Genomic DNA, 142,617 nt, shown 5'->3' on the forward strand with positions numbered 1-142,617 from the left:
TTCTTTAAAAAGGCCAAAACTGTATGTCAAGAAATCTGTATTTTACAATGTGCGACAGTATATTATATTGGATTGTACAAGCTAATTTAAAAATTTAAAAAATATTATTTAAATAATAGGAAATAGCAATTTTTTTTAGCTTATATAAAAACATTTTTAAAAAAAGTTTTATATTTTATGGTGAAGAATATATATATATATATATATATATATATATATATATATATATATATATATATATATATATATATATATATATATATATATATATATATATATACATATATATATATATATATATATATATATATACATATAATACAGTAAAAACTGTGTAAATTTATGGTCAAACATTCTAAGAGAACATATTACCATTTAAAAAAGTTCTGTTCTGTTTTTGTTTTTAACATGTAAATAATTTATAAAAATTAATAATAAATAATTGCGCTTTTGCCTGTGATTGAAATAGTTATTTGCTGTTCAAAAAAACTGGGAAAATCTGTAAAATAGCTGGAAACTGTTCCAAAAAACAGTGAAAAATGTTTTAAAATAATGTTTTTTCAGTGTTTTTTTCGATTGATTGATGAGGAAGATGAACTCAGATCCATTGTGCACATTCTTTAGTATTTATTTCACCAAGGCACATATTTCACATTGAGGCCAATCAGTGTGTGGAAGAGGCATCTTGATGGTACAAGAATAATTTAAACGTGATGGTATTATAATAATAATAATAGTGAATAAGAATAAAAACTGTATAAAAGTACAAAAAGACGGGAGGCTTGCTCCATTGCAGCACAAAATAAATAGTTCCACCAAGTTACTTAAATAAATAGTCAATACTGTAACAAATACTAGGATAGGAATGGACAAAAACGATAGTGATAAAATAGGTAAAGAAATCTATTATTATATTGTAGAAAACAACATAATACACAAAAGCACTGTATACAACCATTTACATTCTTGTACATTTATGTACAGCTGTACAGAACATAGTGTCACAATACATAGTATTTTAAGGCTTTGGGTGTTTAAACTCGAAAACTTTTCTACCCCAAAGTTCAAAAATCAGCCGTCTCACTCATCCAAGAGGCTAAAATCCCAACAGGTTTGTGCAAAGAATCTAATCAGGACCATCAGTGCTCAGAAACACATTCATAAACTTTACCACAACGTTAGACGGAAAGGTATAAACCATCGACTCATCCGTTTTTAAATGTTTTAGGGCACCGAGAGCGAAACCATGGCTGCTTCTAATGTTTGCTACATCTACGGGGGGTCCTCGGTTTACAACGTTCTCGACCTGCAGTGTTTCATCGCTACATCGGAACTGGTTACGGATGGGTCCTCGATTTACGACGTCCTCGACTACGGCATTTCGTCGTGACGTTGGAACTTGTTACGGGTAGTTCCTTGGTTTATGACGTACGGTGTTTCGTTACGTTGGAACCGGTTATGTAGAACTAGTTGGCGATCGGAGCAGATGAATACGTCGTCACGCGGCGCTATAAGACGGCTTTGTTTACATTCGCCGGTTGTTCGCCACCTTGGATTGTGCTACATTCACTACCTTTTTGCCCTTCATTATGGCTCCCAAGCGTAAGACTCTTCTGTTGGCAGTGCTCTGAAGAAAAGGAAAGCCGTCTCCATGGAAGTGAAATTAGACAGAATAAAACCCTCAGAACATGACTTTGCCACAACGTTAGACGGAAAGCTATAAACCATCGACTCATCCGTTTTTAAATGTTTTAGGGCACCGAGAGCGAAACCTTGGTTGCTTCTAATGTTTGCTACATCTACAGGGGGTCCTTGGTTTACAACGTCCTACAGTGTTTTATCGTTATGTCAGAACTGGTTATGTGCGGGTTCTTGGTTTATGATGTCCTCGACCTATAGCGTTTCATCAATACGTCGGAACTGGTTACGTGGAACTAGTTGGCGTCTGGTGAGGATGAATACGTCGTCACGTGGTGCTATCAGACAGCTTTGTTTCCATTCTCCAGCTGTACGCCACCTTGGATTGTGCTACATTCACTAACTTTTTGCCCTTCATTATGGCTCCCAGCATGTCAGACTCTTCTGATGCTTTGAAGAAAAGGAAAGACGTCTCCATGGAAGTGAAATTATATATAATAAAATGCTCGGAACATGACTTTTCCGAAGAACTGATCCATAGCGTCAGGCACATAACGGCTTTGTTTACATTTTTGCCGGAGTTCTGACTTTCAATGAAAATCTGAATCCGTAGGACCGTAACTCCGACGTAAGTTGAGGACCCCCTGTACGGGAGGAATTATCAGCTGAAGTAAAATCAGTTTAAAGTATCAGAGCTGCAGGTTCATGAAGTGCTACCGAGTTTTACCTTTCAGTGAGACACAGAAAGAAGAAGAAAAAAGAAAGACGAGGGCATTAAATTCACGTTAGCACAGAAATAAGGAGGAGAGTGACACGTTACGACTTCAAATAAATAAAATTCAATAAATTACTAAGAGTCAATAAATAAATAAATACATAAATAACATGAAGAAGGCCTTTAGGGGGGAGTTTGTGGTGGTGATGGATGAAAGCTGGCTGCGTTTTTCGGCGTCCTCGTCGGCTCTGGTGGATTTCCTCTGGAGGACGCTGCTGGCCTCAGTGCTCGCCTACGTGGTCCGGTTTCTGCTCACCGCTTCTGCAGCCGCTCGCCTCTGGACCATCATTGCACGGCGGTGGCTTTGGGCTTCAGGCTCACGAAGGCTCTGTAGGCCCAGTCGCAAAACAGCTTGAAGTGCTGCAGCAGCTCGTGGCTCGACTGCAGGACGTCGAACTGGTAGGGGAGGTGGGGAGGCAGGGACGGGGTGGCCGGGGTCAGCCGGGGGGCCTCCACCCTCAGCATCTAGAGAAATGAAAAGATCTGATCACTTACTGCAGGATGGAGCAGGAAAATCAGCTGCTGACTGGTTCTACAACATGTCACTGTGACCAGAAAAGAACCATTTTTAGTTCAGATGGTGACTGAATGGCAGATTATCTTTAAAAAAAAGTCATCACAGCTACATCGTTTATCAACCAGAAACTGAAAAAAACACCAGAAGAATATCAGTAGTTTTACTGGAGTGAAGAAGAAAATATTATTGTAAAAATATTTGTTAAGAAAAGTTATGATTAGTTTTTCATAAAATTAAGAAATAATTGGATTTTTAAAAAGAGAAAATCTCAATTTAATGAATAAAACAAACAAACAAATCAGTTTTACTAAAGAAAAAGAAAAAAATCTTAAACTCTGGCTGAAGACACTTAAACATACTGGGAACCAGTTTAAAGAGGCTGAAACATACTGGGAAGCATTTAAAGAGGCTGAAACATACTGGGAGCCAGTTTAAAGGAAGTGAAACATACTGGGAACCAGTTAAAAGAGACCTAAACATACTGGGAACCAGTTTAAAGTAGCTTAAACATACTGGGAACCAGTTTAAAGTAGCTTAAACATACTCGGAACCAGTTTAAAGTAGCTTAAACATACTGGGAACCAGTTTAAAGTAGCTTAAACATACTCGGAACCAGTTTAAAGAGGCTCAAACATACTGGGAACCAATTTAAAGAGACTGAAACATACTGGGAACCAGTCTAAAGGAAGTCAAACAGTCCATGAACTGCTGTGACGAACCGTTCCATCAGAAAGATGAACCAAATCTGAGCCTAAACTTAAGATATTTCATGAAATTCACATTATTCTACACGTCTCCTTTAAATATTCACCAAAATAAACTGTTTGCTTTAACTGGAGTCTGTACAAAAGAAATAATTCTGCACTCCTCGGTGCAACGATGAATCCGTGATTCACTCAGCTGTAACCAACAGTCATGTGACAATAGTTCAGGGATTTTGTGGCTGAAATGCAAATTTAAATGTAGATAGTTAAATATCTATAGTATGTGGAGCCTCCATGTTTTCGAGTCTTTGTAACAGCTGTGGACTCTTGTAAACATGTTGGATCTTTACATTTTTGGTAGATAAATAAAGGAATTCATCTATTTTATCCTGACAGAAGACTTCTCTTAGATCTCTCTCCTTCTTTATGTTGTTCTGGTTCCACAGTAGGACTCAGAACGATGAAAACCAGAGTTTGTTTTCCAAAAACTAACTGGGATGTTTCCAAGAGTCCACAAATGTTACCAACACCGGAAAACAACGAAGACGCCACATATTGTTGATATTTAACTATTCATATTTTAACTATCCTTGTCTCCTCGCTGCTCTGTGGAAACACTGCCTGCAGTTCAGCTGAAACGTCAACTAACTGTTGGTTGCAGCAAAGTCAGTCAAAACAATATTTAATAGTCTCCTTTTAAAGCAAACAGTTTATCTTTTGGTAGCTTTTAAGTGAAACATGTGATATTCATCAAATATTGTGAATTTCATCTTAAATTTGATTGATTTTACTGACAACATGTCTCAATCACACATGACGGCCCAATTATTATTATTGGAAAATGAAGAATCTTCTTATGTGTTTACAGTTTCTGGCAGACAAATGGCGTCATTTTGGTTATTTTCTTGTAAAGATATCAAGTTTTCTGAGGGTTCAGAGGGATAATGAAGTACACTACCATTCAAAAGTTTGAGGTCATCCAGATAATTCCATGTTTTCCATGAAAACTCCCACTTTTATCCATGTGCTAACATAACTGCACAAGGGTTTTCTAATCATCAATGAGCCTTTCAACACCATTAGCTAACACAATGTAGCATTAGAACACGGGAGTGATGGTTGCTGGAAATGTTCCTCTGTACCCCTATGGAGATATTCCATTAACAATCAGCTGTTTCCAGCTAAAATAGTCATTTACCACATTAAAAATATCTACACTGGATTTATCATTCATCTTCATTGGAAAAAAATTCAAAGTGACCCCAAACTTTTGAACGGTAGTGTACTGGAATTAAAGTTGCTCTATATTAGTTAAAGTTGCTCTAAATGAGTTGAAGTTGCTGTATATTAATTAAAGATGCTCTAAATTAGTTAAAGATACTCTATATTAGCTAAAGTTGATATTATTGGTTAAAGTTGCTCTAAAGGAGATAAAGTTGTTCTATATGAGCTAAAAGTTGAGGAACATTTCCAGCAACCATCACTCCTGTGTTCTAATGCTACATTGTGTTAGCTAATGGTGTTGAAAGGCTAATTGATGATTCGAAAACCCTTGTGCAATTATGTTAGCACATGGATAAAAGTGGGAGTTTTCATGGAAAACATGGAATTGTCTGAATGAACCCAAACTTTTGAACAGTCGTGTAAATAAAGAGGTTCCTCAGCAGGTGATAGTGCTTTTAGGAACCGTGTTTTTTCTGAGACTAAAGGTGAATATAAACCCCTATGAAGGTTGAATGTTCTGTGTTTTTACCTGACGGTGCAGCAGAGTGATGAGAGACTTCATCTCTCGGATCATCTCCACCAGTTTGGGCACCGCGGGGTGGTGGTGCTTCTTGGAGACCTTGTTGAGCCACTCGAAGTGGTGCTCGTAGAGCTTGAGGTCGGCGTGCAGCTGAGACAGCGTGGGCTTCAGCTGGAAACAACACACACATTGAGACGCTGTCGCTGGGCGTGGCCGAGTGTCGCACAAACACATTATCGCAGCATTACCTCAAGATTTTGGAGGTCGTTGGCCGATCTGTTGCTCATTTCTGGCAGGGACCTGAACCTGTGGGGCTCCACGTCCGAGTCGAAGGCATGCTCCCTCTGGAAGAGAAAACACAGCACTAATTACCTCTACTCATCCCGAGACGAGTCACGGAAACATGAGGAAAGAGTTAGCGCTGAGCACCTCGGTGTTTTCTGTGCTTGGAGACAGTAGCCCCGGCTGAGGGGAGTGCGGTCGATGGGGTCAGCGTGAGTTCAGCCACATTCGGCCTCCCAAATGTCAACAATAAGAGCAAATGACCTGAAGCCACAGGATGTTTTCTGCTGGGAGCCACGAGAACAACAGTGACTAAGAAAGCTCCAAGTGGGACAGACAACACAGAGCTGTAGGGAAACTCCAGGGTCACCGCTATAAAAAGACACAATGACGCAGTGCTGCTGCTGCTGCTGCTGTAAACTCCACGGGCTGCAGTTCCCCCAGCGGCCAGCAGAGGGGGGTAAAAGCACCTGCTGCTGCTTAATGCATTTATAAGGTCAGCACTGGTTTGGTTTTAAGAGACTGAAACATACTGAGAACCTGTTTAAAGAGCCTGAAACATACTGGGAACCTGTTTTAAAAGCCTGAAACATACTGGGAACCAGTTTAAAGAGGCTGAAACATACTGGGAACCAGTTTTAAAAGCCTGAAACATACTGGGAACCAGTTTAAAGAGGCTGAAACATACTGGGAACCTGTTTAAAGAGCCTGAAACATACTGGGAACCAGTTTAAAGAGATTAAAACATACTCGGAACCACTTTAAAGAGGCTGAAACATGCTGGGAAACAATTTGAAGAGACTGAAACATACTGGGAACCAGTTTAGATATGCTGAAACATACTGGGAACCAGTTTGAAGAGGCTGAAACATACTGGGAACCAGTTTAGATATGCTGAAACATACTGGGAACCAGTTTGAAGAGGCTGAAACATACTGGGAACCAGTTTAGATATGCTGAAACATACTGGGAACCAGTTTGAAGAGGCTGAAACATACTGGGAACCAGTTTAGATATGCTGAAACATACTGGGAACCAGTTTGAAGAGGCTGAAACGTACTGGGAACCAGTTTAGATATGCTGAAACATACTGGGAACCAGTTTGAAGAGGCTGAAACATATTGGGAACCAGTTTAGATATGCTGAAACATACTGGGAACCAGTTTAAACATACTGAAGCATACTGGGAACCAGTCTAAAGCAAGTGAACCGGTCCATGAACTGATCACTGTGACGAACCATTCCATCATATGGACAAATCAAATCTGTGCCTAAAATTAAAACAGCTCCATTTTTAAGGTCAGTGCTGGTTTGGTTTTAAAGTCAGTAATGAATGGAGCTGATTAACATCCATCAGCAGAGGAACCACATTAGCGCTGATGACTGTAAACAGGATGTTGTTTTGTGTTGTCGATGTTTTCGCTGATAATTGTCCCTCCTGTCTCTCCATAAAACAGCTCTCCTCTGTTTGGGCTCACATGTTTTGTCTTCTCTCTATAACCCTGGTTTGTGCTCGTCATCCAGCTGCTCTCTGATCTCTTCATCTCTTGTGGTTTTGTGCTCCTCTCTCTTTCTCAGCCTTTAATTCTCTCTTATCCCGGCATTCTCTCGCTGCAGCGTCGTGACCTCACCTCTAGCTCGGCTCGGCTCGGCTCAGCTCGACTCAGCATCCCGACGCTTTTCTTCCTCAATGCAAATGCTGGAATGTGATAAATCTCTTTTTTGATTTTTATCAGGTCACTTTGCTGTGGCGACCGAAGGCAAAACACTAAACACCGCACCTATGCTGCCGTGACTATTTACAGAAGCCTCACACACACACACACACACACACACACACACACACACACACACACACACACACACACACACTCTAACACACTGGAAAACTCCTACATATGTGTACACAGACGCACGCTTCTCTCCCTTTAAAGCTTCATTACTTTTTGCAGGGACTTTCCACGGATTCTATTTATCTTTCCTAACTTTGTCCCCTCTTTAATGGAATTCCACACAAAAAAGGGGGGAAAAAAATTAAAAATAAATCTTCAGAGCAGCTCGAACACTGTGTAATACTGTCCCCGCTTTGATAATGCTGCCTTGTTCACATCTGGGCTCCAGGTTACTTCTGCTGCAATCATTGTTCTGAACGTGCACTTTCTGAACCGCCGCCGAGACTAGAGAGAGTCTGTGGCTATTTTTTGATTTTTATCCGCTCAAACAAAAGAGTTCAAGCATTTGCATGATGCAAAAATAGAATCTGGATCAGTCATGTGTAACCGGTGATCCGCTGATATGATCCCGTTTTCTTTTCACCTGTTAAAACACTCCTGTTGATACACAATCACCAGCTGCGAGTCCTCAAATCTGAGTTTCCTGCTCACTTGACTGTCAACAGAATGGGACTCCGGGCCAGACGTGTCGAAATAAACACGTGTGATACATATTTCACACCTCCGGAGTCTCGCCGCAGAACATAAACATGTTTCTATGTAAACAGGAGTGTGATGTGGCTTGCTGTCAGTGCACAGGTGTTTGATCGAGTCGTTGCATTATTTTACACACATTTCAAGTCATTTTGTGACTATTCTAAGTCCTTCTGGACAGTTTTTAGCTTTTCTACACATTTAAAGCATTTTAGACGGTTTTTAACTCATTTTTTAACAAGCTTCAGGTAATTTTGGACAAATTTTGACTCATATTAGACAAGTTTCAAAGAATTTCAGACAGTTTTAAGACATTTGAAGTCAATCTGGGCAATTTGATGTCTTTTCAGACAAGTTTTAACTCTTTTTGGACACATTTCAAGTCATTTTGGGTAATTCAGAGTCCTTTTGGATAGTTTATATCTCATTTTAGATGAGCATTCAAGCATTTTGGGAAATGTTGAGTTCTTTTGACAGTTTTTGCAGCATTTTGGATGCATTTCAAGTCATTTTGTGGGAATTTTGAGTCCTTCTGGACAGTTTTTAGCTCATTTTCTAGATGTTTTAAAGCATTTTAGACATTTCTGACAAATTTCAGGTAATTTCATGCAATTTTAAATGAGTCATCAACTACTTTCAAAGCCTTTTAAATGGCTTTAAGTCATTTCCCACAGGTTTTAAGTTCAATTTGGGAAATTTTAACTCATTTTGGGCAATTTTAAGTCCTTTTTGACAATTTTTTACCCATTTTTGACAATTTTAAAACATTGTAAACTGCTTTCTACTCATTCTGGATCGCTTTTAAGTCATTTTGGATAATTCAGAGTCATTTTGGACAGTTTACATCTCATTTTAGACAAGTTTTCAAGCATTTTGGGGCAGTTTTGAGTTCTTTTGGACAATTTTTGCATTATTTTAAACACATTACTGAAGCACACTGATCTGTCCTCCTGAAGCAGCTCTGCTCCTGGTTCTCTGAGACGCTTCATCCTCTTATTGCTTCTGGAGCTAAAAGAGCATCTCCAGTTCAGGTGAAGCATCTTAAAGAACCTGGACCAGAGGTACTTTTTCAGCCTGAGGCTCACCGGGAGGCTGCTGAGTCAGAGCAGCTCTCTGCTGGATTAAAAGTGAGGTCACGCCGTTAAATCCCCCCGAGGCGTTCGATGCCCCGATCTGAGCGTGAAACTCAGCCGTCCGTCATTAGTGAAAGCAGCTTAAAGCAGATGGACGGAAGTTCTAAGAAAAACTGTGGTGTTTCCACATGATGCAACACTACAACACCTGAGAGCTACCTGGAGAACCTAAATAAGGTTCTTCTTCCAGGATGCTCCAGTAAAAACAGCAACTACACTTGATAATCCATACAGACAAAGCTGGAGCACCTAGGAGCTTCTTGGAGAACCTACAAAAGGTTCTTCTCCTCAGAGCTCCAGTAAAAAAGCAGCTGAACTTCTCTAAATGAGAACTTTTTTACTGAAGCGCCAAAGAGAAGAACTTCTTTAACTGAAAACCTCCACAGAGAAAGTTAGTGAACCTGGAACCTTCAGTAAAACAGTTACTGGACATCACTTTTAGGGTCCTTGAAAAACCTGGAAAACATTCTTCTCCTAGCATCTCCAGTAAAAAAGCAACTTAGCATCTCTACTATGTTTTTGAAGAAGCTGGAGAACAGTTCTTCTCCTTGTGGCTTCAGTTAAAAGGCAACTGGACTTCTCTTTTATGGTCTTGAAGAACCTAGAAAACGTTCTTTTGACTAAGAATCTACAAAGACAAAGTTAGTGCTCCTTACATCTTCAGAAAAAAAGCAACTGGACTTCTCTTTAAGGTTCCTGAAGAACCTTTAAAAGATGATCCTAGAACATAGGATCATCTGGATGACTAGGAATCTACAAACAAAGTTCATGCACCTTGGAGTATCTTGAAGAATCTAGGACCTTAAGTGAAAAGATAAGCATCTGGATTTCTCTTTTAGGTTCCTGAAGAACCTAGAAAGGTTTTGACTAAGATTCTACAAAGACAAAGTTAGTGCTCCCTATATCTCATCTTCAGCAAAAAAGGCAGAAGAACCTGAAAAGGGTTTTTCTCCTGGGAGCCTTTGTAAAAATGCAACTAAACTTCTCTTTTAGGTTTTCAGGAAAGGTTCTAGAAGGTTCTTCTTGATGGCTAAGAATCTACAAATGAAGTCAGTGCTTCTAGGAGTTTCCTGAAGAATCTAAAAAATGTTCTTCTCTTGAGACCTTTGGTAAAAAAAGCATCTAGACTTTTCTTTTAGGTTCCTGGAGAATCTAGCAAAGGTTCTTCTCCTCAGAGCTCCAGTAAAAAAGCTCCTGGACCTTTCGTTTAGCTTTCTGACTCAGAACATTAGCAGCAAACCCAGTTAGAGGTTCTCCTCCATCCATCTCCACACCAACGATTCAATTATCAGCAAGTTCAGAGCCTCGCCAGCCAATCACAGCCGATCACTTACCAGCAGTTCCTGCGTCAGCTTCATTAGGTTCTTGGTCTGATTGGACAGTTTGTCCATGTCACTGGGCCTGCGCGGCGGCACCGGGGACGCGGACGTGAACACGGGCAGCTGAGCCAATAGCAGCGAGAGGAGCAGCGAGGAGGAGGAGTCGAGCAGCACTGCAACAAACACACGGAGGCAATTAGAGGAGGAAGATGAGGAGGAGAAGATGAAGAAGAAGAAGAAGAAGAAGAAGAAGAAGAAGAAGAGGCCTGTCAGCACATCCAGCCCCTCGGTCATGTCCTCACAGGCTCAGATCATCCGCATCTTCTGGAGCATCCGCGGCCAAACTGTCACACCTGCAACCCGAGAAGCAGCTCCAACAGTGGGCTCATTCATCAGCCTCCAGCCCGCTAGACTGGAGCTTTAAAACGACCGCAGCGCGTTGAAATGATGAATGCTTCATAATTACAGGTGAATCACAAGAAGCTGCTGCTGCTGCCTGGAGCTGCAGCTTTAATCTACGAGCAGTCCGAACAGAAGAAACACGGCAGATAAAAAATAAAAATAAAAAAACAGCAGAAAGGAGCTCAACTTACATTTCATATTGGATCCAACAGAGCAGGGGAGCAGCGGAGCAAAAATCACAAAAAAAGGATAAAAAACACAGAAAAACAAATAAAAAAAGCGGATGGGAATAAATAATAATAAATATAAAGAATATATGAATAAATAAATAAACTCCGGTGTCTCCTCTTCTTCTTCTTCTTCAGTCTGAGAGGATAAACAGTTGGTGTGGAAGTTGAGGAGAAGTCTGGAGCTTCACACTCTGATGCCAGAAGCGCTAAGTTCCAATTTTTGCGCGCAGTGAAGTGTTTAGGCTTGTTTAAAACTTCCTTTATAAAGACGTCGGGCCTATGACACATCGGCAGTGACTCACTTCATTCATAAAAACACACGCGCTCGCGCGCGCGCGCGCACGCACGCACGCACGCACACACACACACACACTCCTCCCTCCTCCCTCCCTGCTGCTGCTGCTGTCTCTGCCTCTTTGCGAAACTTTAAAAAAAAAAAAAAAATCTGTTCCGTTGTTGTTTTTTCTCTCCTCTATCACTTTCTCTGCCGCTATCAGCTCCGCAGCCTCCGCCTTATCTCCGCACATCTGCGCTCCCCTCCGTCCGTCACTGCGCCTCTTTGTTTCCACGTGTATCAGCTCATCTTTTTTTTTTTTTTTTTTTTTTTTTTACCTGTAACACCTTTTCTCCCTCCGCCGGCTCTCTGCGCTCCGCTCGCCGGACTTTTTCAGCCTCCTGAGACGGCAGCAGCAGCCTGTTATTTCCACTGCCTCCCTCCCCTCCTCACCTTCCCTTCTCTTTTTTCTGCTCCTCCAGGGTGAAGGAAAGAGTGAGGAGCAGCCAGGAAGGTGTTGTCCAGAAGAACCAGAAGGGGCCTCAAGAAGTGTCGAAACAGAGGCGGCATTAAAAGGTGGCCGGGGTCAATGTATGGCACAAAAACACTGGAAACAGTCGGTCAGGTGCAGGGAAGCGACCTCCACTAGTCAGAGTTCTTTATGTTGCACAAACAATCAAAACATTCAGGGATTATGACCATAAAAAACTAGGAAAGCACTCAGAGAGGGCAGTACTCCTCCAAGGCTGCTTATTCCCCCATATAGCACTGACAGAAATGCAGCATTTGTGCGTTAATTAGTTACTGATGTACCCAAAAACAAAAGAAAAGTCTTCAAACGCTCCTTTCTGCTCCAGGTGAGAAGTCAAAGCAAATAAACGTTTCCATTTTCACATTTAGCAGGTCTGTCAGATGCATAAAATCACTCGATTTCACGTAAATCTGACATTAAAACACCTCATTTCACTCTTTACAAGCCAAGGTTATGTCTCAGCAACTACTGATGCATGTGAGGCATTTAGGGAACATCTGTGAATTGTAGCTTCAGAAAACAACCTGGATTACACAAGTCTGTGCACATCCATCACCCACCACCACAGTAAATTCTGTGGAATCACTGAAATATAACAAGGAAAAGCACTCAGAGACCACAGTACTCTACTTTTAAATCCATCATCATCTATACACCACTTAATCCTCAGTAGGGTCATGGGGGGCTGGAGTCTATCCCAGCTGATTAGGGTGAAGGTTCACCTGGACAGGAGTCTATCACATGACGACATATCGAGACAATCAGTCACACTCACACCTATGGACAATTTAGAATCACCAGTGAACCTCAGCATGTGGTTGGACTGTGGGAGGAAGCTGGAGAACCTGGAGAAAACCCACACATGCACCGGGAGAACACGGAAACTCCATGCAGAAAGATCCCAGGAAGGCGGAGACGCGAACCAAGGATCTTCTAGCTGCAAGGCGACAGTGTTTACCACCAAACCACTGTACAGCTCCTACTTTTAAATCATCTTTTCATTCATTTTCTGAATGTATTTCTTTTGTATGCCATTGTGAAGCACCTTCAATTGCCTTGTGTATGAATTGTGGTGCAAAAATTCATCATAAAGTGCCAGGAAGTGATTTCCACCAGTCTTTCCTGTTTGCTGATTGATGATCTTGAAGAGCAAATGAATGTTTGTAGCTGTTAAAAAGCTCCTCTCATCCGAACACTGCCCTGCTCCTTCGTCTAGATCCCATGCTTCCTTTCTACGATGATTCAACATTTAACCATATTGAACTCAACTAATACAATAAAACAATTACTGACAAGATGGATGAAATTAGGCAAACTTATGAAGAAGCTAGTGTGAAGGAAATTAATGAACCAGGTGAAACCCCACTGTGGAACCTCTGATCTCATTCATTTTAACAACTTCCTTTATTGTGTCGTCCCTAAACATCCTCCTCCATCAGTCTGACCTCACATCCACTTAGGATCCTCTGTTACTGTAACAGGGTTGCATTTATACCATTTTAAATCTGAACATCTCTTTTAGGTTCTTAAAGAATCTACAGAGTTAGGGCACCTAGAACCTTCAGTAAAACAGTAACTGATCGTCACTTTTAGGGGCTTTGAAAAACCTGGAAAACATTCTTCTCCTACAATCTTCAGTTAAAAAAAAAGCTATTAAACTTCTCTACTAGGTTTTTGAAGAACCTGGAAAATGTTCTACTTGACTGAGAATCTATAGACAAAGTTACTGCACATAACAGCTTCAGTAAAAAGAAGTAACTGAACTTTTTTCCCTTATTTTCTGGTTCTTAAAGAACCTGAAAATGGTTCTTCTCCTTTGGGCTTCAGTTAAAAAGCAACTGGACTTTAATGTTCTTGAAGAATCTAGAAAAGGTTTGTTTTGATGAAGAATCTCCAAAGACAAAGTTAGTGCACCTTACACCTTTAGCAAAAAAACAACTGGACTTTTCTTTAAGGTTCCTGAAGAACCTGGAAAAGGTGATCCTAGAACCTAGGATCATCTGGATGATTAGGAATCTACAAACAAGCTCAAGCTCACACATCTTGGAGCTTCTTGAAGAATCTAGGACCTTTAGTTTTTTAAAAAAAAATCATCTGGGCTGCTTTTTTAGGTTCCTGAAGAACTTGAAAAGGTTCTTTTGAACTAAGATTTTACAAAGAACCTTTCTAGGTTCTTCAGGAACCTAAAATAGCATCTGGACTTCTGTTTTAGGTTCCTGAAGAACCTAGAAAGGTTCTTTTGGACTAAGATTCTACAAAGACAAAGTTAGTGCAGCTTCAGTAAAAATGCAATGGGACTTTTCTTTAAGGTTCTTGAAGAACCTGGAAAAGGCTTTTCTCCCCGTAGTCTTAGTAAAAATGCAACTGAACTTCTCTTTTAGGTTTTTAGGGAACCTGGAAAAGGTTCTTCTAGGTTCTCACCTTGATGGGTAAGAATCTACAAAAAGTTAATGAATTTTGGAGCTTCCTGAAGATTTTATAAAATGTTCTTCTAGGACCTTTGGTAAAAAGCAACTGGACTTCTCTTTAAGGTTCCTAAAGAACCTGTAAAAGGTTCTCCTCAAGTTGCTGAATTAATGAAATTCATATAAAAGCAGGCATAGTTCACCAGTCAGACGTTAAGACACTACAAACTAAAACAGTGCTGTTACACAAAAGGATGTGTTTGCTTTGGCGTGGAAGTGTCTGTTGGTAGTCAGAGGAACAGTTTGTCATTCTGTTTTAGTTGTAGTTTTCAGGTGATCCGTGAATGCATCAGAGGAAGCAGCAGCCTGGGTGTGAGATTAGGAGACCCTCGTTCAGACGCACACTCATGCTGTGGTTAGAAAATCATTAGTGGTGGTTCAGTCACTGTAGATACACAACGACAAACAAACGGCAGCCGGTGGGTCTCCGAGGGTCACGCTCGGTTCTGTCGGGTCAACGCTGAGAAGAAAAGCCGGATGGAGGAGGAACTCTGAGTGCGGTTGGACGGAGGGAGATATTGACACACTCGCTCTTTTTAATTTCCCACATCAAAGCGCCGTTTGAAGACACAGCTGGGAGAGAAGAAAAGAAAGAGTGAAGTTAGTCACTCTCCCTGGTTCCCTCATGATGGGGGTCTCCTGGGTGGTTCTCAGGCTCTCACACAAACAACGGTTCCTCAAGGGTTCTTCAAAGAGCTGAAGAACCTCTTTATGCACCGGGGCAGTCTTCATGTGGTTCTTTAAAAGGTTCCTCGGTTTTTAGGGGAGTCGATTGGTTTGAGATCAGCTGATTTACCGATTCATCCGATTCATCAACTTTACCGAATCTGAAGCCGACATCATGATGTTCTGTCCAACTAAGAACCCGAAATGTTAAATGTGCTCTAATGGAACATCTGCAGTTGGTTTCTTCGTTATTAGTTTCTATGTACAAGTTAATTTTTAGGTTATATTTTAGGTTCTTTGTTCCCCCAAACAGTACTGTAACTGAATGAAGTCAAAATAAACATTATTAAACGGCCAAAATCGTTGTTCATGTGCTTGTTGTCCCCAGTAATTTCATTAAAAGTGCTCAAAGAACCATTTATTTTCTTGGTCTCTTATTAAACCAGGTGAGTTCACAGAGAACAATGAGAGAAAATGGTTCCTCAAAGAACCTGTTCTTGCTGAAACAATTTACGGTGCCTAAAGGAACTAGTTTATTGATGGTTCTTTGTGGCACTTTTGATGTGTTTGCAGAAATGGTACATTAAGGAACCTCTTCAGAAGCCTCCCAACAACTGAAGAACCTGTTTATTAAAGGGAATGTGGTTCTTTAAAAGGTTCTTTATGTTCATTGTAGTCATTTGGTTTGGTGGCTGTTTTGGTTTTGCAAATACGTTTCTTAAGGAGCCTAAAGGAATCATTTTTGGATGGTTCTCTGAGGTAGTTTTGGTGAAGAATCATTTGCAGAAATGATTAATAAAAGAATCTTTGGCTAAAAGGCACAAACTGTACTAAGAAAAAAAAACTTTTGTCTCAACTGGTAAAATAATAATGTTAAGTTTATTGTAATTATATTAGTAAGTGATGTTAAAGTCGCTTCTTTAAGTCATTTAATGTTATCTTCATTGAAAAAAAATGCTTTTATTTCAAAAACAAGCACATTTCTAAGTGACCCTAAACTTTTGGACGGTAGTGTACGTGAGCAAAAGTTGCTCTCTATTAGTTAAAGTTGCTCTAAATGTGTCAGAGTTGCTCTGTTATTTAAAGTTGCTCAAAAATGAGTTAAAGTTGCTCCATATTAGTTAAAGTTGCTCTTTATTATAGGATAGTGTTACCTTTAAACCAACAATTCACTAAGAAAGTATGGTTTTACCTGCCGACATGTTTCAACGGCATCTGCTGTCTTTTTCAGTGTCATCTGAGGTGTGATGACGTGTCCTTTTTATCCCTATATTAGTTAAAGTTGCTCTATGTTATTTAAAGTTGCTAAAAAATGAGTTAAAGTTGCTCAAAAATAAGTTAAAGTTGCTCCATTGTGCTCCAAGTGACCCCAAACTTTTGAAGTCAACTGCAAAACTTATATTTATAATAACAATGGAAAAACAGTCTTGTCAGACCGACATAATGACTTAATTTGTGTTTAGTAATTAAAACAAACGCTGCTGGTTTCAGTCACATGTATTTAAGTCGTGTTAAATCAACATTTTGCATTCTGACAGAGTCCTTAAAGGTGCTAACTGGAGCCTAACTGGGTTCCCCGTTGGTTCCCTTCAGCACCGCTCCTCCTGAGAGTGGTCTCTGCTGTTAAACCCCATCAGTCACCGTGTGATGCAGGCTGGTTGCCCTTTAAGTGAGTGCGTGCACGTGCACGTGCTCGCTCGGCGTGCAGTAATGAGGGCCGTGCATCTTTGTTTAGACTGTTGTTTGGTGTGTGTGTGTGTGGGAGCGAACGCAGCCCTGGAAAAGGGGGAATCCAGGGTTTGTGTAAATGGGTGTGCGTACAGTACGTGTGTGTAATTATGGCCGTGCGGTGGTATGAGTGCGGTGTGTGAGTGCCGTGCACGGGCAAGCAGTGTGTGCGTGCGCTGCGAGCGTGTGTGTGGCCTTCATATGCTACCCATTACATCACCAATCTGTGTAAACCACCACAGGAGGAGAAGCCGAGTGAGACGCTCAGACTGCGACCTCAAAGACATCAGAGGAAGGGGAACCTGTGACGGAGCTGCCAGACAAACTTTACTCACTGGCTTCACGCTCCACACTGGCTTTCCTGTGCGCCACGGCATGTATTCACACATTATTACGCAGGACTCACATCGCCTCAATGCCTCACTCTGCTCCGGGGGCTGTTAATCCCCAACAGCTCCTCGATTCATCCCAAAACACTCCGATTTAAGAGAATTCACACCCAGAGATTCATGCTAGGACTCAACCAAAACAAGAAAACCAAAGAGTTCAGACGACTATGGAGGAAATTACGCTACCGTTCAAAAGCCTGGGGTCAACTTCAACTAATCTACAGCAACGTCAGCTAATGTAGAGCAACTTGAACTAATACAGAGCAATTTTAACTCATTTTAGAGCAACGTTAGCTAATGTAGAGCAACTTAGGTAATATAAAGCAACTTTAACTTATTTAAGAGCAACTTCAACTCCTTTAGAGCAACTTTAACTCATGTAGAGCAACTTTAACTAATACAGAGCAACTTTAACTATTATAGAACAACTTAAATACTATAGAGCAGCTTTAACTCCTTTAGAGCAACTTTAATTCATGTACACTACCATTGAAAAGTTTAGTGTCACTTAGAAATGTCCTTATTTTTGAAAGAAAAGCATTTTTTTAATGAAGATAACATTAAATTAGTTAAAGTTGCTCTGTATTCATTAAAGTTGCTCTGTGTTAGTTAAAGTTGCTCTAAAATGAGTTAAAGTTTTTCTAAAATGAGTTAAAGTTTTTCTAAAATGAGTTAAAGTTGCTCTATATTAGTTAAAGTTGCTCTATATTAGTTAAAGTTGCTCTAAATGAGTTAAAGTTGCTCTATATGAGTTAAAGTTGCTCTAAATGAGTTAAAGTTGCTCTATATTAGTTAAAGTTGCTCTAAATGAGTTAAAGTTGCTCTATATTAGTTAAAGTTGCTCTATATTAATTAAAGTTGCTCTAAAGGAGTTAAAATTGCTCTATAATAGTTAAAGTTGCTCTATATTAATTAAAGTTGCTCTATAATAGTTAAAGTTGCTCTATATTAGTTAAAGTTGCTCTATATTAATTAAAGTTGCTCTAAATGAGTTAAAGTTGCTCTAAGTGAGTTAAAGTAGCTCTATATTAGTTAAAGTAGCTCTATATTTCCTTCAAAGTCGTCTGAACTCATTGGAGAAACACTCTGGAGACGTCACTTTATTGCCCAATGACTGCTCTTTCTCCTGCCTGTTAACACACTCAGCCGTTCTCTGACGTAGGCTGGGGGTAAAAGGGGGCAACGAGGGGGCAGATAGGAGGGTTTCCATGGCGGCCCTCCAGATAGGATACCCTGAGGAGGAAGACGAGGAGGAGGAGGAGGTTGAGGAGGTCACGGAGAAACTTGAACTGTTGCAGCAGAGTAAATATTAACAGTAAAGGGTCGGACCTTTGAACGTAATCTCTGCGTTTGTTTACCCGGGCCCTGCTGGAATTCCCTGGAGGAAATGAGGGTGCAACATAAAAATGATGAATTTATTACGGCTCCTTCTCCCATAATCCCTTTCACCACGGCGGCGGCGCTGCGTCACGGCGAACGTCTCCATGTTTACTCACCATGCCGTGAGGCAAGCAGGACAGCGGACTTAACCCTAAGATCCACAATCATCCACCTGGACGGGGAAATTAACCAGAAGTAATAAACGTTTATGGGAACATTATCACAATTCGCTATTTGATCTCATAATTACACCAAAGTCAACAGCGGATGAAAATTCCCAGCTGACTCTGGTCGAGCCGCTCTTTGTTTAGTAGCCTGAATAAACAGCCAGACGGAAGAAAGAGAACCAAAGTTACACGTTTAAATAAACTCTTTCACATTATCACGATGGTTTGTGGGGACGTAGTAATGCTGGTGTGTGGTTGTTGTTGGAACAACTTCAATAAATTCATCCAGATTAAGTTAACAAGTTATTTAATGCGACTTGTTTTACCTACACTAGCGTTCAAAAGTTTAGGGTCACTTAGAAAAGTCCTTATTGTTGAAAGAAACGCATGTTATTTTCAATGAAGACAACATTAAGAGAATTCACACCCAGAGATTCATGTTAGAACTCAACAAAAACAAGAAAACCAATGAGTTCAGGCTACTTGGAAGGAAATTATGCTACCGTTCAAAAGCCTGGGGTCAACTTCAACTAATCTGGAGCAACTTCACTAATGTAGAGCAACTTTAACTAATATGGAGCAACTTTAACTAACATAGAGTAACTTTAATGAATACAGAGCAACTGTAACTCCTATAGAGCAACTTGGAATCATCTCTACGTCAGAGAACGGCTGAGTGTGTTAACAGGCAGGAGAAAGAGCAGTCATTGGGCAATAAAGTGACGTCTCTGGAGTGTTTCTCTGAGATCGTCCTTCAGCCCCCTTCTGAGCCTCAACTCCCGCCAAAAACTCTCCCGATTTACTAATTGTGCGTGTCAATTGCCCCCTTCCTTTTCCATGCGAGCGGCCTCGCTCTGCACAGATATGGCTGTTGTGCATCTGTTGCCTTGCCTTTTTTTTTTTTTTTTTTTTAATTGGACCATTAAGGCGGCACATTAACTGGCATCATTAGCGCAGGTTTCCTCCGCTGGCCGGGCTCTCAGAGCAAAGGGCAGGATGCAGGATGAAAAGCAGGAGCATGAGGTCTCTGCTGGCACAAGCGTCTAAAGCGGCCCTCCATTAAACTCGACGTTTACAAGGCTCATTCTGTCCGCAGACCCGGCTCTACGGTATGTGGCAGAACACAGTGAGTCGGCCCAAAGCCTTCCTCTCCGGCTCACCTGCTCGGCCTCACCGCTTCCAGGCAGCTTGACATTGGAGGAAAAGCTCCGGCCGAAGCAATGCACTGCAAAAACACTAAATCTTACCAAGTCTGTCTTATTTTTAGACAAAATGTCTCATCCCACTTGATTTAAGATAAATTCACTTAATAAGAGACATTTCAGCAGATGGAGGGACTTGTTTTAAGACAATGCATCTTAAATATCTTGTTAAGTCAAACAATCTGGAAATTATCTTGTTTTGAGTTGAATTTTACAAGAAAACTCAAAATAAGTTTAACCCTCATGTCGTCCTGCGGGTCAAAATTGACCCGTTTTAAAGTTTGAAAATGTGGAAAAAAATATATTCTCACAGTGAAACTTCTGATGTCCACATTTTCAATATTTTTGGGAAATCTCTTAACATTTTTTGGTGGAAAAAAAGAAATGTTAAAAATGTTTCTGAAAAACATTCACACACAAAAAAAATCAACCAAAATCCTGCAAAATTCATTGGATTTTGGTTGATTTTTTTCTGAATGTTCTTAAAGAAAATATTAGAAGTTTTACTGATATATATGGAATCACTTTAGATATTTTTAGGATATTTTTGGAAAATTTTTACTAATTTTTTTCAAAATATTTACAAGAATTTTCTTGCCAAATTTTGGGGGATTTTTTTTTTTTTAAATAAAACTTTTAAGGGAAGCTTTTGAGGAATTATTGGAATTTTCTTCCTGAAGGTTTTGCAAATTTTCAGAAATTTGGAGAATTTTTTTGCAGATTTTTTGGATTTTTTTCAGACAAGGAAACAATATTTTTTGGTGTCCGTAAATGAAGACAACAGGAGGGTTAAATGCATCTCAAATTAGGAGGTTACATGAAAGCAAAAATCTATTTTTGAGTGAAAAACTGCTAATTTTTTGTAGCACGTCTGGCTTATTTTAAGACACCTAAGCTTGACAATCCTGGTAAAATATAGCTTAAAATAAGTTTTCCCAGCTAATTTTAAGATCTCAATATTGTAAATATCATATCTTATTTCAATAAATCTTACGAAGCCATTTTTCACTTGTTGTATTGGCAGATTTTTTTCCACTTATTTCAAGGTAAAAGTTGCTTGAAATAAGTATTTTTTCTTGTTTTCAGAGGGGCATTTTTTCCAGTGTAAGGTCGCAGACGGAGCGAGGGGAGGTGGAGGAGGAGGAGGGGGTACAGCGGGAAGTAAGCAACCCACGCAAGAGGAACTTTTTACTGTGCAAACACTCTTTCCATCTCCCCTCCATCTCAGACGGGTGCTAACGCCGCTCGTCTCAGAGCTCCCACTGCTTCGTTCTCAGTCGCCCTAAACATTCTTTCCTCTGCTGTCATTGCGTGTCGCGTCTGCATCCCTCATCTCTTCCTCAAACTGCTTCCTCTCTTACTTTCTCTTTCATGCGCTCCCTGGCTTCCCTTTCTCCTCCTGATCTCCTGTTTCCACCAGAGGATCGACCAAACACAACAGCGCAGTGCACCGAATCACCCAAATGTCAAATGATTCCAACTCATACAGTAATTGGATTAGAGGCTGCTCAACAGAACAACAAACTCCTTATAGAGATTATATTTAAAGTTCAGTCCCCAGAGTAGAAACAGACATTAGTACACCCCTGTGTAATATCACTTAAATGACATGACTCAAAACCATGTCACCTCTGAATAACTGCCTTAGGTCTAAGTTTAAAGACAGAGAACCTCCTCTTTAGAACAAGGAGAAACAAACTCTTTATACAGATTATGTGTAAATTCAGGCCCCAAAGTAGAAACTCAAAGAACTGAAGTGAATCCAGCTGTGATCAGTGAAACTAAACCAACACAAAATGCCTCTGTGCTTCACTGTCAGGACGATGCATTCACTGTCAGGACGATGCATTCACTGTCAGGACGATGCATTCACTGTCAGGACGATGCATTCACTGTCAGGACGATGCATTCACTGTCAGGACGATGCATTCACTTCAGGACGATGCATTCACTGTCAGGACGATGCATTCACTTCAGGACGATGCATTCACTGTCAGGACGATGCATTCACTGTCAGGACGATGCATTCACTGTCAGGACGATGCATTCACTTCAGGACGATGCATTCACTGTCAGGACGATGCATTCACTGTCAGGACGATGCATTCACTTCAGGACGATGCATTCACTGTCAGGACGATGCATTCACTGTCAGGACAATGCATTCACTGTTAGGACGATGCATTCAGTTCAGGACGATGCATTCACCGTCAGGACGATGCATTCACCGTCAAGACGATGCATTCACCGTCAAGACGATGCATTCACCGTCAGGACGATGCATTCACCGTCAGGATGATGCATTCACTGTCAGGACGATGCATTCACTTCAGGACGATGCATTCACTGTCAGGACGATGCATTCACTTCAGGACGATGCATTCACTTCAGGACGATGCATTCACTGTTAGGACGATGCATTCACTGTCAGGACGATGCATTCACTGTCAGGACGATGCATTCACTGTCAGGACAATGCATTCACTGTTAGGACGATGCATTCAGTTCAGGACGATGCATTCACCGTCAGGACGATGCATTCACCGTCAAGACGATGCATTCACCGTCAGGACGATGCATTCACCGTCAGGATGATGCATTCACTGTCAGGACGATGCATTCACTTCAGGACGATGCATTCACTGTCAGGACGATGCATTCACTTCAGGACGATGCATTCACTGTTAGGACGATGCATTCACTTCAGGACGATGCATTCACCGTCAGGACGATGCATTCACCATCAGGACGATGCATCCACCGTCAGGAGGATGCATTCACTGTCAGGACGATGCATTCACTTCAGGACGATGCATTCACTGTCAGGACGATGCATTCACTTCAGGACGATGCATTCACCGTCAGGACGATGCATTCACTTCAGGACGATGCATTCACTTCAGGACGATGCATTCACTGTCAGGACGATGCATTCACTGTCAGGACGATGCATTCACTGTCAGGACGATGCATTCACTCTGGTCGCCCTGGTCAGGTTCACACCAATTGTTCACACAAACCCTACTATTTTGCATCTTTTTGGGACATTTTTTGTCTTTTTGTAGTTGTTTTTTTTTCTTTTGTGGTCATTTTGTGGTTGTTTTGCATCTTTTTGTACTAATTTTGTGTGTCTTTGTGGTTCTTTTGTGTTTTTTGTGGTCATTTTGCATCTTTTCGTGGCTCTTTCTAGTTGTTTACTATTTTGATTTCTCCTCAGACATTCATGCTGCATCTAGAAATGTCATCAACACCTTCTGACCTCATTCAGCCCCACATCATCACACTCCCACTTTAATGTTTCACTGTCAGGACTATGCATCCACTGTGGTAGTCCTGGTCAGGTTCACACCAAACATGCTGGACTCCATCTGAGTCCGACTCATTTATCTTGGTCTCATGATTCTTCACTGAGCTGTGAACAGCAGAACGTCCTCAGTTGTGGACCTGTGGATCGGGTCTATCTATGTCTGCATCATGGCTGGAAACATGGAAATAATTCAACACAGGAAGCTTAAACATCACAAATAGTTCATGCAAAAGAGCAAAGTGAACACCAGAATGTCCAAAAATGATTCAAAATGTGTCCAAAATACCCTAAAATTTATAAATGCTGACTCAAAACCTGTCCGACACGAGTAAAAAATATCAAGATTGACTAAAAGTTGATCCATAACAACCCAAAACATGTCAGAAAGAACAAAAAAATTGTCCCAAATTATTGAAATTTGTCTAGAGTTACTAAAAATCATCCCAAATGGCCAAAAAAATTGCCCTAAATCAGTCTAATTGCATGAACATGGTTCTAAAATGAGCTGTGAGCAGCAGAACCTTCTCAGTTCTGGACCTATGGACCGGGTCTATCTATGTCTGCATCATGGCTCCACATGGAAAAGAACTGAACAGAGGAAGAGAAAAATCTGACTGTGAGACTCGACAAAGAGGGAAAAAGATCCAGGAAGATCAGTGAGCAACTAAAAACCAGTCAGCAGTAATCAGGAGGTACCTGCAGTTCTGATTAGCGGTACCTGAAACATGACCAAGAAGACTTAAAGTTGTCCAAAGTGACTCAGAATTTGTCCAGAATGACTTGAAATTGTCCAACCTGAACAACTTGCGTCGAGACTAAAACCCAACAGAGCCTTTGTGGTATTTTCCAGAGAAAGTCAGAGCAACACAACCCCTCCAGCAAAGAGCAGCAGAGGCCTGTATTTTTAATAAAGTGAATCTAAACTGTAAAGATTAAATACTTTCCTGTTTAACTTGAAGCTAATCTGATCCCTGTCGGGGGAGTCGGAGTGCTTTGACATCCAGGTGATGTTCTCAGGACTGTACTCTTCTTTACTGTACAAACAGCAGACGTGTGTGTAAACAGTGATTTATTTTTACCGGCTGGCTGCTCCACTGACCCTGCACAGGGGCTTTTCAGAATAAAAGCGGCAGAGTGAAAGTGGAGCTGCATTCCTCGGCGAGCGCAGCAGTTTCCCCAGAGACTCCACTTTTCATTCGTCGGAGTTTCGCCACTTTTCCTGCAGTGAGTTACTACATGTGATGTCTGCAGTACCGGCGCTGAGCGGGACTCTGCGTCAGGACTCTCCGAGGAGTGGGGAAGACAAAAGGAAGAGCTGCCGTGACGCCACTGATCGCCCCTCCGGAGTCACTTCGTCCACGTGACATGACCTCAGTCACACGGAGGGAGCATGAACACACACTCAGACACACAAACAAACAAAACACACACATGCTTACGACAGCCCGCCGTTTAAAAGCATTTATAACCCCCCTGCTCCCTTTAACCGGACAGTTTCTCTGAATGCTGACGCACTTCAGGCCCCTCCATCACGGCTTATTCATTAAATTAACACTCATTACGTGCCGGCGATCGTAAATCAGCCTCCCACAACAGTGACAGCAGATAACACAGGCTAGCAGAGCTGCAGCGAGCGCTTCCCGTACGTCAGCCGTGTGTAAATTTCACCCTATCAGAGCGCAAACACAGGAAAGGAAATTTCATATCCGCGTGTTGTCACTGTTTGTATTTTGGAGCGAAGAAGCGCAGATCGTCTGAAAATGTTTGGAGATCAGAAAGTCTTCGAGTCCCAACGTTGGGCTTCGACCGCAGAGGGAGGAGCAGCACCTCAGGTTCACCCAGGAGTCAACCCAGAGCCCAAACACAAGATGCTCTGTCCACCTCTGCACACCCAGACCTGTTCATGGTTCCACTTCTTTTTTTGTGTTCTTCTGTGGATCAGAAACTTTCACTGCAGTGTAAATAAAACATTCTGTAGAAAACTTATGGCAAAAAAATATGGCAGCAAGAGTGCCTGAAAAACATGATAAAAACTGTAGAATACTGTAAAAATACCAGCAGATGCCTGTTTTTCACAGCTAGATTGTAAAAGTAGTTCACTGTCCATGGAGTCATTTTAGGAGCCCTGATTAGTGGCACTATGACAATGACTATGATAATAATAAACGAAATAGGAAATACCTGTAAAATCACAATTAAAAATTTATTTTTAATTGCTTTTAATTGATGCTTTTTTCTGACTGTAAAAATTGTGATGACAATAGATAATAAAGTAAAATTATTTTTATCGCTGATTTAAATAAAGTAAAAATTGTGTAATTTCTCAGTCAATCATTACAAAGGAACAAATTACTGTTTATAAAAATACAGATTTTTAATTAATATTTACAGTATTATTTACAGTTTTTGTCTGTTTTTGGTAAATTATATTATCATTAATTATTTTTCTGTGATATTAGTAGATGTTATCTGTGATTTAACAGAAGGTAAAAAACATGTAAAATAAAAAATAAAAATAACTAACCATCTTTCCCACTGTCATAAAACAATTCGGTTGTGAAAGTCTGAAAAACTCTGATGATAATGGCCAAAAAAAGAGAAATATATATTTTTTTTTTCGCTATTTTAAATGAGTAAAAATTGTGTAATTTTGCAGTCAAACATTGTAGCAGAACAAATTACTATTTGTAAAAATGCTAATTTTTGACGTTTATTTGCAGTATTATTGACAGTTTTATGTAAGTTAGTGCTTTATTCTGTGACTTACTATATAATAAACAAAACAGGAAATACCTGTGAAATAACAATTAAAACATAATTTAAACAATTCAGTTGTGAAAATATGAAAACTGCAAAGTTCAAAAACTGTAAACACTGTGATGATATCGGCAAAAAAAATTTAAATCTATGGTGCTAATTTATATAAAGTAAAAATAGTGTAATTTCTCAGTCAAACATTGAAAAAGAACAACTTACTGTTTGTAAAAATACAGATTTTTGATGTTTATTTACAGTATTATTGACAGTTTTTGTTCTTTTTTTGGTAATTATCATTATTATTTTCCTTAATTATTTTTCTGTGATTTTACTAGATGTTATCAGTGATTTAACAAAGAGGGGAAAAATATGTTTAAAAAAAAAGTTAAATGATATGTTTTGCTAATGTATATAAAGTAAAAAAATTGTGTAATTTCACGGTTAAACGTTGCAAAATAATAAATTAACTCTTTTTCATTACAGTTAACATGAAAACAAACACTTTTTCCTCTGATTTTACTAATTTTTATTTAACAGAGAAAATCTGTAAAATTACAGTAAACTGTTCATAGAATTACAGTAAAATGTGTTGATAAAGCCACTTTCCCTTTGTTTCCAGTGTCTAAATGTTTGTATAAACTGTGATCTGTCTTCCAGGGGCAAAAAAAAGTAAAACTGTATTTTTTGCTAATTTGAAAAGAGTAAAAATTGTGTAATTTTTCAAACATTAAATGAACTGTTTGCAAAAATACAAATTTTGGATGTTTATGTACAATATTTGTCCTTTTTTTTGGGTAAAGTAATGTTCTTTTTCTGTGATTTTACAAAAGAGGAAAAATACATAATAAAATATATGAAGTTATATTTTTTGCTAATTTAAATAAAGTAAAAATTGTGTAATTTCTCAGTCAAATGTTGCAAAAGCACAAATTTACAGATAACATGAAAATGAATACTTTTTCCTGTGATTTTAGTAGTTTTACAGAGAAAATCTGAACAATTACCGTAAACTGGTCATAGAATTACAGGAATATGTGTTGATAAAGCCACTTTCCCTTTGTTTCCAGTGTCTAAATGTTTATATAAATTGTCATCTGTCTTCCCCTCATCCTTCCTGGACACGGTATCTTATCTCCAGAGTTCTGAGATATGGAAGAGATGTGTTTTTGCGTGCATTCTTCTTCACCACCATTATCGCTATCTGGTCCAACGGCCGTCTTTTACTGGTCGTCTGCACGCCCCGTCACATCCCAAACGTCTCCTGACTTTTATTTTCTTGACCTCTGTTCACTGCGACAACCAACAAAAGCTCTCCTTCAGTCTGCTGCTTGAAAACCATCTTTATCGCCCGTGACTAAGAGGAATGACTCGAGAGTTATTCAAATCTCTCTATTCTTGTTCCCGATGTTTACGTGCCCTCTGACCCTCCGCTGTTCCCAATTAGCCATAAATGCTCAGTCGGGAGACGCTCGAATGCCTCGCATGTCTTCTTCTATCAATAACATTCAGTGAGTCAAGGCCTCAGAAATGAAAGCTATCCACAATATTCTATTTTTGGCACATAGTTCAGAAACATCCTCATCATACCGCCGCCTCCCTGCTTTCTCTCCCCAGACTCCTCATCGTCTTTCTGGTCATCAATCACACAACCAGAGCCTCGCCGCCGCTGTTTGTATGAATGCTGTCGGCCTGCCTTCCATTACAGACGCCCTCACATGTGGCCGGACCCCCGCGAGTGCCGGGAAGCTCGCCAGGAATGTAAGGAATGACCCAGCGAGCGATAAGAAGGAAATTCCCTGCAGCAGACTGGACTGAAAGGCCAGAAACAATGGGAGCAAGACGTTTGGAGGGATGACGGCAAAGACTGGGACGGGAGGAGGTCCGGGTTCGACTCTAAGACAATAAACACAGAAATCTGGGAAACTGAGAGCGATGATGAGGGTGACACATGCAGTGAGGCAGATATAAGAAGGGCTGGTATGAATAGAGACACAGTCCCCATAAAGAGTATTAACCCCACTTTTTAATGCTGAATCATGGTCGGTATAAATTTGGCTGCTTTGACAAGAATTCACCAAAAAAAGGCTCTTTGTGTCAAAGGGAAAATAAATTCCTACACAGTGATGTCATTTAGATAAAAATATAGAATAAGTGATGAAAATAAATCCACTAGAAGACTAAGACTCGCTTTTGTCATTAGCGTCTCATTTTGTAATATTTTGTCTCATGTTTTTGTTGTTTTGTGTTTCCTTTTTGTCTCGCTTGTGTTGTTTGTCTACTTTTTTGTCATTTTGTTTTTCGCTTTTGTCATGTGTAATTTTAAGTCTCACTTCTGTTTGTCCATTTTTTGTCGCTTTGTAACTTTTTTGTCTGATTTGTCTTTTTTGTTTTGTTTCATGTCATTTGTCTCGTTTTTTGTCATTTTGTTTCTTGCTTTTGTCGTTTTGTGTCTCCTTTTTTTAAATGTCTTGTTTTTTGGTCTGAGTTGTCGCTTGTCTCATGTTTTTTGTCATTTTGTGTTTTGTTTTATTCGCCGTTTTGTGTGTCGTTTTTGTCATTTGTCCATTTTTTTGTCGCTTTGTAACTTTTTTGTCAAATTTTTTGTCTCTCTTTTTTATTGTGTTTCGTTTGTCTCGTTTTGTTCCTCGCTTTTGTTGTTTTGTGTCTTGTTTGTGTCATTTGTGTAATTTTTTGTCTCTTTTTGGCATTTGTCCATATTTTTTGTCGCTTTGTAACTATTTTGTCAAATTTATTCTCTTTTTATTGCGTCGCTTGTCTCGTTTTGTTCCTCGCTTCTGTCGTTTTGTGTCCCATTTTTTGTCATTTTGCGTCTCATTTTTTTATAAATTTGATCATAAAGTAAAATACTATATCGTTTCGTTCCAGATATGTGAGAAATTTCAGGTTGTTCATGATGCTTTGTAAAAAGATAATTCCTTATGTGAACATTTTTGCACTAACACAAAGGTAAAATTGTGAGTTGTGGTTATTTATAGGTTTTTATGCTGTGATTTTACTGGTCCATTGAGATCACATGGGCTGAATGTGGAACCTGAACTAAAATGATTCTGACACTAACGCTGTCGCTGACGAGGACCAACGGAGGTGATTAGAAAAACAGAGCGATTCCACTGAGGTGAAAGATAGCAGCTTGACTTCATGTGAAGGGCGTCCAGTTTTGGTTTTGGGTGGACTGTGGGACAGGATGAAGGTGTCCAGATAGAGCGACGTCACAGGAAAGATGAGCCCTGATTTGGTGGCTGAGTGGGTGGACGAGGACACACACCCCGACCGGCTGGATGTTTGACTGACGGCGCCTCGCTATGACTCACTGATTCGGCTTTTCGTCCCACGCCGAGCTATCTGCGGAGGCTAAACGGTGAGCCCTGATCCAGATTAGCTCCCTCTGTAGTGACCCAATAAACCGGTCTTTACATCAGCGTCTGCTAGCAGCCCGACGTCCTTCCGTCTGGCTGCCGGGGCTGATTTCAGGGCGGCCGCTGGGTAATTGTTTTGAGTTGCCAAATTGCAACAGGAGGGATTGGATTACGTACCACCAGCGTGGCCCCCGCCGGCCTCGCTTCCCCCCGGATTACATCAGGTTGTGAGTAAGCACATCGGGAGGCCAGAAACACGTCCGATGTGTCGGAACACAAAGGGGATAATGGGATGTATGGAGGAGGGTAAACAGGCCCTCCTCAGAATGGCTTTCTGTTCATCTCCAATGGAAAGATAAGAGAATCTGGAGATCTGGTTTCTGTTTATGCTCGCTGCCGCTGTGTGAGCGTGTTGTTCAGAGCTGGCCTGTGCCCAGAACCTTCTCTTTTCAGGTCATAAATAACCAACGACTGAGAAGGAAGTGAAACATTATCCATGTGAAACTCCCCGGGGTGTCTTATCGAGGATGACAGTGATTCATTCATGATCGCGGGCCAATTACGACGGCAAAACTGAGATAGAAAAACAATATTCCCAGCCACATTCTGGGCTTCTTCCCTCTGAAGGTATTCGCTAATTAACCTTCAAAGGGAAAGGCATTCTTGTGTGACAAAGCGAGTCTTGAAGCAGTCAGAGTCAGGTCAGTGTGTGGATACAGTTCCAGTACTGAAGTTTGTAGCTTTTCCTGCCCAGTTACTTCACAGCGTCCCACAGAGACAGATGGAGTTTCTCAAGTTTTAGGCCCAAAAGTATGACGAAGCAGTTTGTCTCAGTTGTTTATGAGGGAAGCTGCAGTTCGTACAGAAAGTGAAAATTAAAACTGATTTATTATGTAGCCTTAGTGTATACTAATACATAATATATCAAATGGAGAACCCAGATGTAGTAGAACACCTGGACGGATTCTGAAGTTTGCAGGTGCAATATTATGACTAAACAGTTTGTTCCACTTACATGATGCTGCAAGAAATCGCATGTTTGAGGGAAGCTGCGGTATGTACAGAAAGTTAAAAAAAAAAACAAAGCAAGCAGCCTCAGTATATTCTAATATTACATCAAGTGTAGAACCCAGATGTTCTACTACATCTGGTCAGATTGTGAAGTCTGCAGATGTTCCTCTCTGGTGTCTCTCAGTGACAGATTGTGTATTTTGCAAGTTTCAGCTGCAACATTATCACAGAACAGTCTGTCCCAGATGTATTAAACTCAATTTAACATCATGTTTGAGGGAAGCTGCAGTTGGTATAAAAAGTGACAGAAAAACTACGGGATCTGGAATGCAATTTAATGTCATATTTCAGACACGGATTTCCTACTACATCGGGTCGGACTGTGGAGCCTGCAGCTTTCTCCTGCACAGTTCTGCATGTTTTAGCAGCAATATTATGACAAAACAGTTGCTCCCAGTTGCATTAAACTGCATGAAACAGTATGATTGAGGGAAGCTGCAGTGTGTACTACAAAGGACAGAAAAACTGCAGGATTTCAAATGCAATCTTTGTATATTTGAACACACAGCATGTTAAGTTTTGAACATGGATTTCATACTACATTTGGTCAGATTTTGAAGTTTGTAGCTTTTTCTCTGCAAGTATCAGGCGCAACAATGTGCAGGAACACGTGGATTTTGAAGTTTGCAGTGTTACTTTACTTAATGTCGTCTCATTTTGCAAGTTTTAACTGTAATATTATTCAGAAAGTCTGTCCCAGTTGTGTTAAATTCTATTTAACAGCATGTTTGAAGGAAGCTGCAGTTCGTGCTCAGAGTAAAAAGAAAAACTGCTCCAGAACAACAAGATGAGGCTTCATTTCTGGATCCAGCGGCCGGTGCTGCGTGTTTGGGTCAAACCCTCGACACGGTGACTCGGTGCGGTCCGCTGGCTTTTTGACCCGTCTCAAACAGCTGACACAAGGCAGATATGTGGGTGTGTGAGTTCTGAGGTGAGGCAGTTTTTTTGGCGTCTCCGTTCAACAGAACCCCTGGGAAGTTTGGCCGAGGTGGAGCCGGCGGGAGGGGGACTGTTTTCCTGTGTTTTCCTTCGCTACCGGGGTTCCTGCGTACATTTGGCGGCGGTTCGCTCGGGGGGACCGGATCGGGCCCCGGGGACGACCTGCAGAACCCCTCCTGGGAGCGGCGCCACCCTTCACCTCCAATGTGCCGAATCAGTGGAAGGCAGAAACCCGGAGAGTATCCCTGACACTAATATGGAAAAAAGCCTGTTTGGAGTGAATATAAGGGCAAATATTATTCTTCCTGAGCGTAACCACGGCGAGCACCTCTGACCTGGCAGTGAAAGTGCTGAAACAAAAAGCCCAAAGACTTTTTCTGCCCCATCAAAGCGGCGCTACATAAAATAAACACGGCCATCAGATTACCACGCTGAACACGGGGCCGGTTAGCTCGCTCCGGCCGCCCAACCCCAGCGCTCTATGGGAGTTAAGTGTGGGGTCCGCTCAGTCAACACCATGACGCAAAATGGAACAAGCGTCTGACAGAAGCCCCGGCCTGGTGGAATAAGGCCCCTACCCGCAGGCCCACAGGCCCCCCGGCCGGCTCAGGCAGCAGGGAAACGAGGGAAAAGGTGGCTGAGGACATTTTAGAGAGGGGGAAAGACCACCAGAACATGAAGGCAGCGCTGCCTGACAGAACCGGGACAGACCGCCGCTAGCGGACGCCTGGCTGGTGGGTCGGCTGGCGGCGGCTGCAGCAGCCTCGCCGGCTCTAACAGACCGGCCTCAGCCTGGACCGGACCTCACAGGGCTTCTTTATATCCGCACCAAAGAAAGATAAAAGTTTGTGTGTTTATGAGCTTCACGTCTTGGTGACGTAACCGGCAGAAAACAGATCCGGGCCTTGAGGAAGCTTCTCTGTTGGCCTCTCGGTCACCTCGCAGAGCTGTGCTCTGATTCATCTGCAGCCACAGAGTGTCGTCTGTTGGACCTTCAGGTTCCTATAGTCTGAGGTCCAGCAGATGTATTGTCATGTATTGTTGGAAATGATGCTGTCTGTATGTGTGATTGTGTGGGTGCTTGTGTGTGGGGTATATTGATGGGGTGAGGGTTTGGGGGTGGGGGTTGAGAGGGAATGTGGGTGATGATGTTTTTGGTTGCTTGGGTCCCCTAATTATAAGCACTTGCTTCTCTGGGGTTCCCTTTCATGTACATCCGTTGTAAACTACTTTGTTAGAGTATATTTTTCTTTCTCTGTGCATGAATGAATATCTGAATCTGAATCAGATTCCTGCTACCTGGTTCCTACACAGGAATCTGTTGGACCTTCAGGTTCCTCCAGTCTGAGGTCCAACAGATTCCAGCTTGTTGATTTTTCTTGTTGATAGTATTTTAATCAACAAGAAATCTCATTATTTTAAAGATGTTTGCAGTTTTTTTATTCTGATTGAAAAATGCTGTATTTTTAGATATTATTTTACAGATTTTTCCAACAGATATTATCCAGTAACATCAAAGAAAAGAAAGTATTAATTTAGATGTTGACAGTCAATTTAAAAAACTGCCCAAAACTGTAAATAATATCCACATCAAAATCCTGTAAATAAATCATTTAGTACTTAAATCAGCTAAAAAATGTAATTATTTTACAGATGTTTTACATTATTTTCACAGTTTGTGTTTTTTTTTTTTTTTTTTGGGGGGGGGGTAGATTTTTTGAATATTCCACTACTTCATCCTTTTTTTTCTGGATTCCTTGCTGCCAGGTTTTCATTGTTTTTCCGGGGTTTCTTTTATTACAGATTTCGTTTATTGCAGATTTTAAGCAGATTTCTTGTATTATAGATTTCTTTTTTCATATTTTATTGCAGATTTTTTTTATTGCAGATTTTATTTATAGCAGGTTTCTTTCTTTAAAAAAAAAATTTCCATCTTTTATCACAGATTTTATTCTTTTATCTCAGATTTCTTTCTTTTATCAGATTTCTCTCTTTTTCACAAATTTCTTTCTTTTGTCAGACATTTCTTTTTTCAGATTTATTTCTTTTATCACAGATTTTTTTAATCGCAGATTTCTTTCTTTTATAGCAGATTTATTTCCTTTGTCTCAGATTTATTTCGTTTATTACAGATTTCTGTTTTTTCATATTCCTTTTATCTCAGATTTCTTTCTTTCATTGCATATTTCTTTTATTTTCTATCTCTTTTTATTTGGACCCAGCCCGTTGCTCTTCCCTCTGACTTCCTGACGACTCCTTCCTGTCATCCTGACGTCTTCCTGTCAGCTGGTGGCGTTGTGGCGGTGAGGTGATGCAGGTAAAGTGCTACCAGATAGATGCCGTGCCAGGCTGGAGCTGTTAGCGCTAAGTGCTGCCGCCACCGGGCCTTTTCTGGTTCCTGTGAGCACAACAATGAGCGCTCACTGTGGTCCGCCGCCTCCCAGCAGCCTCCCAGCAGCCTCCCAGCAGCCTCCCAGCAGCCTCCCAGCAGCCTCCCACCAGCCTCCCACCAGCCTCCCACCAGCCTCCCACCAGCCTCCCACCACTCCCCCCTCTCATCCCTCCCTCTGCTGGCTCTGACTCAGCTGTTTTGTAGGAAACTCCGTCTCTTTGAAGAAGGGAAGAATCTTTCATTACTCGATGATAGGGGCAGAAGAACCGGCCCATTGTCTCCCCGGTCCCTCGATGGTAATTGTGCCGAGCTAATTACAGGAGAGCCGCTAGCGCAGGTGTGGAGCGCCGCACCTGGAGGACAAGTCGGCTCACGGCTCGCAGGAGGCCGGGGTGAAAGTGTGGCTCAGATCACGGAAGCTGACATGTGCTTAGCGTGTCGGTCAGCGTGTTGTTTCTGTCAGACGAGCGGCAGCCCCAGGCCCATCTGGCTCTGGTTACGACGGTCTACATCTGCGCCGCATTACAAACACTCACACACTCTCACTCACTCACTCACTCACTCACTCACTCACACACACTCACACACACACTCACTCACTCACTCACACACACACACACACACACACAACAGCCGATCCAAGCAGACCCACTACAATCAGCTAATTGATAAACAGAACCGCAGGGAGAAACGCTGCTGATTCACCTTCTGCAGCTTCATGTTTTCTGATGGCAGAGATGATGTCAGTGGGGGGCTCTCACGGGAACTGCTTCTGTTTTTTTGGGCTTTTTACCGTAAAGGAACTCATCTGAGACGCTGACCGGAAGAAGAGGAAGCCGCCTGGCCGGACGCCAGCGAGGATCAGGACAGCCGGAGACGTCAGAGCTTCAGACGGAAAACAAAAGTTCGTACGATGACAGAAACGAGTCACTGGAAACCCTGAAAGCACCTGGGAATGATCAATCTGTACGACTAAATCTACTGAAAACACTGAGCTCAAAGATTCAACTTTTAATCTACAATCAGGTGTTTTCCTTCATTACACTTTATTTTAGAACAGGGGTGTCCAACATGAGGCCCACGGGCCAAAAGCAGTCCTCCAGAGGGTCCAATCCGGCCCTCAAAGTGTAAAAATTCCAGAGAAGACATTAACTGCAGATTGTAAATTAGTAAAACTATAAATTTAAAATCATTTCTAGAACATGACAAGTTGTTTTGATCATAAAGTAAAATACTAGATTGTTCATTTGTCGTTCTATGTCTTATTTTTGTAATATTTTGTATTGTTTTTGTTGTTTCTTTGTCTTTTTTTGTTTGACTTTTATCGTTTGTCTCACGCTTTTGTCATTGTGTTCTCATTTTTGTCTCGCTTGTGTTTTTTGTCTCATTTTCGTCATTGTGTGTTTTGCTTTATTCATTGTTTTCTGTTTTATTTTGGTCATTTTTTTGTGTCATTTTTCCATTTTTTGTCACTTTGTAACTTTTTTGTCTATTTTTTCTCATTTTGTTTCTCGCTTTTGTTGTTTTGTCTCATTTTTGTAGTATTTTGTCTTGTTTTTGTTGTTTTTTGTCTTTTCTTGAAGTAAAGTCCTATATCATCAGTTCCAGATAGGTGACTAAATGTTGTGTTCCTTTGTCGACACTCAGTGATGTGGAAGTTGTAATGTGGAAATGATAAACTGAGGCTGAATGTTGTTCAAACTGAATTTATTTCTCTTAATAAATGTGAGGTTGTTCATAATGTTTTGTAAAAAGATAATTCCTTAAGTGTGAACATTTTTGCACTAAAAGGAACCATGAGGAGTTGTGGTTATTTATAGATTATTATGCTGGTTTTACTGGTCTGGATCACTGGAAATTGGGATCTCAAGTGGACACACTGGATCACAGCTGGAAACACACCACATGATGCATGCTGTTCTGGTTGCCGTGTGTTTCCAGCAGTGATCCGGTGTGTTTACCCCGAGCGGGCCGCAACTCATTTGCATAAAGTAGACTCAACTTATACTTTATGCAAATTTGATGCAGTATGCAGAGATCCAACGCATCACAAAACTTTAATTAAACTTCTAAACCAGCCGTCGGTGAACTAAAACGAGGACGGATTCAGCAGCTTATTTCTCGCCTCAAATGCTTTCAGAAATTCTTTTTGCTGAAGTGTTTTTGGGAAAGTTTGTGACTGAGCCGCCATGTTGGTCCGACGCATCTAAGGGACTGTCAGTCTGAAAGCAGTCATGTGACCACATAGTGACCGCCCACCATCCGTGTGATTTTCATATGCCGCTAGTGGACATGTACCTTAAGTGCTGTGGCCACTATTTACAGCGGTGTGTGTTAGCTAGCCGCTAATGTTAGCTTACTAACCTGGGAGCTACATCCTTCCATGCTTCGTCCTTTTTGTCCGGTTGTGATCTGAGCTGGAGGACACGTCTAAAAGGCTTCTGTTGCCACAACTCTACCAGGCTGTCGTCTTGGTTTAAATCCCACATACGTGTTTTGATGCGTTTTGTCGCCAGAAATCATCTGTTTGAGTTTAGCGCCAGTGTTGCGCTGATCAGTACGTCATTTCATCCTGCATTTCTATTGGTCAGTCAGTTGTCTTGGGTCGCAGCAGCGTCACACTGTGAGACGAGTTTTATCGATAACGGCCGTCCTTGAACCTGTCTCTCAGTGAGACGTAGGACCACTGATTTAGAACAACGACCACAGATACCTCCACGAGTCTCTCACGATCGCGATCCACCAGTTAGCGACCTGTTTTAGATTCTTCCAAACAGCCACCCTCTGCTTGGAGTCCTGCTTTGAACACTCCTGCTATTCTCTGGATGAGCTTCATGAGGTAGAACCTGAAATGGTTCCACTCACAGGTGTTCCTTGTCAAGGTTCATTTGTGGAATTTCTTGCCTTCTTAGTGGGGTTGGAACCATCAGCTGTGTTCAGCAGAAGTCAGGTTGGTTCACAGTGAACAGCCCTATCTGACAGCTGTTATTTGGGGTTCTTTGGGGTCATTTATGAAAAGATTTAACAAATTTCAGACATATTTTGAGTCATTTTGTACAATTTTTAACATATTTTGGGAAATTTAAAGCAGCTTTCAAAAGGTTTCGAGTCATTTTGGACTCATTTCAACTTGTTTTACAAGTTATTTTAGACAGATTTTGAGTCATTATTGGCAATTTTTAATTCAAATTGAATCGTTTTGAACATGTTTTGAGCTTCTTGAGACTTGTTCAGGGTTATCTAGGACTTGTTTTGAGTAGTTTGGGACAAGATTTAACAAATTTTGAACCATTTTTAACACATTTTGGGAAATTTGAAGTACTTTTGAACAGGTTTCGAGTCATTTTGGACTCACTTCAACTTGTTTTGGACAGATTTTGAGTCATTATTGGCAATTTTTAATTCAAATTGAATCATATGAAGAATCTTAAAATATAAAACATGTCTTGACTTATTTTTGTTTACTCCATAATTCCATGTGTTCATTCATAATTTAGCCTTCAGTGAAAATCTACAGTGGAAATAGCCATGAAAATAAAGAAAACCATTGGACAAACTGGAGTAGTTGATGTAAAAATCATATCTTTTTCATTTTTAAATGCAGCTGTGGATTTGAACAAACAATATTTCAATCTACATAAAACTTAAATTATTCCACTGAGTATTGTTTTGTGTTTTATGGACTTAATTTCCATAATTGTGAGTGTTTAAATCTTCAATATGTAGATTTTTTTTGTATTTTTGTTCAGATTTTAGGAGAATAATTCAAAACACAAACAACAAAGTCAAGTTTAAATTAAAATATTCAACATTTTACTCCATCAGGAGGATGTTTGGGGCTGTAAGGTTCAATCAGATCCCCTCCAGGACTCTGTTGTGTTCTGGCTGTTCGCTGCTTGATGATCTGACCTTTAATTAATGACGTTAATGAAGGTGGAGAGCTGCTAATCAGAGCGTGTTCACCTTGCTGAAGGTAGCGTTGGTGTGTGGTCGCTCTGAGTCACGCTGCTGCTGTGTTATTACAGGAAATGAGATGCAGCAGACCATAATGTGATGGAGCTGCTCTACCTGCAGACTCATCACTTCATCGCCTCCAAGGTGAGCGAGTCCTGCAGCGCCACCCGGTGGACGATTCCCCCAGAGGGAAGCCGAGCCCCAGAGGCCTGCTGCTGCTGTCAAAGAGCAAACGGAAACTCGCCGTCTTCACACCAGAACTCAGCGTTTTATTAAAAACAAGCAGTTTGAAAACATACATGGAAGCCAAGAAACCCTTTCTTGCAGAGAAAAACAGCAGCGGGCTGAAATAAATCCACAGAGACCAACCACAGGAGCTCGTTTATTCTACCTGACGATATCTAGAAGGCATAAATGAAGCGATATGAAGTTAGAAGTTTCCTAATATGGGCGTTGTCAGAGCCGAGTCCTCTGATTGGCCGGCAGCTCGTCCTGGTCCAGCCCCCACAGGAAGGTGCGCAGCCGTGTGACCTCCTTCTGCAGCTCGGGGCTCGGGATTGGCTGGGAGAGGTCGAGGCGAGGCGTCTCATTGGGCAGGATGAGGGGAGGGTGGTCCAGGAAGCTCTCGAAGATGTCTGGAAACAGAAATCACATTTTAAAGCCATCACTTTAAGAAGATTTAACGAATTCTGGACACATTTTCAGTCATTTTGTACCATTTTAAACACATTTTAAGTAGTTTTGAACAGGTTTCAAGTAATTTTGGATCGATTTAATCGGCCAGATGTCCGATGGCTTCGACGGATCGATCGCTCACCTCCGCTGAGCTCGGTGCCGGGTGGAGGAGCCCAGGAGGCCGGAGGAGCTCTGGTCGGGCCCAGCTTGTAGTGGGTCAGCAGGTGATGGAGCTGGGAGGCGCTTAGCAGGGCGTGGTCCTCCTGGAGGCTGCTCCACGACGACTATCCATCAGATGATTGATTATTAATCATTAATAAACCCCATCAGACACCTGAACAGGTAAACTGAGCGTGTTTCCGTCTCACCTGGATCAGCCGGGTCTTCGGGATGCACAGGAAGTTGACGGTGATGGAGAGTTTCTTCATGAACTCGGAGGCGATGTCTCCTAGTCCGGCTCCCTGCAGCCAGTCCAGGACCAGGTCCAGGTTGGTCCGGATCTGAACCGCCCTGGACCAAGAAAACAGGCCGTCTGGAAACACAAAGAAAATATATTTTTTTAAAAATCAGTTTGTTGTGTTAAGAGTTCACATGTTTCTCCAGGAGAGAAGTTTTATCATCTGGTAACTTATTATTATTTAATACTATTATTTAGTTATTAAATAAAGAAAATAAACTTTATAAGTCAATAAGGATGGATACTCTAAATTCTGCTGGATAATTTTTACACAACAATTTACTTAAAATAGTAATGATGATAATAATTAACACACAAATAAAAACAAAGCAGTGAATCCTGAGATTTGTGGAGTCAAAATCTGAGCTCTAACTTAGTCATGTTAATATCTATAATTAATTACAATTTACAAATTTAAAAAAGTGTCAGACAAACAAACTGGAATATAATAATATTAAAAAAAACAAATTTAAGTCAAAATTAAAATGAAAATAATATTTTATTATTGTCACTATTATTATTATTGATATTATTTTTATTATTATAAATAATGATAATAAAAATGCTAACATAATATTTTTACAGTCATGTATATTATTTTCTGTGATTTTACTAAATATATGTAATTCAACATAACAGTGAAAATCTGTCAAATAACAGTAAAAAAAATGAATTTTCTATATATTTAACATACATCAATTTTACTTTCAATTGACATTGTCAAATAATACTTTATATTTTATTTAAATACAATAAAAATAACATAATAATTCAAATATTAGAAGATAATTAATTACTATTTGTAATAATACAGAATTTTTTGTAGAGTTTTGTCTTTGTTTTTACATGTCAATTAACAATTTTTTTCTGTGATTTTACTTTCATAATTTAACAAAAAATAAAGGAAAAATTGTAAATTAACAGTAAATAGGTTGAAAAAATTACAGGTAAAAATTGTTTTTAAAAAATGTTTGTTTTTTTTAAAATGTAAAGTCTAAACCCAAATTTTTACAATTCATTTTGTAATTTTTATAATTTATGTCATTTATATTTATTATTTGTAAAAATACAGATTTTTTTTGTAGAGTTTAGTCTTTCTGGGATTTTATTTTCGTAATTTAACAAAAAAAGGAAAAGATGTAAATCAACAGTAAATTGTCAGAAAAACATACAGATAAAAACAGTTTTAAAAGTGTTAAGATTTATTTTATATCATTTTTGTAGAATTTTCATCCTTAACGTACATTTTTGAGGTAAATTCCCATTAAAAATAACACTGCAGGGACTTTACATCCATATTTAAACTAGTTTTTTTATTCATGAAAAAATTTTTTACTCTATTTTATATTATTATTATTAGTAGTATTAATAATAACAGTAATTTTATTTTTTATATATATATATATATATATATATATATATATATATATATATATATATATATATATATATATATATATATATATATATATAAAATAAAATTATTTCATTTCATTTATATTTATTTATTATTAGTATATCTATATATTTAGTAGCTAGGGCATTTATAATTTTTATTTATATACTTATTATTATTAATATATTATTTAATATATATAATATTATAATATATATTTTTTAATTTATATTCATTTATTTTTTTATTCCTAGATTTATTATTATTGAAACTAGTTGGTGTTTTTAACTGGCCTCTCTCCAGCAGCGTGTTGAGCAGGGAGGTGTTGGTGAAGAAGAAGAGGTAGCCGAAGGTCTGGGAGGTGAGTGGTGGCGACAGACAGGCTTCTCTGGACAGCATCAGGGAGCAGCGATAGACCTCCACCAGTCCGGCCACCTTCGGAGGCAGAGCCGACACGTCGTCCACCTCCTCTTCACCTCCTCGCTTCTCCTCCCCAGACGCTCCTCCACATCCGTCCTTCTCCTTCTCCTTCTCCTCGCTGGAGAACGGGTTGGAGTCCAGGAGGGCTGGGAGCAGCGAGTACAGCGTCTGAGAGGACAGGAAGTAGAATAAAATGGTTTAAGAGGTGATAAAATACTAATAAAGTCTGCAAGGATGGATGAGAAAACAACAACTGAACCCTTTAAACCCCAAAGCAAGATATGTAAAAAAAAAAAAAAGAAACTCTATAAACAGTAAGAATCAGCAGATTTCCAAATTTCTGATGGTCCTTGAACGCATCATGTGTTCCAAATTAACCAAATCTTTGACTCAAATGTTGTCTAAAATGACAAAAGCATGTCCAAAACTATTGAAAAATTAATCTAAAATGTCTCAATTTATGTTAAATGATAATTCCCCAAAATTATTGACAATTTGTCAAAAATTACCAAAACCTGGAAATATTCCTGTTCAAGATGACGGACAAGTTACCCAAAATGGTACAAATTTGGTAGAAAATGAAAAAAAAGGGGGGGGGGGAAGTGTGCAAAATGACCTCATTTGCCAAAATATGACACAAACTTCCCTGAAAATTATTGAAAAAAAAAACACTCAAAATGACCTAAAACTTGTTCAAAGTCACAAAAAACTTCCCCAAAAATAACCTTGAGAGGAAAATCAAAGCTACTGGATCAATAAATAAAATCAGCATGGCTCAGAAACAGTGAACAGAGGAGCAAGTTGTTGGAGATCCATTCAGCATGGTGAAACATCTTTCTACAGGCTGGAAACATGGAAATAAATATTGAAAATGACTTAAAACCTGTCCTAACTTACAAAAAACCTGTCCAAATTAACTGGAAACTTGTCCAACATGACAAAACTTGATTGAAACTGAAAGAAAATGTGTCCAAAATGGATTAAATTGCCAAAATATGACAAATCTGTCCAAAGATTATTGAAAACCTGTTCAGAAATCACATAAAGATCTCCAGAAATGACCATGACGAGCAGAGCAGACAGAAAAGGTCTCTGTAGAGGAAACCTGGAAATGTGAATGATTGAATGACTCAGATGTTGTCTAAAATGGCAAAAACATGTGAAGAACTTTTGAAAATTTGTGCAAAATGACATCCACTTTTTGAAAATTAGTCAAAAATGACCAAAAACTGGAAATATTCCTGTTCAAAATGACTGACAAGTTGCCCAAAACGGTACAAACTTGGTTGGAAAAAGAAAAAAAAAAGTGTCCAAAATGACCTCATTTGTCAAAATATGACATAAACGTGCCTGAAAATTATTGGGGAAAAAACCCCAAATGACCTAAAACTTGTTCAAAGTCACAAAAAAACAAAAGATTTTCCTTAAAAGTGTCTTTGGAGGAGGAACATCTGAAGATCTAAGAGTTCTGGAGTCAAACAGGAGCTTCTGATGAACCAACACATTATTTTATAAACTAATAAAAGAACCTTAAAGTCACCGTCCAACATTCAAACTCCAAACTGTTTCTTTCATAAAATGAAACCCTGAAGCTGCCAGAATAAAGAATAAGGTCAGTGGTGCATTCTGTCGTCCCAGAGAGGAAGCAGCTGGAACACATTAAATAAACGGTGGGTGGTGGAGAGAGAACAAAGATCTCTAGAAAGACATTAGCTGTCTGACTGAGCTGTAATTGGACGTGGCTTTCTGGACTGACATGCAACGTTACACAGAGCCATAAATATGCAGATCTGAACCTTGGTCAGGTGGTAAACACACTGCTGGAAGGTGTGCATGATGACGTCATCAAGCTGAGCCAGAGCCTCTGAACAGGTGTCCATGTCGGCGGTGAGGACGGGGTCTCCAGGAGCTGCACACAAGTCAGAGAAAAATCACATTTTTAATGGTTTACCTGGAAGTTTAATGATGATTTACTGGTGTTTGACTGTTTAATCCTGTTGTGTTAAATTACAGATAAGTAGTAAAACCACAGAAGTAAAAAAACACTAAAATATAAACCAAAACTGTAAATAACGTCCACAATAAAAACACTAAAATATAAACCAAAACTGTAAATAATGTCCACATTAAAAACATTTAAAAATAAAACTGTAAATAATGTCCAGACTAAAACCACTAAAATATACACCAAAACTGTAAATAATGTCCACAATGAAAACATATATATGTATATATATATATATATGTGTATGTTTGTATATATATATATATATATATATATATATATATATATATATATATATATATATATATATATATATATATATATATATACATATATATATACACAAACATACATATATGTGTGTGTGTGTATATCTGTATATAAATTTAAAATGTTTTTTGAAAAAAAACTATTTAAATAAGGTAAACAAAGAAACAAAAATCTTTTACAGCTGTTTTCTGTTATTTTAAAAATATATATTGATATCAAGGTTCGAAAAAAATCTAAAAACATTCTATTCAATATATAGTTTTTTTAATACATTGAATTTAATATATATTTGATAATTAATCAAATATATGTTTAATATAATAGCCATATTTAATCTGTGGAGGCAAAAATATGATAGTTAATGAGATTTCTTATGTGTCCAGACTTTAGGGACACCCTGTATATTGGATTTATTCCATTATACACAGAAAAAAGTATTCATTTACATGTTGACTGTGAATAATGTCACCATCAAACATCTGCATTTTAACACAGAAACATGTTCTTGTTTTGTGTGGTCTAAAGCTAAAAATTCTAGATTTTCCAGATGTTTGCCGTTATTTTTCAGGTGTTCCACTAGTTCTTCTGGCTCTCTTGCTGCCACATTTTAACAGTTTTTACAGACTTTTCATGAACTTTTAATTCTGCACCACCACAGTGTCATGTGGACTGTTTTTATTAAACGACCAGACTTTGTGCAGACCTTCGAACTCCCACTCCTTCTCCATGGTCTCCACTTTGACCTGGAAGAAGTTGAGCAGCTCGGTGGCGTTGGACATCCAGAACATGAGCGGCCGTAGATCCGAGGAGAGCTTCTGGACGTTGGGAGCTCCGATCTCCGCCTCCTGCTCTGTGGAGCTGCAGTAAAAATCAGCGTCAACATTCTGCTGTCAGCGTTTTGTTTGTACTTTAAGGCAGACACACACCATCCAGGGGTAAAAATAGCTTCAAACATCTAGCGAAGACATAACAGCAGCGGCACAAAGGCTTCATGAATCACTCAGCTGGAGATTCCAAACATGTCGTCGGACAAAAATGCTCTTACTTTTGCGTGGGATGCTTGTCCCCGAATTCCTTAATGTTATCCTGGAAGAGAGCAGACAGAAGCGTCGGTGAGGGGGAGGCCAGAACAATTACTGCACTCTTTCCACAGCAGCTCGTCCCGATCGGCCAATCAGACGACCACTCGTCTGTCCGTCTGTCTGAGTCAGTGTGGTCGTCCCTACCTGACGTTTGTTTAGGTCTAGACGCCAAAAACGGTCCTGAAAAACTTCCACTGGCTCCACGATGAGACACCCAGAGATAAGTCAGGAAATATTTAACCTTCAGACTCCAAATAAAGAAGTTCCTGATGCAGTTTTACTCACCGTGGATCATTTTTCACTTCATCATAAAGTCCTGCAGGCAGAATGACCCAGAATAAGGAAAAACCTGAGTGTCTACACTTAAATAAATGCTGTCTAGACCTACTGTAGATATTTAACTATTTATATTTTTACACCTCCTACAGACTCTAAAATAGTTTGGTCTCATTTCTGTCTCATCCGTCTCACTCTGTCTTGTTTTTCTCATTTTATTTCTCATTTCTCTCATTTAGTGTCTTGTTTCTCTCATTCTGCGTCTCATTTTCTAGCTCATGTCTGTAATATTGTGGCCTGTTTTTCCCATTTTGTGTCTCATTTTTGTCATTTTGTCTCATTTTTGTGATTTTGTTTCTCCTTTTATATCATGTCAACAAGACACAAACTGAGAAAAAACGAGACACAAACTAACCAAAATGAGAAATAAGATGAGAAAAACCAGGCACCTCTTAGGAAATACAAGACACAAAATGACAGAAATGGGGCTGCACAGTGGTGTAGTGGTTAGCACTTTCACCTTGCAGCTAGAAGATCCCTGGTTCGCGTCCCGGCTTTCCCGGGATCTTTCTGCATGGAGTTTGCATGTTCTCCCTGTGCATGCGTGGGTTTTCTCCGGGTACTCCGGCTTCCTCCCACAGTCCAAAAATATGCTGAGGTTAATTGATCATTCTAAATTGCCCGTAGGTGTGAATGTGAGAGTGATTGTTTGTCTCTGTATGTAGCCCTGTGACAGACTGGTGACCTGTCTAGGGTGTCCCCTGCCTTCACCTGAGTCAGCTGGGATAGACTCCAGCCCCCCCCATGACCCTAGTGAGGATTAAGTGGTGTATAGATAATGGATGGATGGAAAATGACAGAAATGAGGTACAAAATGAGAAAAACGAGACAAAATAACAGAAATGAGAAATTAAATGAGAAAAACCAGGTGCAACATAGGAAATACAAGACACAAAATGACAGAAATGACACTTTTTTTTTTTACACATATTTCTTCAAATAGACAGTCTCTTTACACAAAATTGTCTTAAAGAGACAATCAAACAACCAAAATTAGACAAAAAACTGCAAATATGTGACGCATATTTAGTCATGGTTCAGCTTTATACTGCAGTGAAAAATGAACCACAGTGAGGAAACCCAAGAGAAGATGTCAAAGTGACTCATTAGCCACCATGAACTTCATATAAACAGATTTTACTCACCCAGACTATTTCTTTAATGAGATTGGCCGACTTGAGTAGTATCTGAGGTGTGAGGGCGGGGTCCAGGTGTTTGGAGGCGTGGTCTATCATGATTGACAGGAGGTAAGCCGGAGCTAAAGGTCCTCCACCAGAGTCCGGTGAGGAGTTCTTAGAGATGATCTCCTGAAACGAACAGAGCGGGAGAGTCATGGATGAACATGGTTTCCACCGGTCAGACGGTTTATCCAGCCGTCCGTCCGTCTCACCTGGAGCAAGGCATCGGCATGGCGAGGATGGAACTTTAGCTCCGCCTCCGTGGAGCCCAGGTACTGCCTCAGGGCCTCCTGCCGGTCCACCAGCCCCGACGGGCAGCAGCTGGAATCGGCCTGCCAGGGCAGCGTCAGGGCCGGAGGGGGAGCCGGGGTCACACGGGGGTCACGGTACAGGAACAGGAAGTGGTTCCCCAGCCCGATGACGTCACCGGGCTTCAGGACGGCCTCCCGGTATAAGGCCACGCCGTTATGGGTGACGGCTCCTCCTCTGAAGGGACGCATCAGGGCTGGAGTAACAATAAAAGAAACTTTATTGATCCCTCATCAGGAGGATTCACATAGTACAGCAAAAAGACAAAAAATACGCAGGAATATGTGTTAAAAAAATGTCATTTTGTGCCTCATTTTGTTTAGTTTTTTTCATTTTGACTTGTTTTTCTCATTTTATGTCTCATTTTTCTCATCGTGTCATTTTTCTTATTTTGTCTCATTTTTGTTATTTTGTCTCATTTTTCTCATTTGTGTCGTGTTCTTCTCATTTTGCATCTCGTTTTTCTCATTTTGTGTCTTGTATTCCCTATGTTGTGCCCGGTTTTTCTCATTTAATTTCTCATTTCTGTTATTTTGTGTCTCATTTTTCTCATTTTCTGTCTTGTTTTTCTCATTCTTTGTCTCGTTTTTCTCATTCTGTATCTCATTTTTCTGATTTTGTATCTCATTTTGTGTCTTGTTTTTTTTTCATTTTGCGCCTCATTTCTGTCATTTTGTGTCTTGTATTTCCAATGTTGTGCCTGGTTTTACTCCTTTTATTTCTTGCTTGTGTCATTTTGTCTCGTTTTTCTCATTTTGTGCCTTATTCGTCATTTTGTGTCTTGTTTCGTCTATTTTTTGACAAACGAGAAGAGGCATGACAAACGGGACACACATCTAGTCATGGTTGTTCTATTTCTACAGAGCTGCGGGACTTTAGATTGAAAAATGAACCACAGTGAGTAAAAATGATGGTTCTTATGTGGAGTGTCATAGCTTCAGGTCTGAATGTTGTGTAGATCTCAGTCTGTCTGATCAGGTGGTCGTACCTTGTCCGACAGGTGTGTCAGGAACAGCAGAGTCTCTCCGGACCAGCAGGTGTCTGGCCAGCAGGTCTGGAGCCGACAGGAAGGTCTCCACCTTCAGGGGCCTCTTGCCCTTCCTCTCCCTCTCTCGGTCCTTCTCTCGCTCCCTCATCGTAGGTTTCCTCCCGAACACATGGGTATGAGCCGTCATGATGTACAAAACAAAGTCCTGGACAAAGCACAGCGTCAGGGAGGTCTGTTATCTAGCAGAGCTTCGTATCTCCATATCCACCTTCTATCAGACGATGGGAGATGAAGTGTGTCACAGTTTGTTACAATGGAGAGCTGTGTGAGGTCATTGTGTGGGATGAAGTGATGTACACAGCAGGGTTTTTGTGCGTTTTCAGGCTTTGTGCTGCTCTGAAGCTGTTTGTGCCGGTTGTTAAAGCAAACCCTGATGATCTGCTGCGATTACAGACATGCAGGTATGATGTCATGTGCAGGGCGTGAGCATATTAGCATACGTGCAGGTCGGAGCAGCTATAGAAGCGTGTTTAGGAGTGTGTTTACGTGTGATATCATCTGTCAGCGTGTCTTGCCTTGCTCTGGTCGTAGCCTTGCAGCAGCAGGAAGTAGGGCCGGTCCGTGGGCGGCAGGATCAGGCTCTGTGACATCACTTCCAGGTCACAGCTGGAGTAATCCTTCTCGTCCTCTGCCGGCTGGTTCGTCCATCCGACCTTCGCCTCGGCTCTGGACGCTCTGACCTGAAGACAGTTTAAACCAAGGATGTCAAACTCATTTTAGTTCAGCGGCCGGACCAGTAAAATCATAACATAATAACTCATAAATAGCAACAACTTCATATTTTTCCTTTTGTTTTAGTGCAACAAGTTCTCAAAACTATCTTTTTACAAAACATTATGAACAACCTGAAATTTCGAAAGAAAAATAAATTCAATAGAGGATTTAACTTTATGATCAAAACGACAAAAGTCAGACAAAAGAACAACAAAAACAAGACAAATTATCACATCAATATTTCTCATTTTTTGGGGCCAACAGCAGCTCATTTAAAGCTACAGACATCGGAACAGGACTTAGTTAAATAATGAAGGAGAAATCAACCGTCTTTGTGGTGTCTGGAGATGAAAACTGAAAGATTAATCCTCGGGACTCATGAGAGCATTTATCAGAAAACGGACCAACATGTCAACTTTATCAGACGTTTTTTAGAAGATAATGTTCGTCACGGCTACCTCTCCTGGCTGCGGGTTGATCATGCTAACGATGTTCTTCCTGTCGTGCGTTGCCGTGCTGCCGTTGTTGGGCCGGTTGCCATGGCCGCGGGGCTCGTTGGCGACGTGGTTGCCCTGGCGACGGCGCAGACTCAGGTTCATGTCGCTGATGCTCCTCCTGAGCTCCGTGTTCCTGCCCCGATGTCCTCGCTCCGTTTCCTCCGGTCCGCCTGATGACATCCGGCTCCGCCTCCAGCGCACACCTGTCACCCAGACGACCAATCAGAATCATCCTCTGACACATTATTAATTGCACAGTTCATTATATTTTTGTTTTTTTATATGCATGCTCTGCTGTCATGTCTTATTTCTGTATATTCTGTATGTTTAATATGCTGCTGGTTTCTTGAATTTCCTACAGTCGTCCTCAAAATTATTCATACCCCATGGAAAATAACATTCTTCATTTGTAAAAGCTATTATGTTGGTACTTCCTGTGTGTCTTTTGTCTGCTTGTTGCTATGCACAAATCCACATATGAGTTGGCTAAATTTAATTGTTTAATAATAGATATGGCCAAATGATAGGCAATTTCCAAGCAGTATGATTTCCCTGTGGTAACTGTCCAGAGCATATTCAACAAGCACAAGAGGTTCAACACTGATGAAAACCTCAGTGGGCGTGCCAGGAAGCGTAAGCTGTGCCCAAAACTTGCCAGGAAAATCTGCCGAGATGTCAACAACAACTTCTGGACCACAACCAAGGCCCTAATAGAAACGCTTGACCAAGCAGGGACGAAGGTGTCATGGTCCACCATCGAGGAGGTCTCCATGGACGTAGGCCTTGGAAGACACCACTGCTCATGAAGAAACATGTGTAGGCTCGTCTGGTCTTCGCTAGAGGTCATCTGAAGTACCAGAGGTTGACCAGCTTTAGGTCAACCATCTTGTGGTCTAATGGGACAAAATTGGAGTTATTTGGCCACATGGATGTTTAATATGTCTGGAGGACTTTTCTAGAAGCATACAAGCTGAAGAACATTGTTCCCACAATCAAGCATGGTGGTGGAAACATAATGCTATGGGGATGCCTCTCTTCCAGTGGCACAGGGAACCTTGACAAGGTCCAAGGAATCATGATAAAAGAGGATTACATCAGAATTCTTGCTGAAAGTGTGAAGGAATCCGCTGAGAAACTCCAACTCAGCCACAACTGGACATACAGCAGGACTATGGTCCGAAACACACCGCCAAGGTAGTGAAGAAATGGTTCAAGGACAATGATGTCAACCTTGTGGAATGGCCAAGTCAGAGTCTTGACCTGCATTCTCATCGAGAACCTTTGGAGAGACGTGAAGACCAGAGTGACGGCGAGGAAACCGACCACCCTGGCCCAGTGTGAGGCTTTCACCAAGGAAGAGTGGGCCGACATCCCACAGGAGACATGCAGGAAGCTTGTGGACAAGAATCGTCTTAGAAAACAAAGGAAATGCTATCGACTATTAAAGAAAGACATTGGACTAGGGTATGAATAAAAAAATACCCCTGAGTTTCTTGAATTGTGTGTTGTTGTCATTCTTCCACTTGTTGGTCACATAGAACTCCATAAACAAACTTGACAAAATTCTGTAATTTCATCACAAAAATGAACAAGGGTATGAATAGTTTTGTGGACAAGTGTACCTACCTAACGACATCACACCTGTGTGATGACATCACACATACCTTGGTAGTTCTCCCCCTCCCTCTCCTGCTCCTTCTCCCTCTCCTCCCTCTCATAGTCGTCCTTCCTCTGGATCTCGAAGCGCCGCTCGAAGCCGTCCTTGGGCCTCCACATGTCCACCAGCAGCAGAGGACATTCCCAGGCGGCGACGCTCCTCCGGCACTCCGTCTCCCACCTGACGGCGCCATCTGGCTGCTGGACGGGCTTTCCGATGACGTCGCACAGCAGGAAGTCCTCGGGGCTGTGCTTCTGCAGAACTACGAGGTAATGGAGCAGGAGGAGGGTGAGTAGGTTCCCACAACGCTGCTGTTTGTGTTTCTATTAACCCTCTGACCCCAAAACCCTCCGGCTGCTCGGAAACACATGTTGTGTTTTAAAGAGATCACCGACATGACGTCATTTATCAGGAAAACATAACTGGAGTTCCAGCTTTCCAACGGCCCATGAACGTGTCATCTGAGACGTACGATACCTTCAGAGAAATTTACTAAATCTAAGCTGAAAATCACAATATTTCAACTAAATCACTTTATTCTGCATGTCTAATTAAGGAAATTACCAAATACTAACAATGTGCTATGACCAAATTTTGGAAAATAACTAACTCTCTTACTGGTCACCTAGTGTCTTATTTTTGATGTTTTCTGTCTCATTTGTGTCATTTTGTGTCTATATTTCTTGTTTTGTGTTTTTTGGATCATTTTGTGTCAAATATATGTTGTTTTTTTATCATATTTTTGTTGTTTTCTGTCCCTTTTGAACAGTTTTGTCTCTTACTGGTTATTTTGTGTATATTTTTTCTAGTTTTGTGTTGTTTTCTGTTTTATTTTGGTCACTTGTGTCACATTTTTATTGTTTTGCTTTGTTTTCTGAATAATACTGATCATTTTCAGTCTTATTTTTGATGTTTTCTCCCATTTGTGTCAAAGTTTTGTTGTTTTGTGTTTTTTGGGACAGTTTTGTCTCTTACTGGCCATTTTCTGTAGTTCTCAGTTGTTTTCTGTTTTATTTTGGTCATTTTGTGTTTGATTTTGGTTGTTTTCTGTCCCTTTTGGACAGTTTGTTGATTAGTAATCATTTCATGTCAAAATGTTTTTGCTTTGTGTTGTTTTTTTTGGTCTCATTTTGGGACAGTTTTGACCCTTTGTGGTTGTTGTGTTTCTGCATACCACAGATTTTTAACCATTTCTACAGCCTCAAACGACTAGATTCTCTGTCAACCAGATCGTGGTCATCCTGGGAGCTGGATCTGCTTTTAGCCTCTTGGATGAAGGTGAAGCTTCTCCCAGAACCTAAAGGAGAACTTCACTCTTCCCTGATTGGTTGAAACATCTGGGTGATGGAGGCCGTTGGTTACCTGCGTCGTCCGTCTCGTCGCGCTCCCTCTCGGTGTAGCGGGTGATGACCTGGGCGATGAGCTGCCGGGCCGTGGAGTGGGCGTTGGCCAGCAGGGAGCGGTAGTTGGCGCCGCTGGAGAGGGCATCGCCGTAGATCTTGATCAGCCCCGGGGCAGTAGAGGAGGCCGGGGGCAGGTAGTGGTGGGAGGACGGGGCGGCGGAGTGGGCCCACACCTCCCTCTCACGCTCGCCCACCGCCCGGTCCCGGTCACTGTTGGAGCGCCCCCGCAGGAAGAGGTGGGAAAGGCGCTTGGTGCGGGACTGAGGGCCGGCGGGCCGCGGCCGCAGGAAGGCCGGGGACGGAGACGGGGACGGGGCGGGGGACGCCAGCGAGGGGGTGGAGGTAGAGAGGCAGGAGGATGGAGCAGAGGGGGCGTCGTGGAGGGAGGCGGCGTCCGAGCTGGTGGTCGACCTGGAAACAGAACAGGAAGTGAGACGGAGCCGACAGGAAGCAGCAGTCAGCTGTGAGTTATGACGGACAAACAAGCAGGACCAAAATAAAACTAGAGAGGAAGTCAGTGACACTGGAAGTCAGATAAGATCCTCTGAAAGGCACGTTATCTTTTAAAAAACACCAAAATCATAGCTGGTTTCCACACAGAGGCCGAGAAGACAGTTTGTCAACAGCTGTCATTTTCATTTTTGATGTTTTCTGTCTCATTTGTGTCATTTTCTGTCTACATTTCTACTTTTGTGTTTTATTTTAATCATTTTGTGTCAAATTTATGTTGTTTGTGTTGGCTTCTGTTTTATTTTGGTCATTTTGCGTCACATTTTGGTTGTTTTGTGTCCCTTTTGGACAGTTTTGTCTTTTTTTGGTCATTTAGTGTCTATATTTCTTGTTTTATGTTTTATTTTGGTCATTTTGTGTCTCATTTTGATTGTTTTGTGTTTGTTTGAGATAGTTTTGTCTCTTACTGGTCATCTAGTGTCTTATTCTTGATGTTTCCTGTCTCATTTTTGTCATTTTTGTGTCTATATTTCTAGTTTTGCATTGTTTTTTTGTTTTATTTTGATCATTTTGTGTAAATTTTTTGTTGTTTTGTGATGGTTTTTAGTAATTTTTTATTGTTTTATGTTTTTTGGGACAGCTTTGTCTCTTACTGGTCATTTTGTGTCACATTTGTCTTGTTTTGTGTTGGTTTATTGTCTCATTTTAGTTATTTTGTGTTTGTTTTGGACAGTTTTGTCTCTTGCTGGTCATTTTGTGTGTATATTTCTAGTTTTGCATTGGTTTCTGTTTCATTCTAGTATTTTGGCTCTCATTTTGGTTATTTTCTGTCCCTTTTGGACAGTTTTGTCTCTTTTTGGTCATTTTGTGTCTCATTCTTCTTGTTTTGGGTTGGTTTTCTGTCTCATTTGTGTCATTTTGACTCTATACTTCTTGTTTTGTGTTGTTTTCTGTTTTCTGTTGGTCATTTTGCATTTCATTTTAGTTATTTTCTGTCCCTTCTGGATAGGTCCGTTGGTAATACTGGTAATTTTGTCTCTAATTTTTGTTGTTTTCCGTCTTGTTTGTGTCTATATTTCTAGTTTTGTGTTGGTTTCTGTTTTATTTCGGTATCACCTCTCATTTTGGTTGTTTTCTGTCCTTTTTGGACAGTTTTGTCTCTTTTTGGTCATTTTGTGTCACATTGTTCTTGTTTTATGTTGGTTTTCTGTCTCAATATTGTTGCTTTATGTTTATTGGGGACAGCTTTGTCTCCAGCTGCTCATCTAGTTTCTTATTTTTGACATTTCCTGTCTCACTTGTGTTACTTTGTGTTTATATTTGTTGTTTTGTGCTTTATTGCTTTTTTTTTGTCTCCTTCTGGTCATTTTCTGTCTAATTTTTCTGGTTTTGTGTTGTTTTCTGTTATATTTTGGTCACTTCGTTTCTCATTTTGCAGTCAGCTGTGAGTTATGATGGACAAACAACAAGCAGGACCAAAATAAAACAGGGAGAGAGGAAGTCAGTGATGCTGGAAGTCAGATAAGATCACAAACCCTGTGAAAGGCACGTTATCTTCTTCTAAAAAACACCAAAATCACAACATTAATCAGCCACAAACTGTAAAAAACGACAAAGAAATCATCAGATGTTCCCACAGTCCCTGAACTAATCACATGTGAGGTGTGGTTCCATCTGAGAAATTAACCAAATCTCATTTAGTGTCACATTTTTCTTGTTTTGTGCCTGTTTTCTCACATTATATTTCTCTTTTTTTATTGTGTGTCTCGTTTTTCTCATTTTCTGTTCTGACACAGATGTTTCTCCATGCTGGATGGATCTCCAACAACTTGCTCCTCTGTTCACTGTTTCTGAGCCATGCTGACTTTATTTATTCATCCTGGAGCATATTTCTACTGATGATGAGCAGAGTAGAGAGGAAAAGTCTGGAAACATGGAGACAGAAAAACATCTACAGGATGAGGAGACAACATTTATACAGCAGAATAAAGAGATTTTGATGAAATACAACAATTTTAAGTTCATATTTGGTTCATTTTCCTGATGGAACTAACAGATAACACATGATGCCTTCAATGATCAGCTGAAAGATGAATAGCTGCAGATTTTTCTTCTGTTTTACAGTTTGTAGCTGATATATAGGCTGACTTTGGTGATTTAAAAAAAACAAACATGTTTTTCTTTAAAAATAAAGTAAATATCTAAAATATGTGGAGCCTCTAATAAATACAGATATTTTTCTTTTTTTTCTTTAGCATTTGAAGTGTCAGCTACACAGAAGACGTTGCTGAAGGAAAATGTTCAACACGCTGCCTCCTGGTTTCTTCAACTTTTGCTAAATTTTTAAATTAATACTCAAAGAAATTCAAGTTTGTCTTACTTTTTTTCCTGATTTCTGTCATTCTAACCATCTCATGCTGAAGTTTTTGCATGTTGATTTTAGGTTTCTTCATTTTTTGCAAATATTTTTAGCATTAAATAATCCAAGAAATTCAGAACTGTAGTTTTTTTGTCTGATTTCTGGGTCATGTTCCACAGAAGACTTTTCACAGTTCTCTCTCCTTCATGTTTGTGTTTTTGTTCACATTAAAAATCAGCCACAGTGAGGAAAAATGAGATAGAAATAGAAAAGGAGTTCATGTAGAAGCTGGTCTAATACTTAAATACAGTAAAAATAGTATAGTTTTATTGTCAAACACTGTAAAAGCCTGAATCACTAAAAAGGAATGATTAAATTATTAATTACATTTTAAAAAGCAGTTAAATTGACCATTTTTACACACACACACACGTTTCTGATTATTTTTTTTCAAATAATATTTTACTTATTTAATACAATAAAACTGTGTAAATCTATAGTCACACATTGTAAAAGGGCAGTTACATTTTTGTAAAAAATACAGATTTTTGATGACATGTTAATGATTATTCTTTCAGAGATTATCCAAGGTATTATCTGTATTCTTTTAAAGTAAAATATTTACCATTTTACAGTGTTTAATATGCATATTTTTCTCAAATAACAATATGTTTTCTAGATATTTTCATTGTGGACATTATTTATTAATTAATTATTTTTTTTAGATAATTTTTTTGTCTGATTTTTGTAATTTAACCAAACACTTAAATTTACCTTTTTTCAGTATTTAATATACATGATTATTCTTTCAGAGAGCCGTATTTTTTCATATTTAAAATCAGTAAAAAAAAATTGTGTAATTTTACTGTCCAAAATCCAACTAATCAACATTTGTAAAAATACATATTTTTAATATGGACATTATTTTATTTAGCTAAATAATATCGTATTTTTTATATTTTTGTCTATGATTTTACCAAATATTACTTGTAATTTTTCAATATTTAATACTCATTTTTTCTTTCAAATTACAAAATTTATTGCTTTAGTTTATAAATTTATTTTTCTGTGATTTTACTAAATATTATTTGTATTTTTTAAATATTTAATACACATTTTTTTCTTTCACATTACAAAATGTATTGCTTTATTTTTACATATTTATTTTTCTGTGATTTTACTAGATGTGAGAAATTTAACAAAACCGGGAAAATCTGTAAAGTAACACTTAAAAAAATGGTAAAAATATTATTTCAAGTCACAATGTAAACAATTAATTAACATTAGTAAAAAAATGTACTTGTGTACCTAATTTTATTGTCACATATTGTAAAAAAAAATCCAAACTAATGTGCTTTTGTTTACATTATATTGAAATCTGAGCCACAGGGAGGGAAAAATGAGGCAGAAAAGGAGTTCATATAGAAGCTGGAATACTTTCAGATATAAACGGGATTAAAGTGACTCGGGACTGACTTGACAGAGATGGCACTCGGCCAGCGACCACCCAGTTTGGCGAAGTGTTTCCGGGGCGAGTTGATCCACAAACCCACCGGGAAGTGAAGCTTTCTGAAGCGAGGACTTCCAGACCCCTCCATCTGGACAGAAAACACAGATTACTGAGAGAGAAACTCCAGATATATATTCCTCCGCATCACAGCGAAGGATGTGTGTCAGCGATGAACAATAAAACAATGGAGTGGAGTCAGCGAGGAGGAGATCAACAGAATAACTTCAGCAGGTTGTCAACAAGCTGAAGGCAGCAGGAGGAGGCCGACCGCCCCCACAAACAGCTCCAACAGGAAGCAGTTAGCGGGACTCGGGTCCAGCTGTCGCGGTGAAACGGGGAAAAACCCACTCAAAGGTCACCGCCTGTCCGCTGTGGAAATTACCACCACAGTTTGGCTTTCAGTTACCTCCACTCACAATCTGAGGCTGACAGGGAATCACTGTGGAAAACTACCGACAGCAGGTCGCCTCTAAACAGAGCCGCAGAAAACCTGGTTTTAATGAGATCCTGCACTGAATAAATAAATCTCAGAAAAATAAATAAAAATAAATTTAAAAAAACTCCTGAAAACCTGGTTTTACTGAGCTCCAAGACTGGATAAATAAATCTCAGAAAAATAAATAAAAATTAAAAAAAAAAAATCCTGAAAACCTGGTTTTACTGAGCTCCAAGACTGGATAAATAAATCTCAGAAAAATAAATATATATATATATTTTTAAAAATTCCTGAAAACCCGGTTTTACTGAGCTCCAAGACTGGATAAATAAATCTCAGAAAAATAAATAAATTTTTTTTTTTTTGAAAACTCCTGAAAACTCGATTTTACTGAGCTCCAAGACTGGATAAATAAATCTCAGAAAAATAAATAAACATTTTTAAAAAACCAACTGAAAACCTGGTTTTACTGAGCTCCAAGACTGGATAAATAAATCTCAGAAAAATAAATAAACATTTTTAAAAAACCAACTGAAAACCTGGTTTTACTGAGCTCCAAGACTGGATAAATAAATCTCAGAAAAATAAATAAACATTTTTAAAAAACCAACTGAAAACCTGGTTTTACTGAGCTCCTAGACTGGATAAATAAATCTCATAAAAAATAAATAAAAATAAATAAAAACACAACTGAAACCCTGGCTTTAATGAGCTCCTAGACTGGATTAATCAATCTTATAAAAATACACAAAAAATAAAAAATAAATCTGGTTTTAATGTGCCACTAGACTGGATAAATCCATCTCATAAAAATAAATAAAAACAACTGAAAACCTGGTTTTAACAAGCTCCACTACTGGATAAATCTCAGAAAAATAAATAAAAATAAATAGAAACACAACTGAAAACCTGTTTTTAATGAGCTCCTACATTGTAGAAATAAACCTCATATAATGAAAAGAAATTTAAAAAACTCCTGAAAATCAGTTTTTTATGAGCGCCGACAGTGTAGAAATAAATCTCAGAAAAATAAATAAAAATAAATTTTGAAAAAAATGAAAATCTGGTCAAGGTTTTAATGAGCTACTGCACTGCATAAATAAATCTGATTTTAAAAAAAGAGAGAGAGAAAAACAAAAACCTGGTTTTATTGAGCTCCTACACTGGATAAATAAATCTGATAAAAACAAATAAAAATAAGAAAAATAAATTAAATCTAGTGAAGATTTTATTGAGCTCCTACACAGAATAAATAAATCTCACCAAAATAAATAAATAAATAAATCTGGCAAAGGTTTGGTATAAATAAATCTCATAAAATAAATAAACAAACAAACAAACAAACAAATAAATAAACAAATAAATAAACTAACTAAAAATCAGGTGAAGATTTTAATGAGCTTCGACACTGTAGAAATAAATCTCAGAAAAAATCAATAAAATTGAAAAAAATTGAAAATCTGGTGAAGGTTTTTAATGACTGATTACCCCTGAAAATCTGGTTTTAATGAGCTCCTACACTGTATAAATAAATCTCATTAAAAAATTAACATTATTCAGTATCTCTATTTTTTTTTTCAGTTAAACTGACCATTTTCAGATTTTTAATATATATAATTTTTCTTTAAAAAGGCAATATTTTGGTTTATTTAATATTTATTAATATTTATTTATTCATTTATTTAATTTTTTAAATTAAAAATATTTACGATTTTACAGTGTTCAATATGCATATTTTTTTCAAATAATATTTTTTGCTTACTTAAGTACTGCAAAAACAGTTTAGTTTTATTGTCACACACAGTAAAAGACTGAATTACTATTTGTAAAACTATATATTTTTATTGTAGATATTTATTAATTCATTTTTTTATATATTTTTTCTGTGATTTTTGTAATTTAACCCAACACTTAAATTTACTTTCTTTAAAATCAGTTAAAAAAAAAAAAAAAAAAAGTGTAATTTTATCGTCATACACTGTAAAAAACAAAAACAAACACACCTAAATAGCATTTGTAAAAATACACATTTTTAATGTGGACATAATTTAGTTAATATGGTATTTCTTATATTTTTGTCTGTGATTTTATTAGATGTCATTTTTAATGTTTCATTACTTATTATACATATTTTTTCTTTCAAATTACAGTATTTATTTCTTATTTAAATATAGGAAAATGTAGAATTTTATGGTCAAACATAGCAAATGAATGAATAAATATTTTTGTTTAAATCACATATTTCTGATGTGAACATTATTATTTATGGTTTTTTCATGGTTAGCAAATAAATCAATTTTTTTTTAATTCTGTGATTTTATTAGATGTCAGTAACTTAACAAAATGAGGAAAATCTGTAAAATATATATTTAAAAAAAATATTTTTTCAAGTCACAATGAAAACAATGAATTAACATTAGTAAAAATGTTTTTTTTTTTTTTTTAAGTTTCTGCCTTTTATTTCCCCCTCCTTTTTTGTAGTGCTTAACATGTAAATCATGATTTTTTTTCCATGATTTTTCTACCAATTATCCGTCATTCAGTCTTTTTTTCTTTCTGTTTTCTCTCCGGGAGCTCTGTAGTGTTTTACATACTCCAAACATGGTAGAAGAACACTAAAGTTTTCCTTTTTTCAGTAAAAACTCACCCACAGTTGCTTCTGATCCCTTGGCAGCGTTTCCTGATTCTTCTTCTCCTCCTGAATTCAGACACTTTAAATGATGAGCGTTTTCTTCTCCTCACAGTTAAAATCCATTTCTTAAGGCCTCAGATCCTGAACCGGCAGCATCTTTAACTCCAACTTTCCTTGGGTTTTCTCTGGTTTTTCTGTCCGACTGGACCACATCTGCTCTCTGGGTCTATAGATAGAGAAACGGGCTCATTGTTCTGGGTGACAGAATTTCCTTCCTCTGCTCTGGACAACACCTATATCCTGACTGGGAGAGAGAGACCGAACACTGGAAAGTGAGGGAAGGGTAAATTTATTCACTCATACGGCTGTTTGAGACCTTGTTGGGTAATATTATGGACTTTTAACCAACACCAGGACCATCTTACACTGGTCCTCAGATCACAACACTGACTTCCTGTTTGTCAAAGGATAGAGTTCACAATCTTACTCCTGGTCTACAAAGCACTGAATGGACTGGAACCAAAATAGACTGATTATCCAAACAAAAAGTTCAGTCAGTCCAATCTTTATGGTCCATAGCAACCTGAGGCCTTTTTTTCTGATTAGTCTCACTGATCAGTGGTTTTCTTAGAGCTACAGCTGTTTAGTCCCAATCCTTTGAGTTGCCTTCATGTGGAAATGTTCTTACTTTCACTATTAAACAGTCGTAAGTTCTACTGTTGGTTTCCTACGATCATCTAAGAAGATGATGGTTCTCCACTGTCTTTCAGGTTCTAATGATGTGTTGGACGGTTCTTAACCAGATTTTAGTCGTTTCATCTCGTTAGTTGTTTTCTTTGCTTGATGCAGGCCAATAATTTGACCCTTCTGAGACAGATTAACATCCTTTCCATGACCACAGGATATGTCTTCCAACATTTAAGAAATGAGAAGCTCCTCCCTGCATCAGCTTGGGTTAAATAAGTTGTTTCATCACTGCAGTAACTATCCAGTGGAAGGCTCTTACCTGTTTGTTCAGTTAAATCCAGGTGGTGGCTTTTTTTGGACAGGCAGTGTATTCTATCACTAATCAGTCTGGATTTTAGTCTGTTTAGGTAAAACTAGAATCTAAAGTCACTGTTTCATCCTATTAAAGATGGTGTCTGTTTACATCAGTGTTATGATTTCTAAAGAGAATGACTCGGAGTGAAGTTTAGCTGGAAAGAGGATGAAGGAAACGAAGCCGTCGAGGCAGGAAGCTGGAAGGAGACACCTGTGGCCTCTGACCTGGACGTCGGCAGGAGGAAGGAGGACGGAGACGTCACAGATTCACGGAATCCATCCTCCATAGTCCTCAGACGGATCGGCGAGACGGACACCATTCCATCAACTCCACGATCCTGCAGATGAGAACACATTATTTTTATAAAAAAGTCAAGAAATTGGCAATGTAAGAGCAGCAGAGGGGGAGAGAGTGCAGGAAACATCAATAAAAATAATGAAAAAACATACATAAGTACTGATTCTTTCTTGTGTGGATATTCAGATTTTGCACAGCTTCCTCAGGATGTTGAGAATAAGGAGATTTCAGCTATACAAGTGCATTTTATTTTGAAAAGCTAGCATACATCAGCAGGGATTTTTCATGCAGTTTCTTTACAGATTTTGTTAAGAACGTACGACGAATCTCTATCAGACGTCAGAGCACAATATTCCTGATCGGGCTACACGTTTTGATGTCTAATTTTACGTTTTTTCTAAAATATTGGAGGTCAGTAGTCTGTAGTGTCGCATATTAAGGATTAAACCCTACAAAACCTATATGAAATATTAGTTTTTCTTACTCAAATACATTTTAGGGCTGAGACCTGACAGTATTATTAATTATATAGGAAGAAACTAACTAATCTACTAATATAGCTAAATCTCTACGTTAGGGGCGTCCAACATGCGGCCCATGGGCCAGAAGCGGTCCTCCAAAGGGTCCAATCCAGTCCTCAAAGTGTAAAAATTCCAGAGAAGACATTAACTGCAGAGTGTAAATTAGTAAAACTATAAATTTAAAATCATTTCTAGACCATGACAAGTTGTTTGGATCATAAAGTAAAATACTAAATTGTTCATTGTTGTTTTGTCATTTTGTGTTCCGCTATATTCGTTTTTTGTCGTTTTTTTGTCATTTTATGTCTAATTTTTGTAATATTTTGTCTTGTGTAGTGTCTTTTTTCGTTTTGTGTCTCATGTTTGTCGTTTTGTCTTGTTTTTGTCGTTCTGTGTCTCGTTTTTGTCAGTTTGTGTCATTTTTGTTGTTTTGTGTCTCGTTTTTGTAATATTTTGGGGTTTTTTTTCTTTTTAGGTCTCGTTTTTGTAATATTTTGTCTTGTTTTGTTGTGTATTGTCTTTGTTTTGTGTGTCCTGTTTGTCGTTTTGTCTTGTTTTTGTTGTTTTGTCTCTTTTGTCTTTTTTGTCATTTTGTCTTGTTTTTGTCGTTTTGTGTCTTGTTTTTGTAGTATTTGTCTTGTTTTTGTTACTTTGTGTATCGTTTTTGTCATTTTGTGTCTCATTTTTGTACTATTTGTCTCGTGTTTTTGTTGTAAAGTTATGATTCTACAAAAAAAAATTTAAACACGAAAACCAAAGAAATTTAAAATTTTACTGGATCCATCTTGAACTAAATATATGTGGATGTTTAGTGTTTCTTGCTTTATTAAAATGTTAATATTGGACAGTTTTTTACGCTGAACCTTTTAATGACTCAAACACAGACTCAGAGTTTAAAGTTTTACCTGAAACTGAGTCACTTCTTTAACCGACCAGCTGAGTTCAATTACATGAGTCACTTTAAAGGAGAATATTTATACAATCACCTGTTTTCGATTTTTAATTAATTCACATCACCTTGTAGAAAGATGGTTTGACTTTGACATTAAAGATTCTGTTTTTGTTAATTATTTTCATTAAAAAGCCAAATCATACTGAAGGAGAAACCTTCTAGTCGTGCTTCTTTGTTTCGGCGTTGGTGTCGAAGCGTATTTGCCCTTTTAGTCGAGTGGAAGTCATCAAACTCATGACTCAAGTTGGATTTGATCCCTCAGACCGCAAGTAAATTCACCTGTCATGCTGAAACCGCTGAACTCTCGAGTTTCCAGAATAAAGTCCTTTGATGACACATTTCCTTTAAACCCGGTTGGCAGAGACTTTCTGGATGTGACTGTCATCGTGTCATTGGTTCCCTCGACTCCCTTTCCTGCTGCTTTCTCCTTCTTCCTTTGGTTTGTGCTGGTTTTTCTCATGTTTCCACATGTTCCTCTTCACCTGACACACCTGAGATCCGTCTACTGATCGACCAGCTGCACTAATTAAACCAAAAACCATCTGAATACTTTCGTCTACCTCCCTCTGTTTACTGTTTCTGGCTCATTCCAGAACTGGAGGACATTTGGGCTTCAAAATGTTTGACAAATAAACCTTCTCTAGCTGTTACTGCTGACCAAGAGGACAAACTGACCGATGAAAACAGTCCAAAGAATGAGTCTGATCCTGATAATATGAGGTAGAGTGAGACATTCAATCAAGGCTGACAATGTGATGAAAAGATGGAAAATAGAAGAGAGGACATAGCTTTGCTCTACACATTCTTTAGGAAAACTGTTTGATGAAGTAAACAATAAAATCGACACAAAATGACAGAAAACAGGATAGAAAATAACAGTAACTAGACACAAAATGGCAAAAATGAGACAACACAAATTCTCTAATTACGCATGAATAAAGTGAACTGTCATCTTTTTAAATTTTTAGAATTCAGTCTTATTTCGTGTCTCATTGTTGTCGTTTTAGTCTTTTGTGTCTCGTTTTTGTCATTTTCTGTCTTGTTTTTGTCAATTTGTGTTTCGTTTCTGTTATTTTCTGTCTGGTTTTTGCCATTTTGTGTCTCGTCTCTGACGTTTTGTGTCTCGTTTTTGTCATTTTGTGTCTTGGTTTTGTCGTTTCCATCATCAACAGTGTTCCTAAAGAATGTGTAGAGCAAAGCTATGTCCTCTCTTCTATTTTTCATATATTCATCACATTGTCAGCCTTGATTGAATGTCTCCCTCTACCTCATATTATCAGGATCAGACTCATTCTTTGGACTGTTTTCCATCAGTCAGTTTGTCCTCTTGGTCAGCAGTAACAGCAGCTAAATATCTAGCTTCTACTGCTGAGAAAAAGATCACATTAGCATGGATTAGCAACCCTGTTACTGTGATTAGAGTAGGGTTAGCAAACAACACAGAAAACATGGAATAAAAATGGTACCATTGATGTGGAAGCTGAGACAATCAAGTCTTTGATAGCTTACTACCTATTATTGATCAATATCGAGCCGAAACTGTGAAAGAGAAGGTTTATTTTTTAAACATTTTGGAGGCCGAATGACCCATATCTCATTAATTAAACCTCTGACCTTCATCTGTGACCTGCTGTTTATTCGTCGTTTCTGGTGACATTTGGTCTCACTCTGGCCGCAAAATAACAGCAACAATAATTTAGACGACAGAAAACACTCTTACCATCTTAACAATATCAATAAAACTGCTTTTAAACCCTGAAATCTGCAGTTGGACACAGGAAGGAACTGAGTTGCTGTTGTCGTGTGCGCCCACCGCCTAGTTTCCCAGCAGCCCCCGCGCTCCGGACCGGAAGGACATCTTTGTGGCGAGGACACAACAAGCGGCTCCAAGGTTAGCTGAGGTAACTCCCATTTATTGCGGTAATTTCTTAAATTTAAGTGTCTCATTTCAGACTTTGTGGGGGTTTAAATCCACTTTGATTTCGCGAGCAGCGAGCGGTACTGAATTTTTCCGCTAACGGTGAGATTCGGACAGTTATCAGCTAAGTTAGCAGCTGAGCTAACAGCTAAGCTAACGGCCGAGCTAACGGCTAGACTAACAGCCTGCTCGGATGTCGTGCTAACTGGAGCTAAAGCTGTGTCATCAGTTTTTATCTAACAGATTTATTAGAATGAAACATTTTATTATCTTTGCTAAACGTTCTGATTAAAAATCACGTATAAAACTGCAAACAAAGCGAAGCTAAACACGCCGTGTGTAGCCTCCTAGCATGCTAACCGCCGCGTAGCTAACCTTAGTGATGCTGCTGTGAGGTTTTAGTGTTTTTATAAACCCGTCAGCTGTAAATTAATAAACTCTACGTGTTGTTTTTTTCAGTATCCTGTGACAGAAACCCGTAAACATGGCTGAGACCATCGATGACAAGATCAAGAACTACCGGACTGCGCCCTTCGACGCCCGGTTCCCCAACACCAACCAGACCCGCAACTGCTTCCAGAACTACCTGGGTGAGGATCAATAAGTGATAATCAATCAGTACAGAGACGAGAAACAAACACAGAGGGAGAGGTTTAGTTTGATACATCAGGTAGAGCTGCAATCAATTAGTCGTCAGCTGTTAAATTAACCTCCAACTGTTTTGATCGTCGATTAGTCAGCACTTTTATAGGGGGAAAAAAAGCTAAATTCTGTGATTTCAGCTTCTTAAATGTGATTTTTTTTTTCTGGTTTCTTACCTCTAATGACCATAAACTGAATGTCTTTGCTCTTGAATGAACCTTCAACAATCCAAACTCCATTAGAGAAGCTTAAAAAATTAAATTCAAACAGCGACATTTCTGAATTATATCCAGTTTTTAGCTCAGTTTAGCAGATTTTACAACCAGAATGAATTTCTTTATTAATTTTTTCTTCCTCTATGAAGGTAAATGGAATATTTTTGGACAAAAACAAGACATGATTTTGCCCTTGAATGAACCTTCCGCAATCCAGACTCTATTAGAAAAACTTAAAAACCAAATTTAGACAGCGATATTTCTGAATTAAATCTGTTTTTTTAGCTCCTATTTGCAGATTTTGCAACCAGAATTAATTCTTGTATTTGTTTTTTCTTCCTCTATGACAGTAAAGTGAAGATCTTTGGATGAAAACAAGACATTTGAGGAAACTCTGATCCACATTTTTCACCATTTTTGAGACCAAACCACTAATTAATGAATTCAAAAGCAGATGTCCAGATTAATTGACAGTAGAAATAATCATTAGTTTTAGCTCTTAACATCTGGATGTTCTCCTCTGGGATATTTTGAGTGTCCAAAAACCTTCCTGATTATCTGTCAGTTTTTCTCATTTAATATACACAGATATATACTTTATTTTCTGTCCTCACTTATGTTTTTTCCCTTCTTTCTAGGAGGTAAACTCTGTAAATAAGGTACTTTTTCTTTACCCTCTTGTTAGGTTCGTCTCTCAGGAACAGTAGGGATGTTCCTGGGGTTTGTTTAATTATCAAGAAGTGTCAGAAATCCCAAAATTATCCCAATGAATTTTGTTTATATCCCATTATTAACTCCATTAATAACTATTTCTATCAATGTTTGGTTTAATGGTGTTCTTTACCTCTCATAGATCACGGTTCAATGAGGATAATTCACTCGCTTTTCATTAAAAATGCACCTTAAAACTTGTTTTAATGCACATTTTAAAGACCAGAATATAAAATACAATAGTTTTACATGATACAGATTTTTTTTTTTTTTTTTAATTTTGCATTTTGGAATTTTTTTATTTGTATGGAGTTGATAACTTCAAATCAAGACAAATGAGGATTTGTATTAAAAGTTAACTTTATGTAAGCATTATTTTTGAACCTTAAATACGAGGAAAAAATTCATTTTATGTTGATCACACTTATTAAGCCGAGCAGAAGAAGTTTCACACTGAAAAAATGCTTCAACTTTAAAATGGGTTAATTTGACCTGCAACAAAACAGGAGGGTTAATTAGCTTATAACTGTTTGACTTTAATAACTCTGATGTGTTTCATCAAGATTCCTGCACATTCAGAACATTTCGTATGTTCAAGAGAAACCAGAAGAACTTTATCTGAGGTTTAGTTGGATCTAAGAGCGAATGAAGGACATCAAAGCTGCAGCATCTGTAATGTCAACCTACATTAAATGTGTGTTATAATGATGACAAGCAAGTAGATTTATTGTTTTTTAATTTAAAAAAAAGGTACTTTAATCAAATTTTCTTCCATCAACAGCTTGTATAAGTTTGTAGGCTCGACGTGCTGGTTCTGACCTTCAGGTGTCTTTGGTTTGAATGTCGACCCCTGAACTCTGCTGTTATTTTCTGCCTCAGACTTCCACCGGTGCAACAAGGCTCTGTCAGCCCGAGACCAGGATGTGTCCCCCTGTGAGTGGTACCAGAGGGTCTACAAGAGCCTCTGCCCCAGCAGCTGGGTGAGGACAGGAAGCGCTCATTCATAAAGCATTTAAATCCTGTCTGGATTGGGCTGCTTTCACTGAGACTTTATAGAAAAACCCTCAGAGAGCTCAGTCCTCCTCCAAGGCTGTTCCATTCCCCCGTATGTCAGAAATGCAGCATTTGTTTATTAGTTATTGATGATCAGAAACCACGGCAACATAGATGTAATATAGATGTACCCACCAACAAAATGACCTGAGCACAGGCGTGTGTTGTGCATGTGTACGTTATGTACGGATACCGAATCACGTGACCTAAATATGTAGCGGGAATTGATGGGACTCAGAAACATCCCCACAATTTAATCAGTTGTTCCTTGGATCATTTCTGACGGATCAGTCCTCACATTCTGTAATCATCAATAACTAATAAACAAATGCTGCATTTCTGACAATGCCATATGGGGGAATGAGCAGCCTTGGAGGAGGACTGCGCTCTCGCATGCTCTTCTAGTTTGCTAATTTAGCGGTTTTAAATCAGTTTTGATCTGAAATCAATCAACTGTTCAGCTCCACGCTTAAAGTTTCCCTCAATCATAAACTTCCACTCCGACGACTCGTGGATGTAAATAAATCTGCTGATTTTTGAGCTGGTTTCTGGCCAGAACTGACGTTTTGTCTGCCGTGTTTCCTTCAGGTCGGTAAATGGGACGAGCAGATAGAGAACGGAAGTTTCCCCGGAAAGATCTGAAGCCGGTGGCCGGTTCCAGTTTGGATGTTTGTTACCAGAACCTTTCCTGTGCCTAAAGGTCATCATCAGAACAGCTCACACTTCGTCATCGTTACTGCTTATAACTTAAATTACTTATGTTGAAACACGCACAACTTTTCCCACGTTGAGGTCTAAAAGTTTGTCTCTTGACTGTTGGTTTCCTTTAATGATTTTCTGACTACAGAGCAGATGAATTAAAGACGTTCTTTATCAACTCTGGTGTTTCACTCAATTATTTACTGAGTTTTGTGGCTCATTTTCTGCCTCGTTTTTCTCATTTTGTGTCATGTTTTTTTCCTTTGGTGTCCTGTTTTTGTCCTTTTGTGTCTCATTTTTGTCCTTTCCTGTCTTGTTTTTCTCGTTTCGTGTCTCGGTTTTGTTGTTTCATGTCTCATTTTTCTTATTTTGTTTCTCGTTTTTGTCGTGTTGCGGAGCGAAAATATTCAGATTAATTGTAATTTAACCTGTAATTTAGTCCTGGTTACCAGAGGAAACTTTCTAAACAGAATTAAATCCTCTGAAGTTGAATAAATCACAGTTGACCACAGGGTGACAACAGAGGTCATAGAAATAAAAACATAAACTGCTGGTTCTGTTGTAATCTCACCTGTAACCACACGGTGGCGCCGTTGGACCAGTTCAGCCTCACAAAAGTGAATCATTTCTCCCTCCAGGTCTTTGATTTAACTCCTAAAAACTCTTCTATGAGGAAGAGTTCCTGAAACTTCTGCAGAAGAAACATGCAGAGATTAATCCTCCTGTTGTCTTCATTTACGGGCACCAAAAAATAGTTCTTTGTCTGAAAAAAATAAAGAAATTCCCCATATTTCAGAAAATTTGCAAAAACCTTCAGGAAGAAAATTCCAGTAATTCCTTAAAAGTTTTATTTTTAAAAATCCCCCAAATATGACAAGAAAATTCTTGTAAATATTTTCAAAAAATGAGTAAAAATCTTCCAAAAAAATCCTAAAAATGTCTAAAGTGATTCCATATATATCAGTAAAACTTCAAATATTTTCTTTAAGAACATTCACATAAAAATCAATCAAAATCCACTGGATTTTGGTTGATTTTTATGTGAATGTTCTTAAATATTTTTAACATTTCTTTTTTTTCCCACCAAAAAATGTTCAAAGATTTCCCCAAAATGTTGAAAATGTGGACATCAGAAGTTTCACTGTGAAAATATATTTTTTTCCACATTTTCAAACTTTAAAACGGATCAATTCTGACCCACAGGACGACACGAGGGTTAAAGATCTGAAAGTTAATTTAAACATGAATAAATGTTTTAAATTCCATCCTCTGAAAGCACAAAGACGACTCCCTGAACAGCTTCGTTGTTTCCCTTTAATGGAATCAGAAAACAAACTTTAGTGACTTTTAATTAATATTGAACCAAACAAACTGGAGGCTCTTCAGTAACGAAACTCCTTGAACCGAACGAAGAAACAACAAGAAGCACAAAAAAAAACAGAAAAACTCAAAGCCAGAGAGCTGTAGCAGCATTAATATTCAGATTTATGTAAAAACATCACAGATCTCACCATGAAATCCTCTAAACTGCAACACGTCGGTCGTATTTGAACACAGAAGCAACGAAGCAGCTGAATGTCGGGTTCAGATCAGTGTTTACATCCCATAATATTCACCATTACAGTGAACGTTCATTCAATCTATGAAAATACACGAGTTCTTTTCTGAAATGATAAATAGCAAACAGCAGAATTCATAGATATTAGCCAGTGATGGATTTATTTTATATATTTAATATTTTTTATTTAATTTCTGGGTTCATCCATTCTCCGTTTGGTCAGAAAATGGGAGAAAATCTTGTTTTTTTTGTCCAAAGATCTTCAGTTTACCGACAGAGGATGAAAGAAACCTGAAAATATTCACATTTAGGAAGACCTAATGACAGAATTTAGATGTTTTTATTATTTTAAAGTTGCCATTAATTGTAGTTTTACTTTATAGTCATATTTAAATGAAGACAAAATATTTTAAAGAAGCATAATCTGGAATTTTGGCTAATTAAACAGCTACAATCACAGAATTTTGATGTTTTATTTTGAAAAACTACTGTTTCCGTTCGTACAGCTTTACTTTATATTAAATTTATATGAACAAAAAATAATTTCACTATATAAGTTGGCATTTTAGCCCAATAACAACCTGCAATCATGGAATTTTGATGTTTTTATTATTTAAAAAAACAGTCAACAGTTGCCCTTTTTGCAATTTTATAGTCGCATTTATATTAATAAAAAAATAATTATATATAAATTGTAATTTTAGCTAATTAACAAGCTGCAATCACAGAATTATGTTTTTATTATTTTAAAAATTACTTAGCAGTTGCACTCATTATAATTTTACTTTATAGACATTTTTTATGAAGAAAAAAATAATTTCATTATTTAGTAATTTAAACTTTTAAAGTTGGAATTTTAGCTGATTAACAAGCCATAATCACAGAATTTTGATGTTTTTGTTATTTAAAAAGAATACTTAGCGGTTGTACTCATTGTAGTTTTAGTTTATAGTCGCATGTATATGAAGAAAAAAATAATTTTATTATGTATAAGTTGGAATTTTAGCAAATTAAATAGCTAAAAATTATAGATTTTTTTATGTTTTATTTTGAAAAATTATTCGACAGTTGTGCTTGTTGCAGCAGTCACATTTATATGAAGGAAAAAATGATTTAATTATTCAAAAATTAAAATTGTAAGTTAGAATTTTAGGTACTTAAATAGCTGCAATTATAGAATTTTTATGTTTTTCTTTTTTAAATTACTCAGCTGGAGCTGTATTTATTTTATGTATTTTATATTTTTATTTAATTTCTGGATTTGCGGTCAGTGGGCGAAAGACACCAGAAAATATTCACATTTAGGAAGTTCTAATGACAGAATTCATATATTTTTATTGTTCTAAAGTTGCCCTTGTTGTAGTTTTACTTTATAGTCACATTTATATGAAGAAAAACTAATTTAAAGAAGTGTAGGTTGATATTTTAGCTAATTAACGAACTGTAATCACAGAATTTTGACATTTTATTGTGAAAAATACTCAACAGTTGCCCTCGTAGTTTTATTTTATAGTCACATTTATATGAGGAAATGAAATCATCGTAAAGAGATGTAATTTGGAGTTTCAGCTGAACGCTTCAGTGTGAGAATTTACCAGCAGCTCAGATTTCAGTCAGTAACAGAAGAAGACTGAGAGGAAGGAGAAGCTTTGGTTTCTAGAGAAAACAGAATGTTTACATTCAGGAGGAAGAAAGAAAAAGCTGAAGGATGAAAGAAGCAGAAGCACTTAGTGGACTTAGTCAGGACCGACCTTCACAACTATCAGAGGTTAAAAACACTCCTGATCTCCTCCTAAAACCTCTGGAAGAGTCTCTGATATCTGATGGATCACTGGAGGAAGAGGAGGAAGGAGAGGAGGAGGAAGAGGAGGAGGAGGAGGAAGAGGAAGAGAAGGAGGAGGAAGCGAAAGAGAAGGAAGAGGAGGAGGAGGAAGAGGAGGAGGAGGAAGAGGAAGAGAAGGAGGAGGAGGAGGAAGAGGAGGAAGCGAAAGAGAAGGAAGAGGAGGAGGAGGAGGAAGAGAAGGAGGAGGGAGAAGTGGAAGCGAAAGAGAAGGAAGAGGAGGAAGAGGAGGAGGAAGAGGAGAAGGAGGAGGAAGAAGAGAAGGAGGAGGAAGAGAAGGAGGAAGAGGAGAAGGAAGAGGGGGAGGAAGAGGAGGAGGAAGAAGAAGAGGAAGGAGAGGAGAAAGAGGAGAAAAAAGAGGAAGAAGAGGAGAATGAGGACGAACAAGAGACAAGAGGAGGAGGAAGAAGAGGAAAGAGGAGGAAGAAGAAGTGGAGGAAGAAGAGCAGGAAGAGGAAAAAGGAGGAGGAAGAGGAGTAGGTAGAGGAGGAGGAGGGAGGAGAAGAAGAGGAGGAGGAAGATGAGGAGGAAGAAGAGGGGGTCGGTCTAACAGACAGCTGCTGCCAGTGGAACCAGTGGAACCAGTGGAACCATTACCGGAGTCAACAGAAGGACTTGTGTCTTCTGGCAGCTTCTTCTACCAAACAAGACTCTGAGGTTCTGGTCCATCACATCGGCAGCAGGTGGTCGTCTCGCTCCTCCGGTTCCTCCTCCAGAGGTTCTGTTGAGACTCCTCGGTATGCCGGAGCCTCGTGTCGATTCTTCGAGCGGCAGACGAAGTCGCAGCCGTCCTGTAGGGAGGAAGAGGAGGTTTGTTGTTTCAGAATAAAAGCCAGACGTTCTGCGGATGTCTTTAACCGAACAGACGATGCTCACCGCCGTCATGTTGCCGACCTCCACCCAGAAGGAGTAGTTGGGGAACTGCTCCATGCCTTTAGCTCCCACCACCAGCCGCTGGTACAGGAACCCCCCGATCAGGTAGACGGCCAGGAGACAGACAGCACTGCCGATCAATCAATCAATCAATCAGTCAATCAATCAATCAGTGATTTACAGAACAGAGGGAATAAAGAAAACAGTAAATAAGTTCTAAATGAAGCACTCAATAAGACAGGAATCAATATAAACTCTTTCAAAAAACTGACATCATCCATCATCTATTCACCACTTTATCCTCAGTCGGGTCGCAGGGGGCTGGAGTCTCCCAGCTGACTAGGGTGAAGGTTCACCTGGACAGGTAACAGTCTATCACAGGCTACATATAGAGACAAACAATCACATTCACACCTATGGACAATTTAGAATCACCAATAAACCTCAGCATGTTTTTGGACTGTGGGAGGAAGCTGGCATCTTCATGTGCTGCAGTTCCCCCAGGTGGCAAAGGACCTCCAGGCACCGCAGCAACCCAACCCAACCCAACATTCCCCAGCAACTCAAGGTCCTCCAGCAACCCAAAGTCTCCCATCAACCCAAGGTCCCCCAGCAACCCAAGGTCCCCCACCAACACCAGGTACTTAAGTACCACCTCCAGCGACCCCTGGTGGTACACTATCCATTCAAGAAGCCTGGCTAACAAGCCTACGGTACTACGGAGAAAACCCACACATGCACAGGAAGAACATGCAAACTCCATGCAGAAAGATCCCGGGAAGGCCGGGACGTGAACCGGGGATCCTCTACCTGGAAGTCGACAGCCCTAACATCAAATCGAATTTGAACAATTTCTGCTCCAAATTCTTGGAAGTGGTTGATTTTATTATCATAAATTACAGATATTCAAAATGATATCTGTGACTTTTTAGCTCGACATATTGAGCCAGCAGCTCAGAAAGACGAAAATATATCTGGAGAAACAGAAAAGAACAAGAAAAGCACTCAGAGAGCGCAGTCCTCCTCCAAGGCTGCTCATTCCCCCATATTGTCAGAAATGCAGCATTTGTTTATTAGTTGTTGATGAGCAGAAATCACGGCACCATTTAATATAGATGTACCCATAAACACAATGACCTTGTGCTGACCACAGGTGTGTGTTATACATGTGTACGTTATGTACGGATACCGAATCACGTGACTTAAATATGTAGCGGGTGGTGGGAATTGATGGGACTCAGAAACACTCCCACAATTTAATCAGTTGTTCCTTGGATCATTTCTGACTGATAAGTCCTGATAAGTCCTCGGTGGTGGATTTGTAGTAGGATCACAATCATGTGATCATCAGCAGGCAGCTGATGTAGTGTTCACTTGTTGTCATGGTTACAGTGATGCCGAGTCGCTATCTGGCAATGAAACAGAAATCTTTAACCAATCCATGGATCCAGAGTATAAGCTGCATCACTGCCAGAATCTAATCACTTGGTCCTTGTGTCATTTCTGATGTTCCCTGAAATTAAATCTGAGTCTGTTTGTTGTTCAAACAGATTTAATGTGAGAGAAAACCTGCTGAAAGTGGGGAGTTTTTATTCTTTCTGCTTCTACAGTTTCAGGCTGATAAATGGTGTCATTCTGTAGATGTTTTTAAACAGAACACATGTTTAAATGTTGAATCCTTTTAGTGTGTCTACATACATGATGAGTATTATGGACCCGGCGCTGAGTCGGGACTTGATGACCGGACAAACTGCACTGGAGTCCAGTTCAAACAGGTAGAAACAGTCCTCCAGTCGCTCCCGGTCCTCCAGAACCACCTCCAGAGTTCCCTGAAACACACGGACGGATGGATGGATGGATGGATGGATGGATGGATGGAGGAGATGAACACAACAAAACACACTCTGAAGATACATCATCATACAGAAGAAACATGAACAAACACACCTCATCGTTTAGTCTCTGCAGAGGAGCTGGAACAGGGAATAAACTGCACTTCTGTCTGGTTTAGACTCAGATTCATCACAGTAATGTGAGATGTTCCCTGTCAAAGAGCTGCTAGCTCCTGGCAGATTCCTGTGTAACCTGAACTCTGGATTTCTGCTTATTCAGGTCAATTCGCTTCTGCTGTTTGTTCAGGATACAGCAGCTGATTGAAGTGTCAGCGGTTCTTCCTGACTGACGATTATTTTTCCTGTCAATTAACCTGTGGAGTGTTTTCTGGAGTCACTGATCAGCTGTCTGGTCTCTAAAATGTTGAAAATGTACATTTTAAATGTCTTGTTTAGTCCAAAGATCTCCAGTTTACTGTCACAGAGGAAAGAAACCAGAAAATTTTCACATTTAAGAAGCTGAAATCACAGAATTTAGACAGTACTTTCTCAGTTCATTCCTCACTAAAGTAATCGATTATTAACTGAAGCTCCAGATGTTTAACTGAGTTTCTGACTGCTGGTTGAACAAAATAAGTCTGTTTTGTGTCTGTTTGTGGTCGTTTGGCTTCTCAATGTGGTCGTTTTGCATCTCTTTTTCACCCTTTTATCTCTTTTTTTGGTTGTTTTGTGTCGCTTTGTGGGCCTTTTGCATCATTTTGTGGTTGTTTTGTGTCGCTTTGTGGGCCTTTTGCATCATTTTGTGGTTGTTTTGTGTCTGACTGCAGTTGTTTATGTCTCTTTATGGGCATTATGCATCTTTTTTGGGTTTTGAGCAATCTGTGTTGTTTTTTGTCTCTTTGACATCATCTTGTGTCTTTTTGCGATTATTTAGTGTTGCTTTGTGGTCATTTTGCATCTCTATGGTCATTTTCTGTCATTTTGTCTCTGTGGTCTTTTTGTGTCTCAATGTGGTTGTTTTGCATCTCGTTTTTGCCATTTTGTGTCTGTTTTTGGTTGTTTAGTGTCTCTTTGTGGTCGTTTTGTGTCTATGTATGACTGTTTTGTGACTTTAACACTCGGATGGACATTTTCACCATCCTGAGACATTTAACGTCCGACCGTCTGTCCGTCCATCCGCTAAAATGTCAGACATATAGTTAAAGCCGTTACCATATCTGCCTCCCTGTTGCAGGAGATCATGATGATGGCTTTCCTCTTCTCCTTGGAGCAGTGACCGTCGTATCGATCACCGTTTCTGTAGATCAGCATCACCCAGTCGCCTTCACAAAACAAACACAACATTTAAGCTCATAGTTTGTCTGAAAACACGCTGCAGTTTTACTTCATTTAGCTAAGATCTGCAGTGACTACAAACACTCTGGAACATAAAGCAGAAGCTCTTACTTCCTCCGATGGCCTGTGTGGCGTTGTACTGGCCGACCACGACAGTTTTCTTACTCTTCGGGTCGTACTGAGTGACTCCAGCTCCTTGAACGCCTCCTGCATCTCCACACAGCTGGAACGTGTACGTGTAGCTCTCATCTTTACTCTTAGACTCTCCGGTGAAGCTGGAAACACCAGAACAACATCCAGAAAACTGTTAATAACACGCAAGACAGAAGGTTTAAAAAAGCACAAGACTGACCGGCAAGAGAGCATCAGATTAAAATCTTACAGATTCAGAAAGACTTGAAGCTATCTTTAAAAACAAATCACTAACCATGTGGTTCTTTCAGTAAAATTAACCAAATCTCAAGTTAAAAGGATCATATTTCATCAAAATCACTTTAATTCATGTCTCGTTTGAAAAATTGGCAAAAATAAGGTGTTTGAACTGAATAGATTCAGTAAAGGAAGAAAAAATTTTTTTAAAAAAGAGAGCCTGAACCATCTCAAATAACCAAATCCAGACACAAAACAAGAAAAACCAGATCTGAAAACGACAGAAGGCAGACAAAAAAAGACAAAGACGAGACAAAACTGTCACAAAGAGACATGAAACAACCCAAACAAGACACAAAACAAGAAAAACTAGTCACAAAATGACCAAAATAAGATACAAACTTGCAAAAAATGAGACACAAAATGACCAAAATGAGACACAAAACGACCAAAATGAGACATAAAACAAGAAAAAAAGAAACAAAATGAAGGAAATAAGACAAAACAACCCAAAGTAAGGCAAAACAAAACAAGAAAAATGAGACACAAAATGACCAAAATGAGACACAAAACAAGAAAATAAAACATAAAATGACAGAAGGAAATTGAAAAATGACAAAGACGAGACAAAACTGTCACAAAGAGACACGAAATGACACAAACAAAACAGCGCAAAGGAGACACAAAATGTCTGAAATAATGCACAAAACTACACAAAACAAGAAAAACTAGACACAAAATGAAGAAATAAGACACAAAACTACACAAAATAAGAAAAACAACACACAAAACCACCAAAACCTGACACAAAACAAGAGAAATTTGACACAAAATGAAGAAAATTAGACAAAAAAGACCAAAATGAGACAGTAAACATCACAAAACAAGAAAAATGAAACACAAAATGACACAAAATGACCAAAATGAGAGACACAAAATGACTGAAATAAGACTACACAAAAGAAGAAAATGAAACACAAACACAACTGAGAACTAACTAAAAATATAAACAGTGAAATATCTACAGTATGTAGAAACAACATTTATTCCAGTGTTTTAACATCTGTGGACTTTTGGAAACATGCTGGTTCCAGTTTTTTACATTTTTGTTAAATAAATAATCAAAGAAATTCCTTTGTAAGAGAATAAAGAAGGAAATTCAACTTTCTTTATGATTTCTGGTGTTTTAGCTCCTTTATCCTGTGGAGCTGCAGGACTTTATTCTAAATAAAATGATCTGACAGAGGGTTGAAGGTGGAGAAAATCACTGAGTCTCACCTCTTGTTGGCCAGCGCCTCCACTCGGCTCAGGACTTTACGTTCCGACTCGGAATCAGAGAACAGTTTGCAGTTCTTGGTGCCATCGGAGGCGTAAACTCCGCTAAGAACCAGCTGGACCCACAGAGTCAAGAGCAGGACGGAGCCTGGACCGGGACCAAGACTCACCTGGAACACAAGAACATTAATACAGTCTTTAAAAACACCAAACAAACAAGTATAATCACTCGCTATTTATTACGAATTAACAGAACAATACTAATTAAAGCTGCAAGCAGCGTTGGTTGGGTCCACGCATCCTCGCTGGCAAGCAAATCCAAGCATGTCCACTAGGTGGCGCTGCGACAGAGAGTGCATTTCGGCCTATGCATCTGATGAAGGCCAGACTCTGATCACACATGTAAAGTTTGAGGCAGATTGGATCATGTACAAGCTAGTTAGACAGCACTTCCTGTTTCATGACGAAACATCGTAATTCTGCTGGTCGCCATTTCCATGCCCTCAGACTTTTGCGGATTTTGATCAGTTTTGATCACCCATGCCTGGTGTCCATCCTGGCCAAATCTGAGCTCTGTTGGGGTTACACTGTTTGAGTTTATAGCTTTTGAAAAAGTGCAAAAATTAGACCAAAATCGTCCAAAATATGATACATAATTAAAAATAGTCGACTTCCTGTTGTGTTTTGGGCATGGGTGTCAAGTACATTTTTGTGTGCCTTGACGAGTTACATATGACTACCAAATTTCATAAGTCTACGTCACACGTACTGGCCGCAGTAAATGTTTGACATTTTCCAGGGGGCGCTATTGAGCCAATTTGGATGCGTTTGAGTATTTTTAGGCCGTCAAATATGAGCTCATTTAACCGGGCAAAAATACCTATAGATGAATATATGTGTAGTTTATTTCCGTCCTGGTACCATGATGGAAATAAACAGTAAATCTGCTTCACTGCTGGATTAGTCAGCCGAGGGAGGAACTACTTTAGTATCTGATACAGAATCTGAGTAAGTTTTCAACTAAAAACCTCAAACAGGAACTTTTCTGTTTTTAATTACCATAAATGATATAAAGCTGAAGAACTTTGGGCTTCCGGTTGCTGGACGGACTAGAAGAAAATCTGTGTGAGTGAACATTTTTATCTATTTTCTGACAGTTTATAGTAAAATGAAGTTGATATCCGGTAGAAGCAAGTAATCATTAACTGCAGTTTGAATCCCTCAGACGTCTCGACTGTTTTATATCAGTAAGAACATTGATTTATCTGATACTTAATTAACTGCACTGATTAACTGATCAGCCGTCACCTAATCAGTTAATCATCAACCACGTTAACAACTGATTAATCAAGTTTAAGGCGTTCTCTTTCAATAAAAACAGTCTAAATTCTGGGATTTCAGCTCCTTAAATGTGAATATTTTCTGGTTTCTTTCATCTGTGACAGTAAACTGAAGATCTTTGGACTAAACAAGACATTTGAGGAAATATTATTCCACGTTTTTCACCATTTTGTGAACTTTCCTTATTTGAAAATATTCAACTCTCTTCATACAAAGTGAAGAAACGATTTAATCAAATCCTACTTGGACGAAGTTAAACATTTAGTGGTTAAACTTTGACTTGAACATCTCCTGTTTACTGTAAACTGAACAAAAAGTAAACCAGAAGAAAACCGCTTCCCAGATATTAGATTATTTTTAATTGTGGAATAAAGCCGCAGAACATCATGTGACATATAGGAAAGCAAATCAACTGTTCTAATTTCCCACGACTAATTTACAAAGGAAGTCTGTCAGATCATTTACTCTGATTTAAGGCTCCACATGAGCGGAAACAGAAGAAAAACTCTGGAAAATGAAGATTTGGTTGCAGGAATAAATCAGTTTAATGTGAATATTTCACTACAGAAATAAAAACTGTTGTACAACGGGACGACTTAGTAAAGTGTAAAAATTCCAGAGAAGACATTAACTGCAGATTGTAAATTCATAAACTATAAATTTAAATAATTTCTAGACCATGACAAGTTTTGATCAGAAAGTAAAATACTAGATTGTTCATAGTTCGTTTGTGTCTCATTTTTGTAATATTTTGTCTTGTCGTTGCTGTTTTTTGTCTCTTTTTGTCCAATTTTTGTCATGTCATGTTTTTGTCGTTTTGTGTTTCCTTTTTGTCTCGCTTGAGTTTTTTGTCTTATTTTTGTCATTTTGTGCTTCGTTTTATTCATCGTTTTGTGCATTGTTTTTGTTGTTTTGCAGGGTTATTTTTGTCTTACTCATGTTGTGTCTCATTTTTGTAATATCTTGCCTCGTTTTTGTCCTTTTGTGTTTCCTTTGTGTCTTGCATGTGTTGTTCGTCTATTTTTTGTTTCTCGTTTTTGTCTTTTTTTTGTCTTGTTTGTGTAATTTATGTATTTTTTTTATAGTGTCATTTTTGTTGTTTGTCCATTTTTTTGTCACTTTGTAACTTTTTTGTCCAATTTCTTGGTCATTTTTGTTGTTTTGTGTGTCGTTTTTGTAATATTTTGTCTTTTTTTGTTGTTCTGTCTCTCGTTTTTGTCATTTTATGTCTCGTTTGCATCATTTATGTAATTGTTTGTCTCGTTTTTTTTTGTCGCTTTGAAACTTTTGTCTCATTTTTTCCCTCTGTTGTTTTGTTTCATGTCGTTTATCTAATTTTTTTGTCATTTTATGTGGCGTTTTTGTAATATTTTATCTTGTTTTTCGACTGACTTTTGTAATTTTGATCATAAAGTAAAATACTATATCATTCAGTTCCAGATACCTGTGACTAAATGTTTTGCGCATTTGTAGATCCATTCTAAGTTGTCATGTGTAAATAATAAACTTAGGCACAATGTTGTTGAAATTTAATTTACTTTTCTTTAGAAATGTCAGGATGTTCATGATGTTTTATAAAAAGAGATTTCCTTAAATATGTACTTTTTTGCACTAAAACAAAGGGAAACATTTGGAGTTGTGGTTAGTTATAGGTTATTATGCTATGATTTTACTGGTCACTGGAGATCAAACTTTAATATCTCAGTCAGATTTAACCCCCATCGTGCAAATTCAGTTTGAGCTGCAATAATAACACTCAAAACGTGAAAAAAACAACTAAAACTCTTCGTGTGTTTTGGTCAAAATGTCAGATATCTGCAGGTAAAGCGAGCAGCAAACACTGTTTCTGTGTTTCTGTGCGTTAGAGTCCAGTTCTGGTGCAGAAACCCAGTGAGTAAATAAAGACAACTTCCTCATGAGAGTGTTTTACCTTCATGACTTCCTCGCTGCGGATCAGTTTAACAGGTTAAAACGCTGCGGCTTCCTCACGCTAACGTCGCTTTTTTCTCTCATAAAAGCAAAGTTTCCACCTTCGGATGAACTAAAGTTTCTCTTCGAGCAGTCGGAAGCTTTAAATCGTTGTTTCTGTCCCGATAATCAACACGTTTTCACTCCTAACGTGTCTAATATCGCAGCTGCTAACAGGCTACATGAGCGGCGGAGTGCGGAAGTGAAACTAAACACACAAACACGTGACCCCGACGGACGGAGGAGGACCAATCAGCGGCCGCAGAGTCCGTCACATGATCGTGACGTCGTAGCCGGCCAGAGAGTTGACAGTTGAGGGAGAAGTTGAGGGAAAGTCAACTTAAAACGCTTTAAATCTAATTTAATTCACTTTTTAATGATTTAAAACTGTGTTAGACGTTTTAGGCCAAATGTTGATTTATTTCTGAAATACATTTTTACATCTGTAATAAATGTATTTTACTGAAATAAGGGGGATTCCGCTGCTTATTTTAAACATCTGGACCACATTAGAGCAGAAACCGTTAAACAGGCAGAGATCAGATCTGGGATAGATCATTCCACAAAGATTTAAACTGTTATTCTGTTAGTGAAAATACAAAAATAAAGAAGACTTTATTACTATTTTTTTACACGTATTTTTTGTGGTAAACATCAGGACCACATTAAACCAGGACTAGAACTAAAACGACAATATAGCAGCTGGTAACATCTGGACTAGACTGTCCTATAGAGACAAACAAGCCTTTAAAACTCTGTCTTTGATTTGGTAAACCTTTATTCTATTTGTAAAAATACAAAAACTAAACAAAATAATAATAATATTATTATTATTATTATTATTATTAATAATAATAATAATAATAATAATAATAAAAATAATAATAATAATAATAATAATAATAAGAAGAAGAAGAAGAAGAAGAAGAAGAAGAATTATTATTACTACTATTATTATTATTTTATTGTTATTGTTATTGTTATTACAAATAAAGAATACATTAATTAATTATATAAGAAATGTTGTTCATTTTATTAATTTATTTAGTTATTTAATATTATTGTTATTAATAATAATAATAATAATAATAATAATAATAATAATAATAATAATAATAATAATAATAATAATAATAATAATAATAATAGTAATTTTTATTATTGTTGTTATTGTTATTATTATTACAAATGAATAAATACATTAATTGAATAAGAAATGTTGTTTATTTTATTTATTTATTTATTCATTTATTTATTATTATTGTTTGTAATAATGATAATAATTAGCATCATTATTGTTAACCTTTCTTAATTAATTAATTAATTAATTAATTAATTAGTGTATTTTCTATAATAACAATCAAATTATAACAACAATAATAATAATAATGATAATTGTTATTATTATTGATTTTATTATTGATTAATTAAATATTAATATTAATAATAATAAGGTCTCATTATTATTATTATTGCTGTTGCTATTATATTACTATTATTACAAACAAATCAATTAATTAAGAAACATTGTTAATTTTATTTTATTCATTTATTTACAAATAGACAATAGTATACCAGGTCTGGCTCTAAAACCACAATATACAGACTGATGAAAATACTCTATTAAGTTGTTTTGATCATAAAGTCAAGTAAAATACTAGCTTGTTCATTGTTCTTTTGTTCTTTTGTGTCTCATTTTTATAATATTGTATCTTGTTTTTGCTGTTTTGTCTTTTTTTGTCTGACTTTTGTTGTTTAGATCATAAAATGAAATACTATATCATTCAGTTCCAGTTAGCTGGACGGTGAAAACGTCCATCAAGTTCTTAAAACCAAAGGTGATGTCTTTTTAAAAAAAAGTCTTATTTTGTTCAATCAGCAGTTAGAAGCATCTGGAGCTTCAATGTTTGGTAAAGAATGTGAAAAATCAATCTACATTCTGTGTTTTCATCTCCTTCAATGTGAATATTTTCTGGTTTCTTTCCTCTGTGACAGTAAACTGAAGATCTTTGGACTAAACGAGACATTTGAGGAAAGTCTGAAACTCAGTTTTCATTATTTAAAGACATTTTAGAACCAAACAGAAACAGAAATTTTCTATCACTAAACATCTTCAAGGATAAAAACTAAAAATACTACAGGTCAAATATTTACTTGGAAAATGGTTGAAATTGTTGCTAAAGAGAGAGTGGCATCAGTTTGAACTTTGAATGTGGTTTTACAGTATTCAGAGTGTGGGATGCTGGGAAATGTAGTGTTTGTCTGCATTCAGTCAGAAATAGGTGCAGCTGGAGGGTTAACCAGTTCAACAAACTATAAGATGCTCTCATTGTATTTAAAAGGTAAAAGGATATTTCTGCGTCTTTCATTTTTGGACTTTTTAAAAGAGTCTGAAACATACTGGGAACCAGTTTAAAAACACTGAAACATACTGGGAACCAGTTTAAAGCAGGTGAAACATACTGGGAACCAGTTTAAAGCAGTTGAAACATTCTGGGAACCAGTCTAAAGCTGGTGAAACATACTGGGAACCAGTTTAAAGCAGGTGAAACATACTGGGAACCAGTTTAAGCAGGTGAAACATACTGGTAGCTGGTTTAAAAGGGTGAAAACATTCTGGGATCATGCTGGGTTTATAGTCTTTGTCCAGTAATGCTCAGGACATTGAGTCATGGTTCTTTGTTTCTTTCCTTCCAGCTCTGTTCAGGATTTCATCAACACAGTAAATTAGTCACTGCTCAACAGAACGTCTTTAATCCTCCTCCTCGGTTTCCTCTTCTGATTGCTTCATCTTGGTGTTTAAATCAGAAGCAGTAGTGTAAGTCTGTCTAGTTAAACTTTCTCTGCTGCTGTCTGGAGGAACGTACTGGAGGTTCCTAGGCCTCCCCTCCCCCTCCAGGTTTTATCTCAGGCCTCACCTGAGTGTGTGTTGCTCGGACACACCCAGCGACTCACAACCAGCCAATCACTGCTCCAAGAAACACTCTCCAAGGAGGTGCACTTCCTGTGTTGGGTGAGAGAAGAATGGCAGCAGGACAGAGCAGAGGAGAGCTGTGTTGTGTTTTCTAACCAGGGAAGAGTCCGTCCAGACGACCAGCAGGACCGAGGAGCCCAACAAACTGGCTTCAGGCTTCAGTCTGATTTATGAGAGCAGAGCTGAGCAGCAGCAGAGTGAGAGGCCGAGGCCGAGGGAAAGAAGGAGGGCAGAGATAAGTGTCAATCTGTTCAGACTTGTTTGGGAATTTGAGGAAGGAGGCGAGCCAGAGAGGCAGCGAGAGGCAGAGCAGCAGCGTAAACATTAACTTCTCTTAGGCAGAAAAAGGGGAAAAAAGCAGCTCAGATTTAGTGAAAAAAACCCTTTCTTCTGTCACTGAGACAATGTGAACTAGAACAGGGGCTTTTCTGAGTTGTGCAATCTCATGTTTCTGAGCTGAAGTGGACCTGGGGAGCCGACAGAGCACAACTCCCCGGGACTGTACGTTCAGGTGAGTCTGCTTTTTCAGTTCTCTCATTATAGAAGGTGGCCACACCTGGCGCTGTGCTTTAGCTGTGCTCAGATCAGGTTCAGCTGTGGTTTACATGCTACATGCCATGCCTATGTGTCACAGGCCTCGCTTTCTGTCTGAAAGGCTTTTCTTGGCATGCAGCGCTTTGCAGGTTTGTGCTGCATTCTTATGGATCTGTACGAGGGTGTCACCTTTTCTCAGAAAGAAGAAAAAATGGAAGAACAGACGGAAAACTGCTGGATTGTTGCAGGAAAATCCAGAAAACTAACATTCCACCACTAATAATAAGCATAAAGACTGATAAGAGCCACCTGATGCTGTGTAGTTTGACTTTCAAATCAGTTCAGTTTAATTTATGCAGCATCGATTCACAACACATGTCATCTCTGGACGCCTCACAAGTTTCCTTTGGGTTCCTTTCAAACGGTAGGCAGATAAAACTCATCTTTACTAGAAGAAAACTGCAGCAGAACCAGGCTCATGTAAAAAACCAACTTCTATCAAGTTTCTCTCTGTAGCAAATTTAAAAACAACCAGAAGTGACCAAAATCAATAGAAATAAGTGCAAAAAGAAATAATTTGTGACAGAAAATATAATCAAATGGAATATTAAAAGCAGGGAAAACAGGATCACAGGCTACAGGATCAAAGTTTAAGATAAAAATACACAAGATAAGGACATTTCTAAGTGACTCCAAACTTTTAAACGGTAGTTTACATGAATTAAAGTTGCCCTACATTTGTTAAAGTTGCTCTATATTAGTTAAAGTTGCTCTAAAATGAGTAAAAGTTGCTCTGTATTAATTAAAGTTGTTCTAAAATAAATTAATGTTGCTCTAAAGGAGTTAAAGTTGCTCCATATTAGTTAAAGTTGCTCTATATTAGTTAAAGACCTACACTCTCGTTCAAAAGTTTGGGGTCATCCAGACAATTCCATATTTTCCATGAAAACTCCCACTTTTATCCATGTGCTAACATAACTGCACAATGGTTTTCTAATCATCAATGAGCCTTTCAACACCATTAGCTAACACAATGTAGCATTAGAACACAGGAGTGATGGTTGCTGGAAATGTTCCTCTGTACCTCTATGGAGATATTCCATTAAAAATCAGCTGTTTCCAGCTACAATAGTCATTTACCACATTAACAATGTCTAGACTGGATTTATCATTCATGTAATGTTATCTTCATTAACAAAAAACAGCTTTTCTTTTAAAAATAACAACATTTCTAAGGACATTTTATATATTTTCTTATTCTGTGGTTGTTTTTGTTTGTTTGTTTACCTGCCCAAGTAGACCAACGGATGCAAATTAGCTTCTGTCTAACTCTGCTGTGATTAGCTCTAATTGTGAACTTCCATCTGCAAAAATAAACAAATAAAAAATATCAAAAATCAAATAAAATCACTGCTTGATAACTGGGAACATATGTTTGTCCATTACTCACACAAATGAAGCTGTTTCAACTAGTTTTGTTCATGTTATTTAAAAGAAAAGGAACATTTAGTTGCTTTAAGTTGGAAAATTTAAAAGTTAAGTTGCTCCAATGTCCAAATCTTGACCTCAAGGTGAAGCTCACCATTATTATGTCAACACAGCCCGTATAAACACGCTTAAAAAGTTAATCTCGAACTCAGTAAAGTAGAATTTTGATCCTGCATTGATGCAGATCTGCCTGCGATAATGTCTTCAATCTTTCTGTTTGGTCTCTTTTTGGTTTCTCCAAATAGTTTAGTTCATGATATTTGAAAGGAATTTTTTAAATGTTCTGCAATTAAATTCTATAATCTGAACTAAAGTTCGTAAGTTTGCATATATTCTACATTAGATAAAGCTAAAGTTGCTCTAAAATGAGTTAAAGTTGCTCTAAAGTGAGTTAAAGTTGCTCTAAAATGAGTTAAAGTTGCTCTCTGTTAGTTAAAGTTGCTCTAAAATTTGTTGAAGTTAAACTTTTGACCAGTAGTGTAAGACAGAAGAGGGGACTTAAATCCTGACTTTAAGGTGGAGTTGCATCAACTTGAATTTAGCTTTCAGTCAGCGCAGAAATTTGAGTTTAAATTACGCACAAAATTAAGTTGATGCAACTTTAACCCATCTAAATAAAGTTTGCGACTAGAATCTTGACCTCTCAACTTTGCATTTTTGTAGATTTGCCCGTGAAAATGTCTTGAATCTTTCTGTTTGGTCTCCTCTAGGTAGGTTTCCCCAAGTAGTTTGCTCATGTTCTATAAAATTAAGTTTTGAGTATAACATACTTAAATGCTACAATTCTGAACACAGTTAAAAGATTTTAAAAGTTAAGTTGCTCCAATGTTCAGTCGGTCAGACAGAGGGTCTTGCGTCTGCATTTCTAGAGATTTGCCCGTGATAACGTCTTGAATCTTTCTGTTTTGTCTCTTCAAGGAATTTCTAAGTATAACGTAATTAAATGCTGTAAGTCTGAACACAGTTAAAAGATTTTAAAAGTTAAGTTGCTCCAATGTTCAGCTGGTAAGACAGAGAATCCTGCATCTGCATTTCTAGAGATAACGTCTTGAATCTTTTGGTTTTGTCTCCTGCAGGTTTCTCCAAATTATGCTCCAATGGGGACCAAAAGGCCGAGCTGCAGCCTCCTCGACTCTAACGTTAACATGTCCAACCACAAACTCCAGCCGGGTGGAAGAATCTCCAGAGATCCCAGTCCGAGACCAGCGATGACGGCCCAGTCCGACCGAGACCGAGACCGAGAGGATGTCCGGAGGAGTGAGAGCCAAGCTGTGAAGATGAGAGATAAAGTGAGATACAAAGACGTGGAGACGATGGAGAGACTCTATGAAAGAGAGAGACGAAGGGATGGAGAGAGGAGAGAGAGGTGGCCGGAGGAGGACAGAGGAAGGAATGGAAGACCTCTGTCCAACCAGGAGAAGGAGGTCGGGAGGGATGTCAGAAGAGGCCAGAAGAAAGGCGACACATTTCCCAGAGTCAAGAAAGACAACAGAAGAATGACGCCGTGCGACGAAAGAGGGAAGAGGAGGCCGAGGAGAGGAGACGAGGAGGGCTGGAACAGAACCTGGTACCGAGACGAAGACCGACCCAGAGACAGAAACCAGGAATCAGCCCTCCGAGGTCAGGACTGGAGACAAGACGTGGAGGTCAGAGCGAGGGATGAAGGTAAAAGAAGAGAGAGAGAGGTCAGGGTGAGTTCTCCTCACAGAAGACGAGACAGAGAGGTTCATTCGGATAGAAGAGAGAGGAGGGAAGGACGGAGGGACACGAGGAGTGAAGGGGACAGCGAGGAGAGAGAGACGAGGAGGGAGAGAGCCAAGAGAGAGGAGGTGGTCTACCAGAACAGCAGGAGTGAAGGGGACAACAAGAGAGACCGAGAGAGGGAGGAGGACAGGACCAGGAGGAGGACAGACAGGCACAGGAGGGCAGAGAGACAGGAGGACAGGTACGACAGGAAGGAAAACAGGTACGACAGGAAGGAGGACAGGTACGACAGGAAGGAGGACAGGTACGACAGGAAGGAGGACAGGTACGACAGGAAGGAGGACAGGTTTGACAGGAAGGAGGACAGGTACGACAGGAAGGAGGTGAGGAAGGAAGACAAGTACGACAGGAAGGAGGACAGGTTTGACAGGAAGGAGGTGAGGAAGGAAGACAGGTATGACAGGAAGGAAGACAGGTTTGATAGAAAGGAGGAGAGGAAGGAGGACTTGTGCGACAGGAAGGACAGGTACAAAAGGAAGGAGGAGAGGTTTGACAGGAAGGAGGACGATGCATTCAGGCATCAGAGGACAGATCAGGACAGAGTACCTCCCAAACCTCCACCGCGAGCCCAGAGCAGCGGCGAGTGGAGCAGCGACAGCGAGTCCAGATTCAGGAGAGACAAAGACAGGCGAGACTTAGAGAGAAGACATGAAGGGAGAAGTGAGGGAGGCGTAGGGGAGGCGACAGGGGGAGCGTCAGAGCAGAGGAGGATGTGGTTAGAACCACAGAGGAATACCAGAGAACCATCTGTAGACCGAGAGAGGCACACGAGACGGAGAGAGAGCAGGATGGAGGCTGAAGAGAAGGAACCAGAGGAAGGCAGATATCGGGGAGGACAGGGGGAGACAGAGGGGGTGAGTGTGGACAGAGAGGAGGTGCAGGAGGAACATCTGTCCGACAGCGACGGGGAGGAAGAGGGTGGGAGCGACTACTGGGCACGCTCGGAAGATAGCGAAGGAGGAAGTGATGTGGACTGGAGGCAGGAAAGGGACAGAATGCTGTCGGGAGAGGACGGCTTCGTCACCGTGTCCAGCAGCGGAGACCGAGAGGACGAGGAGGACGAGGAGTTCGTGGACTGTCGGGAGTTCTGGGACGTCAGAGATGACTCACCTGGAGAGGAGGAAGAGACTAAGTACGTCTTCTGTGTGACTGGACAGACTCTACCCCGGTCACAAGCCGGTCACATGGGTGGAGCTGAGGAAAGTTTAGAAACTCATCATGATGACCTCAAATGTGGCCAACACCCAAACACCAGCCAGGAACCTGAAGAACCCGTCTCCTCAGAGCTTCAGGAGCCCAGAGTCATACTGAGGAGCAAAGCTGAGCATCCGTACGACGAGGTCGGGACGATTAAACGAGACTCTCAGACCGAAAGACTCCTCAAAGAATGGAGGCAGAAGAACAAAGACCTGGCAGCCGGAGACACCGACCAGACCTCTCCTCTCCCCAGGAACCCCTACGCCGACGTCGGCTCCCAGGTGGGCTTTAAGAACATCCAACCCATCCTGGACCAGATCAACTCCGGAGCCATGAGTCTGGAGGAAGTGGAGGCCATCCGGATCAGGATGAGCGGAGCCTGGAGCATGTCCGAGGAGCCCAAGAGGCACTCCCAGGCGCCTCACCTCAAGTGGGCCAAAAACGTGGTCCGGGAGATCCTGGGACGGTCCGAGGAGACGGGGGTGGACGAACCGAACGCACCCGAACAACCTGAGCCCGAGGAGGAAGAAGCGCCTGAAGTTCAGCTAACACCGGAGGAGGATCAGTCGGAGGAGGAGCTGGAGGGGCTGAGAGGTACGAGGTCGAGCAGAGCCGGCATGCATGTTGAACAGCAACCAGACATGCATGTAAAAACTAACACGCAACTAGAGGCAGACAGACAGGGAGGCCAGGCAGAGAGGAAAGATCTAGAGGGAGGAGGCGAGGAGGAGGCAGGGAGCAAACGGAAGGAGGTGGAGATGTTTCTAAGTGTCAGCGGCACTCTGTACAAACCCAGCAGCTGCCCCATCCTTAACTATGAGACTGCAGAGGAGGAGGTGGAGGAGGTCGGGAAGGTAGAGGCAGTGGAGGCGGAAGGCAGACAGGAAGTGGAGGTGGACATGGAAGGCAGACAGGAAGTGGAGGTGGACATGGAAGGCAGACAGGAAGTGGAGGTGGACATGGAAGGCAGACAGGAAGTGGAGGTGGACATGGAAGGCAGACAGGAAGTGGAGGTGGACATGGAAGGCAGACAGGAAGTGGAGGTGGACAAAGGTAAAGTAGGGACGTTGACGAGCTCCTGCAGCTTTCGGGATCTGGGTCCTGAAGCTCGGATCCGAAGGAGAGGAATCCGTAAGACGACAGAGAGAAGACATGGAGAGCTGGTAGAGGTGGAGGAAGAAGAGGAGGAAGGTGTTGGAAGAGATCGCAGAACCAGAATATTCTCTGCAACAGGTAAACAGAGAACCGAGGATGCAGAACAGATTTTATCACCTGAGAACGTCAAATATCTGAAGTTTTAATAAGAAAACAGAAAGTTTATTGACATACTTGTAAAAAGAAATGAAATCTTTGTAAATTAATCTGTAAAATTCAAATTTTCATCTGCATTTTAAATAAAATTTCCACACAATACTACTTTTTTAATCTGTTAAATTAACAGTACACACTTATAAGGTTATTGTAATCGTGTTGTTTATAACTTTAAAATAGCTTAACGGCTAAAAATTATTTAGAATTTTAATTCTCTTCTTGATTCTATATGTATTTATTATTATTCTTATTATTTAAAATAAAGTTAAATATCTGTTAAATAAAGATATTTTTCAGAGTTAAATACTGTAAAAGAGTAAATTATCATGTGTTACTACTCATAAGTTGTATATTTAAAATTTTATTTGCTTAATTTACAAATTAAATTGTTTTGACAGTTAAAACGTGTAAATTAATATCATAATTCTGTAATTTTACGAGTTATTTTTATTGTAATTTAACAGACAAACAGTAAAATAACAGTAAATTGTACGAAAATTACTGTTTAAAATATTTTAAAATATAAAGGACTTCTTTAATCAGTCAGCAATGCAGACATTAGATTGTGTTAGTTCACACTTTTAATAGATTTTCCACACAATATTACAATATCTGTTAAAATAACAATATTGATTTATATCACCAACTTTACAACAGAATTAAACCATTTTTCATTGTAAAAACAAACAAAAAATAATTACATGTGCAATATTTAATTTTCACATGTAAAATTTTAATATTTTTAAAAAAATATTTTTTAAAGTATTTATTTTGAAATATTTCAATCACTTTATTTGTATTTTTCCTGCTCCTGAATTAAAACACAAAGTACTTTATATAGAACAGAAGCAAAACTGAAGCACAAACAGTAAAAAAAATAGAAAAAAATAGATGAAAATGTACAAATTAATGGAGAAAAAACAAATAAAATCAGCTTCAAAATTAGTTTTAAAAATAATAACATGCAATATTTCTTTATCACGTGTAAAATTTACATTTCCAGCTCCTGAATTCCTACATAAATTACTTTTGTACAGAACAGAAGCAATAAAAAACTGATAAACACATAAAATCTAACTCCACCCAGTAAACGACATGTTATTAAATCTGAGTGACTCCAACAGGAAGTGAGGAACCTTTTGAAATCAGTGATCAGGAAGCAGCCAAAATTCAGCACAAACAGTAGAAAAATATAGAAAATTTAGATGAAAATGTACAAATAATGGAAGAAAAACAAATGAAATCAGCTTTAAAATCAGTTTTAAAAATAGTAATGTGCAATATGTCATTATCACGTGTAATATTTACATATATTTGGAAATATTTCAACCAAAATCCAACACAAACAGTAGAAAAATATAGAAAAATAGATGAAATTGTACAAATTAATGGAGGAAAAAACAAAAATTAGCTTTAAAAATAGTAATGTGCAATATTTAATTTTCATATGTAATATTTGAATTTAATTTGAAATATTTCACTTTATTTGTACTTTTCCTGCTCCTGAATTAAAACTCAAAGTACTTTTTATAGAACAGAAGCAAAAATTCTGCACAAACAGTGAAAAATAAATTTGAATAATATTTTTCTTTACAGTTAACAGGTAAAATAAGAGATTTTTCTGTGATTTTCTGGTTCATTTTTTCGTAATTTGACAAATAGTGAACTGACAATAAATCCATTATTTTAATTAAATTTTAACGTAGTATTGTGTTTTTAATCTGTTAAATTAACAATCCCAGCTATATTTTCAACTTTACACTATAATTAAATAATATTTAATTGTGAAAACACTGTAGATACTCTTAAAAACATGTAAAATAATAGATTTTTCTTTGATTTTATGATTTATTATTTGCAAATTGACAAACGGTAAACTAACAATAAATCTTTTCCACTAGTTTGTACTTTTAGTTGAATTTTAACACAATTTTGCATTTTTTAATACGTAATACATAATTTAAATCTGTTAAATTAACAATCCCAGCTATATTTTTATATTTTTCAACTTTACAATTTAATTAAACAATCTTTAATCGTGAAAATGTCATCGATGCCCTTAAAAAACTTGGAAAATAATACGTCTGTGATTTTTACAGTTTATTATTGATAATTTGACAAACAGTAAATTAACAGAAAATCCTTCAACAAATTACAGTTAAAATGATGAAAAAACATTCAGCTTAACTTTTATTTCATCATTTATCTGCTCAGATCCTCCTTCAGTTCCTGAACTCCTCCTGTTTTCATGGCTTCAGTAAACTTTGAACTTTGTCTTCTTCTTCTTCTTTCATCATCGTCTTCCCGTCACCTCCTCGGTTCGTTTTTAGTTTCATTTTCTGAGTATTTTCTGAGAATCCGCGGCAGACATCAGCTGTTAATCAGATCTAAAAAAAAATGCACATCTTCAGAGCTGGAAAGTGCATCACGCTGTTGAGGTCTGAGGAGGTTTCAGGTGGTGGGAGGAGACGAGGAGGAGGAGACGAGGAGGAGGAGACGAGGAGGAAGAGACGAGGAGGAGGAGACGAGGAGGAAGAGACGAGGAGGAGGAAAAGACTGGAGTCGATCCTCCATCAGACACAACATGAGCAGCTTCTGAGACACACTAACCTCCTACTAACTATTTATTTAACTTATTTATTTACCTCTAACGTATTTCTTTGAGCGATTCGACCGTAGGTCTACCTGAGCAGGTGATATGCTGCTTTATAATGTTTCCAAGGACGAATATTTTCTGATTCCAGATGACGAAGACGATCGCAGTAAAAGCTGGGGAGAAGTGGAGCTCAGGTGAGTCACATTTAGTGTTATTATTTATTCTTATTTCACATAATCTGACTGTAATTTAATGATTTAATAAGTTAAATTAAAGCTGGGACTTGTGTTTTTGATTTAGGGGAACAGTTTTATTGTTATTTGTGTCATCATAAATGGATTAATCTGAAGTTAATGATTTAATGTGTTCAATTAAAGCTGTGAACTTTTTAACACTGTTTATTTTGGATTAAAGGGATTTAAGGGACAGTTTTAATATTATTTAATTTATCATAACTGGATTAATCGGACTGTAATTTAATGGTTTAATGTGTTCAATTAAAGCTGTGGCTTTTATTTTTGATTTAAGGGACAGTTTTAATATTATTTAATTTATTATAACCTGAGAAGTCTGGCTGTAATTTCATGATTTAATGTGTTAAATTAAAGCTGTGATCTGTTTCACACCTTTTATTTTGGATTTAAGGGACAGCTTTAATATTTAATTTATCCTAACTGGATTAATCTGACTGAATTTAATGATTTAATGTGTTCAATTAAAGCTGTGACTTTCAGTTTTTGATTCAAGGGACAGTTTTAGTATTATTTAATTTATTAAAACTGTTATTTTATGATTTAATATGTTAAATTAAAGCTGTGAGTTATTTCACACTTTTTCTTTTTGATTTAAATTACGTTTTTGTTGTCAAAATTGATCAAAACAATCCTGTTTTTGCACATTAATGCAAAAAAAAATTCTGCACTAAAAAGTCATTTCTGACACTTTTAATGCACTTCACAGCTATTTCTGTTTTCTTTCTTGCAGTGCAATGTTATTTTAATTTATTTTATCTTTATTTTATCTTTTATTAGGGCTCTTTTGCTGTATTTATGCTTTCTGTTCTCTTCTGCAGGAATGTTTTGGACACGATCGAGAAGCGAAGACGGAATTCAAAGTTTTTCAGTGAGTATCTTTGTGACAGGTTTTTTTTTAAATCGGTTTTTGATCTCTGACGGTTGGAGAATCCAACTTTTAGACGATTAGAAACCCCCTGAAGTGACGGAAACACGGTGACGTTGGTCCACCAACCGTCGGCCTCTTACTCAGAGTTAAAGTGACACAGAGCTGGAAGGAAGTGGGTTTTTTAGAGCGGCGTTCTCTCCTCCTGCTCATTAATCATTCAGAGGGTTGCTGCAGAAGTGGGGCAGGAGAGCAACAAGTACGAACGTGGGAGGCGAGAGGCAAAGACAGGTTCCTGCAAGCGTTCCTGAATCCTGAGCGGAGGCCAAAACAGCTGCAGAGACGCTGGAATTCCAACGAGTTCCTGTGAAGCAATGTCGAAGAAAAACAAGAGCTGCTGACGAAACGCTGCTCTTCTGCTTTTTCCTCGGCTTCCTGACAGCTTCAGACACTTTATCTGGACTTTTCCTGCTCCGGAATTACAACACAAAGTACTTTTTACACAACAGGAGCAATAAACAGAGAATTAAAACAACATGTTATTAGACCTGAATGACTCAAACAAGCAGGAAGTGAGGAAACTTCCCAGAAAAATTCAACATAAACAGTAATATAATATGCATATTTTTAAAAAAGTGCTCTGTGTTTTAATTTCAGGAGCAGGAAAGGTACAAAAAAGGGACTGAAATATTTCAAAATAAATAAAAATTTTACACAAGATAATGAAATATTGCACTTTGCTATTTTTAAAGCTAATTTGAAGCTGATTTTATTTGTTTTTTAAAAATAAATTTGCAATAATTTATACATATAAATAAATAAATATATAAAATACATGAAAACACAAATTAATGGCAGAAAAGTAAAATCTGTTCAAAATTTGTAAAAATAGCAATTTAAATTAGCTTTAAAAATAGTAATGAGCAATCTTTCATTATCTTGTGTAATATTTTAATTTCATTTGAAATATTTCACTTTATTTGTATTTTTCCTGCTCCTGAATTAAAACACAAAGTGCTTTTCACAGAACAGAAGCAAAAATTCATCATAAAGAGTAGAAAAATAGGAAAACATTAGATGACCACACAGACCATAACCTCAGGGTTCTCCTCTCTGGTTTCTGACCTTCAGGAGGTTCTGCTACAGACCATAACCTCAGGGTTCTCCTCTCTGGTTTCTGACCTTCAGGAGGTTCTGCTACAGACCATAACCTCAGGGTTCTCCTCTCTGGTTTCTGACCTTCAGGAGGTTCTGCTACAGACCATAACCTCAGGGTTCTCCTCTCTGGTTTCTGACCTTCAGGAGGTTCTTCTACAGACCATAACCCCAGGGTTCTCCTCTCTGGCTTCTGACCTTCAGGAGGTTCTCCTACAGACCATAACCTCAGGGTTCGCCTCTCTGGTTTTAGACCTTCAGGAGGTTCTCCTACAGACCATAACCTCAGGGTTCGCCTCTCTGGTTTTAGACCTTCAGGAGGTTCTGCTACAGACCATAACCTCAGGGTTCTCCTCTGTTCTCCATCCTCCAGATGCTGCTCAGCTCTACCAGCAGTACAGTGAAGCAGCTCAGAACTTTGAGATCCTCCGTCAGGCCCGTTCAGACGTCCTGTCGGTGTGTGAGGAGAACGTTCCGGCTCCTTCTCCTCCTCCGGCCCGCCGCCCGCTGCCTCCCCTGCCTCCCGTCCCTCACCCCCACTCCCTCATCAGCAGCACCCAGAGCCTGACGCTGCCGGAACCCCCCAGAACCGAGCGACGGTCCTCCTCCCCCAGACTCTCCATCTCCCTCAGCGGCCAGTCGGCCTCCCTGTGGAGGGAGCTGCCTGGAGTCAGGAACAGTGTGGAGCTGGAGGAGCTGAGCGAGGACCAGAGGAGGCTGCAGGAGGTAACCATGATTAACATAATATGAATATAAAGACAGGAGGTAACCATGATTAATAATATATAAATATAAAGACAGGAGGTAACCATGATTAACATAATATGAATATAAAGACAGGAGGTAACCATGATTAATAATATATAAATATAAAGACGGGAGGTAACAATGATTAACAATATATGAATATAAAGACAGGAGGTAACCATGATTAATAATATATAAATATAAAGACAGGAGGTAACCATGATTAATAATATATAAATATAAAGACGGGAGGTAACAATGATTAACAATATATAAGTATAAAGACGGGAGGTAACCATGATTAATAATATATAAATATAAAGACAGGAGGTAACCATGATTAATAATATATAAATATAAAGACAGGAGGTAACCATGATTAATAATATATAAATATAAAGACAGGAGGTAACCATGATTAATAATATATAAATATAAAGACAGGAGGTAACCATGATTAATAATATATGAATATAAAGACAGGAGGTAACAATGATTAACAAAATATAAATATAATGACAGGAGGTAACCATGATTATTAATATATGAATATAAAGACAGGAGGTAACCATGATTAATAATATATATATATATATATATATATATATATATATATATATGTGTATATATATATATACACATATATATACACATATATATATATATATATATATATATATATATATACATACATACATACATACATACATACATATATATGTATATATATATATATATATATATATATATATATATATATATATATATATGTGTATATATGTATATATATATGTATATATATATATATATATATGTATATATATATATATATACACATATATATATATGTATAGATATATATATAGATATATATATAGATATATATCATTTTGTGTAAAGTTTCTCTTATGTTCTGTCGTTCCATGTCTTGTTTTTGCTTTTTGTGTCTGTCTTTGTGACGGTTTTTTCGTTTTGCCTCTCGTTTTGTGTTGTTTTGGGGCTTCTTATTTCAAGTTTGTGTCTCTATGTGGTCATTTTGAGTCTTGTTTTTCTTGTTTTGTGTCTCATTTTTCATTTTTTTTCTATTTTGTGTCTCATTTTGGTAGTTTCATGTTACTCTAGAACATTTTTACAAACTCACTAAGGCTGTTTTGTCTCCTTTCTGTCATTTTCCGTCTCTTTTTATCTCATTTTTTCTCTCGTTTGGTGTTTTGTCTTGTTTTTTTTGTCTTGTGGTGTTTTGTGTATCATTTGAGCAATTTTCTTGTCTTCTTGTTCTTTGTCCCAGTAGTGTGTCTTGTGACAATTTTGTCTCTTTTTGGTTGTTTTGTGTCTACACACTATACATATTTATCAATTTACGTTTTTCTTGATATTTTTAGCTTGCGTTGGACAGGTTTTGAGCTACTTAAAGAAGTTTAAGTTACTATTGATCAATATAGAGTCATTCTCATTATTTTTAGTTATTTTTGGACACATTTTGAGTCACTTTAAACTTATTTCTTTTGAATAAACTCTTTTTCACTTCCTCTGTTCAGTTGTTTTCCATGTGGATCCATGATGCAGACATAGATAGACCCAGTCCATAGGTCCAGAACTGAGGAAGTTCTGCTGCTCACAGCTCAGTTTAGAATCAGTTTGTGTGTCTTTGTTGTCTTTTTGCATCTCTTTATGGTCATTTTCTGTCAGTTTGTGTTTGGGTTGTGTCTCTTGACTGTTTTGTGTCTCTTTGTAGGTGTTTTGCATCTCTTTCTTCACAATTTTGTATCTATTCGTGGGTGTTTTGTGTCTGCTTATGACTGTTTTGTGTCTCTTTGTAAGCATCTTTCTGTGGTCATTTTGTATCTGATTACAGCTGTTTTGAGCATTTTTGTGGTTGTTTTGCATCTATTTTTTTTTGCCATTTTGTGTCTTTTTGTAGTTGTTTTGTGTTTCATTGTGATTATTTTGTGTCTCTTTGTAGTTGTTTTTTGTATTTTTGTGATTATTTGTGTCTCTTTTGTGTGTCTTTGCAAGTGTTTTGCATCTTTTTGTGGTCATTCTGTGTCTGATTACAGTTGTTTTATATCTCTTTGTGGTCCTTGCTGTTTTGTGTCTCTTTGTGGTCGTTTGGCATCTCAATGTGGGTGTTTTGCATCTGTTTTTCGCCGTATTGTGGCTCTTTTCGTTTGTTTTGTGTCTCTTTGTGGGTGTTTTGCATCTTTTTGTGGTCATTTTGTGTACGATAGCAGTTGTTTTGTGTCTCTTTGTGGTCTTTTTTTTATCTCTTTATGGTCATTTTCTGTCATTTTGTGGTTGATCTGTGTCTCTTGATTGTTTTGTGTGTCTTTGTGGGTGTTTTGCATCTTTTTGTGGTCATTTTGTGTTTCTTTTTGGCTGTTATGTGTCAGTTTGTGGTCTATTTTCCTCTCATTGTGGTTGTTTTGCATCTCTTATTCGCCATTGTGTCTCTTTTCGGTTGTTTTGTGTCTCTTTGTGATTGTTTTGTGTGCCTTTGTGGGTGTTTTGCATCTTTTTCTGGTCTTTTTTTGTCTCTATGGTCATTTTCTGTCATTTTGTGATTATTTTGTGTTTCTTTGTGATAATTTTGTGTCGTTTGTGGGTGTTTTGTGTCTTGTTATGATTATTTGTGTCTCTTTTGCTTGTTTTATGTGTCTTTGTGCACGTTATGCATCTTTTGTAGTCATTTTATGTCTCTTTTTGGTTATTTTGTGTATCTTTTTGACTGTGTTGTATGTCTTTGTGGGTGTTTTGCATCTTTTTGTGGTCTTTTTTTGTCGCTTTATGGCCCTTTTCTGTCATTTTGTGATTATTTTGTGTCTCTTTGTGATCATTTTCTGTCTTTTTGTGATTATTTGTGTCTCTTTTGCTTGTTTTGTGTGTCTTTTTGGGTGTTTTGCATCTTTTTGTGGTCATTCTGTGTGTGATTACAGCTCAGTTTAAGTTTAGTTTGACTGATCACAGCTGGACTCGGTTAAATTCAGTCTGTGGAAAGTTACTGGTTACAAAAACCTCCATGTATGAAACCGATTTATTCTGCTTTTCCTGCTGCTGTGCTTCTTTGATCAGTTTTAAATGCAGCTGTTTTCATGTAGAAATTACAGCCTCTGCTCTGACTTTAATGATTCACTTCTGGTTCTGGGTGTAATTCCACATCAGCATCTTCTCAGCTGCTCCGTCTGATTTGTGGGAAACGGCGTGACACACATGAATCAGCTTTCCACTCTGATTTCTTCACACTTCAAGCTTCTAAAATCACAGCGAATGTTCAGGCTTGCCACATCGTAGAAGATCCCTCCTGTTAGTTTTACCAGCGCAGGATGTGATTGCGTCAGAATGTTTCTCTGGTAGAGTGGGAGCTGATTGTGAAATCCTGCCTTGTGGAAACAAGCCCAGCTCATTGCTTCTGGTTTACCGCCTGCCGGTTTGTTCCTCATGTTTTGTTGTTTTCTGCTCCTCAGGTGAGGTTTGAGGTGGTGACTTCAGAAGCTTCGTACTGCAGGAGTCTGGACATCGTGGTGGATCACTTTGTGAAGTCCAAGCAGCTCGGAGCGAAGCTGACCAACCAGGACAGGAACTGGCTGTTCTCCAGACTGGCCGACGTCCGAGCCATCAGCCACAGGTTGGAGACCTTCAGCTTTATCTGGAAGAACTTCTTCATCCATCAGATACAGAGATACAGTCACTACAGCAGGGAATTAGTGTGCAAAATCACTCAAATCACCTCTGTGCAACTAAAGTCCTTCCATTCCTGAATCTTTCAATCTTTAATTAGTAATTTTGGACAAATGTTGTGTCATTTTCTGAGTCAAACTGAGTCAATTTGACAAAGTCTAGTTATTTTCCAAAAGATTTGAAGAATTTTGGACATACTTTTACCCAATTTGGACCAATTTTTAAATCATTTTGGATATATTTTAACTCATTTTTGACCAATTTTGAATAATTTTAGAAAAGTTCAACTCATTTCTAACAAGTTTTGGTTCCATTTGGTCAAATGTTGAGTCACTTCCAACAAACTGAGTCAGTTTGAAAAAGTTTCGTCATTTTCTAAAAGATTTGAAGACTTTTGGACATATTTTAATTTATCTCAGATCAAATTTTGAGTCATTTTGGAAAAAGGTTCGAGTCATTTTTTACAGTCATGGAATAATTTTTAATATAACGTGACTGATTGTGGACAAAGTTCAAGTCATTCTGAATAGATTTTGGTTCCATTTGGTCCAGTTTTTAGTCATTTTCAACAAACTGAGTCAATTTGAAAAAGTTTAGTCATTTTCTAAAAGATTTGAAGACTTTTGGATATTTTTTAACTGATTTTGGACCACATTTTGAATCATTTTGGACAAAGTTCAAGTCATTTTCAATAGGTTTTGGTTCCATTTGGCCAGATTTTGAGTAATTTAAAACTATTTGAGTCAATTTGAAAAGGTTTACAGTCATTTCCTAAAAGATGTGATTTTGGATAGCGTCATTCTTAGGTGTAACGCAACTATTCAGAGGAGTTTCATTTGATATTTCACAGGACTTTTTATCAGACTACTGCTGCCTTTCAAACTGAGCATTTAGTTTTTTTTAGTTATTAAACCTGTTTATGTGTTTCCAGGTAAAACTTAACAAATCTGTCGGATCAATGAGTTTAAAGTTCTGATTCTCTCTCGTAGTTTCCTGTCAAAGCTGGAGGAGCGGGTCGAGTCGGACATCATGCACTTCACGGTTTGTGACATCATCGCTCGCCACTGCCAGCGCTTCAGGATGGTTTACGTTCCCTACCTCACCAACCAGTCGTACCAGGACGCCACCTACCAGCGGCTCATGTAAGAACCAGGCAGAAACATCCATCTGTTACCTGTTTATCATCCATCCATCCATCCATCCATCCATCCATCCATCCATCCATCCATCCATCCATCATCCATCCATCCATCCATCCATCCATCCATCCATCCATCCATCCATCATCATCCATCCATCCATCATCCATCCATCCATCCATCCATCCATCCATCCATCCATCCATCATCCATCCATCCATTCAACCATCCATCCATCCATCATCCATCCATCATCCATCCATCCATCCATCCATCCATCCATCCATCCATCATCCATCCATCATCCATCCATCCATCCATCCATCATCCATCCATCCATCATCCATCCATCCATCCATCCATCATCCATCCATCCATCCATCCATCCATCCATCATCCATCCATCCATTCAACCATCCATCCATCCATCATCCATCCATCATCCATCCATCCATCCATCCATCATCCATCCATCCATCCATCCATCCATCATCCATCCATCCATCCATCCATCCATCCATCCATCATCCATCCATCCATCATCCATCCATCCATCCATCCATCCATCCATCCATCATCCATCCATCCATTCAACCATCCATCCATCCATCATCCATCCATCATCCATCCATCCATCCATCCATCCATCCATCCATCATCCATCCATCATCCATCCATCCATCCATCCATCCATCATCCATCCATCCATCCATCCATCATCCATCCATCCATCCATCCATCCATCCATCCATCCATCATCCATCCATCCATTCAACCATCCATCCATCCATCATCCATCCATCATCCATCCATCATCCATCCATCCATCTATCATCCATCCATCCATCTATCAGCCATCCATCCATCTATCATCCATCCATCCATCCATCATCATCCATCCATCCATCCATTTTCTATCATCCATCCATCATCCATCCATCCATCCATCCATTTTCTATCATCCATCCATCATCCATCCATCCATCCATCCATCCATTCATCCAGATTGTAAATTAGTAAAACTATAAATCTAAAATCATTTCTAGACCATGACAAGTTTTTTTGATCAGAAAGTGAAATACTAGATTGCTCTTTTGTCATTTTGTCTCGTTTTTGTAATAGTTTGTCTTGTTTTTGTTGTCTGTTTTGTCTTTTTTTGTCATTTGTCTCATTTTTTTTGCGTTTCCTTTTTGTTTCGCTTGTGTTGTCTATTTTTCGATTGTTTTGTTTCTCGCTTGTGTCATTTGTGTAATTTTTTGTCTCATTTTTGTTTTGTTTCATGTCGTTTATCTCATTTTTTGTCATTTTGTTTCTCGCTTTTGTCATTTTGTGTCTCGTTTTTGTAATGTTTTCTCTTGTTTTTGGGGTTTTTTGTCTGACTTTTGTTGTTTGTTATGTTTTTGTCCTTTTGTGTTTCCTTTTTGTCTCGTTTGTGCTTTTTGTCTCATTTTTGTCATTTTGTGTTTTGCTTTATTCATTGTTTTGAGCATCGTTTTTGTCGTTTTGTGTTATTTTTGTCTCACTTGTGTCATTTGTCCACTTTTTTGTCGCTTTGGAACAATTTTGTCCAATTTTTTGTCTCTTTTTTTGTTTTTTCGTGTTATTTGTCTAATTTTTTGTCTTTTGTGTCTCTTTTTTTAACCTTGGATCTTCTAGCTGCAAGGCGACAGCGCTAACCGCTGAGCCACTGTGCGGCCCCAGACAGAAACACTTTCTCTAAAAATCACTCTAGTCTGTTTCCTCCTCTGAGCATCGGTTTCTGTTTCCCCTCCAGGAACGAGAATCAGGAGTTCAAGCAGCTGGTGGCCAAACTAGAGAGGAGTCCGGTCTGCCAGAGGCTTCCTCTGCGCTCCTTCCTGGTTCTTCCCTTCCAGAGAATCACCAGAATCAAGCTGCTGGTCCAGGTGAGCATCTGACAGTTTAACGTGTTCAAACCTGCAGCTCTGATCTGAATCATCGCTCAACTATTCCTGTTTGTGAGCAGAACATCGTGAAGAGGACGACTCCCGGAACAGCCGAGGCCCTGCAGGCCATCAAAGCCATGAAGCTCCTGGAGAAGGTAGAAGGAAAGCAGCTTCTCATTTTCTATTGAAGTAGGAGAGAAAGTTTTAGCTTTACTGATCATAAATCTGTTTTATTCCTCCTTCAGCTGATCCAGGAGAGCAACGACAGCATCTCTCAGATGAAGAGCATCGAGTCTCTGGTTTCTCTCAGCGCTAAAGTCGACTTTGAGTGCAGAGTAAGTTTTAACCCTAATTAAATATGAAGGAATAATAAGATATTTACATTTTAACTGTATTTATGGAGCTTTAATCTCACATCATGTCCATAAATACAACTATATATACATATACAACACAATTTCATGTTGGTTCAATATCAATATTAAACATTTGTTCTGTATTTAATATCTGTAATATATTTTTAATTTACAAGCAGCAACACTTAGGATGAGGATGCTCTTTTTTTTCGCATTTTTCTCTCATTTTGCATTGTTTTGGGGCTTCTTATTGCACGTTTTTATCTCCTTGTGGTCATTTTGAGTCTTGTTTTTCTTGTTTTGTGTCTCTTTGGGACAGTTTTTGTCATTTTGAGTCTTGATTTTCTTGTCTTGTGGTGTTTTGTGTCTTGTTTTAGCCATTTTCTTGTCTCTGTAGTCGTTTTCAGTGTTGTTTTGTCTCTTTTTCCCTTTTTTTCTTCTCATTTTGGTAGTTTTATGTTACTCTAGAACATTTTTACAAACTCACCAAGATGGTTTTGTGTCCTTAATGTCATTCTGAGTCTCTGTTTATCTCATTTTGTCTCTCGTTTGGTATTGTGTTGGGCCTCCTTAATGCAAGTTTGTGTCTGTTTGTGGTCATTTTGAGTCTCATTTTTTGTTGTTTTGTGCTGTTTCACATCTTGTTTTAGCCATTTTCTTGTCTCTTCGTAGTCATTTTGTTTCTGGTTTTTGTTGTTCTTTGTCTCACTTGTGTGTCTTTGTCACAGTTTTGTCTCTTTTGGTTGTTCTGTCTCTGCATACTATAGATATTTATCTATTTCCATTTTTTTTAGGTAAACACTACCTGCAGTTTAGCTGAAAACAAGTTTTTTTTCTTTATCCAAACTTTCAAATTAGACCTGAAGAATAAAGTGATCATTTGATTGCATTTTTACAAACTCTACAAACTCACCAAGATGGTTTTGTCTCCTTTCTGTTATTTTGAGTCTCTTTTTTTCTCATTTTCTTTCTTATTTTGTGTTGTTTTGGGGCTTCTTATTGAAAGTTTGTGTCTCTTTGTAGTCATTTTGTGTCTCGTTTTTGTTGTTCTTTGTCTCAGAGTTTAAACTGTCTGTCGGTGGTTTTATAAATTTCCATGGCGTCTACTGTGTTAATATACAATCACATTTTTTAGATCTCATTCGCAGTAAATATTTAACAGAATCTTCAGATTAAATCCCAACATCCTCCATAAAGATGCAGTTAGAGCGTAATCAGTGGACCTTACATGGACTTTCAGTCATAGTTGTGTTGTTTTTGTGTGTTTTTGCTGCAGACTCTTCCTCTGGTCAGTCAGTCTCGTCGGCTGGTGAGAGAAGGTCCGGTTACCGAGCTGATGGATTTCTCTCTGAAGGACACGGAGCGAAGCGTTTACCTGCATCTGTTCAACGACTACCTGCTGCTGTCGCTGCAGAAAGAGTGAGTGGATCATCCACCGATCCTCTGCTTCGTCACCTCACACCTGCCCCTATCTCTAGATCCATCTACCATCCTTCATCATCTCATCCTCTCTGCTTTCACTGTTTCAGAGGAGGAAGGTTCACTGTCATCGATCACTCTCCCGTCTCAGACCTGCGAGCAGAAAACTGCCGAGTCAAGCTTCACTCGCTGCAGAAGAACCTGTTCCGGCTGCACATGTCGCACAAAGCCCTGCTGCTGCGGACCGACACACAGTAAGAGACGCTGCAGGAGATGTTTGTGTTGGTTTCTGTGTCTTAAAGCTGCAGAGGAAGCTTCATTGTGACGTCTTGTTTCCTGCAGGAGCGATAAGCTACGCTGGATATCGGCTCTCTCCAGGCCTCATCAGGAAATAGACTTTTCTGCTGCACAAGGTAAACTTTTAATCCTGTTATTGTGCCGCTGGTTGACATTTACACTTATAGATGCTTTATTCATCCATCTGGAGAAATTCAACATATCCAGCAGCTCACACACGTTACATTTAACCCTTGTGTCAATTGACCCATTTTAAAGTTTGAAAATGTGAAAAAAAAAACAGTTTCACGGTGAAACTTCTGATGTCCACATTTTCAACATTTTTGGGAAGTTTTTGAAAATTTTTTGGTGGAAAAAAAGGAATGTTAAAAATGTTTCTGAAGAACATTTACAGAAAAATCAATCAAAATTCAGAGAAACTCGCTTCCCAAAAATGTTGAAAATGTGGACATCAGAAGTTTCACTGGGAAAATTTTTTTTGCCACATTTTCAAGCTTTAAAACATTTACAGGCAGCAAAAAATATCGTTTTCTTGTTTAAAAAAAAATCTGAAAATTCAGTAAAAAAATCCCCCAAATTTCTGAAAATTTCCAAAAGTCCAATAATTCCTTAAAAGTTTCCCTTAAGCTTTATTTTAAAAAATAAAAAAATTTCCCCAAATTTGGCAAGAAAATTCTTGTAAATATTTTCAAAAAATGAGTAGAAATCTTCCAAAAAAATTCCTAAAAATAACTAAAGTGATTACATATATATCAGTAAAACTTCTGATATTTTCTTTAATAACATTCAGAAAAAAATCAACCAAAATCCAGTAAAATTCTCTGGATTTTTGTTATTAAAGAAAGATTTCTTTAAATTTCTTTTTTCCCACCAAAAAATGTTCAGAAATTTCCCAAAAATGTTGAAAATGTGGACATCAGAAATTTCACCGTGAATATATATATATATATATATATATATATATATATATATATATATATATATATATATATATATATATATATATTTTTTTTTTTTTTTTCTCCCCACATTTTCAAACTTTAAAATGAGTCCATTTGACCCGCAGGATGACACGAGGGTTGAAGGAGGAATTTCTCACCTTTTTTTTTCTTTTCTCTTGGGTGCAGATTTTGAACAGATGCAGTGTATCCGAGCCTTCGTTGCCCAGCAACCGGACGAGCTGTCCTTAGAAAAAGCCGACGTTATTCTGGTGCACCAGCAGAGCAGCGACAGTAAGAGCACCACGTTTATTTCATCCACCGATTCACCTGTGCAGAGTTTGTATCAGAGCCGGTTTAAAACTTCCTTCTCCTCCTCAGACTGGGTCGAGGGAACCCGGCTGTCGGACCGACATCGTGGATGGATGCCTAAGTCCCACCTGGAGACCATCAGCAACTCCAGAGTCCGACAACGAAACCTGTCGGACGCCCTCAAACTCACCACAGCCACAGCTGCCGTCTGACGGCCAGGAGGGCCCTGAACGCACCACAAAGGAAACTGTTTTAAACTGCTGGAATCGAGCTTCAGACATTTCTGCTCCCAGTTTGGATGCATCTCAGCAGAACTTTGGTTGATTCACTCGGTGGAACGTCTGCAGAGACACGTGAAAGACTTTAACTCATCTATCACCCACCACAGACAGCGAGGGTCTGTGTTTTAAGAACAATATCTTCTAAAGGAAATGACCTTTTTCCAAGAAACACTGTTTTTGGGAAATGTATTATTGTTTGTGTATATTGAACAGAATCTAATGATTTTTGAATCGGAGCCGACAGAACATAAAGATTCAAACGTTTTACAGAAGACATTTCAATAAACTCTGATTGGTGGAATAAAAACACATTCGAGCCTCATTCAGAAATGAACTGTTTCTTTCATATTAAATCCATTTTTTGGTCATTTACAAACTAACATCAGCATCAACATTTTATTTTCTGTTAAGCCCAAAATTATTTAGTGCCAACTTTTGATTTATAGTGATTTTTTTTTTTTTTAAACTTAATTAACAGCTTTCTTCTGGCTGGAAATGACATAAACAAGAGATAAAACTTAGTAAAATATTGTGTTAGTTAAACAGTTTAACTAAAAATGGCTCGTTCAAAATGTTTTACACTCCTTTAAATGGTCGCAAATATTTAAAAAATGCAGCTTCTATCTCATCCCAGATGTTCCTGTTGGTTCCCTCCATGTTCTATCAGGTTCTAGTCCACTATGAAGGTAGAACAGCTGATGCAGTAGTTCTATAATCAGTTATAGTCCTAAAAAAGACCCAAAATTGTTCTGCCTCATGTCAAATTTGGATTTATAGTGAATTTTTGTATGACCAACAGATTTCGTCTGGCTGGAAATAACATAAACAAGTGAAAAAAACTTGGTAAAATAGATGTTAAACATGAATTTTAAGTATTTCTATGAGTTTTTTTCACATTTTACTGTCCAAAGTTATTCATACTCCTTGAAATTCTCACAATATGATAGAGAAAATGCAGCTTCTATCCCACCCCAGATGTTCTTGTTGGTTCCCTCCATGTTCTATCAGGTTCTTGTCCACTATAAAGGTAGAACAGCTGATGCAGTAGTTCTATAATCAGTTATGGTCCCAAAAAAGACCCAAAATTATTCCTCTTCATGTCAAATTTAGATTTTTGATCAATTTTTGTTTGACTTACAGGTTTCTTCTGGATGGAAATGACAGAAACAAGAGATTAAACACAGTAAAATCAGATGCGAATGATGGATTTTAACTATTTAACTGTGTATTTTTTACATTTCACTATCTGAAACTACGTATATCCCTTGAAAAATGCAGCTTTTACTTAATTCCAGATGTTCCTGTTGGTTCCCTCCATGTTCTATCAGGTTCTAGTCCACTATAAAGGTAGAACAGCTGATGCAGTAGTTCTATAGTCAGTTATAGTCCCAAAAAAGACCCAAAATTATTCCTCTCAATACCAAATTTTAATTTTTGGTACATTTTAGTTTGACCAACAGGTTTCTTCTGGCTGGAAACAATACAAACAAGTGAAAAGACTCAGTAAAATGAGATGTTAAACATGAATTTGAACTATTTCTATGTTGTTTTTTTTCACATTTTACTGTCCAAAATCATTCAGATTGTTTTTATTTAAAAAGAAAATGCAGCTTCTGTCTCATCCCAGATGTTCCTGTTGGTTCCCTCCATGTTCTATCAGGTTCTAGTCCACTATAAAGGTAGAACAGCTGATGCAGTGGTTCTATAGTCAGTTACAGCCCCCAAAAACCCTCGAAATGATTGTTTTTGTATGTTTTTATAGCAGAAAAATGTACATCAAACATAGAAATAGTTGGAATTCATCAACAACGTGACATTTAACTGTGTTTATTTTCTCTTGTTTATGTAATTTGCGGCCGTCAGAAACCTGCTAGTCACATAAAAATGACTATGTATGTAGATTTACTGTAATAATCCGGTTCTGAAGCTGTATTTCTGTATTTTTGCCTGTTTATGTACCAGCTGTTTACTGAACAACGTCAAACACGCGGCGCACGTAGCCCCTGCTGGGCGTGGCCGTGGGCGGGACCTCACGGCGGCCCGGCTCAGTTTTCAAGCTCTGCTATTGGTTGTCTGTGCCCTCATTCAAGGATAATAGGGCTTTGACAGTTGAAGAAAGACGGCAAGGCTCAGCCAATGACCGCGGCGAAAATCCACCCATAAATCCCTTCTATTGGTCATCTGTCAACGCCAATCTGTGTCCTAATTTCTGATTGGCCAACTTGCTCTGAGGGCGGCGCGTCTCCGTGTTTGTTGTTGTTTTCGCCGAGCAGAATAAGTAGACCAGCCGACATCTTTGAGAGCGACCACATTCCCGTCCGTTATGACAGTTTTCTGAGCCTTCAGACACATCCTGCCGGGCATTTTTTGATAAAACTTGACGACAGAAGGGACCAGCGGAGTAAATCTGTATCCGACCTGTTCTCAGTGAACCTTATTTCTGTCTTTTTCTAAGGTATGTCAACGGTAACGTCTTGTTGACCCGTTAGCTGCAGCTGCTGGCATTGCACCGCCGCTAGCCAGTACCGTAAACGGCTCGTTTTGTTCTGCAAAAATGCGTTTAAATGCAAAATACGTGCAGAAACAGTGACGGCTGATTACACTCAACCTTTCTTGTGGTTGTTTTGGTGATTTTCTGGTTTGTAGATGTAGATAAACGGGGATTTTAACCGATCACTTTGCTGCTGCTGCTGTTGTTGTAGACATGACGTGGCCTCGGTAACGGTTAAACTGCTGCCATCGTGACTCCTCAGTCCGATTAAAAGCAGAAAATCTGGATTTTTCTGGCTCCGACCGACCGTGAAGTGAAACCGCAGTGTGAGGATGTTTGTTTACTTCGCACTGACAGCTTTGTTTACTGTTTACGCCGCCATCAGATGTATGTAAACAGCAGGTTATATTTGGTCTCCTGTCATAGCTGAAGCGACTAATCGACTAGTTGTCAGCTGTTTTTATCTTTACAGATTAACTGGTTGGAGTCATTTAAATCTGAATTCTTTGCAGGGGTGCACAAGATTTGAAATGCATGTTTTTAAATTCAATTTTTATGCAAGAAATGTATGATTTTCCAGGAACTATTTGGAAAGAACTCAGTGTTCTAGAGCAGGAGAGTCGAACTCATTTTAGTTCAGGTTCCACATTCAGCCCAATTTGATCTCCAGTGGACCGGACCAGTAAAATCACAGCATAATAACCCATAATAGCCACAACTCCACATTTTTTCTTTGTTTTAGTGTTTAAAAAAAAAAAAGTGCATTCTGAAAAAATTCACATTTAAGGAATTGCCTTTTTACAAAATATTATGAAAAACCTGAAATTTCTACAATTTATGCCTCAGTTTATCATTTACACATTATATTTTACAGATCACAGTGTTTCTACAGAGACACAAAACATTTAGTCACAGGTATCTGGAACTGAACGATATAGTATTTTACTCTATGATCAAAACGACAAAACTCAGACAAAAAAGACAAAAAACAACAGACGACAAAAATTACAAAAACAAGACAAAGTGATAAAAACATGGACAAATGACAAAAAAGAGACAAAAAAAGACACAATCGCTGGATTTTGGTAGATTTTTTTTATGAATGTTCTTAAAGAAACATTTTTAACATTTTTTTTCCCACCAAAAATTGTTCAAAGATTTCCCAAAAATGTTGAAAATGTGGACATCAGAAGTTTCACTGTGAAAAATTTTTTTTTTTTTCCCCACATTTTCAAACCTTAAAACGGGTCAATTTTGACCTGCAGGACGAAGCGAGAGTTAAAGCGCATGTTGTCATAGTTATGTAGAAATTCAGACTGAACAATCCTTCTGAATACAGTTAGGTATACAGGAAAACTAAAATCCTGTTATTCTCACATTAAGATGGATCGTCATCAGAACACTTGATTAAAACGAGTCCCGTCTCCTCTCCGGTGAACATTAATTTCCCTTCAGACTGTTCATATCGCTGGTTGACTGAGTGCTCTGTTGGTGAAGTCCGATGCTGCTGCTTCTCCTTTGTCCGCTGCTAAATCGACCTATTGTGACTAAACTTGATGTTTCCCGGTGTTTGTTTCCAGATGAGCAGTCAGTACCAGCGTTCAGTACCAGTGGAGGTGAGGAGAGCAGAGGGGGAGAGAGTCCGGGCCAAACACCCCGACAAGATACCGGTCAGTACGAAGAATGGGCGCTTTTTCAGTTTTTAGCCAAGCAAAAGTGAAGTTTATGTTATTGACAGAATATTCTTTGTAATAAATATCAATCGAATAATGGTGTTTGTAATCTCTGCTCTATTAGCTGCATTACCAGCAGCGTAAAACGGACTTAGCAGTAAATAACAACCAAACTTTTCTCAAAATTTTCTTTGTCACCAAATAAATATGAGCACAACGCTGGCAACGCAACAGTGTGCAATAGATGGATAAATAGATAGATTAAACCTTTATTGATCCCGCAGCAGGGACATTTATGGTGTAATAGCAGCAAATAGAAAGACAGGTTGAATAAAAAGAGCAGCACACAATGCATAGATATAGAAACTTTCTCCTTCTAGAAGAAAAATACAAATATTTACAGCAAGATTTCTTATGAAATTGCACAGCGTCATTATTTACATTTTTACTGCACAGCTTTATTCAGTGGGCTTTGGGAGGTTTTGGTTTAAGTATGGACCCATATCCAGACCAGGAGTATGTTAAAGAGAGTAATTTGTTTTGTTCATAACACGTCATGTATACAGTTTGTTCTTCCATTCTGTTTGACAACCAAAGTCGATCCATCCATCATCTATTAACCACTTAATCCTCATTAGGGTCGTGGGGGCTGGAGTCCATCCCAGCTGACTAGGGGTGAAGGCAGGAGACACTTGGACAGGTCACCAGTCTATCACAGGACTACATATAGAGACAAACATTCACACCTACGGATAATTTAGAATCACCAATTAACCTCAGCATGTTTTTGGACTGTGGGAGGAAGCTGGAGAATCTGGAGAAAACCCACTCATGCACAGAGAAAACATACAAACTCCATGTAGAATGATCCTTGGAAATCCAGGACACGAACCGGCGATCTTCTAGCTGCGAGGCACAAGTGCTAACCACTAAACCACTGTGCAGCTTAATTTATATAATGTCTTTTAATGGATTGAGTCAATAAATTTTAGTTAAATACAGACAAGTTATCTTTGAAGACAATCAACAAAACGACCCCGTTAATCAGCCCTGAACTGTAAAAACAGGAAGAAGAGTCAGATTTTCTACTTTCTGAAAGTCCTCGAACGATTCAGGTGTCAGAATATGTAACCAAATCTGAGCTCAAAGTCCTGATGTTCCATCAAAATCACTTTCCCAGTTATAGTCTACATGCGTGATATTTTTCACACTAATGTTCAGTGAAGGTGGTATAAATGTGTTTGTTGTCGTTAGATTTTATGACGGTTTTTATTGTTTTTCTCTCCAGATCATCGTGGAAAGAGCTCAGAGGTCACGAGCTCCTGAACTGGACAAGAAGAAATACCTCGTGCCCTCAGATTTAACAGGTGAAATACACAAATAATACTTCTATTTGGAAGTTTAGAGCATCGAGAGACCTACTACACACTTTATTTGATATTCCAACGTTCAGTCAGTCTGTTTTTGGAATCACATATCGGCTGTTTCTAAATGGTTTCAAGCCAAGTTAAGACATTCTGTAGTGCAATTTAATGTGACCCAAAGTCATACCTGTGGTTAAAGTTTCCCACCATCACGGCTCTGATACCAGATTACCAGATCCCAAACAACTTCTCCATAGTTCTAAAAACAAAGATCTGCTGCCAGCAGTTTATGATGAGATAAAAACAGAAAAATGTTGTAATATGAAACATTCTCCTTCATATAAAAGCTCCTATAAAAAATCTGCAAGTATTATCCTGTTCAACGATGGAAGACATGAATACCTGAGAGTGTTCTGAAAAAAAAAACAAAACAACAAGAGGCAGCATGTTGGGCTGTTCCTTAGAAAGATGAGAGGTTAAAGTAGAGGTGGAGAAATTCACCTGGAAACAGAGTAATGGCTTTAATAATGAGTCACGGCCAAGTTTGACTTCATGGAGCTCCAGATTCACAAGAAAAACAAACAGAGTCTTTATTACTATTAATTCCACCTGTCTGGCTTTTTTTCTATAGTAGTCCTTTAGTGACTCACCTGTCTTGTTTCTATTTAACTATTAAGCTAAATGTGAAGAGGGGAGGAGATTTTATTTTTTTAGATTAGATTTTTTTATTCGTCACGTACATACACAGTATGGCAGTGAAATGCAGTGACTGTCCACCACAAAATGTTAAAATAGGTCAAAATACAAAAGAAAAATCTAAATAATGCAAAAAATGCAAATATGTAAAACTATGTTATAGCAGAAATACAAACAGCTAAAATGGATATGTTTATGGAATGCTGCAAAAATAACACAGAAAACATAAAATGTGAGTTAGACCTGCTGTAACGAGCTTAGATGATTGATCGCTTCATCGATAGTTGCAGCCCTACTGTATTTCACTGAACACAGATGTCCTGTGATTTGGGATCATTTTATAACTGCAAGTTTTTCTTTTCATTTTTTCTGCTTCTTTCCTGCTGTAGAATTGTGGAGGCTGCCTTGTTGGTTCTACACTAAAGTTTGAAGCATTTATTTTTTTAAATCATGTCGCTGCACAGCATGAAGACCGTTTCCAGAAAGAGCAGATCCTCCAGGAGAGATGATTATATTAGATTTCTGCATTATATGTGGCAGCATATTAATACAATATCCAAAAAAACAGCCATGGAGGAGGGAGGTTATTTCTAGAACACAAGGTCCCCTGGTAGTACTGGTCCTGTACCAGAAGGTGGCGCTGTTGCTCCGTTAGTAGGAATAAACAGATCAGAGGAGCAGCTGTTTGCCATCAGATGAAAAAAAAAAACCTTCCAATTAGAAGAAGGAAAAAACGGAGAAATCTTCAGGATTTATTTTCAGTTCTGATGTCGGCCATGTTTGATGATGTCAAAATCATCTGATTGTCATGTGACTTGAATGTTTACATCATCAGAGCAACATTAGAGCAACTTTAATGTAGAGCAACTGTAGGTAATATAGGGCAATTTAATATGGAGCAACTTTAAATATAATATAGCAGCTTCATCTCCTTTAGAGCAACTTTAAGTAATGAAGAGCAACTTTAACTAATGAAGAGCAACTTTAACTAATGAAGAGCAACTTTAACTAATGAAGAGCAACTTTAACTAATGAAGAGCAGCTTTAACTAATGAAGAGCAGCTTTAACTAATGAAGAGCAACTTTAACTAATGAAGAGCAACTTTAACTAATGAAGAGCAACTTTAACTAATGAAGAGCAACTTTAACTAATGTAGAGCAACTTTAACTAATGAAGAGCAACTTTAACTAATGTAGAGCAACTTTAACTATTATAGAGCAACTTTAACTAATATAGAGCAACTTTAACTCATTTAGAGCAACTTTAACTAATATAGAGCAACTTTAACTATTATAGAGCAACTTTAACTATTATAGAGCAACTTTAACTGTTATAGAGCAACTTTAACTATTATAGAGCAACTTTAACTATTATAGAGCAACTTTAACTAATGTAGAGCAACTTTAACTCATTTAGAGCAACTTTAACTAATATAGAGCAACTTTAACTATTATAGAGCAACTTTAACTATTATAGAGCAACTTTAACTAATATAGAGCAACTTTAACTATTATAGAGCAACTTTAACTATTATAGAGCAACTTTAACTATTATAGAGCAACTTTAACTATTATAGAGCAACTTTAACTAATATAGAGCAACTTTAACTATTATAGAGCAACTTTAACTGTTATAGAGCAACTTTAACTATTATAGAGCAACTTTAACTATTATAGAGCAACTTTAACTAATATAGAGCAACTTTAACTCATTTAGAGCAACTTTAACTAATATAGAGCAACTTTAACTATTATAGAGCAACTTTAACTATTATAGAGCAACTTTAACTATTATAGAGCAACTTTAACTGTTATAGAGCAACTTTAACTGTTATAGAGCAACTTTAACTGTTATAGAGCAACTTTAACTGTTATAGAGCAACTTTAACTGTTATAGAGCAACTTTAACTATTATAGAGCAACTTTAACTAATGTAGAGCAACTTTAACTAATATAGAGCAACTTTAGCTAATATAGAGCAACTTTAACTAATATAGAGCAACTTTAACTCATTTTAGAGCAACTTTAACTAACTAAATCGTTAAACTATTTTTAAAACGTGTTGAAGCTCAATAACTTGTTGGTGTTTTTTTATTTTCCTTTATTAATCCTTAATATGAAATGACTTCATTAAAACTCTGGTTGTGATTCTGGCTGCAGTCTGACCACTGAGTCTCCTTCCTGCCCGTCTGATAAATAAGAAATAAAAATAAAAGCTTCAGTCGGTGACCATCTGCTCTCTCCTTCCTGCTTTCAGTGGGCCAGCTGTGCTTCCTGATCCGTCAGCGGGTGTCTCTGCGGCCGGAGGAAGCTCTCTTCTTCTTTGTCAACAACTCCCTCCCTCCGTCCAGCTCGCCGCTGTCCGCCGTCTATGAGGTAACCCAACCCCATTCACACATTTTAATCCGTCTCAGAGCTGCTTCACTGTTTTTATCTCGGACGGTAAATAGAAGAAGTGACACTAAAAGTGAAACTGAGTCATTCTGAAAATGATGAGAATTGCCATCAGTCAGCTGTGAGTCTGGAGAGGCAGTAGAGAGGACAATTATCAGGCCCACAAGGCTTATATTACCATTCAAAACGGCTTTTGAACGGTTGTGTATTTCTACATAATATTTGGCAGCATTTTAATGTAATATCTGAGGATTAAGTGAGTAAATTTGACTTAAATACAGACATGTTGTCTTTAAAGACAATCAACAAATGAACCCATTAATCAGCCTGGAACTGTTAAAATGAAAAAGAGTCGGATTTTCTACTTTCTCAAACAATTCAAATGTCAACTAAATCTGAGCTTAAAATCCTGATATTCCATCAAAATTACTTTATTCTGCATGTTTAATGTAAAAAAAAAAAAGACAAAAATAAATCGTTAGCACCAAATAAAAACAAAAATCTGCACAACCAAAGAGTCATTTTTGATTCTCCTCCAACTTTCAGTCATGAGACAAAAATTCTACAACATTTCAGCTGAACTGCAGGCAGTGTTTTACAAACTAAATAAGCTAATTAAAGATGTAAATATTTCAGTATCTGTAGTATGTGGAGCCAGTGTTGGTAACAGCTTAAGGGTTTTTAAATTTTTGCAAAATAATCAAAGAAATTCAACTTCTCCTTCTTCATGTTGTTCTCTTTCCAAAGATATGCAGGAGATTTAAAGAAAATACAGAAACTGCTGCTCAGAGTTGAGAAATTTACCAAAAATACAAACTCTAAAAATCTATTTCCTGTTCATCCAGTTGTGCACATTTCATTCTGTTTAGCTGGTGACAGATTCGCAGCTTGAATGAATTAATGTTTTTATTTCCGACATATGAGAAAGAAAAGCCACAAAAACAAATCAAAATTTTCAAAACAACAACAAAACAAAATAAAACACAACAAAACAAGCAAACATAACCAAAAAAAGCAAAACATTTTGATGAAATTTTCAGGGAAATTTTCAGTCCAAAACATTAAAAGTGATTTCAAATGAGACAAGAAACAACAACAAAAGAAATGAAAAATGACTGAAAATTAGACAAAAAACCAACAAGATTTAAAATGACTTAAAATGAGACAAAAAACCACAAAAAGATTAAAAATGACTTAAAATGAGACAGAAAAACATCAAGATTCATGATGACAAAAAAGCAAGACAAAAAAACAACAAAACACATTAAAGTGACAAAAAATTACGCATAAAAAACACAAAAAGTTTGAAAACGACAGAAAATGAGACAAAAAAAATAACAGAAAGATTGAAAATGACTTAAAATGAGATGAAAAACCATTAAATTAGAACTAGAAAAGCACTCAGAGAGCGCAGTCCTCCTCCAAGGCTGTTCATTCCCCCATAAGAGGAATGGAACAGCTGGTGCTTTTCCTGTTCATTCTGTATTTGTGTGTTTTTTTTTTTTTTTTTATAAACTTCAGAGAACCTTTCAGGCTAAACTCTGAGTGTTTTTTTTCTGCTTGTTGTTCTTCAGGAGCACCACGAGGAGGATCTGTTCCTCTACATGACCTACAGCAACGAGAGCGTCTACGGCGCCTGAGGAGGAACAAAAGACTGGAAAGAAAGCAGAGCAAGAACGAGAGGAGAGCGTCTGAGCAGGCCGTTTGTATCGCTTCACAACACTTCATTCTCCACATTATTAGTCCCGACCGGGTGGAAGCTGGTGGCTGCTTTTACCTTCAACAGTATTTAAACTACAACGTATGTTGATTCCTGACTTAGTGAAAGTAAAAAAGAAAAAAAGAACGCTTTGTAAAAGAAAAGTCAGTGAAATTATGTCGAGGGAGCTCTCATCTTTCTCAGTCCTCTGTATTTAATGCAAATAGTATTTTTTTTGTAAATTATCATAAACTTTTGTGGAAAATAAAGAAAATGCTAAAAAAAAGAGAAAGTAATTCTGTTTCGTTTGTCATTTTAATGTGAAACTTTACACACTTCTGCTTAAACTCTTATTTTGAAATTAACATTTTATTTTCCCCAATTAATCAAATGAGGAAGTCAGTGAAATAATTGATGAGGAATTCTGTTTTTATTTGTGTCCGTGTGTGTCTCAGGAAGGCAACTTTAACTCCTTCAGAGCAACTTTAACTCATTTTAGAGCAACTTTAACTCCTTCAGAGCAACTTTAACTCATTTTAGAGCAACTTTAACTCCTTTAGAGCAACTTTAACTCCTTCAGAGCAACTTTAACTCATTTTAGAGCAACTTTAACTCCTTCAGAGCAACTTTAACTCATTTTAGAGCAACTTTAACTCCTTCAGAGCAACTTTAACTCATTTTAGAGCAACTTTAACTCCTTCAGAGCAACTTTAACTCCTTCAGAGCAACTTTAACTCATTTTAGAGCAACTTTAACTCCTTCAGAGCAACTTTAACTCATTTTAGAGCAACTTTAACTCCTTCAGAGCAACTTTAACTCCTTCAGAGCAACTTTAACTCATTTTAGAGCAACTTTAACTCCTTCAGAGCAACTTTAACTCATTTTAGAGCAACTTTAACTCCTTCAGAGCAATTTTAACTCCTTCAGAGCAACTTTAACTCATTTTAGAGCAACTTTTACTTCTTTAGAGCAACTTTAACTCCTTCAGAGCAACTATAACTCATTTTAGAGCAACTTTTACTCCTTTAGAGCAACTTTTACTCATTTTAGAGCAACTTTAACTCCTTCAGAGTCACTTTAACTCCTTCAGAGCAACTTTTACTCATTTTAGAGCAACTTTAACTCCTTCAGAGCAACTTTAACTCCTTCAGAGCAACTTTTACTCCTTTAGAGCAACTTTTACTCATTTTAGAGCAACTTTTACTCCTTTATGGCAACTTTAACTCCTTCAGAGCAACTTTAACTCATTTTAGAGCAACTTTAACTCCTTCAGAGCAATTTTAACTCCTTCAGAGCAACTTTAACTCATTTTAGAGCAACTTTTACTTCTTTAGAGCAACTTTAACTCCTTCAGAGCAACTATAACTCATTTTAGAGCAACTTTTACTCCTTTAGAGCAACTTTTACTCATTTTAGAGCAACTTTAACTCCTTCAGAGTCACTTTAACTCCTTCAGAGCAACTTTTACTCATTTTAGAGCAACTTTAACTCCTTCAGAGCAACTTTAACTCCTTCAGAGCAACTTTTACTCCTTTAGAGCAACTTTTACTCATTTTAGAGCAACTTTTACTCCTTTAGGGCAACTTTAACTCCTTCAGAGCAACTTTTACTCATTTTAGAGCAACTTTAACTCCTTTAGAGCGACTTTTACTCATTTCAGAGCAACTTTAACTCCTTTAGAGCAACTTTCACTCCTTCAGAGCAACTTTAACTCCTTTAGAGCAACTTTGACTCATTTTAGAGCAACTTTGACGCATTTTAGAGCAATTTTAACTGATATAGAGCAACTTTAACCAATACATTGAATATTGAAATAATTCTGTTTAGTTTGTTGTTTTAATGTGAAACTTAACACATTTCTGCTTAAAATTTTTTTCAATGTCTGCATCTTTTTATAACATTTTCACACCATCATCGACTTAAAGATGAGACGACAACAAAGTCCAGCCCAAAAGTTACTTCTTGCGTGTGTTTTAGAAACGGGAGGAATTTTAATGGGGAAGTATTTCGTCTTCACTGTAATCAGATGACTCACTGGACACTAAAGCCTACATTTTGACACTTTATTCTGGCGGCTTTGTTGGAGCTGGAGGTTACATAAGCTCATTGTGAGTTCACCAGGCAGGTTTGAAAACGAAACTCAGAGAAACAGAAAGACACACGAGGAGACATGGAGATGCAAGAGATCCAGGTCGAGCCGGAGGACAAAAAAGCCGAGGAAGACGAGGGAGCGAGAGGACCAAAGCCGGAGGACAAAAAAGCTGAGGATGAGGAAGCGACTGGACCGAAGCCGGAGGACAAAACCAAAGGTGAATGAAGAATTTAACCGGATTAGAAGAAAGTTCTGGTGAAAGTTCTGCAGCCTGCTCAGGAGAATTCACCACAAAAATACAAATAAAACCCCAACTTTTCATGATGTTTAATTCTGCGTGTTTGTATTTTAGTTTAGCTCTAAATTGCAGATGTTTTTGTGCTGCTGTCTGTATTTTTGTCTTTAGAGGAAGCAGAACCAGACCATTACACCAAACTGAGCAACCCGACCGAGAACATCTACTCAGAAACCTACTACTTCCAGCCAGATAAAACGACACCAAGTAAGTTTTTATTTAACTCATTTCCAGCAGATAAGAGTCTCTGTTAGACCTTGAACTCTGTTACAGTCAAAATCTTCATTCGGCTGCAGCTCGACTGAAATATCTGCAGTTTGTTTTGTTTTGTTTGAGAATTCATGAAGCAGAGTTTCTCAGAAAAGTGATTCGGCGCAAAAAAAGAAAAAAAAGCAGAAGCAGAAATGTTGCACGTTTAAACCACATCAGCGATTCGGAGAAACGATAATTCACCAGTCTTACAGTAATAATGACTCAGTTTTAATTTAACTGATTCTGTTTATCACTTAGCGTTTAAGTCATTCTAAATTTGTAGTAAATAGAGCTGCAGCCAACTTTAATTATTTTACTCCTGAATATTATTTCTGTTTTATTCTGGTATCGAGCCAAATAAGTTTTTCGGAGGAAGATAAATAATTTTCAGTCTTTTCATTATTTGACTCGTCGCTTCTGCTCTTGTAGTCAGTAATGATTCGATTCTTCCAAGTTTCTCAATGCAAGAAGAGAAATCCAGTTTAAAATGCTAAACAATAACAACTCGTCTTTCAAAACTGGACTTCCAAGCTGCTTTATAGCAACAAATAGACAGAAAACAACCAAAACAACAGAAGAGAAAAGAATGAAAGAGAAATAAAGAGAAAAAATGACCAAAATGAGACAAAAAACAAGAAATGAGACAAAAAAAATAAGAATAAAAGACAGTAATGTACATGAAACCAGTTTTGAGTTGCAAAGTTGACAAAAAACTTGTATAAAGTCATTCAAAATTTGTCCAAAAATATTTTAAAACTGTCCAAACTGAGAAAAAAACATATTGAAAATTTCCAAAACTTTGTTTACAATAATTTGATCAATGTCCAGAATGATAAAATGTCAAAACAGAGACTTCCAAGTTGCTTTATAATTTTAAAAAAAGACAATAAAATATGAGACACAAAATGACAAAAATGAGAGAAAATGAGAAAAACGAGACACAAAATGACAAAAACGAGAAACAAAATTACAAAAATTAGACATAAAATGACAAAAATGAGACGCAAAATGGAAAAAAGATAATAAAACATGAAAGAAGACACCAATGAAACTTTAGAAACTCTTATTAACACACGATAATGATGCAATGTGAAGACTTAGTGTTAGAGCTTATAGAGGAATTTAAATTACAGATGTTCGTTTATCTTTAAGTGACTCTCGGTTCACATCTAAAAATAGAACTTCTGTTAGAAAACATGAAGAAGAAACTCGACTATGTTCTCTTTAATGAGCCTCGGATTCACCACACATTCTGTCCTATAAAACCACAATAAAACACGTTAACTAAACTGACCAGATCACAGGAAAGTTAACCATCCCCTCAGAAAGAATTAAACTTCCTTCCTCTGCTGCTAAAAGCGTCTAAATCCAGCTGTTGAAGCGTAAAACACAAACTGACACAAACCGGTTCATCATCACGCTTCATTAAGTCTTTTAAACGTGGAGGTAAAAGTGCCTAAAACATGTTTTTAATTTATTTAGAATCTTAAGCATTCCTGAGGACTTAAATATCTGAACCTGTTCCAGCACATCTGCTGACTTTTCTTCGTTACTTTCGGTTCGTTTTATTGCGCAACTTTTTAAGTAATAAAAGAAGAAAACAGCAGATTAATGTGAAGAACTTTCTCCTGTAGTCAGAAACACAAAAAAGCCAGAAAATGTAAAAAGCATCAAGCTGTTATCTCATATTAGAGCCTGGATTAGAGCTAGGGAAAAAAATTCTGTAAAAAAAGCGCTAATATTCCTGCAGGTGGAGCACCAAAGAAATAATAGAAATGATGAAAATATGCAAATTTTACATGATACAGTTCCTGGGCTTAATTTTACATAAGATTATTAATATTTAGGCTTTTTAAATTTAATGTTATTATTATCTATTATTAACATATATATCTGTATATATTTATATAATGTAGATAATAATCAACATTAAATGTAAAATACCATTAAAAACCTGTAACTACAAATAACTATAAATATTTTATGCTTTTAAGCATAACAAGATGATTTTTAAACATATGAGACGCTAAAATACAGATTAATATAAATAATGTAATAATATATAACTAAATAAATAATCAGTAATTACAAGATAGGATTATTCCCCATCACGAAAAAATAAGAAACGCCACATGCTACATATGATCATCTGTGTTAATAACTTTACAACACAGAACAAGACTGAAACAAACTGGAGACTGAGAAAGATTTCATTGCTCTGGTAACAAGACAGTCTGACAAAAACAAGACACAAAACGACAAAAACAAGACAAAATGACAAAAACGAGACACAAAACGACAAAAGCGAGAAACAAAATGACAAAAATGAGACACAAAATGACAAAAACGAGACACAAAACGACAAAAGCGAGAAACAAAATGACAAAAATGAGACACAAAATGACTGAAACGACACAAAATGACAAAAACGAGACACAAAATGACAAAAACGAGACACAAAACTGTTATGATCCTGCTGCAGCCCCTGTCCTTTTTCCCCTTCTTCCTCTTTTTCCTTCTTTCTCTCTTGGGTCCTGATCTGTTTCTGTTTTGACCTGTCTCTCTTTGACTCCCTCTGTCTGTCTGTCTCTCTCCCTCATGTCTCTTCCTCACGTCTCTCCCTCATGTCTCTTCCTCATGTCTCTCCCTCATGTCTCTCCCTCATGTCTCTCCCTCATGTCTCTCCCTCATGTCTCTCCCTCATGTCTCTTCCTCATGTCTCTTCCTCATGTCTCTCTCTCTCATGTCTCTTCCTCATGTCTCTCTTCCTCATGTCTCTCTCTCTCATGTCTGTCTCTCCCTCCTGCTCTTCCTGTTTCATCTGCCTGCATTCTGCTGCCTGCTGATTGCTACAATGAGTTTCAGCTGCAGTAATCAGTTCACTCCGTTCACCTGTTCTCCACCTCACCTCCACCTATTGAAGCTCTGTCCTTTCATTCACTCCCTGCTGGATCATTGACTCACATTCTGTCACAGACTCTGTTTTCCCCTTGGATTTAGTTCTCCATACCAAGCCCTGTGAACCCCTCGTGTGCTTCAGCCCCTTGGACTCTCCTTCTTCTCCCATCCTGGTTATTGTCCACTTGGACTCTGTTTTGCTCCATCCTGTTCATGGATATTCCCCAGCCTTCTGTTGGCCAGTTTTGTTCCCCCACTAACTTGTGGATTCCCTGAGCCTGCCTGCTTTGCCCCCTTAGTTCTCTTTCCCCTGGTTTTGTAAGTACAATGTTTTGTTGTCTGGTTGAGTTTATCCCTGTTTGGGTTTTGTAGTTGAGCTGTGGGTTTTTTGTAAGTCTAGTTTGTAGTTAATTCTAGTCTTAGATTTGGTTTAGTTTATCTCCTGGTTTTTTTTCCCCTTTCTGAGTTTCTGGTTTAGTTAGTTTTGTTAAAATAAAGACCTGTTTCCGTTGCCACCTGTTTGTCATATCTGTGCCTGCTCCTGGGTTCTCCAACCCCCCGTCCCATAACACAAAACAACAAAAACAAGACACAAAATGACAAATGAGACACAAAACGAAAAAACCAGACGGAAAATGACAAACGAGATACAAAACCACAAAAACGAGACACAAAATTTCCAAAACAAGACATAAATTAAGAAGGAAGCAGGAGGGTTGGTGTCGTACATCTTTACTGTGTACTAGTACCTCCTGAGTACTCTACCTGGTCATGTACTAGTACCTCCTGAGTACTCTACCTGGTCATGTACTAGTACCTCCTGAGTACTCTACCTGGTCATGTACTAGTACCTCCTGAGTACTGTATCTTGTCGTGTACTAGTACCTCCTGAGTACTCTACCTGGTCATGTACTAGTACCTCCTGAGTACTGTATCTTGTCGTGTACTAGTACCTCCTGAGTACTCTACCTGGTCATGTACTAGTACCTCCTGAGTACTGTATCTTGTCGTGTACTAGTACCTCCTGAGTACTGTATCTTGTCGTGTACTAGTACCTCCTGAGTACTCTACCTGGTCATAGAAAATGGCAAAAATAAATAAGCATGAAAAGAAAGTACAGACGAATAAGAAAAACATTCATATGGGTCTGATGTTTTATTATTAAAAATATTCCCCTTTCTCAAACAGTTTTATTTGATTATTGACTCATATTAGATGTGATCTTTGCATACGATGAGATTTAAATGAATTGTGTAATACCACATTTAAGGTGAATGTGACGGTTTCACTGAGTGATAAAGCTGCAGGTGTGGAAAGACTCACATCTTAATGTACTTGCATTAACCCAACACACATTTTAGTAGCACTTAGGTTTGGTCTCCTGAGATGGCACCAATATCTGGTCTGGCCCATGGACTGATGTGTTTGTTTTGTTCCTGTCGTCCTTCTGCTCTGACCTCTGCTTTATTTTTTAATTTTATCACTTTGTTCAGTTCGTTCTGTTCCTGATAAAAACCGAGCCGTCGTCCCTCCCGTCTGTTGTTTGGGAGGATCGGTGTCGATTTCCGGAGATAAAAGTCGGTCAGACAATCCCTCTCTGTGCTGGGTGAATAGTTGAGGTGGTTGCCGTGGCGACCGGACAGAGGCGGTTCTTAGAGCTCAGCGTCGAGGCGACCGTGAGTCAGCAGGAAACACAAGAAAACAGGCTGCAGGGCTTCAGCTGCAGACATGTACCTGAAATTCTTCCGTGGTTATTTTGAGGAGAAGAAGGAGGAAGGTGGTGATGAGGAGCTGTCGGTCGATCTGCAGAAGAAGAAGAAAGAAGAAGAAGGAGGAGGAGGAGGAAGAGGAGGAGGAGGTGTGAAGAAGCAGCAGGTTTCAGCCTCCATGTTGGTCTGAGCAGCTCAATAACATCTGTCTCATTCCTTTGTCTTCTTTCTTCTTCTCCTTCTTTCTTCTTCTCCTCTCTCATCTTCTCCTCCTTCTTCTTTTCCTGTTCCTCTCCTTCTTTTTCTCCATCTCCATCTTCTTCTTCTCTGTCTTCTTTCTCTTCTTCTTCTTCCTCTCCTCCTCCTCCTCCTCCTTCTTCTTCTTCTGCAGGTAAACAACCAGGGGGAAATGTCCGTCTGTACCGAGCTGGCTGTCTGTTCCTGTCTCTGCTGTGCTTCGTCCTGCTGCTGACCATCATCATCCTCAGTATGAAACGTGAGTCTGAGCAGCTGTGAAATGTTTAGTTAATAAAGCCGATTATAAAACATCTGGCTTCTTAAGACTCGGATTAATCCTGATAAAAGGACAGAAACATGCTAAAAATGTGACCTCAGTGCAAAATAAAAAACTGTGAAAATATGTGCCAAATACAGCTGTGCTCATAAGTTTACATATCCTGGTAGAATCTGTAAAATATGAACCATTCTTTCATGAAAACGATGAACGATCAGAGCAGATACAACTGGTGACAATAAATAACTTTGTCTGACAACTAACCTTAAATGAAAGAAAAGGTTTTCCATCATCAAATATTTTTTCAAAAAAACCAAAAGGACAATATTTCACAAATTTTACCAGGGTACGTAAACTTATGAGCACGACTGTAAACACACTACCAGTCAAAGTTTGGACTTTCTCATTTAATGGTTTTCTATTTTTTTTTATGACTGTTTCCGCTGTAGATTCTCACTGAAGGCATCAAAACTGTGAATGAACACATGGAATTATGGAATGAACAAAAAAGTATGAAATAAGTCAGAACATGTTTTATATTATAGATTCTTTGATTCCTCCTTTGTTCACTCTTGGTATTCTCTGGATGAGCTTCATGAGGTAGAACCTGAAATGGTTTTCACTTCACAGGTGTGCCTTGTCAAGGTTCATTAGTGGAATTTCTTGCCTTCTTAATGGGGTTGGGACCAGGCTTGTGCATCTTGACGAGTTACATGTGTGTACCAAATTTCATAAGTCTAGGTGACACGTACTGGTCCTAATAAATGTTTGACATTTTCCAGGGGGCGCTATTGAACCATTTTGTCACCCATGTGTGCCATTCCCCTAAGATATCAAATTTTGCGCCAGCCCTGATGTGTGTGCCAATTTTCACGTGTTTTTGAGTATTTCCAGGACGTTAAAAATACATTTGTCAAAGAAAGAATAATCATAAACCTAAAGGTTTCAATGGAGTCTTTGCACCCTTGGTGCTCTGACACTAATTAAAGCTACAAGCAGCATTGAACGGGTCCTCGCATCCTTGCTGGTCAGCGAATCCAAACATGTCCATCAGGTGGCGCTGAGACTCAGAGTGTACTTTGGCTTATGGATGTGATGAGGGCCGGACTGTGGTCATACATGTAAAGTCTGAGGGAGATTGAAGCATGTACATGCTAGTTATGCAGCACTTCCTGTTTCATAGCGAAATACCGAAATTCCACAGGCTGCCATTTCCACACCTTCAGACTTTTGTGGAGCATTTTGGTAACTTTTAATCACCCATGCCTGCTGTACATCCTGGCAAAATTTCAGCTCTACTGGGGTTACCTTGTTAGAGATTATAGCTTTTGAAAATATCCAAAAATTGGTCCAAAATCACCCAAAATACGACACATAATTCAAAATGGCCAGCTTCCTGTTGGGTTTTGGGCATGGTTGCTGTAGACTTTTTTGTGCATCTTGACTAGATACATATGCCTGCCAAACTTCATAGCTCTAGGTGACACATACTGGCCGTAGTTCCTGTACATGTGAAGCTGCAGCTTGATTACTTTCTTCTTTTCCTGAATCTTCTGTTTTTATTTCTAGTCCAAACTGGATCCACGTCCTGCTCAGAACAAACTCTGGACACCAGCGGCAGAAATCCTCCGACCTGCAGTCTCGACCAGTGTCGGGTCGACTTCCCTGACGTCTTGTCTCGGCGTGAGTTCAAATCTCAAACCAGAGGAAAATACGGGAAGCTTTCTCTGCCGCCATGTTTGTAGTCTGAGTTCTGCTTTTATGAATCCGGTCTGAGAGGAGCTCCTTCCTCTGCTGCTGTTTTAGAGAACTTGGAAAGTTTTATTTCATGCAAGCGAGAGTTTAATCAGCTTTATTATTTCCCCTCAGGTTATTTTTGATCAAACGGTTAGCAGAAGTGTTGGGATCAGAACAATCAGTACTGTTTAAATTAAAGACTCACCATTAATTTTGGCAAAATGTCTGCACTATAATGAGATTTAAGGGGATAATAGATGGATTTTAATACATTTCTGCATCTTTAAAAGGGGTTTCTGCACAGTTTGAATATCTTTAAAGGCATCAAACCTTCAACAAAGTTTAATATTTAAGGATTTAACCCTTTAAATCTGATTTTTAATGCAAAACTACATGATATTTTGGATATTTTAAGAAGCTTGAACCTTTATTTCCTAGTCTAGACAGAAAAACACACCAAGTCACCCGTAATATACTGCACTGAAATCCTTTAAATTAAGTTTATTTTTCACAAAACACAGAAAACATCAAGTAAATCAGCAGTACAAGTAAAGCACCAGAAAACAACTGAGAGACTGAAGATGCACTAAACTGAATCCAGTTTGGGTTAAACGTCTTCTAGACTAAACATGGAGCTGCAGACTTTCTGAAGGTTTTTCTAAAACGGGATGTTGTGCAAACATCAGATTAAATCCTGCAGCTGCTGATAAATTATAGAAAATTACGGGAAGCTTATCCAGAGCTGATGTTTAAATGTAGAGATATCAGAGCTGCTGTCTGCTCAGACTGAATGAAGGTCAGGAACCCAGAAGATAAAGTCCACAGTGACCAAACACTTTAAAACCTGCTCTAACATGCAAACACCCTCATATGAATGAAAATATGTTGAGTAAGTCAAAGCAAAACCATGAAACTAATGAATGCGCCAAAGAAAACAGAAAGAAAAGACTGATTCATCCTCTGATTTATGCAGTTTTTTCCACATTTGAAGACGTTTTCTGTAGTTGTCTCAGTCTTTTCTGTGCCGGTTCCTCCAGATCTGGGCTGCCAGCAGTGCTCCAACGGATGGTTGACTCTCGGCCGGTCCTGCTTCTTCCTGTCCACCTTCAGGCTGACCTGGGACCAGAGCCAGAAGAACTGCAGCTCCAGAGGAGGACACCTGGCCGTGATCAGCAGCAGAACCGTCCAGGTGGAGCTGAAGAGACTTTGACTGCTGCCATCAAGACAAAAATAAGACACAAAACGACCAGACCGAGACAAAAAAGGACAAAAACAAGACACAAAACAACAAAAAAGGACAAAAACAAGACAGAATGTAAAAATCAGAAACAAAATGAACAGACCCAGACACAGCAGGACAAAAACAAGACACAAAACAACAAAAAAAGGACAAAAAAGGACAAAAACAAAACAGAATGTAAAAATGAGACACAAAACAGCAAAAGCGAGACACAAAACAGCAAAATCAAGATGCAAAATGACAAAAATGAGACAAAATTACTAAAACAAGAGACAGAATGTCAAAAATGAGACACAAAACAACAAAAACAAGACAAAAGTTGGCAAAAATGAGACACAAACACCAAAAACAAGACACAAAACAACAAAAATAAGACAAAAAAGGGCAAAAACAAGACACAATGTAAAAATCAGACACAAAATGACAAGACCGAGACAATAGTCCAAAAATGACACAAAACGACAAAAATGAGACACAAAATGACAAAAATGAGACAAAAACCAATAAAAATGAGACACAAAATGACAAAAATGAGACACAAAATGACAAAAATGAGACACAAAATGACAATGAGATGCAAACACCAAAAACAAGACACAAAACAACAAAAATGACACACAAAATGACAAAAATGAGACACAACAACAAAAACAAGACACAAAACGACAACACATGCTTCCTTAGATAATACTGATCTGTTGTGTAAATGTGACGGTTCTGTCCTCTGTTCTAGACGTTCCTGACTAAGAAAGGGGATCTGAAGTACTGGATCGGGCTGAAGAACGCTGGAACCTCCTGGACCTGGATCGACGACGAGGCGCTGCAACAGAGGTGATTCTTCACAAGTTACAGATCATCTCTTTAAAAAAAATCACCAAAACAACCATTTATCAGCTACAAAAACACAAGAAACTTCCTGATGGTCCTTGAACCTATCATCAGAAAAATGAACCAAGTCTCTTTTTCTTGTTTTGTCTCTTTTTGTTCATTTAATGTCCTATTTTGTGTTTCTGTTTCTTGTTTCGTGTCTCTTTGGGACAGTTTTGTCTCTTCATTGTCATTTTGTCTCGTCTTTGACGTTTTACGTGTCCCTTGTCTTTTCATGTCTCCTTTTTTTGTTTGTTTGCTTGTTTTGTGTCATTTTACTTCTTGTTTTGGTTATTTTAGATCTATTTTCCCTTGTTTTATGTCTCATTTTGGTCATTTAATGTCCTGTTTTGCCATTTTGTGTCTCGTTTTTCTCATTTTGTGTCATGTTTTTCTTATTTTAAGACTTTTTTTGTCTCATTTTGGTTGCTTAACATCTTATTTTGCCATTTCGTATCTCATAGCTGTTGTTTGTGTCTCATTTTGGTTGTTTAATGCCCTATTTTGCCAAAATAGACTGTCTTTCTACAATGGAGTCACTGTGGACTTTATCTTCTGGGTTCCTGACCTTCATTCAGTCTGAGCAGACAGCAGCTCTGATATCTCTAAATTTAAACATCACTTCTGGATATACTCAATATAATGTAGAATTCTTGTTTTTGTGTCTTGTTTTGGTCGTTTAATGTCTTATTTTGCCATTTTGTGCCTTGTTTCTCTTGTTTTGACTTCTTTTTTGTCTCATTTTGGTGTTTTCTGGCTAATTTCTCTTATTTTGTTCCTCACTTGGTCGCCTTATTTTACCATTTTGTGTTTCTGTTTCTTGTTTTGTGCCTCTTTGGGACAATTTTCTCTCTTCATTGTTATTTTGTCTCATCTTTGACATTATACGTGTCCCTTCTGTCTTTTTGTGTCTCCTGTTTTTTATATATATAAAAATGTCAGATGGAAAATAACCAAAACAAGCAAACTAGCAAAAAAGTATAAAATTATACAATATATATTAATAATATATAATTTATATATATTGATACTGGATATTGTTGTGTTGCAGTAGTATTTATTTATATATATTTATAGTGAATTTATATATTTTTATATATTTATAGTGAATATTGTTGTTTCAGTAGTATTTATTTATGTATATTGATGTTGAGTATTGTGTTTCAGTATTATTTATTTATGTATATTAATGCTTAGTATTGTTGTTTCAGTATTATTTATTTATGTATATTAATGTTGAGTATTGTTGTGTTGCAGTAGTATTTATTTATATATATTTATAGTGAATTTATACATTTTTATATATTTATAGTGAATATTGTTGTTCCAGTAGTATTTATTTATGTATATTAAAGCTGAGTATTGTTGTGTTCCAGTAGTATTTATTTATGTATATTAAAGCTGAGTATTGTTGTGTTCCAGCTACTGGTCTGAGGCTCCTCTGGATGGAGACTGTGGGATCCTGAGCAGCAGCGATCCTGCAGAGAAGAACTGGATCAGAGCTTCCTGTCAGGCTTCATCCTACTTCATCTGTCAGCTGCAGTTCTGACTGGCTAATGATCCATAACTGCTTTCTGTTTGCACTATCAGCTGTTAGACAAATATTTTATATATAACACTGGAAGATGTTTTTTTAATATATATTTTCCTGTATTTGATCTTTACTCTCATAGAAGCAGCTTCAATCATCTGAATATCTCTGAAACATTTTATCATAAACTCTGGAGATTTAACACGGCATCTGGGAACTTATAGATCAATAAATCAAACATTTTCTGATTGGTGTACATTTCTCTGTGAATCTGTCTGTCTGTCTGTGTGAAACATTACTCAAAAATGGACTAAGGGATGTGGATTAAATTTTCAGTGGAAGTCAGAAATGACACAAGGACCACCTCATTAGATTTTCACAGTGATGCGGCTTATAGTCTGGATCCACAGATTTGTTAAGAAAAAAAGGCCATAGTTTTGTTTGCCGTCCAAAATGTGACAAAAAAGTCAAGTTTAGTATGTCGTCCAAAACATGACAAGAACATCATAGGTTAGTATGTCGTCCAAAACGTCGAAAAAACATCATAGTTTAGTATGTCGTCCAAAAGGTGACAAAAATGTCATAGTTTAAATGTAAAGCAGGCTGTGAAAAACACTGCAGAAATGTTCACTTTGAAAAAAAAAAATCATGAATTTTGGTGCAAAAAAAACGTCTTACTGTACTGTCGAAAAAAATGTCATTTTTCAACATGTTTAGTATGTCGTCCAAAATGTGACAAAAACGTCATAGTTTAGTATGTCGTTCGAAATGTCACAAAAATGTCATAAAATCACAGAAACAGTACAATCCAGAAAACAACAGAGGAGGAGTGCAGCAGCCAGAACTAACAGAGTAGCATCGTATGTCTGTTAGAAAACATCATAGTAGAGCCTTTGGTATGAAAAAACACCATCATATACATCGTATATTGTACAAATAACAAGTCAAAGCAAAGAGACATACATTGTAGAATTGTAGTAATTGTGGGCTGACTGATTTACTGATTAGCAGTATTTTATTTTTGACTGATTTACGGTAATAAATACATTTAAAAATGGCGCTACTTTGGCTCTGAACCTTTATCTACCTGTGGTCGCTCTGTCTTCTGGAGTGATTTGATTGGTTATATGTCACGAATAAAACTCCTTTAACTTAACATCTGGAAACAAAACAAAAACGTATCAACAAAGTTTTCTGTTAGAGTTTGTGTTCTTCTAAGTTTAACTCAAGATTTTAAATACTTTCATTTACTGCAAATGAATATCTACTCCAAATGTCTCACTAATAATCATTATCAGCCTTAAAAACCCACAAAACACCCCTCTATACTCGACCACACTTAGTACAGTCCGGTTCCCCCTTCTATAAATCTGCTTGGAATCTTCCACTTCCTGTTTGTCAAAGTGGCCTTCTACCTGGACAGGTTTTGTTGGAGCTCATGCAACAAACATTTTGGGTAACTGCACTTTAATATGGATGGATGACACTGAATTAGAGTCTGTTTTAATGAGACTGAGTTAAGATGTGTAGCTCTGTCATTAAATAGGAAATTATTTCTCAGAATTCACAGAGAAAAGTCTGAAATGTTTGCTAGGTTAGCGTCCCACATGTTCTTTGGCTCAGCTAAAGCTAACTCTCTCCAACTTCTGGATCTCTTGAGTTGCTTGTTGTTAAAATATCTTGCTAGAGGTGCTGAAGCTCAGAAAGTCTGAGATGTTTGTTCAAAATAAGCTCATTCTCAAGTTATCTGAACTGTCCTCTTTTGTTTGAACTTTCCCTAAACTTAGGAGTTAATGACAGAGCAGCACATCCAGACTCAGTCTCATTTATGTAGAGATTAAACTTCAGTGTCATTCATTGATGTTAAAGTGCAGTTTTTCAAATGTTTGTTGCACATGCTCCCGACCAAACCAGTCCAGGTGGAAGACGATGTGAAGAGAAAGCTCCAGAGGATGAATATCACACATTTATTGGAAATAAATGTCCTTTAATTAGACATTGTCATGCAAAAGTTGGATTTCCCTTTAATGATGTTCAAATCTTTGTTGAGTGTTTTGTTGATGTTGGTTTCTAAATGTTTTTTGACACTCGGCCCCAAAGATTAAAACCTTTTACGGCTCACAAGCTGCAACAATTCACACATTATCAACTATCTTTCTGACTAAACTAAGATAAAAAGTGAAAAACTGCCTGATTCCTGCATCATGAATGTAAATCTTTTTGGTTTTTATGACAGTAAACTGAATATATTTGGGTTTGACATTTTATAAACCAAAACAAGAAATGAATTACTGGAGAAAACAATCAACAGATTAATGGACAAAGAAAATGTGTTTTCCAACATATATGGCTGAATTACTCCAGCATTACAAGATACATACAATTTTAATTCAATTTTACTTATATAATGCCAATTACAGGACAAATAGTCTCAAGACGCTTTATTTTTATATTTTTTTGTCTTATTTAAAATATGACAAAGTAAGAAATTTAAACCTCTTGACAAATCCAATTTATTATTTGGTTTTTAAGAGGCTAAAGGACAATTAAAATAAGTTTCTCCACTAAAACTAATAAACATGAGGTCAAATAGAAAGAACAGTTTTAAATACTGCAGTCTCACGATGACAAGAATAAAGTTTGTCAACAAAAACTAAATCTGCTGGTGGATTCCATTAAAGTCCTAATAAATGATAATAAAGTGTGATACTAAAGGTTTGTGGTGCTAAAAATGTCCAAGTAAAGATATGAAGTTGAACATCTAGATGGAGGTTGATAAAAGTTGACGTCCCTTCATTTCTCTGGAGCGACTCCATGGATTTTATGGATGGTGGTTAAAGACCTGCTCTTCTCGTGGTCTTCCTTCTAGTCGCTGTAAAAAGTCAGTCCATCCTGGCCGACTTCAACACCTCTTCATGACAACTTGTTCTGCCTCCGACCTCTTGGAAAGTCCAGAAACTCAGGAAAACCTGTGGAGACTCGAAGAACTCGTGGAGACTCGAAGAACTCGTCGGGCGGGGGAAGGTGTGGTGGGCGGTGGGGGAGTCTGGGTGGAGTCAGGGCGGAGAGTAGGCGGGGAGGTGGGTGGCGGCCTCCCCCCTCTACCCCCCCACCTCCCCGCCTACTCTCCGCCCTGACTCCACCCAGACTCCGCCTTGGCTCCGCCCATGTGGTCACTTGAGGAACTACGATGCCAAAGGGACGACGAATTTATTTCTTTTCAACTGATCTGTAGCTCAGTGAGTTAAGGACTTACCTATGGAGCTGCAGGTCGCTGGTTCAAGACCAGACAGTTCTTAAACTTTTCTCAAAATCCTGACAAAGACAAAGAAAGAAAACTGCCAGTGGTGGGTCTTGAACCTGCGACCCTCCGCTTGGTAGTCTTCTTCTTATCCCCCTGAGCTACTCGCTCAGATACTAATTCTTCTTTTTTTTGCGCATTTATCATCTATTTTTTGTCGTTTTCAAGTTTTTTTTTTTAACTCGGGTCTCGACTCAGCCGTTTTTCTCAGGAGGTGGGACTTCAGCCTTTGTGCTGGAGGGTGGAACCCTCAGTTCCAAGACTTTCCAAAGCCTCCACACCTCCCGAGTCCTCAGGACCTGAGCTTTCACACAGTCTGAGGGCTGAAATTTTCTAAGTCCCACAGTAGTTCTCTGTTAGATTGAACTTTCAGACAGTCCAAGGACTGAAATCTTTAAAGTTCTTGAGTAGTTCTCTGTTAGTTTGAACCTTTAGACAGTCTGAGGACTGAAATTTTAGAAGTTTCTCAGTACTTCTCTGTTAGTTTGAACTTTCTGGTTAACAGAAGCCTTAAAACTTGTGACCATGAGTCTTGATTTCACATTTAGACCATCCATCTGAGTTCTTCTCAGACCTTCACCTGTGGGTTTTTTAGAAATCCTCAACAAACTTTGATTCTCTTCACTGAACAGTTAAGTTTGTGGAGATCAGAAGGTAACATTAGTTTGATCGATGCCTTCAACTACTAGTAGACTTTATCTGGAAAGCAGTTTTCTGAAATAAGTTCTTAGTAAATCTGTCCACAATCAAACCAAGAACATAGAAAGAGGAAATGTTTGAAGAAACAACTTGATGTTTTCATTTCAGACTAGAAAACGCTTTAAGACTTTATCTGTTTTTGTTCTTTTTCATCGTTTTATTGCCTCTTCTGTTTAATTTGATCTTCTAAAGTCTAACTGGTCTCTTTTCAAATGTTTTGTCTTTAGTTTGATTCTTCTTAAACGTTTAGTTTTGCTCTTTTCTCACCTTTTATTCATTTCTAATGTCTGATTTGATTTCAAAATGTTTTGTCTTTTTAATGTTTGTTGTTTTTTCAAATGTTTTATCGGCTTATTTGAAAATTTTCGTTTTCTTTCCCAATGTTTAATTTTTCGATTAAATCTTTAAAATTTTTCTTTTTAAATGTTTTACCACCTTTCAATGTTTAATTTTCTTTTTAAATGCTTCATTGTATTTTCTGTTTAATTCCTGTTTAAAGTTTTATTGTCTTTAAGATTTAGTTTTCCAATTAAACATTCAATTTTTTACTTAAGCATTTTGTCTTTTTAAAGGTTTAATAATCTAATTAAATGTTTTGTATTTTTTAAATGTTTAATATTCTCCTTGTTTAATTGTATTTTTTAAATGTTTATCTCAAATATTTCATCTTTAGTGTTTAATATTTGTGTTTAAAAATTTTGTTTAATTTCATAATTACATGTTTTGTATCTTCTGTTTAATTATCTAATTAAATATATCTTCTGTTTAATATAATTTAATTGTATTTAATGTTTAATTTTCTTTTTAAAAGTTTTATCATAAATGCTTTTTCCTTTGATTTAACTGCTTTTTTTTTAATGTAGTTTATTTCTTTAATCTTTTTTTCTGTCAAGATTTTAACCCCAACCTTAAAAATTAAACAAACCTTTAAATCACAATGAAAATACTTCTGTTGTCACAATCATGAGTTAGTCAATTATTCAGTTTATCAATTCAACTTTATTTGTTTAGCACCTTTCACACAGATGACAAAACTAAACAAGCAAAGAGAAAGAAACTATGCTGAAACTATGATTAAAACTCAATAACATTCAAAAAAAAAAGATTTAACATGGTAATAAAATGTGTTGTGTCCAGGGGATGGAGGGAGTTTATTGAAGTCTTCTTGGGCTCACATGGTAAATCATTTAAAATATAAACTTGATATTCAGTCTAAGGAAACTGGAAACTGCAGAGTGACAGAAGAACCAACAATATCTCCTGTTTTCTCCTTTAATGAGTTGACTCTTCTTGTGCTTTCAGACCAAAGAACTACAGACTCTTCACAACCTGCTCAAACTCTTGGTACAGGACTTCACCACACGAGTCAAGAAGGTTTCCTTCTCATTTCTACTCTGAAGTTCACCTTCTCCTGCTCAAACTGCTGACAAATGTTTCTGCTGCTCTAAAGTCTGGTCTCCAGAACTTCCTAAAAACTCTCAAAGTCTCTTCTGCTGCAGGTTGCTTTGTAGAAATGTTCCAGAAAACCTCACTAAACCACATGGAGGGGCCTCAAGATAGTCGTCCAAATGAAACCATACAAAAACCAAACTAGCACAACCCAAACACTAAAGTCTCCTGAAGCCTACCAGAGAACCTCTGAGAACAGAGAATCAGGACAGGAACTCTTACCTTCTGGACAACCAACGTTGGTTCTCAAACAAGAATACAGAATGTGTCTGAGCAAAAACCTCTGAAGACTCACTACAGCCAAGATAAAGACACAACTCAGCTGTACCAAATCCACTAATCACTGCACACATTAGCACCATGTGCTAACTGTGGCTAAAGAACCACATTTACCAAGACAACTATCCAGTACAAAGCCCTAAAACACACCAAGAAACACATTAAAGTCTATTTTACTGCTGGAAGCTGCAAGCCAATGCCTAAAGAAAAACTAAAGCAATGGAGCCAAACCCGGTTCAGTGGTGAAGAGAAACAGAGGAAATGTTTGTCTGCAGCTAAATAAAGCAGGAAGACACTGAGCTGCTCAGGTGTTCCTGATAACACCAAGCAGCCACCTGGACAGCCAATAGGAACACAGCCACCTGGACAGCCAATAGGAACACAGCTTACTGGAAGTCCAGAGGGCTGGGTTAGTGAAGGAAATTTAGTTTGAAGTTGAAGCAGAAAGTTCACAAAGAAAGTTGAAAACCACCTTCTGATACCTGAAATCTCTGAGTTTTCACACAAAGAACACCTGAACATGTCAAACTGGTTCCATAGTAGAACCATCATTGTAAAAATGTCATATTATGGCGTGTTGCCCAAAAAACATTAGGACCCGGCTGTCTAGGGTCGCCGAGGAGCAACACAAAAACAGGACAAACGCTGGTTTCCAGGGGGTTAGGAGGATATTTATTTGAAAGAGGAAGTTTACAACAACACAGCATGTGAGCAGAAAAATCACAAAATCTGTCTTTAGTTCAGCTGAAAATATTAGTTTTTGTCTTTTTTATTGACCAAACTTTTCAAGAAGTAGATGAAGAATAATTAAAGCTCTCATGTAGAAGTAAACTTATTTTGGATCCTTGTGGAGAGTTTAATGTTAGAGTTTGTAAAGCTGTTGAGTTTTCAGAGTCACATGGATTGTTTTGACATTTAATAACCGAGTCCTGAAATAAAATTACAGTTGTGGATTTCTGTCATTTAGTCTGGACTAAGCAAATAACAGCAGCATAAATCTCAAACGTCATTATGAGGAGTCTGGATTGAGGTTTCTCACTCGATAATGATCAAAACATGAAATTTAGGTTGATTTAAAGGAATATTCCACCTTAAATCTTTGAATGTTGACCTAAAAGGTTGGTTTCAGGAAGTATTCCACCTACAAGGCCCTCAAACATCCACCTTAAAGGAATATTCCACCAAAAATCCTTGGACATGCACCTAAAATGTTGGTTTAACCGAGTATTCCATCCAAAATCCTCAAAGAGACCTGAGGGGCTGGTTAAAAGGAATATTCCACCTAAAACCTCAAATATAGACCCGAAAGGGTGGTTTAGAAAAAATCCTTCAATGTAGACCAAAAAAGTTAGTATGGAGGAATTTTCCACCTGAAATGTAGACCTGAGAAATTAGTTTGGAAGAATATACCATCCTAAACATCCTTAAATGTAGACTAAAAGACGGTTTGGAAGAAAATTCCACCTAAAATCCTCCAATGTAGACCTAAAAGGTGAGTTTAATGGTATATTCCACCTAAAATTCACTACTGTAAACCTTGGAGGTTGGTCTGATGGTATATTCCACCCAACATCCTTGAACATAAACTTAAAAAGTTCGTTCAAAGGAATATTTCACCTAAAATCTTTCAAAGTAGACCAAAAAAGTTAGTATGGAGGAATTTTCCACCTGAAATGTAGACCTGAGAAATTAGTTTGGAAGAATATACCATCCTAAACATCCTTAAATGTAGACTAAAAGATGGTTTGGAAGAATATTCCTCCTAAAATCCTCCAATGTAGACCTATAAGGTGAGTTTAATGGTATATTGGAGTTCTTCCTGTCAGGCTCGTGGTAGAACAGCTCTGAAGTATCTTGTACTTGTCTTATCTGGAACAATCTAACAGCCTAAACTGTTAACAGCAGAGTAAAGAAGCAAACACACAGGCATAGAATAGGACTCAAACTAGATTTATTTTAGAAAACAAATCAACTTAGAGGCATTTGTTCACATGTGGCTGAATAGGAGGCCGTCCAATCAGATTGGAGGTCTTCACTCTGTAGGTTGGTTGTTGGGTGAGACTCTTGGACCTCCATCAGCTGACGTGGATGTTTGATGGTCTTCCTCTCTAGTGCCAGATGATTCATCCATGAATTCAGCAGCTACAGACTGAAATGAAGCTCATGCTGCCGTGACTGAATTCCTGTTCCAGATCAAATGTTCAGAGCTCATCTTGAATGCAGCCGTCTGCTGTCTGATAGTTTTTCTCATTGTAGTCTTCAATAAAGTCTTTTTCCTCATGTCAGGATGTGGTGAGACTCTTTCTCAGTCTCTGCAGACGTCCCTCATTGTGCATCTCCAGAGAAGAAACAGAAAAACTGGTCACTGCTTCACTGCTTCAAACGCTCTCCAGCATTGAGAGTGTTTTAGGAATTCATTCATTGTGTTGTGAACTTTGAAGGAACAGAAACTTTACAGCTGTCAAAGATATGAGCTCCAATTCTGGATGTTTTAGGAAATGAAGTTCATCAAATGAACACTTGATTTTTGCTGATAACTCTCATTAAATTAGTGAAGAAATCTAACATGAACACCTGTAAACTCTCAGGCAGCTTTTGTTAAAGTTTGTCTATAATTCTATCATCATGTTCTGGAACCAGGACTCTGCAGAAGTTCCTTCAATCAGATACTTGTGTGTTTCTATTTAAGGCCTCAGGTTTGAACGTACAGCAGAGGATTAGAAAGGAGTGATTTTAATGTTTAAATCAGTCCAGTAAATGTTTGGAGTAAAGATGATTAAAATGTTGATTTAGATAGATTTGTGTCAAAGAATATTGTAGAGTCTCACTTAAATATATCCAAATGAATTCAGTGTATTTACATTTTATAGAATATTTGATTTCTTAATCTCAATATTGTAGGGTCTGATCCTAAATATTCTAATAATAATGTAAATTTAAATAATATTTTAGTGCAGTCATAAACTTTAATCAGCTGAACTTACATAATAAATGCCACTGCACAATCTTAACCTGAACATTTGTATTATTGAGGTAAATCTACATAAATCATGATATTCTAGAGTCTTAACTAGAATATTTCTAACATTAATCTTTTTGCATTGTGCTGATAAACAACAATAACTCGACTTTCATATAATATTTCTTGTCTGTGATTGTGAGACTAAATTCGTCCACATTTTGGAACCTTGCGTGCAGGAGCTGTAGGAATAAATAAAAATAGAATCTGTTAATTTCCACATTTATGCACATTTACGTCATAGGATAGTATGTCGTCCTAAATTTGAAAAAAAAAAAAAAGTCATAGTTTTGTATGTCGTCCAAAATTTCACAAAAAAGTCATAGTTTAGTATGTCGTCCTAAATTTCCCAAAAATGTCATAGCTTAGTATGTGGTCTGAAATGTCACCAGAAAGTCATAGTTTAGTATGTGGTCCAAAATGTCGCAAAAACGTCATAGTTTAGTATGTCGTCCAAAATTTCACAAAAATGTCATAGGTTAGTATGTCGTCCAAAAAGTGGAAAAAACATCATAGTTTAGTATGTCGTCCAAAATGTCATAAAAACGTCATAGTTTAGTATGTTGTCCAAAATATGACATAAACGTCATAGTTTAGTATGTCGTCCAAAATGGGACAAAAATGTCATAGTTTAGTATGTCGTCCAAAATGGGACAAAAAATGTCATAGTTTAGTATGTCGTCCAAAATGGGACAAAAAATGTCATAGTTTAGTATGTGGTCTGAAATGTCACCAGAAAGTCATAGTTTAGTATGTGGTCCAAAATGTCGCAAAAACGTAATAGGATAGTATGTCGTCCTAAATTTGAAAAAAAAAAGTCATAGTTTAGTATGTCGTCCAAAATTTTAAAAAAAGTCATAGTTTAGTATGTCGTCCAAAATTTCACAGAAACGTCATAGTTTAGTATGTCGTCCAAAATGTGACAAAAACGTCAGTTTAGCATGTCGTCCAAAATTTCACAAAAACGTCAGAGTTTAGCATGTCGTCCAAAATGGGACAAAAATGTCATACTTTAGTATGTCGTCCAAAAAATGACAAAAACATCATAGTTTAGTATGTCGTCCAAAATGTGGAAAAAACGTCATAGTTTAGTATGTCGTCCAAAAAGTGGAAAAAACGTCATAGTTTAGTATGTTGTCCAAAAAGTGGAAAAAACGTCATAGTTTAGTATGTTGTCCAAAATATGACATAAACGTCATAGTTTAGTATGTCGTCCAAAATATGACAAAAATGTCATAGTTTAGTATGTCGTCCAAAATGGGACAAAAATGTCATAGTTTAGTATGTCGTCCGCAATATCATTAAAATGTCATAGTTTAATATGTCTAGATTGCGACGTGTTAGTGAACTGAGCATCCTTAGCAGAGTACTGCACCTTCTGCATACTTTTCAGGTTCTCTCATTAAATCTGTTTGAACGACATTATCTGAGGAACTATTGAAGATAAAAACCTGAAATCTTCTTTCTTATTTCTAATCATGTTAGGGTTAGGGTTAACCTCCACATCCTGTTTGTCTTGTCTTAAGGACATAAAGACCTGGATGACCTATAATTTCTTACTACTAAATTCAGACAAGACTGAAGTCATTGTATTTGGCCCCAAACATCTTAGAGAATTGCTTTCAAAGCATATAGTTACTCTGGATGGCATTACATTGGCCTCCAGTACTACTGTGAGGAACCTCGGCGTTATCTTTGACCAGGACATGTCCTTTAACTCGCACATAAAAAAAATCTGTAGGACTTCCTTTTTCCACCTGAGAAATATTGTGAAAATCAGGAACATCCTGTCTCAGAGTGATGCAGAAAAACTAGTCCATGCATTTGTTACTTCTAGGCTTGACTACTGTAATTCCTTATTATCAGGTTGTCCCAATAGCTCTCTGAAATATCTACAGCTGATCCAAAACGCTGCAGCCAGAGTACTGACGGGAGTTAGCAAGAGAGATCATATTTCTCCTATATTGGTTTCTCTTCATTGGCTCCCTGTTAAATCTAGAATAGAATTCAAAATCCTTCTTCTGACATATAAAGCTCTTAACAACCAATCTCCATCATATCTTAAAGACCTGATAGTACCATATTACCCTAGCAGAACTCTTCGCTCTCAGACTGCAGGCTTACTTGTTGTTCCTAGAATCTCTAAAAGTAGAATGGGAGGCAGAGCCTTCAGTTATCAGGCGCCTCTCCTGTGGAACCAGCTCCCAGTTTGGGTTCTGGAGGTGGACACCCTCTCTATTTTTAAGACCAGGCTTAAAACCTTCCTTTTTGACAAAGCTTATAGTTAGGGCTGACTGGGTGACCCTGACGGGGTGAGCTGGTGTTTTCATTTGCACAACTGACTTCCCCTCTTGACGTCCCTTTAGTTTGCCCCTAGTTATGCTGCTATAGGCCTAGACTGCTGGGGAACCTCTCTGGATGCACTGAGCCCCTCTCTAACTACCTATGTATTTACTATATATACCATTATTGCATTACATTCACTCTGTTTCTTTCTGTGTCCTTTCTCCGAGTGTCCCTGGTCCCAGAGCTGGATGCTGGATGCTTCAGATGTGTGGCTGTGTTTTATGGTCCTTGTGTCCCACCCCCCCACCTCTCTATCGCTACCCCTCTATCTGTATCCCTCTATCTCTACCTCTACCCCTCTATCTCTACCCCTCTATCTGTATCCCTCTATCTCTACCTCTATCCCTCTATCTCTACCTCTATCCCTCTATCTCTACCTCTCTACCTCTTCTGTCCCTCTCAACCCGCCCGGCCAGCAGCAGATGGGTCCCCCCACATTAGATCCGGGTTCTGCTCGAGGTTTTTTTCCCTGTTAAAAGGGTGTTTTCCTTGCCACTGTCGCCTTTTGGCTTGCTCTGGGGGTCAGGCATATGGGTTCTGTAAAGCATCTCGAGACAATTTGACTGTAATTGGCGCTATATAAATAAAATTGAATTGAATTGAATTGAATTGTTTGATGCACTTTTCTGCTGTTCAACAAATGAAGTCCAGTAAAGTTTCAACAATAAGTTTTATTCTCATATAAAAATGTTCATCACCTACATGATAAAATCTATGTTTCACTTTATTTCTACACAAATTCACAGCACTAGAAAAATAACACACTCTGCTCTAAAGCGGAATAATACTGCAGGAAGAATTGCACCGTCACAATCAGTCCTCATTTCCCGGAATCTCCTTCAGAATGTCCATCAAAACATCCTCCAGAAGCTCCATCAGAGCCTCCTCCAGAGCCTTCTCTAGAACATCCTTCAGAATGTCCATCAGAACGTCTTCCACAAACTCACCCAGAGCTTCCTCTGGAGCCTTCTCCAGAACTTCCTCCAGAACCTCCTCTACACGTATCTGATGTCCTGGTCCTCCTCCGGCTCCTCCTGCTCCACCTCCAGACCCAGAGCGCTGTTCCGGATCATCTCCCAGCCCGCCATCGCCCTCCGGTTGTTCAGTCCTCCGGCTTTGGGTCGCAGCTTCGCTCCTTCCTTCGTTGCGTCTGACTTCTCGGCTCCGTCCTTCTCATCCTCCCTGGAGAACGCCTTGATGTAGCGTCGCATCTTCTGCATCATCGGGTCGTTCCTGTCCTCCACCCTGCAGAGAAGAAACCAACGTCACAACTTCCACAGCGGAGGAGGAGATGATTCCTCAAACGTTCTACTTTCTAGGAATTTCTTATTCACAAATCTATCGTGTCTCCTTCTACAGATGTGTTAGTCCAGAAGGCAATCCAATAAGGCAAATAGAGAAAACTAATTCAAATGAATGAGACATTAAATGAGCCACATAAACAAGATAAAATAGTAGAGTTAAAGTTTTTATATATTTGCAGTGAGACCTAAGACTAAACATTACATTTTAGACCCTCTAAATCAGGGCTGTCAAACTCATTTTAGTTCAGGTTCCACATTCACCCCAATTTAATCTCCAGTGACCAGTAAAATCCCAGTATAATAACCTAAAAACAACCAAAAATCCAAATTTTTCTTTTGTTCTATTGCAAAAAAAGCACATTTTGAAAATGTTCACATTTAAGGAATTATCTTTTTACAAAACATTATGAAAAACCTGAAATTTCTTAAGAAAAATAAATTCAATTTCAGCAACATTCAGCCTCAGTTTGCCATTTACACATTACAACCTACCTTTGTGTCTACAAAGGAACACAACATTTAGTCATCTGGAATTGAACCATAGAGGATTTTACTTTATGATCAAAATGACAGAAGTCAGACAAAAAAAGGACAAAAAACAACAAAAACAGGACACAATATTACAAAAATGAGATACAAAATGATAAAAACAAGGAACAAAATGAGAAAAACGACACCAAATTAAAAAAATGAGACAAAAAATGACCAAAAAAGAAACCAAATGACAAAAATAAGAGAAAAAACACAAGCAAAACAAAAATGATACACAGAATGACAAACAACACGAAACAAAAAAAGACAAAAAATTTACAAAGCGACAAAAAAAGGAAAAATGACAAAAACGAGACAAAAAGTTGCACAAAATGACAAAAATGATACACAAAACAACAAATAAAGTAAAACATAAAATGACAAAAATAAGACAAAAAACAAAAGCCAGACAAAAAGGAAACACAAAATGACAAAAACATGAGACAAGCAACAAAAGTCAGACAATAAAAGACAAAAAAGACAACAAAAATGAGACACAAAATGACAAAAACGCGAAACAAAATCTCAAAAAGTGAGACAAACGACACGGAACGAAACAAAAAATGAGACAAAAAATTTGACAAAAAAGTTATGAAGTGAAAAAAAATGGACACAAAAAGAAACAAAAACAAAACACTGTTACAGAACAGTGACAATAAAGATCTGTTCTATTCTACACAAAACAACGAATAAAGCAAAACACAAAATGACAAAAATAAGACAAAAACAAAAGCAAGACAAGAAAGAAACACAAAATGACAAAAGTCAGACAAAAAAAAAGACAAGAAACAACAAAAACGAGACAAAATATTACAAAAATGAGACACAAAATGACAAAAGAACAATGAACAATCTAGTATTTTACTTTATGATCTACAGGGTTAACTTGTCATGGTCTAGAAATTATTTTAAATTTATAGTTTTACTAATTTACAATCTGCAGTTAATGTCTTCTCTGTAATTTTTACACTTTGAGGACTGGATTAGACCCTCTGGAGGGCCAGTTTTGGGCCACGGGCCGCATGTTGGACACCCCTGCTGTAGTGGTATTTATGTTGCGATTTTACCTGAATAATTCACATATTAGAGATTAAACTCGAGAAAAAATGACATTAAACACTCTTTTACTTCACTATGATACATATTCGGGCTGCGACTATAAATTACACAGCAAATTTTTTGGAAAACATGTTTCGAGGCGATTAAAAAAAGAAAAAGTAATTAATTTAAGCTAAAATATTTCTGACAGCTCAAATGAAAAATAACTACATGGAGAGAAAGAAAGGAAGATTCTTTTTTAAAGTGAGGACATAATGGTCTGCCAACGTTAGCACAAAATATTTTTAGAACTTCTGTTGTCGATCCGCCTTCAATTCTGGGAAATAAAAGAGAACTTCCACTATTAGCAGAACTTTGCAGAATATTAATAGAACATTATTAGAACAGATAAATTCCAGGTAGATGGTGACTACTTCAGCTTTAGTCATCATGTGTATTTGAGGGAGTTTTTGTTGTATTTTTCCATGTTCCTGCTTCAGTTTTTTGCTTTTTTCTTGCAGTATTTATCAGTGCAGTATATATTACCACAGTATTTACTACCTGAGGTACCAACGTTCCTTCAGACCGTAGTTCAGCCCACAGACGCCCAGTCGAGGCCAGAGGCAGCGAGGAAGCCTCCTCTCCAGCATCAGAGTCGTGGCCACAACCTGAACATCAGTGATAAAGAATGAATGGACATTATTTAGGTCTGCAGCACGTTTTAATACAAACTGAGTCAACCAGAGAGAGTTTATGAGACCCCAAACAACAAAAATATGACCAAAAAAGTAAGACAGAATCAAGACAGATCAAATAACTTTGTGAAAATAAAACTAAAGACCTAAACAAAGAAAAATAAGACACAAGGCAAGCAGAATGAAACACAAAATTACACAAACAAGACAAAATGATAATAATAATAATATAATGGATTAGATTTATATAGCG

At 38.0% G+C, this 142,617-nt stretch overlaps 8 protein-coding genes and 1 long non-coding RNA gene across 16 annotated transcripts in view; 5 read left to right on the forward strand and 4 right to left on the reverse strand.

Annotated features, from left to right (window-relative positions):
• Window positions 1–894: 894 nt before the first annotated feature.
• Window positions 895–11,551, reverse strand: il11a (interleukin 11a). Its single transcript, XM_023295012.3, has 5 exons — window positions 11,132–11,551; window positions 10,554–10,711; window positions 5,627–5,722; window positions 5,388–5,549; window positions 895–2,878 (listed from the first exon to the last, which is right to left on the reverse strand). Exons 1-5 carry the CDS (start codon window positions 11,136–11,138, stop codon window positions 2,699–2,701), a joined length of 603 nt encoding a protein of 200 aa, XP_023150780.2. The 5' UTR covers window positions 11,139–11,551; the 3' UTR covers window positions 895–2,698.
• A 17,576-nt stretch (window positions 11,552–29,127) lies between these two features.
• LOC129349653 (uncharacterized) lies at window positions 29,128–35,557 on the forward strand. The gene is made up of 2 exons (XR_008602736.1): window positions 29,128–29,416; window positions 33,647–35,557. It is a non-coding gene; the product is annotated as an uncharacterized LOC129349653 (long non-coding RNA).
• Window positions 35,558–38,018: 2,461 nt separating this feature from the next.
• Window positions 38,019–67,243, reverse strand: rasip1 (Ras interacting protein 1). 4 transcript variants are annotated; one of them, XM_035941384.2, is made up of 18 exons: window positions 67,226–67,243; window positions 59,871–59,983; window positions 58,620–58,830; window positions 55,503–55,624; window positions 51,177–51,628; window positions 49,822–50,076; window positions 48,119–48,360; window positions 47,462–47,626; window positions 46,887–47,091; window positions 45,802–46,094; window positions 45,557–45,718; window positions 44,039–44,079; window positions 43,697–43,851; window positions 42,515–42,627; window positions 40,592–40,886; window positions 38,814–38,977; window positions 38,588–38,729; window positions 38,019–38,405 (listed from the first exon to the last, which is right to left on the reverse strand). In XM_035941384.2, the coding sequence occupies exons 4-18, from the start codon at window positions 55,622–55,624 to the stop codon at window positions 38,227–38,229; spliced, it is 2,985 nt and encodes a 994-aa protein (XP_035797277.1). In that variant the 5' UTR covers window positions 58,620–58,830; window positions 59,871–59,983; window positions 67,226–67,243; the 3' UTR covers window positions 38,019–38,226. The 4 variants fall into 4 exon arrangements, with proteins under 4 accessions (XP_035797277.1, XP_023150775.1, XP_023150773.1 ...); XM_023295007.3 differs by lacking the exon at window positions 67,226–67,243 and adding an exon at window positions 63,137–63,161; XM_023295005.3 differs by lacking the exon at window positions 67,226–67,243 and adding an exon at window positions 61,696–62,131.
• On the forward strand, window positions 63,173–66,832 carry LOC111585488 (cytochrome c oxidase subunit 6B1). 2 transcript variants are annotated; one of them, XM_023295009.3, is made up of 4 exons: window positions 63,173–63,317; window positions 63,794–63,924; window positions 65,782–65,882; window positions 66,544–66,832. In XM_023295009.3, the coding sequence occupies exons 2-4, from the start codon at window positions 63,819–63,821 to the stop codon at window positions 66,595–66,597; spliced, it is 261 nt and encodes an 86-aa protein (XP_023150777.1). In that variant the 5' UTR covers window positions 63,173–63,317; window positions 63,794–63,818; the 3' UTR covers window positions 66,598–66,832. The 2 variants fall into 2 exon arrangements, with proteins under 2 accessions (XP_023150777.1, XP_023150778.1); XM_023295010.3 differs by having other exon boundaries at window positions 63,181–63,307.
• Window positions 67,244–69,659: 2,416 nt separating the features above from the next.
• Window positions 69,660–79,248, reverse strand: m6pr (mannose-6-phosphate receptor (cation dependent)). Its single transcript, XM_023295014.3, has 7 exons — window positions 79,008–79,248; window positions 75,740–75,906; window positions 74,204–74,367; window positions 73,970–74,079; window positions 72,624–72,754; window positions 70,929–71,055; window positions 69,660–70,843 (listed from the first exon to the last, which is right to left on the reverse strand). Exons 1-7 carry the CDS (start codon window positions 79,011–79,013, stop codon window positions 70,721–70,723), a joined length of 828 nt encoding a protein of 275 aa, XP_023150782.1. The 5' UTR covers window positions 79,014–79,248; the 3' UTR covers window positions 69,660–70,720.
• A 2,786-nt stretch (window positions 79,249–82,034) lies between these two features.
• arhgef5 (Rho guanine nucleotide exchange factor (GEF) 5) lies at window positions 82,035–104,573 on the forward strand. Of its 2 annotated transcripts, none has more exons than XM_055013573.1 (15): window positions 82,035–82,530; window positions 85,118–88,235; window positions 91,058–91,103; window positions 91,982–92,031; window positions 93,557–93,909; window positions 97,392–97,552; window positions 98,595–98,747; window positions 100,519–100,648; window positions 100,729–100,803; window positions 100,894–100,983; window positions 102,281–102,423; window positions 102,534–102,677; window positions 102,766–102,836; window positions 103,848–103,952; window positions 104,040–104,573. In XM_055013573.1, the coding sequence occupies exons 2-15, from the start codon at window positions 85,139–85,141 to the stop codon at window positions 104,180–104,182; spliced, it is 4,761 nt and encodes a 1,586-aa protein (XP_054869548.1). In that variant the 5' UTR covers window positions 82,035–82,530; window positions 85,118–85,138; the 3' UTR covers window positions 104,183–104,573. The 2 variants fall into 2 exon arrangements, with proteins under 2 accessions (XP_054869548.1, XP_054869549.1); XM_055013574.1 differs by having other exon boundaries at window positions 82,036–82,530; window positions 85,118–87,596.
• A 1,950-nt stretch (window positions 104,574–106,523) lies between these two features.
• On the forward strand, window positions 106,524–114,860 carry zgc:92606 (uncharacterized protein LOC100000242 homolog). Its single transcript, XM_023270824.3, has 5 exons — window positions 106,524–106,706; window positions 108,323–108,412; window positions 109,704–109,782; window positions 112,733–112,851; window positions 114,444–114,860. The coding sequence occupies exons 2-5, from the start codon at window positions 108,323–108,325 to the stop codon at window positions 114,507–114,509; spliced, it is 354 nt and encodes a 117-aa protein (XP_023126592.1). The 5' UTR covers window positions 106,524–106,706; the 3' UTR covers window positions 114,510–114,860.
• Window positions 114,861–116,669: 1,809 nt separating this feature from the next.
• Window positions 116,670–127,951, forward strand: si:dkey-26c10.5 (uncharacterized protein LOC563797 homolog). Of its 2 annotated transcripts, none has more exons than XM_023270848.3 (7): window positions 116,670–116,877; window positions 117,067–117,162; window positions 122,206–122,310; window positions 123,898–124,011; window positions 125,103–125,254; window positions 126,039–126,136; window positions 127,595–127,951. In XM_023270848.3, the coding sequence occupies exons 1-7, from the start codon at window positions 116,739–116,741 to the stop codon at window positions 127,719–127,721; spliced, it is 831 nt and encodes a 276-aa protein (XP_023126616.2). In that variant the 5' UTR covers window positions 116,670–116,738; the 3' UTR covers window positions 127,722–127,951. The 2 variants fall into 2 exon arrangements, with proteins under 2 accessions (XP_023126616.2, XP_035804296.2); XM_035948403.2 differs by lacking the exons at window positions 116,670–116,877; window positions 117,067–117,162 and adding exons at window positions 120,201–120,423; window positions 121,599–121,963.
• An 11,496-nt stretch (window positions 127,952–139,447) lies between these two features.
• Window positions 139,448–142,617, reverse strand: part of trpv6 (transient receptor potential cation channel, subfamily V, member 6) — a 12,834-nt gene continuing 9,664 nt past the window's right edge. For both annotated transcript variants that reach the window (XM_035948388.2, XM_023270837.3), the window contains exons 16-17: window positions 142,231–142,337; window positions 139,448–140,041 (exon numbers count right to left, since the gene is read on the reverse strand). In XM_035948388.2, the coding sequence (XP_035804281.1) occupies window positions 139,792–140,041; window positions 142,231–142,337 (357 nt within the window). In that variant the 3' untranslated portion in view covers window positions 139,448–139,791. The remainder of the gene's footprint in view (window positions 140,042–142,230; window positions 142,338–142,617) is intronic.

Source organism: Amphiprion ocellaris, chromosome 9 (assembly GCF_022539595.1).
Source record: "Amphiprion ocellaris isolate individual 3 ecotype Okinawa chromosome 9, ASM2253959v1, whole genome shotgun sequence".
Taxonomy (NCBI): Eukaryota; Metazoa; Chordata; class Actinopteri; family Pomacentridae; genus Amphiprion; species Amphiprion ocellaris.

Excerpts from the sequence above, each read along its gene's own strand:
- zgc:92606 (XM_023270824.3), top strand. The coding sequence starts at position 108,323 with ATGAGCAGTCAGTACCAGCGTTCAGTACCAGTGGAGGTGAGGAGAGCA. Across the intron at positions 108,413-109,703 it reads AACACCCCGACAAGATACCG|ATCATCGTGGAAAGAGCTCA; the intron begins GTCAGTACGAAG and ends TTTTCTCTCCAG. Across the intron at positions 112,852-114,443 it reads CGCTGTCCGCCGTCTATGAG|GAGCACCACGAGGAGGATCT; the intron begins GTAACCCAACCC and ends GTTGTTCTTCAG.
- rasip1 (XM_035941384.2), bottom strand. The coding sequence starts at position 55,624 with ATGGAGGGGTCTGGAAGTCCTCGCTTCAGAAAGCTTCACTTCCCGGTG. Across the intron at positions 50,077-51,176 it reads CGACGAGACGGACGACGCAG|TTCTGCAGAAGCACAGCCCC; the intron begins GTAACCAACGGC and ends ATTACCTCGTAG. Across the intron at positions 44,080-45,556 it reads TCATTAAAGAAATAGTCTGG|GATAACATTAAGGAATTCGG; the intron begins GTGAGTAAAATC and ends GCTCTCTTCCAG.
- m6pr (XM_023295014.3), bottom strand. Across the intron at positions 74,080-74,203 it reads CACACAGGCCATCGGAGGAA|GCGACTGGGTGATGCTGATC; the intron begins GTAAGAGCTTCT and ends TGTTTTGTGAAG. Across the intron at positions 72,755-73,969 it reads GCAACAGGGAGGCAGATATG|GGAACTCTGGAGGTGGTTCT; the intron begins GTAACGGCTTTA and ends CGTGTGTTTCAG.
- arhgef5 (XM_055013573.1), top strand. The coding sequence starts at position 85,139 with ATGGGGACCAAAAGGCCGAGCTGCAGCCTCCTCGACTCTAACGTTAAC. Across the intron at positions 91,104-91,981 it reads TGGGGAGAAGTGGAGCTCAG|GAATGTTTTGGACACGATCG; the intron begins GTGAGTCACATT and ends TCTCTTCTGCAG. Across the intron at positions 92,032-93,556 it reads ACGGAATTCAAAGTTTTTCA|ATGCTGCTCAGCTCTACCAG; the intron begins GTGAGTATCTTT and ends TCCATCCTCCAG.
- LOC111585488 (XM_023295009.3), top strand. The coding sequence starts at position 63,819 with ATGGCTGAGACCATCGATGACAAGATCAAGAACTACCGGACTGCGCCC. Across the intron at positions 63,925-65,781 it reads CTGCTTCCAGAACTACCTGG|ACTTCCACCGGTGCAACAAG; the intron begins GTGAGGATCAAT and ends TTTCTGCCTCAG. Across the intron at positions 65,883-66,543 it reads GCCTCTGCCCCAGCAGCTGG|GTCGGTAAATGGGACGAGCA; the intron begins GTGAGGACAGGA and ends TGTTTCCTTCAG.
- si:dkey-26c10.5 (XM_023270848.3), top strand. The coding sequence starts at position 116,739 with ATGGAGATGCAAGAGATCCAGGTCGAGCCGGAGGACAAAAAAGCCGAG. Across the intron at positions 116,878-117,066 it reads GCCGGAGGACAAAACCAAAG|AGGAAGCAGAACCAGACCAT; the intron begins GTGAATGAAGAA and ends TTTTGTCTTTAG. Across the intron at positions 124,012-125,102 it reads CCCTGACGTCTTGTCTCGGC|ATCTGGGCTGCCAGCAGTGC; the intron begins GTGAGTTCAAAT and ends CGGTTCCTCCAG.
- il11a (XM_023295012.3), bottom strand. Across the intron at positions 5,550-5,626 it reads ACGACCTCCAAAATCTTGAG|CTGAAGCCCACGCTGTCTCA; the intron begins GTAATGCTGCGA and ends TGTTGTTTCCAG. Across the intron at positions 2,879-5,387 it reads TCACTCTGCTGCACCGTCAG|ATGCTGAGGGTGGAGGCCCC; the intron begins GTAAAAACACAG and ends TCATTTCTCTAG.